Source organism: Acomys minous (assembly GCF_964271855.1).
Source record: "Acomys minous genome assembly, chromosome: 11".
NCBI lineage: Eukaryota > Metazoa > Chordata > Mammalia > Rodentia > Muridae > Acomys > Acomys minous.
This window is the reverse complement of record NC_140492.1, coordinates 70413371-70539762: the sequence shown is the minus strand read 5'-3', so window position 1 is coordinate 70539762 and position 126392 is coordinate 70413371. Positions and strand designations below refer to the sequence as shown.

Here is a 126392-nt window from a genome sequence, read left to right as displayed (position 1 = left end):
TGAGTCCAGGACAGCCAAGGCTACACAGAAAAACACAGTCAGAAGCACACACACACACACACACACAGAGAGAGAGAGAGAGAGAGAGAGAGAGAGAGAGAGAGAGAGAGAGAGAGAGAGAGAGAGGGGGCAACCTCTCTGAGCTGGGCTTCTAGTCTAAACAGGAGAAATAGAGGCTACTCACTAAGGCCAACTTTGTGGATGATGTAGCCCTGAGATAAAGCTGCGTTATTTCAGGAACAGAGCAGCCACTCACCTAAATGGGTGAAGAAGGAGCCCAGGGGTTCTTGTCAAGGATGGTATGGTATGGGGACAGAAGCGATCAGGTTAGTGATTTAATCTGATGCTCATTTGCTGTTTGTTTTTTAAAAGACTGTCTTAGCCAGGCAGTGGTGGTCCACGCCTTTCTTTAATCCCATCACTCAGGAAACAGAGTCAGGAGGATGTCTGAGTTCCAGGCCAGTCTGGTTTTCTTTGAGATCCTGTCTGGGGATGAAGCTCAGGGACAGAGCAGCTTGTACAATCTGCATTAAGGCTCCGGGTTGGTTCCCTAGCACGGAAAAACAAACAGCAACAACAAAACCCTATTTGACGATAGAATCCATTTACCAAGGCTCACACCAGAGCCGAGGACACATCAGTTAACTCTGAAGGACTTGTGTGGTGATTAATGAACCCGAGGTCTAGATTTAAATCAGACTCCTGCCTTAGGTTTACTATTTGATTTGGGGAAGGTTGTTAAATTTCCCAGTATCTTAGGTTTTCTTCTCTGTACAGGGAAATTATATTAGTTGAGTATAGATTATTAGATTGTTGTAGAGACTAAATTAGGGTGCATATAAATGGTTATCTGTTACTAAACAAACACACAGAGCTTGAAAGTGATGTCATGCTTGCTTGATGGCTCAGTAAATAAAAGTACGTGCTGTCAAGCCTGACAATACAACAGGATTTCAATCCCCATGGTGGTAGGAAAGACTCCCACAAAGTGTCCTCTGACCTCTACATGTGTGCTATGGCATGTGCAAACACACATAACAATGAATAAATAAATATTAAAAAGGGGAAAGTAACATCATCAAGCACATTCATACTAAACCTTTTAAAAATATTTATTATTTATGCAGCATTCTGCCCCCATGTGTGCCTTAAGACCAAAACAACAACAACAACAACAAAAACCAAAAGGCGGGCAGTGGTGGCACATGTGTTTAATCCCAGCACTCTGGAGGCAGAGGCAGGTGGATCGATGTAAGTTCGATACCAGCCTGGTCTACAAAGTGAGTCCAGAACAGCCAGGAGTACACAAAGAAACCCTGTATTGGGGGAAAAAAACAAAAACAAAAAACAGCAATGACAACAACAACAAAAAACAAACAAAAACAAAAAATAAAACAGCAGCGGGCACCAGATCTCATTACAGATGGTTGTGAGCCACCAAGTAATTGCTGGGAATTGATCTCAGGACCTTTGGAAGGACAGGCAGTGCTCTTAACCTCTGAGCCATCTCTCCAGCCCTAAACTTTTTTGTAATGTCTGTTTCAAATGCTTATGTTTGGTGTTTGGTTTTTGGAGACAGGGTTTCTCTGTGTAGCCTTGGCTGTCCTGAACTCATTTTGTAGACCAGGCTGGCCTTGAACTCACAGAGATCTGCCTGCCTGTGCCTCCCCGAGTGCTAGGATCACCCCTATACCTGCCTTTTCTTCTTTTTTAATAATTTACTCAATTTTATTTTATGCACGTTGTGTGAGGTGCCAGGTTCCCTGGACAGTTGTGAGCCATCATATGATTGCTGGGAATTGAACTCAGGACCTCTGGAAGAGCAGCCCGCAACCCGTATTCTTAACCACAGAGCCATCTCTCTAGCTCCTGTAATAAACATTTGTTTACATCCTTTTGACCTTTTTTCAACCTGTGCTTGCATGTATTGGATTCTTTATTTTGCTTTATAAAAATGAGATTTTAGTTGGGTGCTGTGGTACACACCTTTACTCCAAGCACTAGGGAGGCAGAGGCAGGCAGATCACTGTGGGTTCAAGGCCAGGCTGGTCTACAAAAGTGAGACCAGGATAACCTAAGCCTACACAGGGAAACCCTGTCTCAAAAAACAAAACAAACAAACAAAATTAGATTTTAAAAACCTGTTCTGGCCGGGAGTGATGGCACATGCCTTTAATCCCAGCACTTGGGAGGCAGAGGCAGGCAGATCACTGTGAGTTAGAGGCCAGCCTGGTCTACAAAGTGAGTCCATGACAGACAAGGATACACAGAGAAACCCTGTCTCAGTAAAACAAACAAAAAACAAAAAAATAAAAACCAAAAAAAAACCCAAAACAACCAAGCCTGTTCCTCTCTTAATTTCATATGGTGATTTCTCCTTTTGCTTCTTCCTCTTCTATCATTGCATATGTTACATAGTGTTTCGTTGTATGGATGTTTGAGTTATTCAACAGGCTCTTTATACTTATGCATTATTTCCTCTATATTTTGGTGGGAGTACTATAAATAGTGCTCTGATGAACAAATGTAGTAAGAAAAAAGCAACACTATTTTGTAGCTCTTCCAATGCAATAGTAGAGTCAGTTTCCCTGTCCCTGCATCTGACTTTGACCACAGGACTTGCTTGCTCTCCCAGGGTACTGGCAAATGTGAAGACGCAGAGGTCTGACCGATGGCTGTGTGCGGGGTCATGACGAATAACATGAACTCAGTATTTCTTCTCCTTTTTTGTTATTTTGATATGTCATGGTTATTGGAAGAAGAGGAATTATAAAGGGTTTGGTCTTCCCAGTCAGAGCCTATGAAACAAATGAGGCTGTCTAAGTATTCTAGACTAGCCAGCCCCCCCACCTCCCCCACCCCCCCACCCCCCCACCCCCCCATCCTGAAGAGCCGTCCAACCACCATAGAGCATGAATAATAATAGCTCTTGCTTTATTTATTTATTTAAAATTTTGAGACAGGGTTTCTCTGTGTAGCCCTGGCTATCCTGGAACTTACTCTGTAGACAAGACTGACCATGAACTCAGAGGTCTGCCTGTCTCTGCCTCCCAGAGTGCTGGGATTGAGAGGGTGTGCGCCACCACTGCCTGGTTTAGTTCTTATTTTAACACATTAAATTTGGTGTGGTTTGTTATGGAACAAAGGCTACTTGATGCCGACGGGTTTGGGTTGTTTTTTGATGACATTTCCTAGAGGTAGACCTTCTCAATCAGAACGTACACACATTCTCACCTTTCATAGCACAAAGACTTTACCAGATAACTGTAGTATATAGAGGCAACTGTATTCCCCATCTTTGTCAATACTGACCATTGGTGTTTCATATCATAATGGCCACACTGTCCTTGTAAATTTAGGAGTAAAGTGTCTGCCCACTCTCCCTTTACTCAAAACCAATCAAAGAGAAGGAAGCCTGAAGCGTAGGGGTAGGAAAGGCAGGCTTGCTAGTATGTATCTGCTTAAACTAAATACCCTGCATGCTGAGGCAGGGGATAGAAAATTTGAGGACAAGGGTTGGAGAGATGGCTCAGTGGTTCCAGAGGTCCTGAGTTCAATTCCCAGCACCCACATATTGGCTCAGAGCCATCTGTAATGGGATCTGATTCCTTCTTCTGGTGCGTGTGAAGACAGATCAGCCATATACATAAAAATAAGTTTTAAAAAATACTGAACTCGCAGGGCATGGTGGCGCACGCCTTTAATCCCAGCACTCAGGAGGCAGAGGCAGGTGGATTGATGTGAGTTCAAGGCCAGCCTGGTCTATAAAGTGAGTCCAGGACAGCCAAGGCTACACAGAGAAACCCTGTCTCTAAAAACTAATAATAATAATAATAATAATAATAATAATAATAATAATAATAATAATAATAATAAAAAACACTGAACTCTATAAAAGAAAAAAGAAAGTTTGAAGACTATATTGTAAGACCCTGTTACAAACAAGCAAATCAATGACACCTAGGAAAGGAAGAACAGGGAAGGAAGGGACGGACAGGACAGAGAAAGACAGAAACAGGAGATAAACACACAGCAAGGACAAGAGGTTGGAGACTAACGACATCTCCAAGTTTCTAATGCAGGGCATTAAAATGCAGACAGGAACAGCTACTGGTCGGGTTTTATTTTGGTTTTCGAAATCAGCCTAAAAACTGATTTTGATCATGAAGGAGACATGAAAGCAAAAGATTCAGGTGAAGTCTTTGTGAATCTGAGAACACTGTAAATGTACTAGATCTTTCTGTGTGGGTGGCTGCGCTTAGTTCTCCGGCATAGGGGCGGCAGTTTTTGTTTTACAGGCAAGGAAAATTTAGCGCTGTCCAGCAACTTGATAAAGATGTCAGCTAATAAGAAATGGAACCCAGGGGGGCTGGAGAGATGGGTCAGTGGTTAAGAGCACTGGCTGCTCTTCCAAAGGACCCGCAGTTCAATTCCCAGCACCCACATGGCAGCTCACAACTGTCCAACTCCAGTTTCAGAGGATCCGAAAACCTTACACACACACAGAGACAGACATGCAGGCGAAACAGCAATGCACATAAAAAGAATTAACAAATGCAATTTTTAAAATATCTTAAAAGAAGCTGGGTGTGGTGGCACAGGCCTTTAATCCCAGCACTCGGGAGGCAGAGGCAGGCGGATTTCTGTGAGTTCAAGGCAGCCTGGTCTACAAAGCGAGTCCAGGACAGCCAAGGCTACACAGAGAAACCCTGTCTCAAAAAAAACAACAAACAAACAAACAAACAGACCTTAAAAGAAAAGAAAAGAAATGGAGCCTAGATTTGAGACCAAGTTAGCCTGGTGTCAAGGCAGACATATTTCTTCTTTGAGATACGGTGGAAGAATAGCAACAGTGCTGGAGAAGCCTGGCTTCCTGTTGATTCACACACTCCCAATCTGCTTTCCAGAAAGGAGTCAGAAGCCCTGGCTTTGAATCCTAGCTCAGCTAATTAGCGATAACTGTGTCACAAGGATGAATGAGTCCATAGACACGTAACAGATCTGGAACACTTGTCTTGGTTGTTTTCTGTCACCGTGAAGAGACACTGTGACCAGCACAACCTACAGAAGCGTGTTTAATGAGAACTTCCTGGTTCAGAGGGCGAGTCGGCCACCATCATGGCGGGGAGCCGTGGCAGCAGGCAGGCGTGGTTCTGCAGCAACAGCTGAGAGATTATGGTCCGCCAGCAGGAGTCAGAGAGAGAACAAACAAGGCATGTGAGATTTTGAAAACCTCAAGGCCCAGCCCCAGTGACACGCCTCCTCCAATGAGGCCACACCTCCTAATCCTTCCCCCACAGTTCCACCAAATGGAATGGACCAGTTATTCCAATATTTGAACCCATAGGGGCCCATTTTCATTCAAACCACTGCAAACTAAAGTGCTGTATAGACTTGGTGGGTTTGTTTTTACCTCCCGTTCTTGTCTTTCAGTTACTGGAGATGGAACCTAGGGCCTCGTGCATGGTGGCAAATGCTCTACGCCTCAACTGTTTCCCCAGCCTTCTTTCGTCTTTGGATTTTGTGACAAGGTCTCACAAAGTGCTCAGGATCCCTAAGCAGCTGGGATTACAGAACTGTACTACCAGATGTGACTCAGTCTATTTTTCCCCTTCTTCTTTCCTTCTTTCCTCCTCTTTCGGTTTCTTCCTTTTCTTTCTTAGACACGGTCCAAGATATCCTAGGATGGACTCAGACGCACTGTATAGCTTACGATGACCTTGAACTAATGGTTATAAAAGCACCTTTTATTCTCTTGACTCAGTTGTTGTCTGGGAGGCCTAGTTCTGGAAGCTTCTAGCCTCTATACAGTCTAACCAAGGCCTAGAATGTTTTCAGCTTCTGAGACTTACTGCTTAATGAGCTCACCCTTACTTGTTCTTTCTGAGCTCTGGATGGTTCAGTTCATCTGTTCTCGCTCAAACGCCTCTCCCAGCTGATTTATTTAATGTGGCTTTACTCTTGGCCCAGAATTGCTCTGCTTGGCCTCACACTAACTCAGCAATCTGTTCTAATCTTCTGGCTTCTTCTCATTTTCTGGTTCGTTCAGTCTTCACCTGAGTTCTCTCTTTACAGCTCATCTCTCTATAACTGTCCTGATAAAACTGCCTCCCCTCTCTGTAAAACTGCCTCTAAGTAGCTTCCCTTTCCTCTCTCTTCTCCTGAGAGTTGGGTGTATCTATTCTATCAAATTTTCTCTGATTTGTTACCTTTTCTGCCGCTCAATTAGACATCACTTTCAAACATGGGTGCTTCCTCTTACAAAGTAACTTTACCTTCTTTTGGGATTAAAGGCATGTACCACCACACCTAGACCTAAGCTTTTCTTTACCTGATACTTGCTCTATACCAAGCTGGCCTTGAACTCAGATCTGCGTGCCTCTGTCTCCTGGATTAAAGGCATGTTTGCATTTCTACCAGATGACACAGACCTAGAAGGTCTTTGGAGATGATCTCTAGCCAGAGCGGCCATGTTCTGCATTAACGTTCTCCTACAAATGGTCTTCCTGCCTCCACGTTCCAAGTACAGGCATATGTCACTTCACCTGACTCTTCCATGCTCAGTTTTCTTCCATCTAGTTTGGGGGGGGGGGAGTAGGGATGGCACAGTGATGACAGATTGCCAGCAGAGCGAGCATGAGCAAGCCAAAGACTTGGCCCAAGTAGATGGCTGCATCAGACCCTAGCAGAACAAGGTGTGAACGCTTGCTTGTTAGGGAAGCCCTGACCGACCTAGCCTGCTCCGCCATCACTTCCTCCAGCCTTACTAGTCTTACTCTCGTTATAGGGCTTGGATGATGATAATACTAATTAAAACACCAGGGCAGAATGGCGTGCACTTATAATCTCAGTACTTGGAGGCAGAGGCGGGGAGATCACTGCAAGTTGACCAGCCCCAGCTACGTAGTGAGAACATGTATCAAAATAAACAAAATAAACAAAGCTGTGTCTTTAATCCCAGTCCTCTAGAGGCAGAAGCAGGCAGATATGTGAGTTCAAGACCGGCCTGGTCTGGGCTGGAGAGATGGCTCAGCAGTTAAGAGCACTGCTTGTTCTTCTGGAGGTCTTGAGTTCAATTCCCAGCAACCACATGGTGGCTCACAACCATCTATAATGTGATCTGATGCCCTCTTCTGGCCTGCAGTTGTACATGTAGAGTGCTGTATACATAATAATAAATAAATAAATCTTTACAAACAAACAAACAAAAAGACCAGCCTGGTCTACAGAGTGAGTTCCAAGACAGCCAAGGCTACATAGAGAAACCTTGTCTTGAACAACCCAAAATAACTAAATATAAATTAAAACTAGTCAGGCTTATTAATTCCAGCTATTGGGGAGACTGAGGCAAAACAATTACCTTGGACAATTTAGTGAGACTTTCCTAAATTAATAATAATAGAGACAGCGCAGAGGGTAAGAGCGCTTGCTGCTGAACCTACCCGCCTGAGTCTGATCCCTGGAACACACATAGGGGAAGGAAAAGACCAATCCCATACGTTCTCTGACCTTCACATGTGTGCCACTGTCCCCTCTCCTGCTACACGCATCATGCACACAACAAACAAATAGTAAAAATTAATAGATATTTGAAAGTCACTATGTAGGCCTGGCTGGCCTGGAATTCAATATATAGACTAGTTTGGCTTGAGTTCATATAGATACACCTGCCACTGCTTCCCAAATGTTGGCATTAAAGTTGTACAGCGCCACACTCAGCCAAAATAGTCATTATTTTAAATACCTCATCCCCCCAAAACATTATTTTAATTTAATTTTAGTTTTTCAAGACAAGGTTTCTCTGTGTAGCCTTGGCTGTCCTGGACTCAATTTGTAGACCAGGCTGGCTTTGAACTCACATCAGTCTGCCTGCCTCTGCCTCCCGAGTGCTTGGATTAAAGGCATGGGCCACGAGGCATGGCTCTTAATTTTAATTTTAAAAATTTAAATCTATTTTAATTTTATGCATATGGATGTTTTGCATACATGTATGTATGTGCATGTGATACCTGCAGAGGCCAGTAGAAGGTGCTAGCTCTCTTGGAACTTGAGTTATTGATGGTCATGAGCCTTTATGTGGTTGCTGGGAATTAAACTCAGGTCCTCTGGGAAAGCAACCAGTGCTCTTAACTGCTGAGCCATCAATCCAGCCCCTAAATAATTGGGAGGTAGAATACCTATTAGTACATGCAGGGCCCAGATTGAATCACGGTACGCTCTTGATATGCCAATCACCTTACATCATGTACTATTTCATTTATTTCTAGGAACACTGTGAAGTAGGTACTACTTTTGTTCGTTTTGTTTGTTTTTTGTTTTCCAGACAGGGTTTCTCTGTGTAGCCTTGGCTGTCCTGGAACTCACTTTGTAGACCAGGCTGGCCTCGAACTCAGAAATCCATCCGCCCAGCACTCTGCCTCCTGAGCGTGCCACCGTTGCCCAGCATACTACTCTTATTTCCATTTTACAAATGGGAAAACTGAGTCTGAATCCAGAGCTGTTCGTTCTAATAGTGACGCGGTGGTCTGTCTTATTCGAGAACACGCAGTTTGGGGGCTGGAACAGTGCCTGAGAGAGCAGTCTAGCTCGTCCCTGCCCAATCCATTCACTGAGCTGCTTTCCTCAGCCACAGGAATATTCCACGCTAGAACCGCTTGCAGTAAGATGTCTGAGAACCGAGGTGCGAATCAATACGTTAGTATCCACTGCCACTACTTAAGGCTTCCTCAGCTCAGATTCCTGCTTTTTCCTGGTAGGGCTAGAGAGAGGAAGATGAGGCAATGCTTTAGTGTCCCAATTCCTGCCCCAGCACTGTGAAAAACACGAGGCACTCTTTGGTGCAACAGACTGTAACACTCCCCTGCCTGTTCAAGGAATGACAATATGGAAAGCAGATGGCAGATGCATGGATGCCACACTGTTGCGTTTCAGTTAAATATTGCTTGGGTGGTTTTTTTTTTTTTCCCTTGTAAACCTCCCAAATAAAATCGTTTGCCTTCCTGAGTTAGAAGTGTTAGCATGTCTTTTCTTTAAATATCTGTGCATGGCTGTTTTTTTCCCTGCCAATTTGTCACCATCTGTAACCCTCCCTTTATGAGACGATCTGATGACAGCAATTATCTCAGAGAGTAAAAGTGCCATCTTGAAGCAATGTGTAAGACTGGCGTTATCGTGGACTGTGTGTCTAGTGCATGCTGCCCCGAGACTTGGTGTGTGCTTGTGTGTGTCCCCAATGACAGTGGGCTTTCGCATATATACATTGCGAATCTTCAGTGCTGCTTCTGAGTTCTCTGTGTGCAATTGTGCTTGGTATCTGTGTGCTGTTATAGACTTCCCATGGACACGTGTATAGGGGTGAACTGCTTGTAGCTTCTATGTATATTTGCTGGCTGTTAAAAAAAAAAAAAAGACCCCGCAGACAGACTACTACGCAGAGGTTCCTCACAGGGGCATGATTCATCTATGGTGTTTAAAAGTGTTGGAGAAGGCCTGAAATTTGGAGAGTCCGGGTAAAGGTTATTAACAGGGATCGGGTCTCAACTAAAGGAAAGCAAATTATGGGGTGGCTGGCCTGAGGGGCTCTCAGGCTTGATGGAGAGCAGCGGTTGCGCGGTCTGGGCGCCGATGCTGGCGGGGAGCCGCGCGCGCTCCGCCCCTCCCCCTGCTCCTACCCCCGGGCGCGCCGCTGGGTGGGGGAGACACGAGAAAGCGGGGGCCGCGGCGGCCTGGCTAGGGGCTGCGGTAGTGGCTGTGATGGGGGGCCGCGGCTGGGCTCAGCGGGGGCCCTGGGCCGTAGTTCCTGGGCGGGTCAACCTCGCCCTGCCCTAAGGCGCGGCTCCGGCCCTGCTCCGCTCCACCATGAGCGTCGCGCTGCACGAGCTGGGTGGCGGAGGCGGCGTGAGTGGTGGCCCTGGGTTCCAGGGGAGAGGACCCGGGTGGAGAGGGCAAAAAGTGTGGAGGGGAGGGTGCGAGTGAGCTGCCGGCGTCTGGCAAGAACACCGGGCTGGCCTCAGAGATGGGGATTCTTGTGCGGGTTAGAGAGGGATGTGTCAGAGGGGACCCCCAGCAGAGGGGAACCCGGCATCTGGGAAGGGCCCTCTCTGCATGGAGGAGGAAGCTGGCCCAGAGAGGGACACCCGGGCCGGGCCGGGCCGGACCTTGAGCAAACAAACGGCCTAGCTGCCCGACCTCAATTGGCGCTCCCGAACTGTTTGCAGATGGACTACAAACGAGCCAAGCTTCGGGATGAAGAAGCACCCGAGACTCCAGCAGAAGGCAGGGCCACCCCGGACTCACTGGAGGTGGGCAAGGGGGTTCCCCCTTTCTCAATCAGGCCTAACCCTTGGCATGACGCCTGCCTGCTATAACCATGTGTTCTGTCTGGCTTGTTCCGGTGGGTCACTGTCCTGGTTTCCACGCCATCTCTGGCCTCTGCGCCAGGACTACGGTGAGGCCATTCAAAACCATGACATTGCACAAAACAGGCTCTACCTGCCTCTTTGCTCTTGGGCCCTGGAAGTTAACCCTGCCAGCTATTTGCTCCATGACTCTAGAAACCACAGTCGGCACCTATATTTGCTGCGAGGACTTCTGTGATCTTGGGTCCCTGGGATGCAGCTCAATTGCCCCTGTCCTGTGTTCCCTAGGTGGGATTCCAGAAGAGGACGAGACAGCCCTTTGGGTCACACACACAGTTGGAGCTGGTCTTGGCAGGCCTCTCTCTAATGCTGGCGGCCCTTCTTTTGGGCTGCCTCGTGGCTCTGTGGGTCCAGTACCACAGAGGTAGGTGGGTCCACACCTGTCAGCAGCGCTAATAGCTCTGGGGTCTAGGAACTGAAGGGCCTCCGAATATTTCACTTGTTGGGGCAAGACTTCCCGACTTCCTGTTGTCATTGCCATCTCAAAAAGTTTGCTTCTTCCTCCCTGACGGTTGACAGCCTCCCACCTTCCACCGTGTCTCCTGCCACAGACCCGGCCCATAGCACCTGCCTCACTGAGGCCTGCATTCGGGTGGCTGGAAAAATCCTGGAGTCTCTGGACCGTGGGGTGAGCCCCTGTCAGGACTTTTACCAGTTCTCCTGTGGAGGCTGGATTCGAAGAAACCCTCTACCCAACGGGCGGTCTCGCTGGAACACCTTCAATAGCCTCTGGGACCAGAACCAGGCCATCCTGAAGCATCTGCTTGGTGAGGCGGCGAGGGCGGCGAGGGCGGCGAGGGCGGCGAGGGCGGTGCGGGCTGCGAGGGCGGCGAGGGTGGCGAGGGTGGCGAGGGCGGTGAGGGCGGCGAGGGCGGCGAGGGCTGTGCGGGCTGCGAGGGTGGCGAGGGCGGCGAGGGTGGCGAGGGCGGCGAGGGCGGCGAGGGCTGCTAGGGCTGCTGTGCCTGCCGATCTTAGGCTTCATGTCCAGCACATGGGGTAACGCTTAGTGGGTACTCAATGAATGTCCTCAAGTGAAGGCCTAGGATCACCCTGTGACGCTCTCAAGGGAGGGTATATAGCTCTCCGTGGCTGGAGATGGCGCCGATGAGGCAGACCTCTAAGAGTGACAGAGGCCTCCACAGGGTCTCCACAAACAGAAACGGAAAGCCACAGTTTGCTCCTTCAGTCTTCCTGAGGGGCGCACGCCTTTAATCCCAGCATGGGAGGCAGAGATAGGCAGATCGCTATGAACTCTAGGCTAGCCTGGTCTGCAGCGTGAGTGTCAGGACAGCCAGGGCTGCATAGGGAAACCCTGTTTCAAAATCCCAGCCGTCGTGGAAGCAGAAGTAGGTGAATCTCTATGAGTTTGAGGCTAGCCTGGTCTACGTAGTAAGCTCCAGGCCAACCTGGGCTATACAGTGAGACAATTTCCAGAGGGGGGGGTGGGGAGAGGAGACCCTGACTTGCTAATGTACACCAGTAGTTCCAACTACTCAGGACAAGGGCACTGAGGGCAGAAGGTTTTGAAGGTCAAGGCCAGCCTGGCCAACTTCCCTCCGCCCAAGACAGGGTTTCTCTGTGTAGCCTTGGCTGTCCTGGACTCACTTTGTAGACCAGGCTGGCCTGGAACTCACAGCAATCCGCCTGCCTCTACCTCCCGAGTGCTGGGATTACAGGCGTGTGCCACCAGGCCCAGCTATTCCTGGCCAACTTATTACAACCCTATTTTTGACTTTACGGAAAACCAAACAAACAACCAAACAAAAAACAGAAAGGGGACTGGGAATGTAGCTCAGTGAGAGAGTTCTTGTCTAGCATGTGGAAGGTCCTTAAATTCAATCCCCAGCACCACCACGTAGGTACATACACGCGTGGGCCAGGAAAGGGATGAAGGCCTGTTCCTTGGGTTCCTATCCCATTGCAGAGAATACCACCTTCAATTCCAGCAGCGAAGCTGAGCGGAAGACGCAGCGTTTCTACCTGTCCTGCCTACAGGTGGAACGCATCGAGAAGCTCGGAGCCAAGCCACTTCGAGACCTCATCGACAAGGCAGGGCCACTGGGTGGGCTGCTGGCAGGCGGAGGAGGAGGAGGAGGAGGGACGGACAGGACGAGGTTCAAGGAAGCTTTGATAACCCCTGCCCTACAGATTACACTTATGATCTCTGCTCAGATTGGTGGTTGGAATGTCACGGGGCCTTGGGACGAGGACAACTTCATGGAAGTGCTAAAGGCGGTGGCTGGGACCTATAGAGCCACCCCGTTCTTCACCGTCTACGTCAGTGCGGATTCTAAAAGTTCCAACAGCAGTGTCATCCAGGTGCCTGCCTGGGAACGGGTTGGCAGTCACGGGAACCTTTGCTGAGCCAAGATCTCCCCCTCCTGTGACTCGCAGGCTGAGCAGACCCCACCCCCACCCCCCACCCTCCCACTCCCCCACCCCGATGTACAGGAGTGTCTGGTACAAAGTGGGACGGAGACTAACCTTTCCTCCTTTCTTGCAGGTGGACCAGTCTGGGCTTTTCCTGCCCTCTCGAGATTACTACCTAAATAGAACTGCCAATGAGAAAGTAAGGCCTAGCCTAGAACTCCTACCCATCCCTTGCTCGGCTGCCTGGTCTCTATATTCTTTCCTCTTTGCCTAGGGTCAGCGTGAGGAAGGTGAGCCTGTTGCGCTGCCTACAAGCCAACTTTCCTGTATTCCGCCTTCTCTCCTTTCTTTGACTCTCTTCCTCCTTTTCTTCCTCCCTCCCTTCCTCTCTTCCGATTAGTCTTCCGGGAAAGCATTTTTTCCCTCTTACTTTTTGTGGTGCCAAGAACCAAGCCCAGTGCGTTACACATGCTAGACAAACACTGTACCACTGAGTTACACCCCCGGCCCTGGGAAGACACCTAACCATACACCAGATGCAGTGGAGAAAACTCGGATATGTACATTTCAGAGTCAGTGTCACAGGAAGTCTTTGATACCAGTAGGTTTGTGGACCTAGGTATCCGAGAACAAGACTCAAAAGGTGTCCAGGACTCACGTGAGATGCAGGCATCTAGGGCTTTCCTTATGAGATCACGTTTGAGTTGGGCTCTCTATAAAAGCAAAGATGCGGGCCAGCACCATGGCTCAACAGGTAAAGGCACTTGCTCTCCAGCCTGGTGATCTGACTTTCATCCCTAGGACACATTTGATGGAAGGAGAGGTCCATCTCCTCCAAAATCCCCTTTGACCTCTACACTCATGCAAATACACATGCAAATATCAAAATAAATAACTTTTTTTTTTTCTGAGACAGGGTTTCTCTGTGTAGCCTTGGCTGTCCTGGACTCACCTAGTAGGCCGGGCTGGCTTTGAATTCACAGAGATCTGTCTGCATCTGCCTCCCGAGTGCCACCATGCCCAGCATTATTTATTTATTTATTTATTTATTTATTTATTTATTTTTGCTTTTTGAGACAGGGTTTCTCCGTGTGTAGCCCTGGCTGTCCTAGAACTTACTTTGTAGACCGGGCTGGCCTCAAACTCACAGAGATCTGCCTGCCTTTTCTTCCCAAGTGTTGGGATTAAAAGCATGTGCCGCCACCACCTGGCCCAATAAATGTAATTTTTAAAATAATTTTTAAATTTTTTCTTTTTTAGTTTTTCGAGACATGGTTTCTCTGTGTAACCCTGGCTCTCCTGGACTAGCTTTGTAGACCAGGCTGGCCTCAAACTCACGGAGATCTGCCCACCTCTGCCTTCCAAGTGCTAGGATTTAATAAATGTAATTAAAAAAAAAAAAAGAACTACCTACACAGAGAAACCTCGTCTCCAAGAAAAAAAGAACTACAACAGAAATCGAGGGTGTCCTATGTAGAGACAGGTTGAGCAAATATTGGAAGGGAAAAGGCTTAGTGTGTTTGGACCATGAAAAAGGCGTTCTGCATAGAGAGAACGTGTTGAAGCCGGAAAGACTAAATGTGTTTGGACTGTAATGGGAAGTATGGTTTGGCAAGATGTGCTACTGATGGGAGACTAGAAAGGCGCTCAGTGGCTGGCTGTGGAGAAGGCCTTATTCAGCAGCCCCTCAAGAGGCATCTCCAGGTTCCAGAGCAGGGACGGAGTGATGCTGTTAGCAGCGCCTTAGGAAGCCAGTCTGTCTGGAGGGAAGACGAAGCCGAGGAGGGAACCTGCAGACAGGAATCTCTACAGTGCCCGGACTCTGAGTCAGCAAGGGCCCAGGTGAGGGAGCGTTGGAGGGTGAGGGCTAAGAAGTTGAAGTTACAAGACGCATCGAGTTAAAATCATGGCTGTTATAGCAGGGGAATGAGGGAAAGGCGGCTGAAGCGACAAGGCTTAGTCATGGTGGAATGCAGTGGGCCGATAGAACCTGGGCCCCAGGAGGCGGTGTCGTGTGATGTCACCGCACCAGGAGTGACTGTTTTCAAGCTCAGCTCTCTTGCTTGTAGGAATTGCTTGGTGACTCTGAGGCTGATTCTGTAAGACAGGAAGCAGAGGTTTGAGCGCTGAGGTACAAAGCCTCTGCGCCTGCGTGGGACAGATACGGAGTGTGTGTGGTGGCGGGGAGGGTTGGAGGATTTTTGGCGTCTTCTGTGTGAGAGGTCAGGAGGTTGGTGGAGTGCTGGAGAGGACCTTATGAGGAGCCGGAAGCTCAAGGGCGCTTCTCCTTCAAAATGTCAACAAAGGTGTGGGAGAGGTGGGAGAAAGGAAGAGGAGGTGCTTGGGTGCTGAGGGTCAGGGAAGAGAGAGAGTGCCCTGATGGGGAGGCCAAGTGAGGGAGTCCTGCATCATTACGTCATAAGCATTTCCTGAAGTCGTCATCCAGAGCGTCCTCTAGTAGTGTGGTGGACGCTGTCGCTGTTCTCCCATTGGTGGAGAGAGAGGGGTGCATCTTGGGATACAGTCCTGGTCACTCACAGTCACGGAGGAGATGCACAGTGTTCACCTGGGAGCGAGCTGAATGGGGGTGGGGGTGGGGCTGAAACTGAGGAGGACAGCTCAAAGAGGAAGCAGCTCAGATGGCGACTGAGAGGAAACAAAATAAGGAAAGGTGCCCCCCCACACACACACACCCCGTCCTCCCCCGTCCTCCTTACAGCGCATCCCACATGGGTCTGAACTCCTGGATTTAGTAGCTTTACTGCCCCAGTCTCATTAGTGCTAAAGACTGTATCACGCACTACATTTCCATAGCCGGCTAGTTTAGGCTTCACCCCAAAAGAAGGGAAATGAGCCCCTGGAGAGATGGCCCGGCAGGCACCAGGTGCCAGCAGAAAGGCCCGATGACCGCAGTCACACATGTTTGCGTGTATGCATGGAAGAAACAGTGTGGTTTTGGAAAAAGGCCTTGGGTTTGATTCTCTTTATGTCACTGGTTCCCTTAGGCACGAACGAAGCCTCTTGCCATAAGATAGGGGAAGGTGTAGTCCAACGGCTGAACTAGGGTGACAATTAGGAGTGCAGAGGGTCAGGAAGGTCTCAAAGTAAGTGTTAAACTGAGGGTAAGGAGGTAGAGAAAGGTAGGTGTGTGTGTCTGTATGTCTTGGCTGAGTTAACAGTCTCCCCTTAGAAGCTAGGATGAGTGACACATTGATAGTCTTCTTATACTAGCAACAATAAAGCCAGAAAAGGAGAAAATGTGTAGTACAAAGAATGAACATCAAGAGACCAAAACTTTCGCAGAGATGGCCTTTAGCAATAAAGTGAGCCCAGGGCGGGGCTTCAAGTCAGGAGTTGGAAGGAAACCCAACATGGTTGTATATGTTTGTAATTCTAGCACTTGAAAGCTGAGGTAGGACTGTGAGTTCAAGACCACCCTGGGCTATGTAGTGAGATCTTGTCTTCAGAAGAGGGGCGAGAGGTCACAGAGTCAGCTGCTGAGCAGAGCTAACGATCTAACTCCATGTTTTTCCCTTTCCACAACAAATACCTAATGAAAACCTTTTATAGGGAAGATGCACCGGGCGGTGGTGACGCACACCTTTAATCCCAGCACTTGGGAGGCAGAGGCAGGCGATCTCCGTGAGTTCGAGGCCAGCCTGAACTACAGAGCAAGCCAGAGCTGTTACACAGAGAAACCCTGTCTTTAAAAACCAAAACAACCAAAAAAAAAAAAAACCCAAGAAACAAAAACAAAAAACAAAAAACAAAAACCAAACAAACAAAAACATACGGAAGACGGTGTGCTGGAACCCAAAATTCCAGTGGCAAGCAAAGCAAACAGGCCTTGTCCTGATGGCACTAGCCTGGCCTGAGGTGGTGCTGGGCCCGGGTGGTGCTCAGGCCTCTGCCACATTCTGACCCTGTCAGGAGTAGTTTATGATAGGAGTCCTACTGCATCATCCCAAGCTTGTTTCCTTGGGAATAATACGGATTTTTTTTTCCAAGACAGGGTTTCTCTGTGTAGCCTTGCCTGTCCTGGAGCTCACTCTGTAGTCTAGGCTGGCTCGACCTCCGAGATCCAAACTCAGAGATCCACCTGCCTCGGCCTCCCCTGCTTCCCCATGCATGGCGACTAATGTGGATTTTATGGGATTGCTGTGAGGCTGTGGGGACAACACACATTATGTGTAAATCCCTTCGCCATCTGATCAGTGGATACATAATGTTCAATACAACTGTTCCTTTTCTGTGCTTTTCTCTCCCCTAGGAGGATGGAGAAACAGCGCATTTGAGGCTTGTTAGAATGAGGGACTTGGGTAGATTCCCTAGAGGATCCATTCCGCTGTTCAAGTAAAAAGCGCATGGCCCCCGATGGACTGGGCCAATTAGAAGGGAGTTAGGAAAGGAGAGTGCAAAGCACTGTGGGATCCATCCAGTGGATAAATATTTACAGGGGACCAATTCTGTGCTTGGCCTTGATCCAGGCTGTTGGGGTTCAGTGGTGAACAGCTAACATAATTTAGAACTGTCCACTGGGGGAATAGGTGAGAAATGCACACGTAATTAAGTAAGTCAAACAGACAGTGGTCAGTGATGGATCAGAAATTAGCTGGAGTCACTAAGACTTCATGAAGGTGCACCAAGCTAAGGAGACAGCGGGAGGAGGCGAGGGCCAGAGCAGACCCCAGCCTTGGGCAGCACTTCTTGCTGGCTTTGAAGATGACTGGGACCTTCACAGGTCCTCACTGCCTACCTGGACTACATGGAGGAGCTGGGAATTCTGCTGGGGGGACAGCCAGCCTCCACGCGGGAGCAGATGCGGCAGGTGCTGGAGCTGGAGATAGAGCTGGCTAACATCACCGTGCCCCAGGACCAGCGTCGCGATGAGGAGAAGATCTACCATAAGATGAGCATCTCAGAGCTGCAGGTGGGCTAGGCGGGGACTAGAGACCTCAGGAGAGGCTAGCCCTCCTTAAAGACCACCCCATCCCCCCCATCTTCCTGAGGCAACCAGTCCCTTCCTTGCTTCCTGCTGTTGTGAGCTTTCCAGATGCGTGCCACTATCCTGCAAAGAAAAGTGGTAAACGTTTTAAGCCCCCTCTCTCAAGGCCGACGGTTAGTCTTTTTCTTGTTCTCTGGGACTACATGAAGAGATTGTATTTAAAGTACGTATCCAGGAGTCGGGCGTGGTGGCGCACACCTTTAATCCCAGCACTCAGGAAGCAGAGGCAGGTGGATCGCTGTGAGTCCGAGGCCAGCCTGGTCTAGAGAGAGTCCAAGACAGCCAAGGCTACACAGTGAAACCTTGTTTTGAAAAAACAAAACAACAATAACAAAAAATCCCTATATATATATACACACACACACATATATATATATATATATATATATATACATACATATATATATGTGTGTGTGTGTGTGTGTATGTATGTATGTATCCAGGCATGGTGATTCAAGGAGGGTGAAGCAGGAGGATTTCTGTGAGTTCATGGCCAGCCTAGGCAACATAGTGAGTTACAAGTTAACTTGGGCTACAGTGTGAGCCACCTCACCCACTCATCCCCAACTCAAGTAAGCAAGTAAAGGGAAAAACAAATTGATGAGATACCTATAAAATAGAATGTGTGTGAGCTATCTCCTGACACCCCTCCTGGGCCACCCCTTTTGGTATTGGATTATGGAAAGACTGAGGAAAAGGAGATTCTAGAGCAAGGCCAGGTATGTGGCACGCGCTGGGGAAGTGGTGTTTTATCAACCGGCATGAAAATATTTGAATTTCTGTGCCCAAGCTGAATATCACACATAGTGGCTTTCCTTGTATAATAAGTGGTTAGGCTCCCAGACTGCAGGGCATTTAGGCCTGGAAAAGCATTTGTTGCAGGAAGGGGTCCCCAAGCAGCCGGTAACTGTTACTATGGTAATGGGAAAGATGCCCAGGCTATAGCAAATGGGTGGAGGAAAGCGGGGGGGGGGGGGGGGGGGGGGAAGTGTCTCTTGAGCTAAGTGGGAAAGCAGGGGAGCCTGAAGACGGTCTGCTTTCAGGCTCTAGCGCCCTCCATGGACTGGCTCGAGTTCCTGTCTTTCTTGCTGTCGCCACTTGAGTTGGGAGCCTCTGAGCCCGTGGTGGTGTATGGGCCTGAGTATTTACAGCAGGTGTCGGCGCTCATCAGCCGCACGGAGCCGAGGTATGACTGGGAATGGGAGTTAGGGCCAGGGCAGCGGTAGTGGAGGAGACTCAGGGCTCTGGAGATCTCTGGAAGGCGCAGCCGCAGTGAACTGGCACACAGCCTGAGTGACAAGGCCCTGGACCTTCCAAACTTCAGATTAAAATGGCTGCGGACCCTTCCTCTGGGTGGAGTTTCAGGGTGCCCGTTTGTGACCTCTATTCCGTCACCCTGCTCCAAGCTCATGTCAGTGTCGTCCCAGACTAAGGGCCTCCAGGACTGTTTATTCACACACCTTTCAGGACTCCCATAGCTCACGCGCTCCCGGGGACTTGCTGGGGGAGGAAAACGGGTTATCCACCTGTCTTTCCTTATGTTCTGGAATGGGGACAGCATCCTGAACAATTACCTAATTTGGAACCTGGTGCAGAAGACGACCCCAAGCCTTGACCAGCGCTTCGAGTCTGCACAGGAGAAGCTTCTGGAGACCCTCTACGGTACGAAGAAGGTGGGCTCTCTGGCTCTGTGTCCTTTCTGACCAAACCTAGGCAGCACTACCTGCCCGCGCTGTGTCAGGAACATCTTCTTCATGGGACATGAGCATGTGGTATGGGACACAGATTTGGAATGGAGCCCTCATGATTGCCAGTCCCAGCTCCTTCCTGTTTTAGCCTAGAGCACCTTGGGTATGTGAGGCACCTCCCCTGCCTCTCCATTTCCCTGGTCTGTAAGCCAGGGTGTGGTGGGTCTAGCATCCATCTCTGATGATGGGGATGAAGATTATCAAGTGCTGCTCCTCATTTCAAGAGGCCTCATTTAGTATGGGGAGTAAAACTGCAAATAGACGCATGTATTGGGCGGGTACTAATTGTCCACAATGAGTGATAGACCTTTCTGTTATAAAGAGAATGTGGGGACAGCACGCTCAATGTGGGGGACAAGGGGGGAGGTAATAGGGAATTTTTCTCAGAATATGTCATGTGAGGAATGAGAAAATGCAGGGAGCGGGGCGGCATTTCAGGCATAAGAAATTCATGCGCAAAGCTGGGCTCGGTGGCGCACGCCTCTAACCCCAGAACTTGGGAGGCAGAGGCAGGAGCTCTGAGCAAGGCCAGCCTGGTCTACAAAGCGAGTCCAGGACAGCCAGGGCTACACAGAGAAACCCTGTCTTTGAACAAACAAACAAACAAACAAACAACAACAAAAAAAAAAAAAGAGAGAGAGAGAGAGAGAGAGAAAGAAAGAAAAAAAATGTAGGTGCAAATTCACAGCGGCCTGGAGGAGCTCGGTGTGTTTGTAGGGGTTCCGGGATGAGCTTGCAAACAGAGCAGCAGACTGAATTAGGTAAAGTGGGCATGTGACATCTATGAGGGGACTTGGCCGTTACGTTAAGAAGCCTGACTTTGACAAGTGATGACAGTGTAGTAGGACAGGAAAATGCTAACAGGCTACACAGGAGACAACGAGGTTGAACTAGTAGAAACTAGTAGAGGAGGCAGTCGAGGAAGCCGGGGTGATGGCCAGGCTCCAGGGTTAGCGGACTGACCGCACGTAAGTCTGAATTGTAGAACGGAGCAAAGAAACTTGGGCCAGCAAGATGGCTCAGAACAGCTGAGGTACTTGCCACCAAGCCTGGGGACCTGAGTTCAAACCCAAGTCCAACGTGTGGCTCCTTTAGGTTGTCTTGTGACCCCCACACTTGGACCATGGCAAGGAAGAATGCCCTCCATAAGTAAACATAACAACAACAACAACAATAATAATAATAAGCCTGAAGTCCAAAGGGGGCTGTTAGGACTACAACAGGAGCGATAACTGAGAATAGGGTGGGCAGCTCCTCTATTTCTTTTCCTGAAGCTTTGCTTCTCGGGCAGCACAGTTTGAGACACTGCCTTACACATCTCTGGAGTCTGGGGGAGAAGGGGCACCCCAAGTCCAAGCCTCTGTTCAGCTGAGAAGGCTTAGTCCTGGAGAGGGGGAGAGGCCTTCAGACCAGAAGTCCGTGCTGTCTTTGTCCTGTACAGTCCTGCACACCGAGGTGGCAGACCTGCATCTCCAACACGGACGATGCCCTTGGTTTTGCGCTGGGTTCGCTCTTTGTGAAAGCCACGTTTGACCGACAAAGCAAGGAAATCGTGAGTCTTCAGGCTTCTAAAACTACTCTTTCGTTTGTTTAAAAATCTGCTCATCATATATGTGTATACACAGAAAATTGGGCAGGGAGATCACTAAATAGCAAATTGGATGGTGGGGCTGGGTAGCATTGGGTTCCTTAAAGTTTTCTGTAATTTCACAAATTCTTATACTGGGTTTATGTTACCTATATAATTACCAAAAATTGCCAGGTGTGGTGGCACACACCTTTAATCCTAGCACCCAGGAGGCAAAGCAGGTGGATCTCTGTGAATTTGAAGTCAGCCTGGTCTACAAAGCGGGTTCCAGGAAAAACCCTGTCTCAAAAAACAAAAAAATGAAAACAACCCCAAAACCAAAAGAAAACAAAACAAAAATAATAATAAGTATACTTAAATATTAGGTATTTATGGGAGAGTTGTTTATAATGGGGAGATGTGAAATGTCCGATTATGGAGTAAAGAAAAAATAAATAATAGGATGGAATAGGATGCCACATTTAAATTGAAGGTAAATTATTTATTTATTTAAAAATTTTTAGCAGTTTCACTTTTTCTTTTTGTTTTCTTTGTTTGTTTGGTAAATTATTTATTTATTTAAAAAATTTTTTTAGCAGTTTCACTTTTTCTTTTTGTTTTCTTTGTTTGTTTTTCAGACAGGGTTTCTCTGTGTAATAGAGGCCTGACTGCCCTGGACTTGAACTCACAGAGATCCTCTTGCCTCTACCTCCCGAGTGCTGGGATTACAAATGTACGCCACCACTCCTGGCTCCAGTCTCACTTTTTTTTCTTTTTCTTTTTTTCTTTTTTCTTTTGGTTTTTCGAGACAGGGTCTCTCTGTGTAGCCTTGGCTGTCCTGGACTCACTTTGTAGACCAGGCTGGCCTTGAACTCACAGTGATCCACCTGCCTCTGCCTCCCGAGTGCTGGGACTAAAGGCGTGCGCCACCACGCCCGGCTCAGTCTCACATTTTTAAAACAGTTCAGTTGGCCTGGAATTTACCATGAATTCCAGGCTAGAACTTGCCTCAGCCTTATGGTGCCTAGAATTATTGTTATTATTTTAGGGTTTGTTTTGTTTTGTTTTGTTTTTTGCGACAAGGTTTCTCTGTGTAGCCTTGGCTGTCCTGGCCTCACTTTGTAGACCAGGCTGGCCTCGAACTCACAGTGATCCGCCTGCCTCTGCCTCCCAAGTGCTAGGATTAGAGGCTTGCACCACCACCTCCCAGCTAGAATTATTATTTTTAATTAGACAACTGTGCCTGGCTTTATTCTCTAGAATAAAAAAAGCATTGGTGGTGCCCTTAATATGCTTGACAAGTTTGTTATCCCCAAGCAAGAAGCCCAACCATGAGCTGAACCCGGTCTGGAACTCACTAGACCAGGCTGGCCTCAAACCTGCGATGTGCCTTCTGCCTCTGCCGCCCATACCTGGCCTAGTGATACATTTTTAAGCAGACCAAAAGTAGATTGCAAAAAATATATACACATTGCATAACACACTCCATATTTGGTCTGAATTTCTGGGCTAGGAAAAACACTAGGAATCGTCAGACTGTTAACAGAAGACAGCTGAAAAAAAAAAGCAAACAAACAAAAAAAGAAGACAGCTGTGTAAGAAGATTATGAATTGCTTAGTTCTCCTCGGTTTTCATGCATTCCCTTCATCACCAGATGAAGACCTATGTAGCATATGAAGTTACAATATGAATTCACCTGCCAATTCAAATGTTCATTTAATTACTTAGAAAAAATGATGCAGGCAGAGCACTGTATACATAATAATAAATAAATAAAGCAGAGTACTATATACATAATAATAAATAGATCTTTAAAAAAAAAGAAAAAAGAAAAAAAAAAAGAAAGAAAAAATGCCACCCACAGTAGCAATGCTGTCACCTGTGGTGTTCTCACTGCCCCTGCATGGCTCCTGGGTAGATCAGGATGGCACCCAAGGGTGAGTGGCGAGCGGAGAGGCTACAAGTGCTGGGAGGCTGACTCGTGACCCCTCCCACGCAGGCCGAGGGGATGATCAGCGAAATCCGCTCTGCTTTTGAGGAGACACTGGGAGAGCTTGTTTGGATGGACGAGAAGACCCGCCTAGCAGCCAAGGAGAAAGTGAGCCATGAGTGTGTTTTGGGGCGCCATCTTGAGGTGGTGATAGAAGATACAGTTTTGCGGGGAGCCGCGAGGGGAAACCCTTAACTTGGTCTCTTCAGGCAGACGCCATCTATGATATGATTGGTTTCCCTGACTTCATCTTGGAGCCCAAAGACCTGGATGATGTTTATGATGGGGTGAGTACCTTTGTTCTCAGCACTACCCTTCAGAGCCATGGGGCCGTGGTTCCTGGCCTCAGCAATAGAAGCCCAAGCGCCGAGAAGAGGGGGCAGACACAAGTAACTAAACGGCTTGAATGTCGATCCTATGCCAGACATGGCCAGAGGGCAGAAAGTGTAGCATTAATGAGTGTAGGGACTCGGGCTGCAGCCTCAGTTGACTGTGTTCCTGCTTCTGTGTAATCTTGGACAGGATATCTTTGGGCCTCAGTTTCATCTGTAAAGTGGAATTTAAATAATATTCACCTTGCCAGGAGTGGTGGCTCCCACCTTTAAATCCAGTGCTTGGGAGGCAGAAGCAGGCAGATCTCTGAGTTCGAGGCCTGCCAGGTCTACAGATTGAGTTTCAGGGCAGCCAGGAATACAAGAGAACACAAGAGAAACCCTGTCTCGAAACAAATCAAATCAAAACAAACAAACAAAAAAGACTCAACTCAGCTCATTGGATCCTATAATCCCACCACTCAGGAGGCAGAGGCAGGCAGATCTCTGGGAGTTCGAGGCCAGCCTGGTCTACAAAGGGAGTCCAGGACAGCCAAGGCTACACAGAGAAACCCTGCTTCAAAAAACAAACAAACAACAAAACAAAAACAAGAACAAAACCAAACAAAACAAAACAAAACAAAACCGGGTGTGGTGGCTCTTACTTTTAATGCCAGCACACAGGAAGCAGAGGCAGGTTTATCTCTGTGAGTTCCAGCCCAGCCTTGTCTACACAGTAAGTTTCAGGCCAGCAAGGAATTTACTCAAAGCAAAGCAAAAGCAACAAAAAACCAAAACGGCTCTGAAGCCTAAGTCTTTGTTTTGTTTTTGTTTTTTGAGACAGAGTTTCTCTGTGTAGCCTTGGCTCTAAGTACTTTTAAAATGCTATCAATTAGCCATTTACTTCCATTCTACAGCAGGGGACAGGGGTGGGGGGGTGGGGGAGGCGGCTGAGATTCACCTGGACAGGTCCTGCTCCGACTCTCACCTTCGCCCCTGTACTGTTCCCATAGTATGAAGTCTCCGAAGATTCCTTTTTTCAAAACATGTTGAATCTGTACAACTTCTCTGCTAAAGTGATGGCTGACCAGCTCCGCAAACCTCCCAGCAGAGATCAGTGAGAACGGGAGGGCAGACACGGGGCTGCCGGAGAGGTAGACCAGGGCTTTGGGGGGGTGGGGGTGGGGTGAGGAGTGGTTCGAGGCCCTTGCAGGAGGCAGGCAGGGCAGGCCTGGGCTGCTGTTGGTCTGAGGAGCACAAGGAGAGCAAGGGGCCTCAGCCTTCTCCTTCTTCCCGCAGATGGAGCATGACGCCTCAGACTGTGAACGCCTACTACCTTCCAACCAAGAACGAGATAGTCTTCCCTGCCGGCATCTTGCAGGCCCCCTTCTATGCTCACAACCACCCAAAGTGGGTCTGAGGCAGGAGGGTCTGGGTTCTGGGGCCTGGCCACGTGGGAGAAGAGCTGGAGGGAAACCAGGAAATGCTCCCGCCACATCCTTACTCAGCGTTCCTCACCTACCAGGGCCTTGAACTTTGGTGGCATCGGCGTGGTGATGGGCCATGAGTTGACACATGCCTTTGATGACCAAGGTAGGGGCCCGGCCCAGGCCAGACTTTCCAGTGACCACTTCAGGGATCTGGGACGTTGGGGGCAAGCCTTGGGGACTCTGGCGTCTTTGGGGGTACGGTTGGGCATTTGTTGCCCTACGGTGGGTGCGTTGCCCTATTGGTGGCTTGCAAAGATGAGTTCTTCTCAGGGCGTGAGTATGACAAAGAAGGGAATCTGCGTCCTTGGTGGCAGAATGAGTCACTGACGGCTTTCCAGAATCACACAGCCTGCATGGAAGAACAGTACAGCCAGTACCAGGTCAACGGGGAGAGGCTCAACGGACTCCAGACACTGGGGGAAAACATCGCTGATAATGGCGGCCTTAAGGCTGCTTACAATGTGAGTGGCCGCGGTCCACCGGGCTGTGTGGATGGGCGCTTGGCGAAGTGCGCAGGCGCTGGTGGACGAGCTGCTGATTACCCGCCGCCCCCCCCCCCCCCCCCCCCCGCCAGGCTTACAAAGCATGGCTGAGAAAGCACGGGGAGGAGCAGCAGCTGCCCGCGGTGGGGCTCACCAATCACCAGCTCTTCTTTGTGGGATTTGCTCAGGTATGGCCCCTTGGGAGAACTGGGTGCGGCTCCTATCCACTCCCTCGGAAGGAAGGATGCCGTTAGAAGAAGATGGGGTCAGCCAGGCGTAGTGGCGCACGCCTTTAATCCCAGCACTCGGGAGGCAGAGGCAGGAGCATGTTGTGAGTTCGAGGCCAGCCTGGTCTACAAAGAGAGTCCAGGACAGCCAAGGCTACACAGAGAAACCCTGTCTCGAAAATAGAAAAAGAAAGAAAGAAAGAAAGAAAGAAAGAAAGAAAGAAAGAAAGAAAGAAAGAAAGAAAGAAAAAGTTGGGGTCATGCAGGAAAGGTGCCCGGAAATGGGGCCACAATTGCCATGTGGGAAATGCATTGAGAGAAAGTCCAGAGCCCCTGAAAGCAGATCTAAAGAGAGGGAAGTCTTCGGTAGGATTTTATTTGAAGGGGAGCCGCTGGCCTGAGTGGAATGGATGAGAGCAAGCCCTGATCCGCTTCTGTTGCTATGGAGGGATGTGCAGAAGGAAGCTAGAGCCTGGGACTACAAACTGGCTAGTTCAGGCTTACCCAGGAGTAAATAAGCAGCCGACTTGGCAACCAGGCAGAGCCTCTACAAGTACTCTGTGCCACAGCAAGCAGTCTTCAAGGCTCAGCCTTTCCCCACAGCCATGGCTGTGCTGGGTCTGAGGAGGCATGTTCCCCTCCTGTGGGGCTGACCAAGACTCCTGCAGTGGCCCTGACCTCCTGAGCTCACCAGCTGGGCAGCGGAGGTGGCTCATGACCAAGATGGCTCTGCTGTAGCTGAAACTGTGGCTTAGCTCACTTCCACACTAGACACCATATGTCCCCATGTCTGTCCTGGCCCGCAGGTGTGGTGCTCGGTCCGCACACCAGAGAGCTCTCACGAGGGGCTGGTGACCGACCCCCACAGCCCTGCCCGTTACCGAGTGCTGGGCACTCTCTCCAACTCCCGTGACTTCCTTCGACACTTCGGCTGCCCTGTCGGCTCCCCCATGAACCCAGGGCAGCTGTGTGAGGTGTGGTAGACCTGGGCTGGGAGAGAAACGGGCAACCATGGCCAGGGACTGGGGCTTCCAAGTTAGGAGAAGCAGAAATCAGCTGGTGTGGTTGACTCTCCACACCACAAGTGACATGAATCTGGTCCCCACCACCACCACCACCACCACCACCACCACCACCACATTGTGCCTCTGCTTTAGGGGTGCCCATGCCTCTAGCAGAGATCCAGCCATTCACTGTGACATCCGTTCATGTGTCACCCTGGAGGGAGTCTAGGCAGTAGGATCAGCTCCTCCAGAGACGATTCTGTCTCTTTTGGCTCCAAGCTTACTCAGTTTGGAGGCTAAAAGGATACGCCCGGGGCGTGCCCAGCTCTCCCTGGGCATACCCAGTGCTCTATGGGAATGAGCTCAGCTCCCTTGGGCCCCACCCTCAGGCTGCCCCCACCTATGTTCCTTGTGCTCCTCCTAGTACTGCTGCTCCCCTCAAGGACAGAACAACTGAACTCAAGTGGCCAAGGGCTCTTACCGGTGAGAGGAGAAATGTGTATGTACAGTGGGCGCTGGTTCCCTGTGAGTCTTAGGGATGACTGATTGTCCCTGGGCCGAACAGAAAAGCAGACCCTAGTAAAGAAATGGAAAGAGAGTTTATTTTTGCAGGGTAGAGGGTGGGCAGGGTGTAGTCTTGGCTTTATAGGACCCTTTGCTAATAAAGAATAGATCCATATCAGTCAGCCTGTCTCTTCCTTCAGTCCTCTTTTTCCTTACTCAGCCTCTCCATCCTGCCAATATTTGAGCAACTACAGTGTATCAGTAATTCTTGCTACATTGACTTACTGGCAGAGACGGGGCACTGAGATTTGAAGCACATGGAAACAGAGGGGACACAGTGGGGTCTGTTTGGTCACAGTGCATTCTCCACATCTGGAAGGAGTTGCAGCTGTCCCCTGCATCTGTCCTGTCACTGAATCTGGAGAGTAGGTGGGTTGTTGTGGTAGGTCAGCTTCTTTTTTTGTTTTGTTTTTGAGTCAGAGCCTCACGAAATAGCCCTGGTGCCCTGGAATTCACTATGTAGATCAGGCTAGCTTTGAACTCAAAGATCTACCTGCCCGTGCCTCCAAACTGCTAGGATTAAAGATCAACACGCCCAACTTTATTGATCTTTAGATTTACTTTTGAATGAGCTATATTGGCCACCACTAATTTATGTCTCAGGCTCTGGAGATAACGTGATTTCTTTCTTCTGGTGACTCTATTTCACTTTTTAAATCCTTATTTGTTTTTATTTTATGTGCATTGATGTGTGGCCTGTATGTGTGTCTGTGTGAGGGTGTCAGATCCCCTGGAACTGGAATTACAGGCAGTTGAGATCTGCCATGTTGATGCTGGGAACTGAACTGGGGTCCTTTGGAAGAGCAGCCAGTGCTCTTAACCACTGAGCCCTCCCTCCAGCCCCCCCCCCCACTATTTCACTCTCACCCTCACAAGCTCATCCAGTCCCCACAGCCACAGTGTTTTATTAGTGCTCTGCTCCCAGGATGCAGATCTAGCCCTGACCACTTTACTGTAATCAAAGAAATCTGGTTTGAGCCCGAGGCTCTGATAATTATGACCTACTGTCTGCCTGTGCCCGTGAGCCTTTATATCTTCATCTATAAAATGAGAATGGCTGCAAAACAGTGGAAAGAGACCAATCATATGAATGCTCCTGGAGGTGTAAGTACGGGAGAGTGTGTCAGGTTTGCAAGGAACAGAAAACAGGGCTTATTATGATTGTCTGGTGTCTCTGGTCCCTTGGGTATGTCACTAACGTGTACCCATAACCAGTGTTCTGCCCCAGCATTTCAGGGGACAAGGCTGTCCCCATATGGGGCCCTGTCATGTTATCTGGAAGCACCAGCTGCTTATCCAGGGAAGGCAGTTACATTCCAAAAGGGACAAGAACCACTGAGCCACACTGCTGGGGCTGAGCCTTTAAGCTCAACCACACGGTGGATACAAAGTATTCCGGAGAGGAGAGCTTTGGTGTCTGGTGCCAGCTTCTGTCACCCATTAGTGTATGACCCAAGGCAGGGCTCATCCCTTCTTCGGGTCTTGGTTTCTCAGCTGTCTGTAAAATAAGTGGATTGGGTAAGACGGTTTCTGAGACCATTCAGCTTCAATACCTCGGAAAGGACATTCAACCCAATATAGTAATACAGACCTTTAGCCCAATCTGTTTGGGAGGCTGAGGCCAGATCATACGTCAGAGGCCAATTTGAGTAACTTAGTGAGACTCACAATAATAGAAAAGGCCAAAGGCTGTAGCTCAATGGTAGACTGCTTTCCTAGTACGAATGAGGGTCTATGTTTATCCACATACTGGGGGAAAAATGAATTTATGTGCTTTGCAAATTCCAGAACCCAAAGAGATACTCATAAATAATGTATGGAGCTTGGCTGTTGAACAGGGGGTAAGACTTAGCATGTTAAAGCATACCGATTGTGTGAGGTGCCTGGTGATGCAAAGCTCTGCCTTCCTGATGCCTGGTTGCAGAGAACATCTTGAGACCTGGATCAGGCCAGGCGTGGCATCGTACACCTGTAATCCCAGCACTTGGGAGAAGGCAGAAGCACATGGCTCCTTGTGACTTCATGGCCAGCCTGGCTACCTAGTAAGACCTTGTCTAAACAAAACAAGGCAAAACTCCTGACTGGGGCCGATGAGATGGCTCAGTGGTGAACCTGAGTTTGAGCTCCAGAACCCACATATGAGTGGAACAAGACAGCTGGACCCACAAAGGTGTCCACGGTGACAGGCATTCATTTACATAATCATAGGGCATGAGGTAGACACAGAAGCATCATCCCCAGCTCCAGGTGAGAACTTGAGGCTAGCTTGAATACACGAGGCCCTGTCTCACAAAAAGAAAACTCTCACATGCCCACAACAGCACCGTCTCTGTTTTAGGAGTGGGGGAGATATGGGAAAAGATTCCAGGACTTTCACTCTCAGACAAGACAGACTGGACTAAAGACACACCTGGGACTCAGGTGCTCTTAGTCACCAGCACTTGACCTAAGTCAAATGCAGACATCTGTCTTCCAGACTGAGTGGGACCATCACCGGCAACAAGTGTTACTCCATACGACACAGACCGACTGGGCCAGACACCTGTACCACCAGATAAGCTGCAGGAGACTTAGAGGCAATGAGCCAAGGTTAGAGTAGGCGGCACCTCTTTGTGAGCACTCCGCAAGGACTTGGGACCTAAAGTAAGGCAAAGTGAACCCCAGGTAATATATGTACCCTCATGCTTAATAGCCCTGCCAAGCGGGCATGGTGGCGCACTCCTTTAATCCCAGGACGCAGAGGCAGGTGGATCTCTGTGAGTTCAAGGCCAGCCTGGTCTACAAAGCAAGTATAGGACAGCCAGGGCTGTTACACAGAGAAACCCTGTCTCGAAAACCTAAAAAAAAAAAATAAATAAATAAAAATTAAAAATAAAAATAGCCCTGTCAAATTGATGAATAATGCTTCTGTTATATATTCTGTTGTGCTGAGCCAGAAGAGAAAATGAACAATACTGGGCCATCTATGCTATCCCATTGAGTAACTCATTTCCATCCACAATAAAGAAGCCTGCCAAGAAAAACAATTTTACCCTTGGTAAAACTCTAGAACTATCAGGCAAGAAAAGAGTACTTCATAAAAATAAGCACAAATTTGAAAGGCCTTTTATGGTTAACCAGTGGACAATCCTGACAGTTGAGTCATAGCTCTGGGCTTCAGAGAGAAACCCCCAAAGTCTTACTATATACAAAGATGACCTAAGGACCAATGCAAAACAATTCAGTCATCTGTTAAGTATTTGTTAAAGCCTGCCTCAAACCAGGCACTACGGGGGTACTCGGGACACAAACTTTAATCAGATACAGTTCCTTGCTCTCCAGGAATTCAGAGCACAAGGCGGGAGAGATAAGTGCCAAGTGCAGCCGGAACTCAGGAAAGAAGTGAATAACCTGGGAGCCCAGAAAGGAGAAGCATCCTAGGAGACGATACTGAGCTCAGGGGATGGTAGACTGTACCATCTGAAAGAAAGGCCATTCCTTCCAGATGGAACAACCACTTGGAAAGGCCAATCAGCGTGTTCAGAATTGTGAAATGTTTAGGATGATCAGAGTATAAATGGATGTATTTGTAATTTCCACCTGGGTATCAGTAATAAAAGCGTGACTGCAACATCTGCAGTCACGTCTAAAGTTAACAGTAAAAATTTCCACGAAGCATTGGTTTTAGAAAAATAGAACATACCAAAATAAATAAATAAATAAATAAATAACAACCCCGTCCCATTATGTAGCCCCAGTGGCAATCCTAGTTGGCTAGGTTTGCGACACTTGGCATGAATTCCTTCCCATTGAGCAGGCCTCAAGTCCAATTAGGTGGTTGTTGGTTACCCCCAAAATATAAGGGCCACTATTGCACCCTTGGGAATATCACACTGAGCTGGTCATTTGCGGTTTATAAGCTTTCCATCCGGGTAGGACTATTGATTACTCTTCTCCTTGGCAGCCTGCATAGCACCTCTGAGCACTGTGAGAGCTAGACTTCTCAGGGAGGAGGCTCCTCCAAGTGAAATGTGTGGTGTCCTCAGCAGCAAAGCCTTGCCTTCAAGTTCTGGGAGGCAAGTAAGGGCAGCAGCAATAGCTTATATCGTGTTAGGAGTCTTCTGGACTCCTTCTGACCAACAACCCCGAGGAAGGTTCCTGTGCCTGGCACTGCCATTTTTGTTAGTCTGTGGTCCTTGAGAGGAACATCACCCCAAGTGGTGTAACTGTTAGGCACTTTTAAAAATTTCAACAGCAGGGCTGCAGAGATGGCTCAGAGCTTAAGAGCACTGACTGTTCTTCCAAAGGTCCCAAGTTCAATTTTCAACAACCACATGGTGGCTCACAACCATCTACAAGGAGATCTGGTGCCCTCTTCTGGCGTGTAGGCATATACCCTGGAAGAATACTGTATACATAATAATAACATTTTAAAAAATTTCAACAGGATCTCCCTATGTAGTTCCTGGCTGGCTTAGGATTCACTATGTATTTCAGGCTAGCACTGAACACACAGAGAACAGTCTGCCGTTGCCTCCTAATTTAATCCCAAATATTGAGAATAAAAGTGGCACCTTTATATATCTATACATTTCATTGGTTTTTTTTGAGATGAGGTTTCCCTGTGTAGCCTTGGCTGTCCTAGACTCTCTTTGTAGACCAGGTTGGCCTCGAACTCACAGCGATCCACCTGCTTCTGCCTCCCGAGTGCTGGGATTAAAGGCCTGCGCCACCAAACCCGGCTTCATTTCATTCTTTAAGTGTTCTTACAAGAGGACTTTTTGTACCTCATGTAGGCAGAAAACAGGCTGAGTTTAGGTAACTTCCTGAAACCACACAGCTGGCACATGGCAGAATTTGGTTTTAATATCACTTGTTTCTAAAGTTTGTGTTCTCCTATCTTTCCAACAACTTTTCATATGTCATCTAGTCAGCTGTTTGATAAAACTGTTTTATGAGACAGCATCCAGTTCATTTCCAACGTACTGATTTGTATGTGACTGATTACACACAGGCACACGCGCCCCCCCCCTAAAGTTAAAGCAAGCATGAAAATGCATGGGCATCCTGAAGACAGAACACGCAGAGCAGCTATGGGCCGTTCAGTCTCTATCCAAAGGTTGGAGAAGTCACTGACAGTGGGAAATGGATGGTTATGCCTAGAATCCAAGCACCAGATTTAAAAATGATAGGTTTTAATAACGAGCGGCAGCGGCAGTGGTGGTTTATGTCTGTTTATACCCAAGGCGGAGGGCAGGACCATCAGGTTTAAAATCGTTCTCTGCCACATGCAAGCAAGTTCGAGGCTGGGCTGGGCTATTAAGTAAGCTTCAGGTAGTATCACTCATCTTCACGTGGGCGGGGGGGTAGTGTTTTGCGGGAGGCTAGACATAAGTCAATTGACGTCACACATACCGCAGTCAAGAGTTCAAGACTCTTGTCCCGGTAGAAATCCACTACAGAGGACTAAAGCAAGCATGAAAAATTACGGACGTTCTGTCCTCAGGATGTCCTTCTTGTCGCACCGCGCATCCAGCTGTAGCGAAGCCTAGGGAGAGGAAAGCTAGTCATCTCCTGTGGCGGGGCACTGTCACGGCTGAGACCCCGAGTTCAGTACTAGCCGTCCGCGCTGGAGACCCGGAACTGTAATTCCCGGCCTGCCTCAGTGTGCGGGGGTGCCCGGGATCCGCCGGGCGTTTCCGGTCTGGAGGACGACACGCGAGGCCGTCTGGGAAAAGGGGGCGGTCCGAGTAGGTGCGCGCGCAGCGGGCCGGCAGTGGTGGCGGAGATGGAGGAGGGTGGCCGAGACAAGACGCCGGTGCAGTCCCAGCAACCCTCAGCGACAGCCCCCAGCGGCGCGGACGAGAAGTCGAGCGGCAAGGAGCGGCGGGATGCCGGGGACAAAGACAAAGAGCAGGAGCTGGTGAGGCGCAGCCTCGGGAGCCTAGGATGGAGGCTTTGGGCTGAGTCACTGCTGCCTTGAAGGCCTCGGGCCCGGCTCCCTACGGCCCATCGCACCCGGGAGACATCGCATGGGGGAGACCCTGTCTTTATGCCCCCCCTCATTACGCACTGCCACCCCATGCTGCCCTCACCACCACAACGCAGGTCGTTGCCGTAGTTTTCTAGAATGGCTTCCAAGCCGAGCCTCCCTGGCTCAGAAGGAGACAGCCTTTCCAGCAAGGCTGCTTCCCCTCCCACTCCCTTTCCTAACGCATCTGGTCCCCTCGCGAGGAGACATTCGCCCTCTCCACCTGTCCCGGGGTGAATGGGAGGAGACTGTGATTAGGGTTCCATCTTTTGATGGAGCTTCTTCTCCTCCACCCTCCAGTCTGAGGAAGACAAACAACTTCAGGATGAACTGGAGATGCTCGTGGAGCGGCTCGGGGTGAGTCAAGATGTTACCCGAGGCGGAAGTAATATTCGCATGCTTCCCGTTTGGTTGGCCCTATTTGAATCAGATTCCCACATATTAGGTATTATGATAATTTGAGGGAAAAGGATATTTAGATGGGGTCGTTGACAGGCGTTGAGTAATCATGGCGTAGGAACCAGTTGCCTTTGAGCACAGTGTTGGTTAAATACGTCTGGGTTACGGTGTGGAGGACTGCGACTCCCTTCAGTCTGAGCAGCAACGTGGTCCCTTGATCAGGAGAAGGATACATCTCTGTATCGACCAGCCCTGGAGGAACTGAGAAGACAAATTCGTTCTTCTACAACTTCCATGACTTCGGTACCCAAGCCTCTCAAGTTTCTGCGTCCACACTATGGCAAACTGAAGGAAATCTACGAGAACATGGCTCCTGGAGAGAATAAGGTAACTTGGAATATGGTGTGCGTGTGGAGCGGGGCTGACAGTTAAACAATAATAATTATTCTTCTTCTTCTTCTTCTTCTTCTTCTTCTTCTTCTTCTTCTTCTTCTACAGTTAAATAATTCTTTTTCCTCTTCCTCCTCTTCCTTCTCCGCCTCCTTCTCCGCCTCTTCCTCCTCCTCCTCCTCCTGTTCTTCTTCTTTTTTAAACTAGAAAACAGGACTCACGATATGTCATTGAAAGCCTAGTAGACGCCACATAGTTGAAAAGTTGATCATAGTCAGAATAGCTCCTAAATGCCCCTCGGCTCCTTGGAAGTGCCTGCTTATCTGGGTTTGAGGTTTTCTTAGCATGACGTGTTTCTAACTTAAGGTGTGTGTGTGTGTGTGTGTGTGTGTGTGTGTGTGCGCGCGCGCACGCGCGTGTGCATGGACATAGCTATCACACCACTGCATAGCTAGAGACCCTCGGTGCTTATAGGTGGTTGTGGGATGCCTGGTGTGTTCGTTGGTGCTGGGATTTGAACTCTGTTCCTTATGATCATGCAGGAAGTGCTGTGTTGCTTTGTTTTTGTGACAGAGTCTCGTGCTATAGCCCAGGCTGGCCTTAGACTCACTATGTGGCCTAGACTGGGCTTGAGTTTATGGCATTCTCCCTCCTGCCTCAGCGTCCATTGTGCGAGCATGCAAGCATAAGCCAGCATGCCTGGCTCTCTGAAGCTCAAGCCCCCCCCCCTTCTGTCCCATGTACATTCGTTTCTTTTATGTCTAAGAACCCACTGTACAACCTGGAAGTCTTTATTTGACTTGCTTGCTTTTGTCCTTGACCCCCTACGTCATCTGTCTCATCCAGCAGCTACAGTGGTTTCCCTAGATCATGGGAATTTTTATTAAAGACTTATCTTCGCTTTATATGGATGGATATTTTGCTTGCCTGCTTGTGTGTATGCTGACTACCTTCCTGTAGTGTCTGTCAGGCCAGAGGTGGGGAACATTTCCCCAGGAACTGGAGTTATACTCTTGTGAACCCCTGTGTGGGTGCTGGGAACTGAACTCAGGTCCTCTGCAAGAGCAGCATGTTTTTGTAACTGTTTCACCAGTTCCCCAGACTCCTAGATTATGGATCTTTTTTACAAAACCTTTTACTACTTTATTATTATAATTAAAATTTATGGTTAGTATGGTGAATATTTCTAATCCTGGCTTCCACTCAGATCTCTTGAGTCTAGAAACTTGAGGCCAAACTAGGCCATGTAATGAGAACTACCATCTCCTAACTTAAACCTCAGGAGCCTCTGTCCCTCTGTTACCACCAGGGTTTGGCACCCTCAGGTTAGCTGCAGAGGGAGCTGACATCACCAATCTTAGCTTTTTGTGTGAGGCTTAGCTTAGATCACATAGACATTTTCTTTTCCCTTTTTCTTTTTTTTGGTTTTTTGAGACAGGGTTTCTCTGTGTAGCCTTGGCTGCCCTGGACTCACTTTGTAGACCAGGCTGGCCTCGAACTCATAGCGATCTGCCTGCCTCTGCTTCCTGAGTGCTGGGTTTACAGGCGCATGCCACCACCGTGTGTGTGTGTGTGTGTGTGTGTGTGTGTGTGTGTGTGTGTGTGATATACTGAACTTTATTGGTGAGTTTTGCAGACAGTGATCTTGATTCTGTAATGTCACACACTGTTTTCTTTGGGTTTGACTTTAAAAGATTGGTTTCCTTACAGTGTTTCGCTGCTGACATCATCTCCGTTTTGGCTATGACAATGAGCGGTGAGCGGGAATGCCTCAAGTATCGGCTAGTGGGCTCCCAGGAGGAATTGGCATCATGGGGTCATGAGTATGTCAGGTAGGACGGCTTCTTTTGGGGAGTGTGAAGGGACTTGGCCTTGTGCTGCTGCTTTGGGAAACTGTTACTGTATCGACTTCCCCAGACCCTGAGTTCCTCCGTCCGGGCAGCTGCTTTCCTAATGGCATGTCTGTCCCTAGACATCTGGCGGGAGAAGTGGCCAAGGAGTGGCAAGAGCTGGATGACGCGGAGAAGGCGCAGCGGGAGCCGTTGCTCACCCTGGTGAAGGAAATCGTGCCCTACAACATGGCTCACAACGCCGAGCACGAGGCCTGTGACCTGCTCATGGAGATCGAGCAGGTGGATATGCTGGAGAAGGACATCGATGAGAACGCCTACGCCAAGGTCTGCCTCTATCTCACCAGGTAAGCGGGCGCAGTGGGGGCAGGCCCGCCCCGTCAGCACGGTCTCTCTCACGCCTTTCCCACTGGGCTGCTCAGTTCACCTCTGGGGGACAGGAGCTTCGTTGCTTAGCTATCCCGGAACGAAGTGAAGTGAACAGCGCTGGGTGAAGCTTCACTCCTTTGCCTCTGTAGTTGTGTGAATTATGTACCAGAGCCTGAGAACTCCGCCCTGCTGCGCTGCGCCTTGGGTGTGTTCCGGAAGTTCAGCCGGTTCCCTGAAGCTCTGAGATTGGCGCTGATGCTCAATGACATGGAACTGGTAGAAGACATTTTCACCTCCTGCAAGGATGTGTATGTAGGGAAACGGGCGAAGGAGCTAAGTCTGTGCATGCGCTTTGTGTGAAAACCAGCATGGGAGCTTTCCTGTCCCGTCCCGAGGCGGGTGAGAGCGAGCAGGTGCGATGGCTTTCCCCCGCAGGGTGGTCCAGAAGCAGATGGCGTTCATGCTCGGTCGGCATGGGGTGTTCCTGGAGCTGAGTGAGGATGTGGAAGAGTACGAAGACCTCACAGAAATCATGTCCAACGTGCAACTCAACAGCAACTTCTTGGCCTTAGCTCGGGAGGTGAGGCCCTCTGCTGTTGTTTTAAAGAGTTTCCGCTGAACTTCCACCTGCCTATTCGACCTCCCTGGCTGACGCCTGTCAGGAACTCCCCTGGTTAAAGCTGCTGTTCAGTGGGAGAGCAGGAGGGACAGCTAGGGGAGTGCTGGGGACGCAGTTGTGACCCTCTGCCTTCTCCTCAGCTGGACATCATGGAGCCCAAGGTGCCTGATGACATCTACAAAACCCACCTGGAGAATAACAGTGAGTAGCTCTGTGTGGGCGTTGCAGGGACTGCTGAGTCTTCTACTGAATTGGGAGTAACAGGCCAGGCGTGCTGGCGCGGATTTCTGTGAGTTCGAGGCCAGCCTCGTCTACAAAGTGAGTCTAGGAGAGCCGAGGCTACACAGAGAAACCCGTCTAATTTAAAAAAAAAAAAAAAAGAATTGGGAATGACAGTTAAGATAACTTACTTGTAAAGAACTTCAGATTCCCATGAGCTTGGTGTGCAGGTCTCTGTTGGAGTTAGAGATTAAGGTCTGATTTAAAGTCAGAGACTGACTGGTGGGGGGGGGGAGGGCGGCGCACACCTTTGATCCCAGCGCTTCGGGGAGGTAGAGTCAAATGAATCTCTGAGGTCCAGGCCAGCCTGGTCTACAGAGCAAGTTCTACGACAGCCAGGGCTACACAGAGAAACCCTGTCTTCAAACAAAACGAAACAACAACAAAACCCCAGGGCCTGCCCTCGAGTCCTGTTCTGAGCTGCCCCTCCCGCCCTTGTCCAGGGTTTGGAGGCAGCGGCTCTCAGGTGGACTCCGCCCGCATGAACCTGGCCTCCTCTTTTGTGAATGGCTTCGTGAATGCAGCCTTCGGTCAAGACAAGCTGCTGACTGACGATGGCAACAAATGGCTCTACAAGAACAAGGACCACGGTATCTCTCTCTCTCTGTTACAATGCTGGTGTTGCCTAAGAAGGACCCACGGTATTCAGAGGACGCTCCTCAGGCTCTGTGCGTGTAGGCCCTTCCAAGGCTGACAGTCTTCCTTGTCACAGGAATGTTAAGTGCTGCTGCGTCCCTTGGTATGATTCTCCTGTGGGATGTGGATGGTGGCCTCACTCAGATTGACAAGTACCTGTACTCCTCTGAGGACTACATCAAGGTTAGTCTGCGGAAGCTTAGTAATTGGGGGCTTTTCTCCTTTTCAAGTGCCTCCTTTCATTGATGAGGTGCCTTACTTTATATTGCCGTGAAGAGGCACCATGACTAAGGCAACTTATAGAGAAAATAGATGGGACTTGTTTACAGTTTCTGAGGGTAGCCATGCCCACCGTGCTGGGGAACATGGCAGGCGGCAGGCAGGCGTGGTGCTGGAGCAGTACCTAAGAGCTCATATCTCATTTGCAAGTTGGAGGCAGAGAGACTGGGCCTGGCTGGTGTTAGCTTTTGAAAACTCAAAAGTCAGCCTGGAGAGATGGCTCAGTGGTTAAGAGCACTGGCTGCTGTTTCAGAGGTTCAATTCCCAACAACCACATGGTGCCTCACAACTATCTGCAATAAGACCTGGTGCCCTCTTCTGGCATGAAGGTGTACACACAGAAAACAAACAAAACTCAGAGTTCACCCCCCATTGACGTATGCCCTCCAACAAGGCTGCACCTCCTAATCCTACCCACAACAATTCCACCAAGTAGGGACAAGAATTCAAATACAGGGCTGGAGAGATGGCTCAGTGGTTAAGGGCACCGCCTGCTCTTCCAGAGGTCCTGAGTTCAATCCCAGCAACCACATGGTGGCTCACAACCATCTATAATGTGATCTGATGCCCTCTTCTGCAGATAATACAATAAATAAATCTTAAAAAAAAAAAAAAGAATTCAAATACATCATGGTCTTGTGTGGTCCCTCTCATGCAGAGCACCACATGAGGCACGTGAGGCACGCCTCGTTTTTCACTCCAGGTAAGGCAGGCACCATAGAGAGGCCCATACTGCACTTTGTAGTTAAAGGGTGGACAGCCTGAGTAGGGTCTGCTTGCTTTTTGCAGTCGGGTGCTCTCCTTGCTTGTGGTATCGTGAACTCTGGGGTCCGGAATGAGTGTGACCCCGCCCTGGCACTGCTTTCAGATTATGTTCTCCATAACAGCAATACCATGAGACTTGGTTCCATCTTTGGGTAAGGTTTCTTGCCGCTCTTTCCTTGGTTGGTTGGTTGGTTGGTTGGTTTTTGTTTTTTGAGACAGGGTTTCTCTGTGTAGCCTTGGCTGTACTGGAGCTCCCTCTGTGGGCCAGGCTGGCCTCAAACTCACAGTGATCCACCTGCCTCTGCCTCTCTAGTGCTGGGATTAAAGGCGTGGGCCATGGTCCCCGGCCCGGCTTTGGTTTATTGAGATAGGGTTTCTCTGTGTAGTCCTGGCAGTCCTAGAACTCATTCTGTAGATCAAGCAGGCCTTGAACTCATAGAGATCCACCTACCTCTGCCCCCTGAGTGCTGGGATCAAAGGCATGCACCACCATGCCTGGCTTATTATTTATTTTTTTTTAAGTTTTTAATCTTTATGAGACTGCTTCTCTTTTTGTTAGTGCTCAGCTTATAAACACCAGAGAAGATATTGCCAAAGACTGTCACGTGCCATTGAATAATCTGGCTCGTGATGAATGTGTTGGTGAGCTGTTGTGGTTTGTTCTTTGTTGCTGTCTCCCTGAGTCCATGTTTGGGACTTATCTCCTGACTCTGTAGGCTAGGCTTGGCCTATGCTGGCTCTAACCGGGAAGATGTTCTAACCCTGCTGCTGCCTGTGATGGGAGATTCCAAGTCCAGCATGGAGGTGAGTCGCTGGTGTGTAGTGGAAAGGAAGGCCCCCCAACACAGGCGCCTAGACTGCAGTTCAGGCTGTGTGTGATGGCTCATGTCTGTAATGCCAGTGCTTGGGGTTTGAGGTGGGAAGACTCCCGTGAGCTCCAGCCTGGCTACAGAGTAAGATCATGTATCAAGCACCCTCTAACCCACCCACCCCCCACCCCATCCCCCGCAACCCAAAAAAAGGGGAGAGACAGATTGGAAATTGAAGACCAGATGAAGCTTGGTGTCGTTTTGTGCTGAGTTCCAGCTCCTGAGACGCCCGTTCAACTGCTTAGACTATAAGGAGGAGAAAGCCAGCGCCTGAGGGTTGATGATGGTGCTGGCCGTCCTGCCGCTGTGAAAAGCAGCACATCATGGTGGGAAGCGAATCGGGGAAAGAGCCAGGATCCCACCGGGCCCCTCCCCTTCTTTCCCACTTTAGTTGTTTTCCACTGTCCCCTTCAAGGCAACTCCTCTGATGTTTTTAAAGAGCTGCACCCCTCAGTTCCCAAGAGTGCCACCATCTTACGGACAAAAGGTCCAGGCCACCTCACACATGGTTTAAGGGACATTCTAGATAGAAGCCACAGAAGTCATTAGCTAGCCTTAAATTTTCTTTCTTATGCAGAGTCATTTTAATGATAAATACTGTATGATTACCAGAAGCAGAGATTTTAGAGTAAAAAGATCCAAGTTCAAATCTTCCTACTTTTGCTTAAAAGCAGAATATATTGAACAGGTAACTCTGTCTCTTCAGGCTTGTTTTTCCTATCGCCTTTCTTTTTTAGGGAGTTGGAAGAAGTAAGTATTTAGGAGTAGCAAAGCTAGGGCTGTTGAGATTGCAGGCAAGCCTGAGGACCGTGGAAGGAGAGAACTGATTCTTGCACATCGTCCTCTGACCTCGCACGTGCTGTGTGTATGCACATGCTAAGTAAGTAAGTGTAGTAAAGCGTAGAGGATGTACGTGTTCACTGATTTTATAGACATCAATTACCCATTAGGGAGCGTAACTTTACTGTGGTGGCACACACCTTGGATCTAGCACCACGGGCAAAGGCAGGCAGTCTCTGATTTCCAGGTTAGCCTAGTCTCAAAGACCAGGAAAGGCAGTTTGCTCTGTATAAAGCTGCCTTGTCTTTCCAGGTAGCAGGTGTGACGGCTCTAGCTTGTGGGATGATAGCAGTGGGATCCTGCAATGGAGACGTCACCTCCACCATCCTTCAGACCATCATGGAGAAATCTGAGACCGAGCTCAAGGACACCTATGCTCGTTGGCTTCCTCTTGGCCTGGGCCTCAATCACCTGGGTGAGGCAGTGTTTCTCAGAGGGCAGACACATTGGAGGGTTTGTGTCTCAGACCAGCAGGGTCTGGGCTTGAGCTCTTTGGCCCTCTGAATCTCCTTTAGGGAAGGGTGAGGCTATTGAGGCCATCCTGGCTGCGCTGGAGGTGGTGTCGGAGCCATTCCGAAGTTTTGCCAATACCTTGGTGGATGTTTGTGCCTATGCAGGTCTGTACCCAGCAATCCCACTTCTCCCCTGCCCTCCCCTCCCCCTAGAGGGTTTCTCTATGTAGCCTTGGCTGTCCTGGACACGCTTTGTAGAACAGGCTGGCTTCTAACTTACAGAGATCCACCTGCCTCTGCCTCCCAAGGGCTGGGATTAAAGGCCATTACCCAGCATAAGGATAATGATTTTTGTTTGTTTTTTGAGACACAGCTTCTCTGTGTAGCCTTGGCTGTCCTTGAACTCACAGCAGTCCACCTGCCTCTGCCCCCCAGAGCGCTTTAGATTTTTAAGGCTTCTTGTATTTACAGAGTACGCTCTTCTCAGTGCTTTCTTGTTTTCTTTCCCCGTTCTCCCTGCCCCACTGCAGGCTCGGGGAACGTGCTCAAGGTTCAGCAGCTTCTCCACATCTGCAGCGAGCACTTTGACTCCAAGGAAAAGGAAGAAGACAAAGACAAGAAGGAGAAGAAGGACAAGGACAAGAAGGACGCCCCGGCGGATATGGGAGCGCACCAGGTGTGGCCAGCAGGCTCTCTGAGCAGAGGTAGCATGTAAACACAAGGCGCACAGCAGAGTTTAGCTTCGGTTCTGGCCACACATCAGAATAGCTGGACTGAGCTGAGCTGTCCATGAAGGCAAGGTGTTCCCTGCAGGACAGCTCTGCTGACATGAGCCTTGGGTGCTGGGTTTTTGTTCCTGGAGCTCACTGGGTTCTTGTGCCTCTTGAATTACAGGGAGTGGCAGTTCTGGGCATTGCGCTTATCGCCATGGGGGAAGAGATTGGTGCAGAGATGGCATTGCGAACCTTTGGTCACTTGGTGAGTAGCACAAAGAAGACTAAAACATGGCAGGAGGGGTGTCTGTGTCTGTGTCTGATGCTGGGGATTAAACCCAGGGCCTTATGCATATGTGGAAGTGGCTCAGCACCGAGCTACACCTTCGCCCCAGGTAGTTCTAATTTTGGTGTCTTAGAGTTCCTTTGTGGAGAAGCAAGTCCCGTTTAACTCATTAACTTGTTCTTATCATTAAACTTGATTTGCCGCACATCTTCATGTGTCAATGCTTAGAGGTATCAATCTTCACCTTCCACATTCTCTGAGATAGGGTCTCTATCTTAGTCAACGTTCTGTTGCTATGAAGAGACACCATGACCACAGCAACTTTTATAAAGGAAAACATTTAATTGGAAGGGCTGGAGAGATGCTTCAGTTTTTAAGAGCACTGACTACTCTTCAGAGGCCCTGAGTTCAATTCCCAGCAACCACATGGTGGTGGCTCACAGCCATCTGTACTTTCTAATGCCCTTTCCTGAGAAGCAGGTATATATGCAGATAAAGTACTCACATACATAAAATAAATACAGTCTTTTAAAACAAAACATTTAAAAGCCAGGTGTCACCAGGAGTAGTGGCACACTCCTTTAATTCCACACTTGGGAGGCAGAGGCAGGTGGATCACTGAGTTGAAGGCCAGCCTGGCCTACAAAGCAAGTCCAAGACAGCCAAGATAAAACAGAAAGACCCTGTCTCAAAAAAGCCAAAAAGGTAAATAAAATTGCCAGATGTGGTAGCACATGCCTTTAATCCCAGCACTTGGGAGCAGAGGCAGGCGGATCACTATAAGTTTGAGGCCAGCCTGGTCTACAAAGTGAGTCTAGGACAGCCAAGGCTATACAGAGAAACCCTGTCTCGAAAAAAGCAAAAAACAACAAAAACTTAAAGCCAGGTGTGGTGGGGCACGCCTTTAATCCCAGCAGTCAGGAGGCAGAGACAGGTGGATCGCTGTGAATTCGAGGCCAGCCTGGTCTACAAAGCAAGTCCAGGATAGCCAAGGCTACACAGAGAAACTCTGTCTCGAAAAACCAAAACCAAACCAAAGCAAACCAAAACAACAACAAACCATTTCATTGGGGCTGACTTACAGTTCAGAGGTTTAGTCCGTTGTCTTCATGGCAGGACGTATGGTGGCATGCAGAGGAGACATGGTGCTGGAGCAGTGGCTCTCCACCTTGCTAATGCTGTGACCCTTTAATACAGCTCCTCATGTGGTGGTGGCCCCCAGCCATGACATTATTTTTGTTGCTACAACATAACATAACAGTAGTAGTTTTGCTACTGTTTTGAATCTTGATGTAAGTGTTTGTTTCCTGATGGTCTTAGAGGACCCCTGTGAAAGAGTCATTCCGCCCACAGCTTGAGAACCGCTGTTAGACAGTTGCTGAGAGCTGTGCATCCAGATCTGCAGGCAGCAGGCCGGGAGACGCTGGGCCCGGCTAGGGCTTCTTTCTGAAACTCCACAGTGACACACTCTATTGAGACCACTACCACAGTCTCTCACATGTCTCCTCTGAGTCCACCAGACTAGCTGGCCCCGCCTGTCTCCTTGTAGGAGCACTGGACTGCAGACGTCTGCACTACTCCTCTGGTTTTTATGTCAGTTCTAGGAATGTAACCTTGGCTCCTTTGCTTGCACAGCAGGCAATTTTACCCCCTGGACTACCTCAGCCCTGAGCTTGCTTTTCCCTCTTCTCCATGCTACTTTACTTATTTATTTTATCCCCAGCTGAGATATGGGGAGCCTACCCTCCGTCGGGCCGTGCCTTTAGCACTGGCGCTAATCTCTGTTTCAAATCCACGACTCAACATCCTGGATACTTTAAGCAAATTCTCTCATGATGCTGATCCAGAAGTTTCCTATAACTCCATCTTCGCCATGGGCATGGTGGGCAGCGGTAAGTACTGGAAAAAGCTCTTGAACAGACCAGAAGATTCCAGGTTCTTTTTTTAAACTTACGTAATGCTTCCTGTTTCTAGGTACCAATAACGCCCGTCTGGCTGCCATGTTGCGCCAGTTAGCCCAATATCATGCCAAGGACCCCAATAACCTCTTCATGGTGCGATTGGCACAGGTAAGAACAGGAGTGTCTTCTTTCAAGTGTGGCAGCAGCAGTGTCTGTGGTGATGTAGGCCTGTGAGAGGACATGTGAATGGGTCGTGGGGTTTTTGTTTGCCTGACAGGGAAGCTGTGTGACTCCTCAGCTACCACTTCTGCTTTTTTGCAGGGCCTGACACACTTAGGGAAGGGCACACTTACCCTGTGCCCGTACCACAGCGATCGGCAGCTCATGAGTCAAGTAGCTGTGGCGGGACTGCTCACTGTGCTTGTTTCTTTCCTGGACGTTCGAAACAGTGAGTTCCTGTCAGAAACAGTACATGGTGCATGTTGTGCCTGGATCCGCCCCTACCACGGCCACCTTGGCAATTTAGGGTCAAGACCCCATGTTAACTTTGCTAGATTCATAGGGCTTGTGGGAGGCCCCAGGACACCTTAACTTCTCACACTTTTGATCTGGCCCAAAAGGTTTCAAGATGAACTCCTAAGTGACCAGGAAATGTGATTCTCAGGTCCTAGGGATGTGAGCAAAGAATAGTAGAGGCATCTTGGGTTAGAGCAGGGGGTACATGGAACAAAGCTCGGCCTTAGCTCGCAGGTTAGAGGCCCAGCCAGGGCTGCCCCAGTGTCCACAGCCTTTGTCCTCCGCTTCCTTCCCTCAGTCATTCTAGGCAAGTCTCACTATGTCCTGTACGGGCTGGTGGCCGCCATGCAGCCGCGAATGCTGGTGACGTTCGATGAGGAGCTGCGGCCGTTGCCGGTTTCTGTCCGTGTGGGTCAGGTGAGGAATTGGGTAGTTTAAAAAGGAGGGCTCAGGCTATATCATAGGACTTGGACGGTGTGGATATAATCCATTTCACAAACCGGTGGCAGTGACGGGGGTGGGGATGTTGCTGCTCGCCTTTCTGGAATCTGTATTTCAACTCTTCATCCCACAGGCCGTGGATGTGGTGGGCCAGGCTGGGAAGCCTAAGACGATCACAGGCTTCCAGACGCACACCACCCCAGTGCTGTTGGCCCATGGGGAGCGGGCAGAACTGGCCACTGAGGAGTTTCTTCCTGTTACCCCCATTCTGGAAGGTTTCGTTATTCTTCGGAAGAATCCCAACTATGATCTTTAAGTGGCCACTAGAGACCCTGACTGCAGCTGAGTTTCTAGCAGGCTGTACTGCCTGCTGCCAGGGTGGATACAGTTCGAGATTTTTTGGGGGGTATTGTTACCTCCTGTTGTTTTGTTACTGAGTAAGATAACTTCGTTGAATAAAGGCCTTTATCCCCAAGGTCTCTCTGTCTGTTTCCTGGGTGTCATGGTCTGGGGCTATATGGGAGAGTGGAGTGGATGTGGGAAAGCATTGTTCAGGGTAACACTGAGCCTCAAAGAAACTAAGCTCAGGAGAGTCCCTAAGAAGTTGAAAGATTGAATGGTTTTTAATTTTTATTTAGTTTCCTATATAGACAAGGCTGGCCTCAAACTCAAGGGAACTGCCAGCCTCTGTATGCAAGTGTTGAGACTAAAGGTCGTCCTGGAATTCACTCTGTAGACCAGGCTGGCCTCGAACTCAGAGTTCTGTCTGCCTCTTCTGCCCTGCGTTCTGGGATTAAAGGTCTTTAATTTCTAAGTCTGGCATTGAAATCTCAATACTTATGCATTCACCTCTCAGAGTGCTAAGGTTATAGACCATGCATCCACACCCAGCAGTAAACAGTCTAGAAGATTGATCTGTGCATATTTGCATGTAAACTTTTTTTTTCTCACTTTTTTGAGACAGGGTTTTTCTGTGTATCCCTGGCTGTCCTGGACTCACTTTGTATATGAAGCTGGTCTTGGACTCACAGTGATCCTCCTGCCTCTGCTTCCCAGAGTGCTGGGATTACAGGCATGTACTACCAGTGCCTGCTTACATGTAAGCTCTTCTAGCTAACTTTCAAAGGATTTTGTGCCCCTTTCCCTTCAAGCCTATCTTCTTCTGACCTTGGGCTGAAGAAGCACAAGAGCGAGCAGCTCCATTCCTTTCCAGCTTGTGCTGCGAGGGATGTTTTTATCTGGTGGTCACACTGTGCTCCTCAGAGGAGGCTGCACTGAGATCTGTCCATGCTGACATCTTTGTTGGACTCTTGACTGGCCTCCCAGTGCAGTCATAGGGAAGAGGAGCAGCTGCTGGGAAAGGTAATTGCTCTAGTTGGGCAGCACTCCTGGGCATGGCTAGTGACAGCATAAATCCACTACTCAGGGATGTGCCTGGTGGATGTGTGTGTTAGTGGGAGTAGCACATGGTCCTCCCAAATAGTCCTAGGTAATGTTTATCCAGCACTTACCTTGAGCTAACCTCTGAGTAGTAGCTGCTTTAAATGTTGGTAGAATGACTGGGTATCTAAGTGTACAGCAGTTTTAGAGGTGAGTGTAGTCCTGTGGTTTTGGGAGAGGTTGATAACATGATCTTTGCCTGGGATCTAAAATATATCTTACGCCCTTAGTCACTATGGTAATATGACCCTAGGATTTGTTTTTGTTTGTTGGGTTTTGTTTTTTGAGACAGGGTTTTTCTGTGTAACCTTTGCTGTCCTAGAACTTGCTCTGTAAATCAAGCTGGCCTTGAACTCAGAGATCTGCTTGCCTTTGCCTCTGGAGTGCCAAGATTGAAGGTGTGCACCACCACCCCTGGCATGACTCTAGGATTTAAGAGTTGTGCACATGCACACAGTTTGCTTTTGTTCCGTTTTTTGAGGCAGGATCTCTCTATATAGCCCTGTCCTGGAACTTGCTATATAGACCAGGTTCAAACCCACTCTGCCTGTCTCTCATGTGCTGGCATTAAAGGTGTACGCTACCATACTTGTGTGTGTGTGTGTGTGTGTGTGTGTGTGTGTGTGTGTGTGTGTAGTGGGTGTTTTGTTCGGATGTGTGTGCAATGGCCAGAGGTTGTCATTCTCTGGGACTAGACTTACAGAAGGTTATAAGCTGCTCTGGGAATCAAACCAGGTCCTCTGGAAGAGCATTCACTGTTTTTAACCATTGAGTCACCTCCCAAAACCCTGTAACTCAGGATCTCAGCTGGAAAAGCAACAGCAGCTTTAGGACTCCACAGTTACATTGCTCTCACTTGGCAGCCTGTGTGAAAGGTTTAAGCCTTGGGTATCAAGCAAGCCTATTGTGTCAGTGTGACTGCTGCCTGGAAAAGCCTCTGTTACTGTCTAATAGTGAGAGAATGAGTTGTGTTATCTGGTTTCTAGATGCAATAACAGTAAGATAACTTAGGCCACTTGGAGGCAGAGACAAGCTGATCTCCCTGAGTTCCAGACCAACCTGATTTACATATTGAGACCTTGTCTCCGATAAGTAAAGTAAATAAATAAACAAACAAAAGCTTGATGTGGCTTAGTAGTAAATAAATATAAAAGCTTGATGTGGTCTGGTGCTGTGTCCAGTTGGTGGAATCCTTTTCTTGCATGCATGGAGCCCTGGATTCAGTTCCCAGCATTGCATGAATTGGGCGAGGTGGTACATAGAAGCAGTCAGTCTTGGCAACATACTGGGTTTAAGACCAGTCTGAGCTACAAGAGACCTATCTCAGACAAAAACCAGGGCCAGCATGGTGGTTCAGTGAGTAAAGGCACTTAACAAACCTGCTGACAGCTTGATATGCTATCTGGACATATGTGGTAGAAAGCGAACCATTAGCAGTTGTCTGAGGAGCCTCACATGTGCACTAGCATACACACACTCCAGACACACACAAAATAAGTTTATTTCAAAATTTTTACATAAATGTAATCCAGGTGTGTTGGCTCACACCTGTAATCTCACCACTCAGAAAACTGAGGCTTAAAGATTTTCAAGGTTTCAAACTGAGCCTGTTCTACAGTGAAATCTTGTCCCAATCCCCTAAATTATGCAGTGAAAAAACAAAACAATAAAAAGCCAAGCAATGGTGGCACACACTTTTAATCCCAGCACTCAGGAAGGCAGAGGCAGGTGGATCCCTGAGTTCAAGGCCAGCCTGATGCACAAAGTGAGTGCAGGACAGCCAAGGCTACACAGAGAAACCATGTTTGGGTGTGGGAGAAGTCACATGAAAGCAATAGCATGTTTGTGTTGTGATCAGTAAGTGTTATGCTGGAATGTGAAGAGCTACTGGGTACTTTTGACACGGCCTAAGGCCAGAGCCAGCTGCTATGGGCCTGTAAACCCAGGTATTTGTAAACCTGATAGAGGACTCGCTGCTGGCTTAGGCTACATAATGAGTTTAAAGCTACTGTGGATCAGCACTCGGGAGGCAGAGGCAGGTGGATCGCTGTGAGTTCGACATCAGCTTGTCTATAAAGAGAGTCCAGGACAGCCAGGGCTATTACACAGAGAAACTCTGTCTCCAAAGTAAAACCACCACCACCAACACCAACAACAACAACAACAAATAAAGAACAAACTTACCCATGGGCAACATAGTAAGGCCTTCTCAAAAATAAAAAAGAACCTGGGTCAGATGGGAATCTGAGACTAGGAGAGGCAAAGACTTCAGGATGTGGCTTGGAGTGGCAGAGGCAGATGGGAGGAAGAGCTCCTTCCCAAAGACCGGGCGTAATTCTGTTTGGCTAAGAATATAGAGTCCCGGGAAAGGTGGCGAAGGAAATTTCACTATAAATTCAGGCCCAGGCTGCGTGGTAGTGGTGGGGGTATGTGCCTTTAGGTGCAGCGCTCAGGTAGCAGGCTGATCTGTAAGGTCAAGGCTACCCTGGTCTTCAGAATAAGAATGAGGGCTGGAGAGATGGCTCAGTGGTTAAGAGCGCTGCCTGCTCTTCCAGAGGTCCTAAGTTCAATTCCCAGCAACCACATCGTGGCTCATGACCATCTATAATGTGATCTAACGCCCTTTTCTGGCCTGCAAGTGTACATGCAGATAGGAAATTGTATATATAACAATAAATAAATCTTAAAAAAAAAAAAGAATGAATTCCAGGCTTACAAAGAGAAATGCTTTGCTAAGAGTTCTCCCTGACGATGAGAATAGTTAAGTGGCAGGATCTGTCTGGAGAAAGCTCTGCCTGTCAGAGCCAGTTGATAAGGAATAGGAGATGGAGCCAGACCTGGAAGAGGAGAAGTGGGAAGTGAAAGGGAGCAGATTCGGTGGGCTTTGGTTCTAGGGGTGGAACTCGGGGCTCCTGGTTTGCGTGGGTAAGCGTTACACACGGAATCATGACCAGCCCTAGGATTTCCTGGCCTATGCAGGCTACTTTCATTTCAAACCACCTCAATGAACAACAGTGTATTTGGGGTGAAGTTGGGGACTCCATTGATTAAAGACCAAGGATGTTCATTCTGGGCATCTGTCTGGGGAAGGTTAGGATGTTTAAAAAGTTCAAAGCCAGCTGGCACCTTTAATCCCAAGCAGATTTCTGAATTTGAGGCCAGCCTGGTCTACAAATTGGACAGTCAAGGTTACACACATAGAAACCCTGTCTCGAAAAACCAAAAAAGAAAAGAATAAAAAATAAAGTGGGCAGGGGCTCTGGAGAGATGGCTCAGAGGTTAAGAGCACTGACGGCTCTTCGAGAGATCCTAAATTCAATTCCCAGCAACCACAAGGTGGCTCACCACCATCTGTAGTGTGATCTGACACCCTCTTCTGGCCTGCAGATGTACATGCAAATAGAGCACTCATAAACACAAAATAAATGATTCTTTAAAAAAAAAAAGAAAAGAAAAAGTTCAAAAGTGGTTTCTGGTTAGTAATGAACTGAGAGAGTCCTGAGGTCCACAGTAATTGATTTTTTGGGGGACAGTTTCTCTGTGTAGCCCTGGCTGTCCTGGACTCACTCTGTAGACCAGGCTGGCCTCAGAGATCTGCCTGCCTCTGCCTCCCGGGTGCTGGGATTAAAGGCGTGTGCCACCATGCTCAGCCAGTAATTGATTTTTATTTACTAGTTTGTTTAGGGAAAAAACAAAAAGCCAGCAGAGAAAGGAGTCCTACATGACAACAGTCATTCAATACAGTGAAAAGTCACAAAATACTATGCATTTTTACATTGTTTCCTTCTATAACTGAATATTTTGTTATTTATTCAAAACTGTTGCTCAAGTCTTTTAGAGTAGTGGTTTAGTTTCCTAATGCCCCCACCCACTCATCTGGTGTGTGTGTGTGTGTGTGTGTGTGTGTGTGTGTGTGTGTGTGTATGTGTGTCTATGGATATTTGTATTGTGGAGGTAGACATGCATATGTGTGCATGTAGAGGCTGGTGTTATACAGAGGAGCTGTCAATCTTCCTTTTTGAAACAAAATCTCATAAATATAGATCTCACCTGATTCAGGTAAACTGGCTGGCTGGCAATCCCTAGGGCTCTTCCAAGAGAGTCTTCGGGAGTAGATTCACTTTCTTTTCCTTCCTTTTGCTTTTTTGGGTTTTGTTTTGTTTTTTTTTTTTTTGAGACAGGATTTCTCTGTGTAGCCTTGGCTGTCCTGGACTCATTTTGTAGACCAGGCTGGCCTCGAACTCACAGTGATCCACCTGCCTCTGCCTCCCAAGTGCTGGGATTAAAGGCGTGCGCCACCACACCAAGCCTGTTTTGTGTGTTTTTAGAAAGTATTTCACTATGTAGTGCCCATAGGTCTGTAGCTCATTTTGTAAACAGGATGGCCTGGAACTCGGAGATCTGCCAGCCTCTGTCTCCTGTACACTGTGATTAAAAGTGTGCACTACCCTGGGTGTGGTGGTGCACGCCTTTAATCCCAGCACTTGGGAGGCAGAGGCAGGTGGATCACTGTGAGTTCGAGGCCAGCCTGGTCTACAAAGTGAGTCCAGGACAGCCAAAGCTACACAGAGAGAGACCCTGTCTCGAAAAAAACCAAAAGAAAGAGAAAGAAAGGAAGAAGAAGAAAAAAGAAAGTAAATGTGCACCACCACTGCTTTAGAATGCAATTTTGATTCTGAAAAAAGCTGTGGTGTAGTGATGATCTCTCTTTAAAAAAAAAAAAATAGGGGCCAGGCATGGTGGTGTACGCCTTTAATCCCAGCACTCGGGAGGCAGAGGCAGGTGGATCGCTGTGAGTTCGAGGCCAGCCTGGTCTACAAAGTGAGTCCAGGACAGGCAAGGCTACACAGAGAGACCCTGTCTCGAAAAACCAAAAAAAAAAAAAAAAAAAAGTGAGACTGGAGCCAGGAGTGGTGGCGTACATTTGTAATCCCAGCACTCGGGAGGTAGAGGCAAGAGGATCTCTGTGAGTTCAAGTCCAGGGCAGTCGGGCCTCTACTACACAGAGAAACCCTGTCTGAAAAACAAAAACAAAAAAAAAAGGAAAAATTGAAACCAGCCTAGCTCAAGTCTCAGGGTTTTTTGTTTGTTTGTTTTTGTGCTGGGATTAAGGGCATGCACTACCACACCCGGCAGGTCTCAGCTTTTAGCTATCATGGTTTTTGTTTGTTTGTTTGGGTTTTGTTGTTGTCTGTCTGTCTGTCAGTCTTTCTTTCTTTCTTTCTTTTTTTTTTTTTGAGACATGGTTTCTCATTGTAGCTCTGGCTGTCCTGGAACTATTTCTCTAGACCAATCTGGCCTTGAACAGAGAATCACCTTCCTCTGCCTCTGGAATGCTTGAATTAAAGGTGTGAGTCACCACTGCCCAGTTCAGAATTTTCCTATTTTTAGCCAGGTGGTGGTGGCGCATGCTTTTAATCCCAGCATTTGGGAGGCAGAGGCAGGTAGATCGCTGTGAGTTTGAGGCCAGCCTGGTCTACAAAGTGAGTCCAGGACAGCCAGGGATACACACAGAAACCCTGTCTCAAAAAACTAAGGGAAACATTATTTTTAAATATTTATGTGTATGAGTGTATTGCTTTTACATATATCTGTGCACCACATGCATGCCTGGTGCCTATAGAGGCCAAAAGAGGGCAGGATCCTAAGGGACTGGAGTGACAGATAGTCGTGACCTGCCATGTGGGTGATGGGAATTGAACCCAGGTCTCCTTGAAGAGCAGCCAGTGCTCTAACCAGTGAGCCATCTTTCAGAACTCTTCCTTTTGTTTGTTTTTTGAGACAGGCTTTTTCTGTGTAGCCTGTCTTAAAGCTTTATAGACCAGGCTGGCCTCGAACTCACAGAGATCCGCCTGCCTCCTGCCTCCCTGAGTGCTGGGATCAAAGGCGTGCACCTAGCACAATTATGGTCAGCTTTAAAATAGGCAGATTTGTCGGGCGTGGTAGTGCACGCCTTTGATCCCAGCACTCAGGGAGGCAAGAGGTAGGCGGATCTGTGAGTTCGAGGCCAGCCTTGGTCTACGAGTCCAGGACAGCCACGGATGCTAACACAGAGACCTGCCTCGAACAACAAAACAAAACAAAACAAACAAAAAGGACTAACGGTCACTAACTCGTGCCAGTCTCCCTGCCTTGCCCATCAGAATTCTGGGGATCACAGACAGCACCTCTACACTAGGCTTTGGGATCGCTTCTTCCACTAGTCTGCCTTCCCCTAGGAGACTTTTTGTAAACAGCGAATATAAAATTGCCAATTTAGTTAGCATGCATCGATTCTTTCGGTGCAACACTCCATTTCCTTTGTTAATAGGCCTATCCAAAGATCAGATCCACAGCATTTTCAGAGGCAGTGTGCCATCTCCTAGGGCAGGACTGCGTTTAAACTCAGCACTCTCGGCTCCCGGCCGGCACTTCGCTTAGCGCTCACGCGCGCAATAAATGCTTGCTCAAAGTATGAATGAACTAAAAAGAACCGCCCGAGCCTCAGAGGGGGTCGGCCTGGGAGTTCCAAAGTTCGGGAGGGGACACGGGGGCGGGCAGTGGGCGTCACGTGACGGGGCGGAGCAAATCCCATGTGCTTCCCCGGCGCCAGCGCGGCTCCGCCCTCTGCGCCGGTCACGTGGGGCGCCGGCTGCGCCTGCGGAGAAGCGGTGGCCGCCGAGCGGGATCTGTGCGGGGAGCCGGAAATGGTTGTGGACTACGTCTGTGCGGCTGCGTGGGGCTCGGCCGCGCGGACTGAAGGAGACTGAAGGTAAAGCCGCCATGTCCGGGCCCGACCCGGCCCCCCACCCCTCCCCCCGCATCCGCCGCCATCCGGGCCGGGGCCCGCCACCCTGCGCCGCCGCCGGGGCGCCCCGGTCCCGTGCCCGCGCCCAGGCCCTAGTCGCCAGGCCGATCCCCGGCCCACGTGTGCCGGGTCGGGCCCGGGGTGGGGGTGGGGAGCAGGGCCCGGGCGGGGAGGGCGCTGGGGTGGCGGCGCGACTGCCACCTCTTCTCCGGGCCTGGGCCGTGGCCCGGCCGCAGGCTGCGCGGCGCAGACCCGCCGCCCCCTCCCCCTGCGGGGCCCGGGCGGCCGCCGGGAAGTGACACGTTGTTCTTTGGCACTGGCCGCGTTGCGCAGGGCAGGGAGGCGGCGGCGGCGGGCAGGGAGGAGCCCCCAGCCCCGCCCGGCGGCCGACCCTCGTCTGCCCCGAGCCGCAGCCGCCGCCGCTGCTGCCGCCCGCCCTGCTGGGGCGGCCAGACCCGCGCGCCCTTCCTGGCTTGTGTTCCCGGGCGGCCCCAAGGCCTCTCCGGCCCCGCGCGAGTGCCCTGCGCCAGGCTCCGAACTCGGTGTCCCCGGGTGGGGGGTGGGGATATCACGGCCGAAGCAGCCGGCTTCATTTGTGATCCGGGAGCCTGGTGCCAGCGAGACCTGGAATTTCCGGTCTGGTTGGTCTTGGGCCCCGTGGAACCAGGTTGATACCCCTCACCTCCCAACCCCAGGCCTTCGGATGCCCAGAACCTGTAGGCCGCACTGTGGACTTATTCTTAACCGAGGGGGTGAGTGAGGGGGCTGTTTTGAGCAGGCAAGGGTGGGGTCGGGGTGATGCGGTGTGTTGGTGGGGGTCCACAGGCTGTATCTTTTCTGTTCTCCACTCCCCTGTCACCTCCCTTGATCGGTGTTGGCCCTAGCTCTTGGTACAACATTTTCCCCCCAGCCCGTTTGCCATAAGCTTGGGTCCTTTCCCGGTTGCGAGCGCTGCTCTTTCCAACAGGTGCTGGGGGGACCCTGATGTGGCACCAAATGAAATGAACAAAGCTCCTCAGCCCACAGGCCCCCCACCCGCCAGGTCCCCTGGACTCCCACAGGTAATCAAGGCTAAATGAACCAGGACTCTGGTGGGGGTGGAGGTCACCGCAGCTCTCAGTTTTCCCACCCCCATCTGTGTCAGGTCAAAGTGCAGCTGCCTGCTGCCAAATTGAGATAGGGCCCCTTGGCTGTCCCTGGGGCTGTCACAGGGAGCAAACATGTGGACTGCTGGGGCTGTTATACTGCAGGTCTGCTCCCCTTATTTCAGCAGCTTTGGGTTTCGGCTCCACCCAATGTTTCCCCTCTTCCTGAACTCTGGTCTCTCCCCTTCAGCCAGCGTTTCCCCCGGGGCAGACTGCACCGGTGGTGTTTAGCACGCCACAAGCGACACAAATGAACACGCCTTCTCAGCCCCGCCAGGTGAGGGGCTGTGGATAGAGTAGGGCACTGGGTGGGCACTGGGAAAATGTGCTGCTGGTTTGGGGCTAGTATGGGAACTATGGGGGCTGTGTATAACCTGCCCCCCCCCCCCATTTCCCGACAGTTGCTCTGTGTTCTTTTGTCCCGTGTTAGTTACTTATGGTGGCTGACCCTTTGTGAAGTTTGTAGTCTGTGAGTGTGGCATTACTGGGGTCGTAATGACTTTGGGAATTGGGTGCGGTGCTGTGGTCCCTGTCTCTTTGCCTGTTACACAAGGAGGCTGCTGTTACCCTGTCTTCTCCACTTTCTCTTTCAACTGTGATGATATAAACGGTCCAGCTGTGCTTTCTTTCTTTCTTTCTTCTTCTTCTTCTTCTTCTTCTTCTTCTTCTTCTTCTTCTTCTTCTTCTTCTTCTTCTTCTTCTCCCCCCCCCCCTTTCTGTTCTCCAAGTTCTTCCCAAGTGGAAGGATTCTTTTCCTACCTACTTCGCTCCCCCTAACCCCCCTCCATCACCTTGGGGATAATTGTCGTCTTTCCTGCCCCCATGTGCTCTCAGGGAGGATTCAGGTCTCTGCAGGTAATACCCCTTACCCAATCCTGCGCTACCTCTTTGGTGTCACCCCATCCTCTACCCTAGTCCATAGCTAGACACCAATTGGAATGTTCAGGGTAGGACTTTGTTTGCTGTTTAGGTCTTTAGCTTGAGTCCAGACACTGCATGCTAGAGGTTTACTGTTGAAGAACAAGTATCCCAGACCTGGAAGACTGTTGCATGTAGCAGTTAACCTCAGTACCTGAGATGAAATAGTGCATGCTGGGGAGTATGTTGCCTAGAAGGGCCTTACTTAGGCATGCTGCATCTTGATGTTAGGGATCCTCTGTGGAGGGACAGTCTGGCATGGCAGTGAGAGTGCAGGATACAAAGTATTCATCAAGGTTTGGAGATTAGTACAAGCGGCTACTTGGTCATTGGGTCTTGGAAGGATTGGTCTCCGTGCTCTGAGGCCTGCAGTCCTCTTTAAGTTTGTATGGACATTGTGGAGTGCTGATTTTGCTGTCCGTTCCCTCTCCCTCGTGACCCCAACTGCTTTCCTCCTTCCTAATAGCACTTCTACCCTAGCCGGGCTCAGCCCCCGAGCAGTGCAGCCTCCCGAGTGCAGAGTGCAGCCCCTGCCCGACCTGGCCCAGCTGCCCATGTCTACCCTGCTGGATCCCAAGTAATGATGATCCCTTCCCAGATCTCCTACTCAGCTTCCCAAGGAGCCTACTATATCCCTGGACAGGTGAGGCTGGGGGCTGGAAGACAGGCTGCTTTGTGCCTCATCCTCCGCCTCTCCTACCTGACCTTCTAGACCCACTTCTCTTATAGAGGTGGGACTTCCGGTCACTGCCCAGGCTTGGCTTACCCTGCTTCATAATCTGACATGGTGTTCGTAGCTTTCCTCATCTCCTTCTTTTCCCTCCTTTCTCTCCCCCAACCCCTATCAGGGGCGTTCCACATATGTTGTCCCAACACAGCAGTACCCTGTGCAGCCAGGAGCCCCAGGCTTCTATCCGGGTGCAAGCCCTACCGAGTTTGGGACTTACGGTAAGCAGGGGAAGGAGTCTGTGGTGAGAGTGCGTCCTAGGGAACATCTCACGTCCTCAGCACCTCTAAACTCTTAAGCCCTTCCTCAGCATGGTTTGGTTTTTCAATGACAGAATTAATAGGTTAGGAATTGGTGCCTAATGTTTAACTTGCGTTGGTAAAGGAAGATTTGCTCCTTTGCTAAGAGAGTTGCAATCTTCCCCATTTGAAGAAGCACAGGGTTAAGCCAGGCATGTCGTCGTATGCCTTTAATCTTAGCCAGCACTCAGGAGGCTGAGGTAGGCAGGTCTCTGAGTGTGAAGCCAACCTGGTCTACATAGTGAGTTCCAAGACAGCCAGAGGTGCATAGTTGAATCCTGCCTCAAAAGAGAAAGAAAGAAGGAAACCCCACAGGATCAGGGCCTTCAAGTGGCTTCTGTGGACCAAAGCACTTGGCCCCGAGCCTGATGCCATGAGTTTGATCGCTTGGACCTAGGTGGTGGAAAGAACTGACTTTCAGAAAGCTGGGCGAGGCGGCAAGCACCTCTGATTCCAGCACTGGGGAGGCCGAGGCAGGTGGAGCTCTGAGTTCAAGGCCAGCAGGATTTACAAAGTGAGTGCAGGCTAGCCAAAGCTACACAGAGAAACCCTGCCCTGAAAAACTTAAACCCCTGCCTTAACAAGTTGTCCTCTCACCTCCACTCATAAGCCGTCGTGTTCAGTCATGCACACACTGAGTAAATCAACTGACCATTGCCGGGCGTGGTGGTGCATGTCTTTAGTTCCAGCACTCGGGAAACAGAGGCAGGTGGATCTCTCAATTTGAGGCCAGCCTGGTCTACAAAGAGAGTCCAGGACAGCCAAGGCTACACAGAGAAACCCTGTCTCAAAAAACAAAACAAAATAAACTGATCATTTAAAAGGAAAAAAAAAGGCAGTGGTGGCACACACCTTTAATCCCAGCACTTGGGAAGCAAAGGCAGGTGGATCTCTTGAGTTTGAGGACAGCCTGGTCTACAGAGTTAATTCGAGGACAGCCAGGGCTACACAGGGAAGCCCTATCTCAAAAAGAAAACAACAACAAAAAAACCCCAATAGCCATGCATTGGTGGCGCACACCTTTAATCCCAGCATTCGGAGGCAGAGGCTGGTGGATCACTGAGTTTGAGACCAGCCTGGCCTATAAAGTGCGTCCAGGACAGCCAAGGTTACACAGAGACTCCTTCTGGGAGTAGGGGGGGGGGGAGGGATCCAAAGAGCAAAAACAAACAACAAACAAAAGCCCATTAAATAAGTAAAGGGGTAGAGATACAACTCAGTGGCTGAGAGTGATCTGCTCTTGTAGAGAACCCATGTTCCATATTAGTACCCAAGTCAGGCAGGCTACAACTGTAGCTTTCTCCCCCTGGGAGAATCCAACACCTCTGGCTTTTGGGGGTACCTGTACACACACATATTTCCACACAGACACATAATAAAAAATAAACTGAAAGAAATTCAGGCTCCAGTCTGATGCTGTGGTGTACGCCTTTTAATGCCAGCACTCCGCAGGCAGAGGCAGGTGGATAGCTGTGAGTTCAAGGCCAGCCTGGCATACAAAGAGTTCAGGACAGCCAAGACTACACAGAGAAACCCTGTTTGGGGGGAGCGGGGGAAATGAGGCCAAGTTAATGGACTTTCTATATGGTGCTTTCATAGTTGAGAGACAGTAACATGGATTTGGGTGGGTTTTGCATTTAATTTTCATTTATGTTCAAAGAATTATTATGAACCATATGTAATTTGGTTTGGTTTTTTAGGTAGTCTGGCTTGGCCTGGAGCTTGCTGTGGAAGCCAGGCTAGCCTCAAACTTGTAGTGATCCCCCTGCCTCTGATGGCTGGAATTACAAGTGTGTACTACCCTGCTAGCTTACAGCAGTAGCTAAAAAATTTTCCCATCAGGAAGATGTTAAGTCTCTACTTGTGATACGTGTATAGTTGTGTGTGTGTGGGATTTAAGTAGATAACCAGCATTGATGGTTTCAAAAGGAACAAGTGGGAATTAGGGATGAGTTACAAGTTTACCCCACTTTGGAAACAATTGCATTAGGGAATTAGTTTTTATTTCTCTTGGGCCCAATGTTACTTTTTGTTGCCGTTGCCCCTTGCAAAGGGCTGCATTAGGAGTTGGAGTCAGCTTGAGTGGAATGGCTCTTCCTTCTCTGCCAAAGAGCGGATTGTGTCTCAAGTTGAGAGTGTGCATGTGTTGCTGGGTAGGGTACATCCGAGTGCCTCGTGGGGTAGAACAGAACCTGGGAGCTGTGTAGAGAGGAAGGAGTTCCTGCCTACAAGGTGTGTGTGTCTATGTGAGGAATTCTTGTAAATGCAGTTGAAACTGGTTCCTCTGCTTTGACAGACACCTAATTCCCTAGGGAGGCGGGCAGGGCAGGGCAAGGGGCCGGCTCTATATGATGAGAGGTTTCTGCAGTGGGAGGCGCTCAGGCACATATTAGTATATGTTTGGGTCCTGATGCTGTCACAAATCTTCCTTTCTGTCCTTCTTCCCCCAAGCTGGTGCCTATTACCCAGCCCAAGGTGTGCAGCAGTTTCCTGCTGGTGTGGCTCCTGCCCCTGTTCTGATGAACCAGCCACCCCAGATTGCTCCTAAGAGGGAACGAAAAACTGTAAGTAGCAGCGAGGGGCTCTGGGACACCTGGGAAGGGAAATTCATGGCCTGGTGTTGCTAGACTGTTGTACCTGTGGGAGCAAAAAATCATAGTCCTTCATCTGGCATAAGGTCTGTGGAGTAAGAAGGCCCCTTCTAAGGGGACTGCAGTGTAGAAGCGACTCACGGGAAGACTAACGTGGGCAGCAGGGAGAGTCCCAAGAGACTTGGGCTCTAGTAGGCTCACAAGATATGTGAGGGTTTGGGGGTTGCTGGTGGTTAGCTTTGGAAATGGTTTGTTTTCTGTGCTCCTCACCCCTTAGTCCTGGAAGCTCTGGAGGCCTACGCCTCTGCTCAGTCCTCAAGCCCTGGGCATGGTGCCCAGAATAGGGTGCCAGGGCTGGGGAAGCCGCTGAGTCACCCTGGCTCCACCCACTGCATCTGGGCCCTACCCCTAGAGATCAGGCCGACTAGCCACAAGTGAGCTAGCTGGATGCTAGCTGGGGGTCTTGAGCCCCAGGGTGTGTGGCTATTGACTCAGGGGTTGCTGGTGGGTAGAGGGGAGGGAGGGAGGGGCATTGTGATGTACAGGGCTGCTCTGTGAGGTCAAAAGTCTTGAGGGTGGGGGCTAGGGCAGCGACTACAAGAGCAGCCGGATGGGTTGACAGTAGAACTCATGGGGTTTCTGGCACCCACCCACCTGCTTCCCAGTAGGGGTGGGAGGTCGGCCCCGAGTTTTAGGAGTGGGACAGGGTGGAGCCGTGGGCTCCTTCTGCTTCCCACTCATCCTGTAGCTTTTTTCCCTCAGATCCGAATTCGAGACCCAAACCAAGGAGGGAAGGATATCACAGAAGAGATCATGTCTGGGGCCCGCACTGCCTCCACCCCCACTCCTCCCCAGGTACTGTCAGCGTTTGAGTGACGCCTTGGCTTGGACAGCTATTCTGCCCTGGCTTCCCAAGTCACCTGATCTTTTCTTTCACCTAAGGGGTTTGTTTCCCTGGTCTCCTGGATTTCTAGGCAGAGCTAAAGTAGAAATGACTAGGAAAGAAGGGTGTGGAACTCCTCAGTGCAAACTTGTAACACTTTGTGTCCTGCAGACGGGAGGCGGTCTGGAGCCTCAACCCAATGGGGAGTCGCCTCAGGTTGCTGTCATTATCCGGCCAGGTAAGCAAGGCAGTAGCACAGCCTTTATGGGGATGTGGGGGAGTAGGAGGATTTTAACTTGAAGGAGGTGGAGTGATGTGAACTGAGCACCAGAGAAGAATGATTTCGGTTCACGTGGTGGGTTTGAAGTCAGCTGAACAGTGAAAACAGCCTTGGGGTGGAGAGGCTTGGGATGTGGTCAAGAGTGTTAAATTGGAAGTAACCTTGACTGGGAGGAGGAACAGCAGCAGTGAAGGATCACACATGCATTCTTGTGCAGATGACCGGTCACAGGGAGCAGCCATTGGGGGGCGGCCAGGACTGCCTGGCCCGGAGCACAGCCCTGGCACAGAATCTCAGCCTTCATCGCCTTCTCCAACTCCATCACCACCCCCAATTTTGGAGCCGGGGTCTGAGTCTAATCTTGGAGTCCTCTCTCTTCCTGGGGACACTATGACAACGGGGATAATGCAACTGTCTGTAGAAGAATCAACCCCCATCTCTTGTGAAACCGGGGAGCCATATTGCCTCTCTCCAGAACCCACACTTGCTGAACCCATACTGGAAGTAGAAGTGACACTCAGCAAACCCGTTCCAGAACCTGAGTTCTCTTCCAGTCCTCTCCAGGTTCCCACGGCCCTGCTGTCTCACAGGGCGGAGACTCATGAGCCCAATGGTGTAGTCCCTTCTGAGGATCTGGACCCAGAGGTGGAGTCAAGCACAGAGCCAGCTCCTCCCCCTCTTTCAGCTTGTGCTTCTGAGTCTCCTGTGCCCATCGCTCCAACTGCCCAACCCGAGGAACTGCTCAACGGAGCCCCCTCGCCACCAGCTGCGGACCTAAGCCCCGTCAGTGAGCCAGAGGAGCAGGCCAAGGAGGTTGTTTCATCAGTGCCACTGGCCGCCATTCTCTCTCCCCCTCCACCTGCGGCTCCTGCAGATATTTCTCCTGCTCAGGAGGAGGAAATAGAGGAGGAGGAGGAAGGCGGAGACGTTGAGAGTGAGAAGGCAGGAGAGGACCTACCCCTTGACAGTGCTCCTGTCCTAGCCCAGTTGTCTCAGAACTCGGAGGTGGCGGCAGCCACCCAAGGTAAGGAGGCGTGGCTAGATGATTGATGTTGCCCCCTCCAGGGATGCTTCCATCATCACCTCCCATTTGGCATCTTTTCTGTTTTGTTTTGTTTTTGAGACTGGGTTTCTAGCTTGGACTGTCTAGGAACTTGCTGTGTAAGACAGGCTGGCCTCAAACTCAGAGTTCTGTCTGTCTGCCTCTGACTCCCAAGTGCTGGAGTTAAAAGCACAGCATCCCACAGAATAGACTCCCATTTTGGCCAGTAATAGACCCTAAGAAAGAGAGTGAAGACTCAGGTTGTCTAGTTTTTTGTTTTTAACATCAGATCTTATGTAGCCTGGTCTGGTCTTGAACTCCTGATCCTTTGTGTGTCTGTCTCCCAAGTTCTGGTATTACCTGAGTGTGCCACATGATGCCTGGTTTACAGAGAGCATTTTAGAGCCTCAAGTGGGATTGATGGATAGAGAGGATTGCTGTGACTGGTTTTTATTTTTACTTTTTTCTCTATATATTAGGGATACTTTTTAAATTGTTCACACCGTACCCTCCTCTCTCTTCTCCTTCTAGTGGCAGTATCTGTGCCAAAGAGGAGACGGAAAATTAAAGAGCTAAATAAGAAGGAGGCTGTGGGTGACCTTCTGGACGCCTTCAAGGAGGTAAGGGAGCGATCAACAGTTGAGGGAGACGAGACAGTTTAGGGGCAGTGCTTATACAACTGAACCTGGGTGTTCATCTGTGCTTGAAGGTGGACCCAGCAGTGCCAGAGGTAGAGAACCAGCCTCCCACAGGCAGCAACCCCAGCCCAGAGTCTGAGGGCACCACTGCGCCCCCACAGCCTGAGGAAGCAGAGGAAACCTGGGACTCAAAGGAAGACAAAATTCAGAATGCTGAGAACATCCAGCCTGGGGAACAGAAGTATGAGTACAAGTCAGGTGTGTTCACGGAGCGTGAGAGGCTGAGCAGGGCTGGCCTGTTTATGTGAGAGGTGGATAGCCCTGTTGGGGTACAGTGGGACTGATGCATCCTGTCTTGCAGATCAGTGGAAGCCTCTAAACCTTGAAGAGAAGAAGCGTTATGATAGGGAATTCCTGCTGGGTTTTCAGTTCATCTTTGCCAGTATGCAGAAGCCAGAAGGATTGCCTCATATCACCGATGTGGTGCTGGACAAGGTTGGTGTTTTGAGGGGGGTTGGTTTGACCTGGAAGTGCCTGAGGTCCTCAAAGAGACCACAGTAATCCAGACCTGTTTCTAAGACACACATCTTGTTTGCAGGCGAATAAAACACCACTTCGGCCACTGGATCCCTCCAGATTACCTGGCATAAATTGTGGCCCAGATTTCACTCCATCTTTTGCCAACCTTGGCCGACCAGCCCTCAGCAACCGCGGGCCCCCGAGGGGAGGGCCAGGTGGGGAGCTGCCCCGAGGGCCGGTGAGTGGGGCTGGCTGAGGGACAGATGGGTAGAATGTGGGGTCTTATGTGTCTCCCCTTTGGGGAGAAGTCTACCGTGCTATGTGGTGATGGGGTTATGTATGCATTTGAGGTTCTGTCTTCAGTCTTGTCCTTACCCTTTGTCTAGCAGGCTGGCCTAGGACCCAGGCGCTCTCAGCAGGGCCCACGAAAGGAGACGCGCAAGATCATTTCCTCAGTGATACTGACCGAAGACATAAAACTGAACAAAGCAGAGAAGGCTTGGAAACCCAGTAGCAAACGGACAGCTGCTGATAAGGATCGAGGAGAAGAGGATGCTGATGGAAGCAAGACCCAGGTACTAGGGAATCTGGCCATTAGTCTCCATCTCTGCTTCTCAAGACTTGCCTTCTGAGCCACTTTACTCCCAGTGTCTGGGCTTAGTCCTTAGTGTTTTGTCCTGTCTCAACAGCCTGTGTTTATCTTGAGACTTGACTAGCTCCTGTCTACTCTCTACCCTCTCTTCCCACAGGACCTGTTCCGCAGGGTGCGCTCCATCCTAAATAAGCTGACACCCCAGATGTTCCAGCAGCTGATGAAGCAGGTGACACAGCTGGCCATTGACACCGAGGAACGCCTCAAAGGAGTTATTGACCTCATCTTTGAGAAAGCCATTTCAGAGCCCAATTTCTCTGTGGCTTATGCCAACATGTGCCGATGCCTCATGGCGGTTAGTGTCCACCATTTGCTCAGTCTTTTTAGTTTTTCGAGACAGGGTTTCTCTGTGTAGCCTTGGCTGGCCTGGACTTTTGTAGACCAGGCTGGTCTCGAACTCACAGCGATCCGCCTGCCTTTGCCTCCCGAGTGCTGGGATTAAAGGCGTGCGCCACCACGCCCGGCTTGCTCAGTCTTACAGATTTTTTTTTATCTTTTTTTTTTATTTAATTGCCATATCATTTTATCTGCCTGTGTGTGTAGTTGCGTCTGTCACAGCCCAATTAGTAGTTAGGATAACTGACGGACTCAGTTGTCTCTCACCTTTATGTGGATTCTGGAGATGAAACTCAAGACTGCCCAGCTTGCATGGCAAGCCTCTTGACCCACTGAGCCATCTTGCTAGCCCAGTTTTCTAAATCTTACTGTCTAGCTTCCTACATCTTCCTGGGGTTCCTGGAGTCCAGCTTTCCTTGGCTTTCCCTTGCCTGTTAGGATAGCTCAGTGTGCAGTACAGTACAGTCCTCCTTTGCCCTGTACTGATCCCAGTGTGATGTTCTCTCTGGCCTACAGCTCAAAGTGCCCACTACAGAAAAGCCAACAGTGACTGTGAATTTCCGAAAACTGTTGTTAAATCGGTGCCAGAAGGAATTTGAGAAGGATAAAGATGATGATGAAGTTTTTGAAAAAAAGCAAAAGGAGATGGACGAAGCTGCTACGGTGAGAAACCATCGCCAATCACACCCTGTGCTTCCCACCCGCCTCGCCAGCTAGAGCTTGGCCTTAGAGGTCTGGGCATGGTACTGAGGATCTTGGGGGCTCTCTACCTTAGGACAGCAGTGCCTAGTGCTCAGCTGGCAGTCTGCCTAAGAGAGAGGAGGAGATGTTAGCCAAGTGGTTATTTGGTTTTGTTCTTAGCTTTTTTTTTTTTTTTTTTTTTTAAAGACAGGGTTTCTCTCTGTAGCCCTGGCTGTCCTGGAATCACTTTGTAGACCAGGCTGGCCTCAGAATCACAGAGATCCGCCTGCCTCTGCCTCTTAAGTGCTGGGGTGACAGCGCGTGTGTGTATGTGTGTGTGTGCGCGCGTGTACACATGTGTATGATGTGCATGCCTGGTGGAGGGCACTGGAATCCAGAGTTACAGTTCTGAGCTATCTTGTGAGTGCTGAGAACTGAATCCAGGTCTCCAAGAGCAGAAGTGTTCTTAACCACTGACTATCGCTCTCAGTCCCCTGTTATCTTTTTGACATAGTCTTCGTCCTGTCACTGATAGGCAGAAGAACGGGGGCGCCTGAAAGAAGAGCTAGAAGAGGCCAGGGACATAGCTCGGCGGCGCTCTTTAGGGAATATTAAGTTCATTGGAGAGTTATTCAAGCTAAAGATGCTAACAGAAGCAATAATGCATGACTGTGTGGTGAAACTACTTAAGAACCATGATGAGGAGTCCCTGGAATGTCTCTGCCGTCTCCTCACCACTATTGGCAAAGACCTGGACTTTGCAAAAGCCAAGGTAGAGGTCCTGGGGTATGGTGGGAATGGGTAAGGCAAGTGGGCCTCCTGCTTACTGACAGTATACAGGCTGAGAGGTCTGGGATGCTTAGCCAGTGTCAGAGGTGAAGTATGAGAAGTTCCTGGCCTGATGGATCCCTTTGCTTCCTAGCCTCGAATGGATCAGTATTTCAACCAGATGGAAAAAATCATTAAAGAGAAGAAGACCTCATCTCGTATCCGCTTTATGCTGCAGGATGTTCTCGATCTGCGGCAGGTGTGTCCCCCACTCCAGGCCCTCACACTGCCTTGTGTGCTCCCTGCTGACCCTAAAATAACTGCTATTTTCATTTTGGTCCCAAAGAGCAATTGGGTGCCACGCCGAGGAGATCAAGGTCCTAAGACTATTGATCAGATCCATAAGGAGGCTGAGATGGAAGAGCACCGAGAACACATCAAAGTGCAGCAGCTCATGGCCAAGGGCAGCGACAAGCGCCGGGGTGGCCCTCCAGGCCCGCCCATCAGTGAGTTTGAGGCTAGGACTAAGGAGGAGACAGTGAGGCTCCTGGAGGATATGAGGGTATCGTGCTTTCCACTGATGACTTCTGTTAGTGCCACGTGTCTGGGCCACTGAGACCACGTGATGGGATTGAGGATCTGAGGAAAAGAGGCTGAGGGTGCCTGAGAAGGGGTTGCTAGCTAGCAACTTGTTACACCAACATGCTCCTCTTTTTTCCCCCTTGTCACTGTCTCAGACCGTGGCCTTCCACTTGTGGATGACGGTGGCTGGAATACAGTCCCCATCAGCAAAGGCAGCCGCCCCATTGATACCTCACGGCTCACGAAGATCACAAAGGTAGGGTTTTATTCTGGAATAGGTGAGTTGAAAGGTGAGGAGATGAAGTATGTATTAGTCCCCACAGCTAGGGTGGTGATGGCTGAACTTCTCTTCATCAACTAGTTAGGTGATGTGTCTGTTCACATTGGTCTTAGTAAACTGACAGGAACACCAAAATCAAGCTAAGAGTGAATGTACATTTAACTGATAGAGAAAAGTTAAAGGGTGATACTTTATCCTCTATAAAGTATATATAGAGAGAGTTTGGGATGGTAGGGTAAGAGTACTGGCTACTTTCCCAGAGGCCCAAGTTCAGTTCCCAGAAACCACATGATGGCTCACAACCATCTAATCTGATGCTGAGGGCTAATGTCCTCTTCTGGCCTGGAGACATACATGCAGACAGAACACCATATAAATATTTCAGGTGTGTAGAATTTCAGTTCCACTGTCTGAATGATTACTTGATTCAACAACAGTTATTCCTTTATGTGATGTATGTACTGTCTGACTATATAGTCAGGCTTGCCACATCCCTCCTTTGGGCCATTCATCCAGAGTGGCTGTGTGGGGTAGTGTGGGCTGAGGGCTTACGCGAGGTCAGGGATGTGAGTCTACTCTCTTCTGCAGCCTGGTTCCATCGATTCTAACAACCAGCTCTTTGCACCTGGAGGACGACTGAGTTGGGGCAAGGGCAGCAGTGGGGGCTCAGGAGCCAAGCCCTCAGACACAGGTATGGCGGCCATGGTAGGGAGCCGGGCAGTTGCTGTTCTCATCTCAGAATAAGTAGTTAGGGAATGAATAAAGGAGTCCTGCCCATGATGCCAAGGAGTGAATTCCTTTCCTGTCCTAAATGATGAGGGCTGCATAAAGCAGGAAAGGGAGCGCAAGATGTGCGCTCCTGGAACCCTGGCTCGGAAGGCAGAAGTGGGTTAATGCACTTTTCTGCCTCCCTAGCACCAGACGCTACTCGTCCAGCTACTAGTACCTTGAATCGCTTTTCTGCTCTTCAACAAACATTACCCACAGAGAACACAGAGAGCAGACGTGTTGTACAGAGGTGAGAGTTTCAGGTGTGGGGTGGTTGTTAGCAAATACTGAAATTGGGTTTTGGTTGTCAAAGCATAGGTGTTTCTCATATGTGTGAGTTTTTGTTGTTTTGTTTTTAAGGTTTATTTATTTATTAAGTATACAGAGTTCTGCCTGCACGTGTGCCTGCAGGCCAGGAGAGGGCACCAGATCTCATTGTAGGTGGTCGGGAGCCACCGTGTGGTTGCTGGGAATTGAACTCAGGGCCTCTGGAAGAGCAGCGTTCCTAGCCTTGGAGTCGTCTCTCCAGCCCCCTGATTGCTTATACTTGGATAGCTTGGACGTGTCCTTGATGACAAAGGACAACTGAGACTCAGCGCTTGCCCTGCATATTGGATAGTCACATGAAAGTCCACATAAATTTGTCTTCATCTTCTAGGAGTAGCTTAAGCCGGGAACGAGGTGAGAAAGCTGGGGACCGGGGAGACCGGCTAGAGCGGAGTGAGCGGGGAGGTGACCGTGGGGACCGACTTGATCGTGCCAGAGCACCTGCCACCAAGCGAAGTTTCAGCAAGGAAGTGGAGGAGCGAAGTAGAGAGCGGCCTTCCCAGCCTGAGGGACTCCGCAAGGCAGCCAGCCTCACTGAGGATCGCGGCCGGGACCCTGGTGAGAAGGAAGGGAAGGCTGGCAGAGCAGTGGAGGAGGCGGGGTTGGCTGAGTGGTACTCAGTGCTCTCCGACCTCCTGGGGAGCTCCAAACGCAGGCAAGATCAGCAACTGAAACCTTCTTCCCTGTAGTGAAGCGGGAAGCCACTCTACCTCCAGTGAGCCCTCCAAAGGCTGCACTCTCTGAGGATGAGGTGGAGAAGAAATCTAAGGCCATCATTGAGGAATATCTCCATCTCAATGACATGAAGGTTGGCACTGGGAAGGGGAGCCATGCTAGCTGGCATGGTTGTACATGTGGGCCCAGGAATGACGGTTTTCTTGCTCGTGCCTTTTCCTCCTCAGGAGGCAGTGCAGTGTGTTCAGGAATTGGCCTCACCCTCCTTGCTCTTCATCTTCGTGCGGCTTGGCATTGAGTCCACGCTGGAGCGTAGCACCATTGCCCGTGAGCATATGGGGCGACTGCTGCACCAGCTGCTCTGCGCAGGGCACCTCTCAACTGCACAGTACTATCAGGGGTATGATCAGTGTGGCCACGTACCCACCAATTAATTCCTCCTCTCTGGGATTTCTGGAACCTTGGGTTAAGTGCGTAGGCCAACTATTCTATCAACTTTGTGAGGGGTGAAAAGTAGCTTTAGCTTGAGATTGTCTTATGTCTAGAAAATGTTTCTAGGGAGCCCCCCCCCCACACACATTTGGTTCTTATTCATGTTGTATTTCCCTCTAGACAGGGGAAGGTCTAGCCTGTGTCCAAATGCCCTGGCTTTCATTCTCTTTGCAGGCTGTATGAAACACTAGAATTAGCCGAGGACATGGAAATTGATATCCCTCACGTATGGCTTTACCTGGCAGAACTGATAACGCCCATTCTCCAGGAAGATGGGGTGCCCATGGGAGACCTATTTAGGTAAGCCTTCCTCCCTTTGTGGGTGCAAGAGAGACAAAGAATGAAGTGAGACAAGTTGAATGCTTGTGTTTGGAGCGGGATGGAATAACATTGAGGGCTGTGGAGGCCATGAAGATTGATGATTTTTCTTACAGGGAAGTTACGAAGCCTCTGAGACCCATAGGCAAAGCTACTTCTTTGTTGCTGGAGATCCTGGGTCTCTTATGCAAGAGCATGGTAAGTTGGCCCTTCAGAGGGGATGAATGTGGCTTAGCTGTGCTGGAGACCATGGAGTCTCTTGGCTCAGATGGCCTGCAGTTGCCTTTTTTTTTTTTTTAAGATTTGTTTGTTTATTATGTATATAGTGCTCTGTCTGCATGTACACCTGCACACCAGGAGAAGGGGATCAGATCACATTATAGATGGTTGTGAGCTACCATGTGGTTGCTGGGAATTGAACTCGGGACCTTTGGAATAGCAGCCAGTGAGCTTAACCTCTGAGCCATCTTTCCAGCCCCGGCCTGGAGTATTTGTAATGCCAGGACACTTTGATACTTGAAAGTATTAAGTAGTAGGCAGTTTGTGTCATGAGTTCTGCCTGAGCTGACTGTTAGAGCCATGGCTGACAGTCATCATATGCTGAGCCCTTGGGGTTACACCAGTTACAGTGTGAACTCCAATGTGGTACAGGAAAAGCAGGAGACGGGAGCTTCAACAATCAGAGTGAAATGTGAAAAATAGGAAAAACAGTGCCTCAGTGCTGTGGAGTGCAGAGTGCTTACTTGGCAGTGTCTGCTTGCAATAGAAGGCCTTCTTTAAAGAGCACTGAAGCTGTCGTGAAAGTTACCTGGTGACTGGAATGGAAAGCTTTGCGAGTGGTGCCCATAGTGGTGAAAAATTGGGGCGTGTAGTGTGAAGAGTTTGTGTCTGGAACTTGGAGGGATCAGGCAAGGTGGAGAGGGACTCAAGACTTCTGAGGGTGTGGGGTATTACTGCTGCTTACTGAACCTAGGAAACCAGCAGGCATATCTACTAGTTCTTTGGGTTTTTTTCAGACGGGGTTTCTCTGTATAGTCCTGGCTGTCATGTTGCACCACCACTGCCTGCCAGTTTGTTTGTTTCAAACAAATGTTTACTTGGAATAATAAAAGGCTCAATGGTTAAGATCTTAGATTTATTTTTATTTTGTATGTATGAGTATTTTGTTTGCATGCATGTATGTATGAGCATGATCATATGTGTGCCACATGCTTGCATGGTTCAGAAGAGTATAATAAATATTAAAAAAGAATACCACTAAAGCTGTTTTGGAAAAGAAATGTAGGTAAAATATACTCAAGTGAGATGTGTAGACTTGGTTGTTTACCTTTTTGATCCAGTGATTTCTTGAGAGTTCTACAAATGCTAATTGATATTTTTTCTAGAGGCTTTCCTAATGTCATAGCTATGTGGCGGTGGGTGAGTTCCTGTTGCCTGGGGTGTGTGTTTGCTCTCGGCTTGGAGAGTCTTGCCTGTGTGGTATCTACATGGTATACTTAGTTGGATGGCTAATGCAGAACTATTGAGACCTAAGAGCCACAGGCCATGGTAGGGGTGGGTATTGAGGTGCCAATTTGTTTTTGTTTTGTTTTTTAGGGTCCCAAAAAGGTGGGGATGCTGTGGCGAGAGGCTGGGCTGAGCTGGAGGGAGTTTCTAGCAGAAGGCCAAGACGTTGGCTCATTTGTGGCTGAACAGGTTTGAGGCTGAAGTTTAGTTATTGTGCATTTGTGGCCTGCTGATGCATCTTTCCCTCACCTTTTACACTGTAGTCTTGACCTTGGCTGTGGGTCATTCTTTTATAGAAGGTGGAATATACCTTGGGAGAAGAGTCTGAAGTTCCTGGCCAGCGGGCGCTTGCCTTTGAGGAGCTGCGCAGACAGCTGGAGAAATTGCTGAAGGAGGACAGCAGTAACCAGCGGGTGTTTGACTGGATAGAAGTATGCTTCTCCTGGACACTGGGGGAAAGACGGGAGGGGACCAGAGTGGATACTTAGACTCATAACTTACAACTCATGGGCTATTGGTTTCTCTGCACAGGCCAACCTGAATGAGCAGCAGATAGCATCCAATACATTAGTTCGAGCCCTCATGACAACTGTCTGTTATTCTGCAATTATCTGTAAGAAGCCAGGGAAATGGGATGAGGGTGGGCCAGGCAGACAAATGGAGGGAAACTGGGTTTGGTCTTCACCTTCCTGGGTCAAACCAGGTGAAGTCTGCATTATTCCACTGTCTTCTTCTCTGTAGTTGAGACTCCTCTCCGAGTGGATGTTGCAGTGTTGAAATTTCGAGCAAGACTGCTACAGAAATACCTGTGTGATGAGCAGAAGGAGCTACAAGCACTCTATGCCCTCCAGGCCCTTGTAGTGACCTTAGAACAGCCTGCCAGTAAGAGCCAGGCTGCAGGGGTGAGGGTGGGCCAGAGGGACTTGCCAGAGAGAAGAGGGTGGTTGTGGAAGGTGGGTAAAGAGCAAAATGTCCTGATGGTTTGACTGAGACCTTACCCTACGCTCTGCTTGCTTCTTTGCCTACAAATGGAATGAGTTAATCTAAGCCTTGAGGGTTGCTTGTCTGCCAGCTTTGTGCTTGACCGGTATGACAGTTATGCGGAGGTGATAAACAGTAGCATCTTTAAGATACCATGTGCCCACTCTTGTCTGGCACAAGGCTGAAATGCTTGGCTTACCTTGCCTTCTTACCTCATAGCTGTTGTGGGTTTATCCCCATATTCCACACTGGAAAGATAGAGGCTTATGAACATGTGTGAGATTTGCAAATTGAGCATGTGGTTATTTTCAGGTGTTGAAGTAACTGTAGTGAGAAAATAGAGCACAGCTCTGTGCTGCCTGGAGTCAGAGACAGCATGAGTGCTGGAAGATTTGAAGATGGTGGGTAGGAATTGCTTAGCTGGGAGCTAGAGAGCAGGCAGGCCCTGAGTTGGAAGAAAGACATGACAGAGCTGAAGAAGGGTTCATCAACAAGAGGGACTGGAGAAGTGGGGCCAGGGGGCAGGTGCTTCAGACCACGTAAGTAGTGTCAGGGCCTTTGCACTTGGAGCTGAGCGTTGCTCACCTTGGGATCTAACACCAGAGGTAGAGAGGTAGGAGGATCTCTAGCAGAGCGAGGCCAGCCTGGGCTGCTTAGACCCTGTTGCAGAGGATACGTCCCACCCCCAGCTGGTCAGTGACTCTCAGGAGACAGCAGAAGGTAGGTCTCCTGTGAGGTCAAGAGGTTAGGCCTACACACTTGAAAACAGACCAGAATGGCACTTGAAGCCTAAGTGCCTTTAAAATACTATTAGCTGCATACTTCCATTCTACAGCGGGGGAGACCGAGGCTTTCCTAGACAGGTCCTATAGGGACGGTCACTTCTTCCAGTGGGTCAGAAAAGGATATGGGTTGGCTTCAAGAGTGAGAGCCCTGGGCTGGGCGTGGTGGCACACACCTTTAATCCAGCACTCAGGAGGCAGAGGCAGGTGGATCACTGTTAAGTTCAAGGCCAGCCTGGTCTACAAAGTGAGTCCAGGGCAGCCAAGGCTACACAGAGAAACTTAGCCAAGGAATAGTTGTGAGGTACCCTTTGTTGTGTTAAAATTGGAAAATGTGGCTAAAATTTGTAGAGCGGAGTAGATGAGCAGTTGTAGAACATTCTCCGAGAGTGTGCATGGATTCTGGAGCACAAGGGTGGGATAAGTGAAGGACCAGCTGCACCCCAGACAGGCGGCATGCCCAGAGGGATGTCAGCCTGAACTTCCCATAGTTGGTAAGCCCTGTTCGTTGATGTCACCTTGGAACTGGGCTTGAGGTCCTCTGCTTTATTCAGTTTGTAGTTTGTAAGGAGTGGGATGGACAGTGTTCTGGGATTGCATTGTAAGACAAGCACTTGAGGAAAGTCTCTGATGGCTGAAGACAAGGGTCAGAGGAGGTTCGGAGAAGTCCACCAGGAAGATGGTGAGAGAAATGATACCATTGGCAGAGAGTGTAGCACTCTAAGAGGCCAGAGAGAATTCAGATGTGGGAAAAGCGGTTTTGTCAGATGTGTCTGCCTTAGCCTCTCCTCCTGGACTTGAACTCAGATGCCCAGTTTCCAACTTTGATTTGGTTTCTGAGGTACAATCTTAAAGTAGTTAGCGCTGGCCTAGAAAAATCTATTGTAGACCAGGCTAGCCTCAAACTCAGAGATTTGCCTTCCTCTGCCTTGAACACTGGGATTAAAACATGCACCTCCACATTTTGGCTTTCGTTTTTCTCCCGTTTTCAGACAGTTCTGCAAATGTGCCAACTTGGTATCTTGATCTGCCTCTGTCTTTCAAATATTTGGGGAGTTAATGATCAAGTAGGCTGGTACTCTGTCATGAGATGAGCCTTCTGTCAGAGGCCTAGTCACTGAATGCCAGGATGGTAGGTCAGGGCTGTGTTTTACAGTGTCTCTTTGGAAGCGCTCTGGGTATAGACTGGTAAGGCTTTGCCTAGTCACTTAATTGATGTTCTTGTGGCTTGCAGATCTGCTTCGAATGTTCTTTGATGCTCTGTATGATGAGGACGTGGTGAAGGAAGACGCCTTCTACAGCTGGGAGAGCAGCAAGGATCCTGCTGAACAGCAGGGCAAGGGTGTGGCCCTTAAATCTGTCACAGCATTCTTCAATTGGCTTCGAGAGGCTGAGGAGGAGGAGTCTGATCACAACTGATGGCGGGTGGGGCCGGGCACTTGGAGCCATGGACACAAGTGGATGGCCCAGCCAGCCAGCCGCCTGGACTGCAGGGGGGCGGCGGCAGCAGTGGCGGCAGTGGGTGCCTGTAGTGCGATGTGTCTTGAGCTAATAAAGTGGCTGATGAGGCAGGATGGCTTGGGGCTGCCTGGGGCCCCCCTCCAGGATGCTGCCAAGTGTCCCTCTCCTCCCCCCAGGGCACAGATATATATATAAAGTCTTGAAATTTGGTGTGTCTTTGCGGGGGGGAGGGGCACTACCGCCTGCCTCTAGGGTCCTTTTTTATTTTCTGAAATCACTCTTGGGACTGCCGTCCTCGCTGCTGGGGGCATATGCCCCAGCCCCTGCACCACCCCTGCTGCTGCCTGGGCAGGGGGAAGGGGGGGGCACGGTGCCTGTAATTATTAAACATGAATTCAATTAAGTTCGCTGCCTCTTCACTGATCTGCTCCGTTGCAGGAGTATGGATAGCGTGTGCATCTTCCTTACAGATTTGGCAGTCGTTGATACCTATCTCTTTGCTTACTAGTACCTTTTGGGAACCTGGGGAGTTGCTCTTCTGGAGGGTTGGTCTCTCCAGATTGGCTTGGTATGTTGAAGATGGACGATGAGTGCTATAGGCTACTTAAGACTTTCGGTCCTATCAGATTGATTTAGGCCTTGGGTTCAAGGCCCTTACAGCCAGAGAAGCCGGGAAGGCGGTGTTCTATGTAAAACGACTGCATGGCCTACCGGCTTCCGCCCTCAGTATGGCTCCGCAGTGGACTGGAGATGCAGGCTGTTTGGATACCAAGGCTGTCACTGAGTGGCTGTGACGTAGGCTTGCCCCGCCTGCTCTGGGTGGGCACAGCCCGCGCTTACGTCACCGGCCCTGTTCCCCTCTCCCGGGAGCTGTAGCAGACGCGCTGCTCCCACCCCCTCCCCTTCTCACAGCCTGTCCCCTCCCCGGTGGTGACCGCGGCCCGACCCTCTGCAAGGCGATGGCTCGGGTCCCGAGCGCGGGCTAGCTTGCCTGGGTGCTCTGCCATGGGCTGTATTGGCTCTCGGCGCTCAGCCGGTCAGGGTAAGAGGCGGAGGCCGGAGCATGGATAGGGAGTAGGGCTACACAGCTGCCCGGTGGGGCCGTGGGTGGTAGGGGTTGTGAGGAGGGGGCTGGTAGAAGAGGGAGGAGCCAGCGTCAGAGAGGCGGGTCGGGCCAGATGAGCGAACCGTGAGGGGGCTAACCGACTCTGGCTTGTTCTGTGGCCTGCCTGCCACTGGGATTTTCCGTGGTGTGCTCACCTTCCGCCTGTATTCATGCTGCTGAGGGTAGCTGCAGGGGCACAGCCTGCGAGCCGCGGGGTAACCTGCGGCCCCCACCTTCCTGGCTCCTGGCAACTAGCCTTTTGTATCTCCATACTTCTTTGCCTACACCTACCTCTCGTCTCACTGTTTTAGGAGTGGCTCTTTGCTGTCAGCCTGCCTCTCCAAACTGGGTACTGTCATCCTCAGGAGTCAGCCTGCAAATGCTGGCCAAGTACCCTACCTCGGAGTTTTTGCCTAACATTTGCTCTAAGCTTCAGAACCAGCTGGCTGATTAAAGGGGATGAAGCCCCAGGTGGAGCATCTGTGAGCAAACTAATGTCTCACGCTCACAGATCATTTTATTCCTATTAGCCCCCCAAAACAAACAAACAAACAAACAAAAAAACCCCACCAAATTATCCTTACTCTGAGGAGAAAAAGTCTAGACAGGACATTATCAGATCTTCCTACAGCAGCTGACCCTGCTTGGGCCTTGGTTTCCACGTAGACATGTGGGGGCGAGGGTGGGGTGGGGGGCACACTTTAGCTCTAGATATCTGAGGTCAGCCACCCTATCTTCTATGTCCAGGAACAGGTTTGGAAAGGGCCCCAGGCATTCCAAGCAGGTGGTCAGTCACACAAAGTATTAGATTGATATTAGAGGTTATTTTACAACTAAACTCTGGCTGAGATTTGTACTTCCTTTGATGAATTCTGGGATTTGTAGTTCCAGAAATAAGCTCGTGGGTTATGAATCCAAGAAGAAGCAGTGTGATCACCCTGGTTTGCTTGGAGTTCAGAAAGTCATCCCCCTCTGTAGTAGTCAGGGACGAGTTTGACTGACTCACCTCAGGACCGGTCTTGAGAGCCTAGATTATGTACCAGTCAGGCTGGGTCAGGGATAGCCAGTAACTTGTCTTCTTTCTGGCTTGTAGCATTTCTGGGGACCACCAGCTGGCTGAGGCTCAGGGACAGAGACGGCTGCTCCAGCTAAAAGGTTAGTTGGGATGTACATGGCCAGTTGGCACTGTGGAAACTAAGGATGAGCCTTGGCTCCAAAACCAGAGAACTTGGCGAGGCCCCTGGCACTCCCACTTCCTCAAAGCTATGAGACAGGAGTGTTCTCCTTCTGTGACTAGGCACAAGTTCCAAGTGGGGAGGGGACTGGCTCAGCATCCGGAGCCAAAACAAGAATAGAATTGGGAGCTGAGCCTGAATCAGTTCGGGCTTTGGGTTGTCTGCATCAACACAGCCAGCATGCCTATGATTTCTGTGCTGGGCAAAATGTTTCTGTGGCAGCGTGAAGGGCCGGGAGGGCGATGGACTTGTCAGACAAGTCGCAGAGGTGAGACCAGAGGCCATGGGTAGGGTCTGGGAGGTAATGGTGAGCTGAGGAGGACCACTGAAAGTCATGCTTGGTGGGTTTTTTTTTAGGGGGGGGGAAACAGACCGAAGTGGGGAGACTCAGGTTGGGGCCATTAGGAAACGCCTTACAAGGGTGAAAACTTTGAAAAATCGTGGGTTTTCTGGAAAAGAATAGAGTGATAGACAAGTCGAGGGTGGGCAAGAGGAAAGAAACAGGGAGGGGGGGGAGGAAAGTGGGAGAGGGGGATATAGTGTTGGTGGGAGAATTTCGTGTACTTTCCAAGGGGCGAGAAATGGGGAGAGGATTCAGAATTCACCTTAAGTTTTGATGGCAAAGTATTTGTAGAGGAAGGTGTCCGTTGGGCTGCCACAAAAGGGCCCCCAAGTCAGAGCTGTGGGGCAGGGGGTGTCAGGGTACAGGAGAGTGGGCTTGGGTTGTCTGAGAGCTGGGGGAGGGCAATAAGGATTGACAGGGCGACACAGGATGAAAATGGCAGTCTTGGTAGAAGTGGGGATCCAGATGCACACCTTTCCCCTCCCTCCGACTCCTCAGTGGCTTCGGACCCTGCCTGGGCTGTGGAGTGGATCGAACTCCCTCGAGGTCTCTCTCTCTCCTCCTTGGGATCTGCTCGGACTCTCCGAGGCTGGAGCCGGTCCCCGCGGCCTTCTTCCGTGGACAGCCAGGACTTGCCAGAGGTGCTGGGCCTTTTCTGTGCCATGTTTGGGAGTTGGGAACGGGGGCGGCGGGGGGGGGGCGCAGAGTGGCGTTCACATTTAGGGTTCGTGTGACCCCCCCCCTCCCCATTCCTGCCTCACCATCCTGCTCCGGGCTCTCTTTTTCCTGCAAGCGGAGGCGCTATCCGGCAGGCCGCCCCCGCGCCGGTCTGCTCTGCTCGGCGTGGCGCCAGAGGGCTGGCTTGCTAGCGCCTTCGGTGCTGACGTCAGCGCATCCCGGGCCGTATCCCGGGAGACCCTGTTGCATGGTGATGGGTTGCCAGGGAGATATACACCTTTTTCTCTGGGCCAGGGCCGCAGCTGCGCGGAGCGTCGCCCCGGCATGGATGGCAGCGGCTGTGGGAAGCGAGGGGAGGGAGGGAGAGCGAGCCAGGAAACACCCGGCAGGTTCTCCTTCCCACAGGCCTGGCCAGAGGCTATCGGCGCCAATCTGGAGGCCCTTTCAGCCAGGTACTGAAGGAGAGGGACGGAGGATGGGCCTGAGGTCAAGGGGCAGGTGGAGGCCGCTTGTGCGAGGTGGAACCAACCATGATGGAGGAGAATTAGGTAATGCTGGGAAGGGGGTGTGTGCCTCAGTTACATTCAAGCCAAGGAAAACATTTGCTGGGGCTTGTCAGAGGAGCACTAAGTCAGGTACAGGATGGAGTTAGGAGCCCGTATGAATTAAACTCTGACCTTGCCATTTCCTGCTCCCTCGGGAGCGACACAAAGGCAGTAAGGGAGCTTCCAGGGGAGGGTAGTGTGTGTGCTCCAGTAATTCTGTGGGTTCAAGCGTTATTACTAAGTGACACTTGTGGCCTTAAATTACAGGGAGCGTTTTGTAGGGCTTTTTCTTTCTTTCTTTCTTTCTTTCTTTCTTTCTTTCTTTCTTTCATGTGTGTGTATTGATGGCCCTTTTGGCCTTAAAAAACTGCTTCCTTTCCCTGAAAGCAGGCAGGCTGCCTGTTGAAAGAGACGGTGGTGGAGCCTGATGGAATTGGGCATTAATGAGTGCTGGACTTCAAGGAGGCCCAGGGTGAGACAGAGAGACCTCCTTGTAGAATAACAGAGAAAGAGCCTAGAAAAGACATTATTTTCTTTTTAAAAACAACTTCAAAAAATTAAATTATCTTTAATTACGTGCAAGCATCTGCTTGTGGGCATGCCCATGGAGCCAGAGTGTTGGATCTCCTGGAGCTGGATTTACAGGAGCTTGTGATCCACCTGATGTGGGTGCTGGGAACCAAGCTTGGGACCTCTGTAAGAGTAGCAAGAGTAGTCTCTCTGTGTAGCCTTGGCTGTCCTAGACTCACTTTGTAGACCAGGCTGGCCTTGAACTCACAGCGATCCACCTGCCTCTGCCTCCCGAGTGCTGGGATTAAAGGCGTGCGCCACCATGCCCAGCTCGAGCAGCAAATACTCTTAACCATGGAGCCATTTCTCCATCTCTCTAAAAAGTTTTCCCCCTAAAACGCACACACAGAGAAACAAACAAGCAAACAAACAAATCCCACAATTCTTTAATGTTTTAGTTAGCATACAAAATAATGGTTTTTAAAAGCTGGGCGTGGTGGCGCATGCCTTTAATCCCAGCACTCGGGAGGCAGAGGCAGGTGGATCGCTGTGAGTTCAAGGCCAGCCTGGTCTACAAAGTGAGTCCAGGACAGTCAAGGCTACACAGAGAAACCCTGTCTCAAAAAACCACAAAAAACAAAAACAAAATAATGGTTTTTATTGTGACATTTTCATGTATATACATCACCAGAAAAAAAAAACGGAAATGAAAACATTTTGATTCACTGTATTCTAGGGAAACTGCATTTATACCTTGTCTTGTTCACTCTGCCCACATATTTATGTATTACCCAGCACTGTTTAAAACACAGGGCTGGAGCCTGGCGTGGTGGCGCACGCCTTTAATCCCAGCACTCGGGAGGCAGAGGCAGGCGGATCGCTGTGAGTTCGAGGCCAGCCTGGTCTACAAAGCGAGTCCAGGACAGCCAAGGCTCCACAGAGAAACCTGGTCTCGAAAAATAAAAACAAAAACAAAAAACACTGGGCTGCAGCAGTGACCATAACAGACTGAATTCCTCAGAGAGGTAACGGGCATCGAAGGAAACCATATTTACACCCAGCAAGTAGGCTCCATCCATCACTGGTAGAAAACAGTGATTAACTGGAGACTACAGTGAGAGGACAGACCAGCTCCTCCAACGGGGTGCTGTTTCAGTCAAAACTAGAAAGACGACAAAGCTAACTATGGAAGGTGATGGAGCATGAAAGAACAGAAAAGATTATATACACAGACTTCTGGGCTCAACCAGTACAGGGGATTAGGGACCACTGACCTGTGCTAACCTGGGGATGGGCACTGAGTGCTTAAGGGAAGTGGGAGTGGGACCAGAAAAGGCAGGACCAGGGTTTGGGAAGGCATGGAGGTATAATCCCGAGGGATTCCTTGTTGTTGGAGGCGACAGCTGGTTGGTTTGAGATAAGGTCTTATGCAGCTCAGGCTGACCTCGACTTACTAGGTAACCAAGGATGACCTTAAACTTCTGATCATCCTGTCCTGCCATCAGCCACCCCCTCCCCTCCCCTCCCCCGCAACCCCCAAGTGATGTGCTGATAAGTGCTGTACCCGCTGAGCTCCATCCCCCGGCCCCCTCACTAGGTTCTAAGATCAGACATGTGCAGGCAAAGCTTCAGGGGGGGGGATGGGGGGGGAGTGGGGGGGGGCGGGGGGGGCGATGATAATCCTGAGACAGGGACCCCAGTGAAATGGAGACTTGGTTGGTAAATAGGAAGTTGGAAAGCAAAGGCAGATGTGAGGAAGAGAACGTCTTGGTTTGGCTTTGGTCATGCTGAGTGCCTGGCTCTGGTAGCGCAGCCTAGAGAGAGCTGGGCATAAATCTAAAGATGACGGAGGAGAAGGGAAGATCTTTTTTTTTTTTCTTTCCTCGAGACAGGGTTTCTCTGTGTAGCCTTGGCTGTCCTGGACTTTGTAGACCAGGCTGGCCTCGAACTCACAGCGATCCGCCTGCCTCTGCCTCCCCAGTGCTGGGATTAAAGGTGTGCGCCACCACTGCCTGGTTTAGAAAGGAAGATCTTAAGGAAGCCTCTGCTTTAGCCGGCTCCCTTCTTTTCCCTTCCTTCCTCCCCGTCTTTTTTTTTTTTTTTTTTTTAAGACAGGGGCTTTCTGTGTTGCCCTGGATCTGTAGACCACAGGCTGGCCTTGAACTCACAGAGATCTGCCTGCCTCTGCCTCTTGAGAGCTGGGATTTAAAGGCCTGTGCTTCCCTGCCACCCCTTTCATTCTCCCCCGGGAGGCTCAGCTGCAGTTTTCTTCTCTTGGGCCCGAGTCTCCAGTGGTGTCCTCCCTAGGGGGACAGGCTGTGGCCAGCTCTCAGCCCTCTCTGCGTGCCAGCAGCCGCTGGGGCATAGGGCCGTCCTAGCATTCTTCCAGCTCCCGATGACCCCCTTGGATTAGGCAGGAGATGATGGAAAGAAGGTCATTTCTGGCAAGGGCGCTGACCTCCCGATGCTGTTAACTCAAGGTGAATGTTGGAGACACAGTCGCGATGCTGCCCAAGTCCCGGAGAGCCCTAACCATCCAGGAGATCGCTGCGCTGGCCAGATCTTCCCTGCATGGTACGTACCCCCCCACTTCACTTCTGTTCCTCTTGTCCACTTTGTCCTTCCTTCTCCCTTTTCCTCGTGTGTCTTGTGGGACTCATTTCCTGTGGGTGTTTTTAGGGCATTCTTTCTGCAAATCCATCCTAGTCCTCCTTCCTCGTATTCAAAGGCCACAGAAAGGAAAGCCATTCTAACTCTCTTCACCTACCTCCCCGGCAGCCCTTAACCTCAACCCAACTTACTTTCTCTCTCCCTCCCTCCCTCCCTCCCTCCCTCTCTCCCTTACCTCCAGGTATTTCCCAGGTGGTGAAGGACCACGTGACCAAGCCTACAGCCATGGCCCAGGGCCGAGTGGCTCACCTCATCGAATGGAAGGGCTGGAGCAAGCCTAGTGACTCCCCTGCTGCTTTGGAAACAGCCTTTTCCTCCTACTCAGACCTCAGCGAGGGTGAACAAGAGGCTCGCTTTGCTGCAGGTAGGCGGCAGGGAGGGGAGTCAGCCCAACGTGTCCCAGGGCTTCTGCCTCTCCTCTCCCTGGGTCTGCCATGGGGCAGGCGGGGCTCTCGGCCCAGAGACCTCAGGGACATCTTTCTGTCGAGTCTTTCTTAGCTCAGCTCTCGGTGCCAGTGAATGCTTTGCCTCTCTCTCTGATAGGCGTGGCTGAGCAGTTTGCTATCGCGGAAGCCAAGCTCCGAGCGTGGTCTTCAGTGGACGGTGATGACTCCACGGACGAGTCCTACGATGAAGATTTCACCGGGGGAACTGACGCAGGTGAGGAGCATTTTGCGCGTTGCCCCTTGGGGTGAGCTTGCCAGAGCAATTTAAGTGTACCAGACAGGAGGAAACAGACTATCCAGGCTGACCTTGACACCCCACGGACAGAGGTCACCGGCTACACTCAGGTGGGAAACCAGCAGTTGGAACTAGAGCAGCTCTTTCCTGTACGTGCTGTGCCTGCTCTCTCTATGTGTACCCGGAGCCTTACGGTTCTCAGAATAGAGAAATAAGCCCAGGGAACCCTTCCCTACCCCCTAGGACAGTCTTGTTTCCAGAAGGATCTGTGGTACCCTTGCCTTTACCTCTTTGAGATGGCTTCATTGGCTGTGCAGGGCAGATGAGCCAGGCAGTGCAATACCCAGCACCTCACAGGGCAGTGATCCCAAGCAAACAGGAAGGCATGCTGGGCCTGTGCTCCACAGGATGCTGGCTCCAGCTCAGCATCTTTGTGTTCCAGCCTGTAGGTCTTGCTTGGGGCCAGTGCTTGCGGAAAGGGACCCTGGGGGCTGTGCAGCTGTGGCCAGCTCCACTTTCATCTTCCATTCCTTGGACACCGTGGCCAGCTCTCCCTGCAGCTTCTGGTGGCTGGCCTCACAGGACCCCTGCCCCCAGCCCCGACTCTTTGCCTTTGAAGAGCACCTGCCAGTTCCTACTCCTCTGGCTAATTAACAAGGTTTTCAAAGGCCAAACCTGCATTTAAACCAGGCTGCAAAGCTGCAGCTGTGGTCCACAGGGGACTAATTTGAATGCTTCTGCCTAGGTGGAGCCCTCAACTACAAGTATTTGCTTTTTTTTTTCTTTACAAGTATTTTTCTTTTCCTTCCTTCCTTCCTTCCTTCCTTCCTTCCTTCCTTCCTCTTTAATTGTTTTGTTTTTGAGAAAAAGTCTCACTATAGCTCAGGCTACTTAGTATGTAGCCCAGGCTAACCTTGAACATTTATTGAAAAGTCTGTTATAGTTGAGCAAATTTCCAAAAAATGCGTGGCTTTTTCTGGTGGGCCCAGTTCCATGACTAGGACAGCCTGCTTAGTGAGCAGAGCAGACCAATCCAGCCTTCGTTGCTTTGAGGAATGAGCAACCTGTGTGATCATACAGTGCTCCTGCGTTTATTGCTTGCCTCCCTGTGACCTAACACTCTAAAGTAGATATCGCAAGTTCTGACTCACCCCGACAGGAACTCAGGCATCAAAAATGAAGACTGATACTCCTGTTGACCCCTGCTTCCCACCCCCAGCTGTGATAAGGGTGGAAGGGAGAGGGGGGGTCTATGGTTATGTGCCTTCCACATTGACCTACTGAAATGGGCCCAACAAAGCTGTTTTGTTTTGTTTCGTTTTCCCTTGCCTTCACAGACATGGCTGGGCCTCTGGGGTCCCACCTCCAGGACCTCTTCACAGGTCGTCGGTTCTCTCGTCCAGTGCGCCAGGGCTCGGTGGAGCCTGAGAGCGACTGTTCACAGACCGTGTCCCCAGATACGCTGTGCTCTAGTCTGTGCAGCCTGGAAGATGGCTTGCTGGGCTCCCCAGCCAGAATGACCCCCCAGATATTGGGTGAAGAGCTGCTCCTTGCCAGACTGCCCCCGAGCCGGGAAAGTGCCTTCCGCAGCCTGGGTCCGTTGGAGGCCCAGGACTCGCTTTACAACTCACCACTCACGGAATCCTGCCTTTCCCCTACCGAGGAGGAGGAGCCTGATTCTTGCAAGAACTGTCAGCTGCTCTGCCCGCTGCCTGTAGGCCCCTGGGAAAGGCAGCAGCAAGTCTCTGACGCGGCCTCTTCTGGGGTCGTATCCTTAGATGAGGATGAGGTGGAGCCTGAGGACCAGTGATCCAGACATGCGCAGTGGTGGCATGTTTCCCGGGGCTGCTGTCTGGGGCAGCGCCTCTGTGGCCAAATGTGGGCTCTGAAGCTTAGACTGGCTTCTGGGAGCACTCACTTCTCCATTGTGTGTTTTGCATGAAAGTGTTTGGAGAGGAGGCAGGGGCCAGGCTAAGGGGCGCATGTCCTGCTTCCACTCTTGGGGTTTGCCGGGGCTTGCCCGGGTCCCCTGGGGCATGGCTACAGCTGTGGCAGACAGTGACGTTCATGTTTCTTGAATCCAAAATGCCACATTTCCTCCTGGGATGTGAACCTGAGGGGGTTGTTGTGGCTAGGCTGGGAGGGTGGGAATGGGGGAAGCCTGGCCACACCTCCTCCGCCCTCTCCCGTGCCCGGTCTCCTCTGCTTTTCTCTTCACCCGAGTCCACGTGCAGTGCTTGACTGAACCACCTCCACCTGTGGGGCTGGCTCCTGCGCTCCTGGAGTCTACAAACCGAGCCATCCCCTAAGGGTCCCCTTGCCCAGCTGGGCTCTGCTGTGTCTCACCTCTCCACTGTCTCTAAACCTTTTTTTCTCTAAAGACAGGGGGTTTCTGGTCTGTTCTTTGAGCCGGATATTCTTTGGGAGGCACTGGAAATGATGAAAGAGCGTGCACCGCCACCCCCCACCCCCACCCCTTTCCCAGCATGGCAAGGTTGTGTGGGCACACGCAGAGTTCTCAGTAGGGTGGAACTGGGAAAAGGATGGGCTCTGGTTATTGCAGAGCCGGGAATGCCGTGTTCTTTCATAGTGGACCACAAGGGGGCCACCTGGGTAGCCAGATTTGTGCCAATGAATGGTCGGTCATGAGGGAGTGGCTATCCTTGGAGGAGGGAAAAGGGTAGGGCTTTTCTCGGCTGTATGGAAGGCTGTAGCCACAGTGTTAGGGGGTCCTGTCACAGGCAGGGTGTTGCTGGTCAGGCAATGGAGGCCTCTGGCCGACCTGATATGGCCAGGACACTGGGGTTGGTAGGTGGCTGCAGAATAAATCTCAAGAGGCTTGGGCAGGTAAGAGGGTCCAAGGTGAAAATGAGTCAACAGCACAAGTGTTCTATACATGAGTGGCTAATTAGGTGTTTATTCTATTTATTGTTTTATTAAATTAATATAAAAATCTTTGTAAATTTCTATATACATCTTGTCATTGGAGGTTCCAGTATAAATCCAGTTTACTTCTGCCCTTTTCTCAAAGAGTGGCAAGGGCCACGTGCCCCACCTCACCCTGCCAGGGCACTGCTGGTTCTCCAGCAGGTAGGTGTGGAGTCGAAGGTGGGGAGCTGGCAGCCCCCAGCTGGAGCGGACTTGGATTCCAGCTTCTGGTTACTGCTGCTTGCAGAGGAAATAATAGGCCATCCAGTAAGGGTTTCACTGGCACTTGTCGTCACTGTCAGAAGGACTGCCCTCTCGTGGGAGGCCATGGCGCGATCTCGGCCCCCAGAGCGCGTGCACTTCAGTGGTCTCTGTGTCACTGCTGCTGGTGGCACTGTCCCGGAAACTGGCAAGGGGTGGCCTGACTTTCACACCCTGTGCTGTGACAGAGCCTTCGATGGCCTTCCGGAGCTGCACAGGTAAGAGTTGGATGTCTGCTCCCTACTTGGACCCCTCCCCAGAACATCCCCTGGGGGAGCCAGACAGCTCTGATGCTATTCGGAAGTCGAAGTGGCTTTGGCCCTGTCACCTCACCTCCTTTAGGGTGACAATTCCAATGAGTCTGCCAATGCTGGTGACGTAAGCATGGTCTACTCCCAGCAGTGAGAAGATGGTGTGGGTCTACAGGGCAGGGAGAAGAGACACCAGACATGATACTCAGGGGGAGCAGCTCAGAAGAATCACAAGCTGAAAGGGTCCAGGACAAAGTAGGGGTGTAGGACAAAGTAGGGGTATAACAGTGGGAGGGGCTGCTGGAGGGAAGTGCGAGGCCTGGGAATGTCCCTGTGTCCCCAGAGTCTTGAGGCCACTGGTGGTGTTGCTTTCCTGAGCCATCAGATGTGGCCACCAGGCTTTGGGCATTATCAGCAGTTTCCAGTTGCTATCTTGAGAACAGTTCTCAGCATTTCCCGGAATTTGTTATCTACTGTTCTGGGCGTGGCTGGGGGATGAGTGAAGATGAAGTGGTACAACCTAGTGCCTTATGTCTTACACACTCTCATACTAAATTATGGGGGAGGCAGAGCACAGCATACTTAAGAAGCAAGAGTCTCAGTATCGGTGGTTCTGAGGACCAAGGCCAGGGCATCACCCAGACGCTGGGTAAGGCTCCTACCCGAAGCTGTAGCAGTTCACTACTTAGCCCAGGCTGGCCTTGAACTCATTGCGCTGCTCCTGCCTCACCCTCCTAAGTGCTGGACTATAGCTGTGTGCCACCACACCCATTTTAGGAATTCAGTCTTTTGGCAGTGGTGGTGGCACATGCCTTTAAATCCCAGCACTGGGGGTGGGGGTGGAGAGTGGGAGACAGATGATTCTGATCTCTTAAATTTGAGGACCGCCTGGTCTACAGATTGAGTTCCAGGACAGCCAGTGCTACGCAGAGAGGGACTCTGTTTCAAAAAAAGCAAAAAAGCAAATAAAAGGGAAATTCAGTCTTTGAAGAAGCTGTGTTTCTTCAGTACCTGTAATTGCCACGTAGCTAGGAATCTCTGGTCATATAACCTCAGCCTGAATTTCCTTGTCCTCCCAGGGGAAAACATCGTTACTATACGGTATCTATTATAACCTCTCGGCTTATGGTCATAAAGTCCCTCTCACCCTCTCTGAAGATAAACAGTTCCCCTTCCTGCTCATTCCCAAGCCTAGCGGCCTAGCGAGCGATGTGCTTCCATAGGTCTGCGAATACTGGTGCCTGGCCGTCGCCATGCTTACTGCTCCACACTGGCCATTCTCGCCAGCTCTGCCTCACTAGCCTCATCAGGGCCGAGACGACAGAATGAGTTTTCTTACTTCCTACCTCTCACCTCTCCAGCTGGGCTCTGCCATTCTCTGGCCTTCTCAAACTTGAGCAGCACCCAGACACCCTAGGATGGTCCATGAGATCCTTTCTCAAGCCAACCCCAGACTGGCTTGCCAGCCTGCCTTTCTGCTGTGCCTAGCTCCCAGGCTTTACGCATCTTTCCTTTTTTTTTTTTTTTGGGAGGTCTCACATATCCCAGGATGGCCTTGAACTGGCTCTATAGGTCATGGATGACTTAGATCAATCTGATCCTCCATCTCCTGAGTGCTGGCATACACCACCGTACTTAGTTCACGCCATCCGACTTTATCGATAGGGAAGCCCAGAAGGGACAAGCAGTAGCTTGGTTAACTTGTACAGCTAAGCTTATAAGAGCAGAGCGAAGATTTGGGTTCGGCCGCCTCATCTCAAAACACGGGAGCCAGCTGCTCAATAGGCTCACGCATTCTCACCCTCCTGAGCCTAAATAAATGGTCCCTGCTTACTGCCTGCTTGGTCTGAAGATGCTTAGAGTCTAATCCCTAGAATTCTAATCTTTCATGTTATCATCCCAGGTCTTTGCACTTTGGTTAGTGGTCCCTCCGAGGTTTCTTGCCTTCCTTTTGATAGTTTAAGTTTGGAACAAATGCCTACTTTGTTCCTTTTCATTTTAATTTAATTGGGTACCAGGGAGCCCATTGGCGGGGCCCAAATTTCTCAGGCCTGGTAACAGTGAACTGAACTGACAGGGAAAAGGACAACGTGGCCTTCTGAAGGAATCCTGAGCCCAGCGCCAGGAGATCGGGGGCCTGGGTCTGACTCCACTAAACCGATGCAGGGAAGTTACTTTCTCATTGTATGACTCAGCTCCCCTGTATTTTAGAATGGTTAAGACTTTTAGGTTGGACTGTCTGTTGGTCCAGGCCCAGCTTTGCCTTCCTAGATGTGACTTTGGGCGACTTACTACTCTCTCTGAATCACAATTTCCTCTTCTGTAAAAACTATAAGGTCACCATGCAGTGACACGTGTGTCAGCAAGTGTAGTTATGAGAATTATGTTACACACACAAAGACCTTAGCTCAATGCCTGGCACTCACTCAAAGCATGTTCAGTGTTCTGGTCACCACTATTATGTATGACAGAATCAGGACCCGCTTGGGCTACATGAGATCCTGTCTTGAATAAAGGAAAAAAAAAAAAGGCTGATAACGATGAACACTTTAGAGGTCTTGGGAAGAAAGGCTTTAAGTACATGGCTTGCTGTGTTGCCTTCTGGATCATCCCTTTTCCTTTGCAGTTACTCATTTTGAGCAGAGGTCTTTATCTAAAAGGCTCTAAATTCCTTTATTTTTTGCTGTTTGTTGTTGTTGTTTCTCAGGACATGGTTTCTCTGTATAGCCTTGGCTGTCCTGGACTCTCTTTGTAGATCAGATTTGCCTCGAACTCACAGAGCTCCGCCTGCCTCTGCCTCCCTGAGTGCTGTGCCCGGCTTTTTGTGTTGAGACAGGGTTTCTCTGTGTAGTCCTGGCTGTCCTGGAAATTACTCTGTAGACCAGGCTGGCCTTGAACTCAAGGAGATCCACGAGCCTCTGCTGGGATTAAAGGTGCGTGTCACCACTTCCCATCGATGGCCTCTGCTATGTTGACTTTTTAGCAACAGTCTATGTCTAAGCCAGCCACCTAAGATGAAGCCTTGGGACCCACTGACCCATTACCAGCCACTCTTGCCTGGACCTACCAATGGAGGCTTACATATTAAGTCTGCTAAAAACGTAATTAAAATGCCTCTTAGCTTTGGCTTGGCAGCCTGCATTCCCTGCCCTTACATGGCAGCTTTCGGGCACCCAGTAGTGTGAGCTACCCAACCTTGGGAGCCCCCGCCTTCTTCATATGTATACTGCATCTACATCTATCTGTATCTGTTGCTGCTCCTGTTGCCCCCTCTGCCCTTTCCCTGAGTCTCCTCTAGTTTCCCCTCGAGTTGCTTGAAGTTGGACTCTCTGGGGTCTGACATTCCAAGCCCCCTACTGGTGTCTCTCATGTTTATCTCTTCACTGCAGTGGCCTCACCCTATTTGACTGTTTGTTAGCATGTCAATTAGATTTTCTTATCAGGCCTGTTTCTCACCTCCTCGCCCTGCCCTCCCCGCTCCCCCTGTTTTTCCCCCCTTCAGCATGGATGTATATCAGCCTTGTTAGGCTCTGGCAGCCTCCTGCCTAGTTCTGACCCTGACCTGGCCTTCTGGCTTCCATCCAATTCAAGCTGTGTCTTTGTTGCTGCTTTGGTCCAGAATTCTCTGGGGCAAGTTTGAGCAGGGAGGAAAAAAAAAAAAAAAAAAAAAAGCCTTGCTCCACCAAGGAACAGGACTAGGCTTACAGACTTCCATGGCCTAATGCAGTACGCATCAAGTGTACTGTCTCCTACTCCTTCTTATCACATTGGTCTGAGTCCAGACCTGGGCAGGACTAGGACTAGCAGCTCTCTGCCCTGCCCCACCTACCTTGTGCAGCGACGTCCGCTCCACTAGCTGGAAGGGGGCAGGATCAATCTTGCAGTCACTGAAGTTGACAGGTTCATCTAATTGCTGTTCTTCCCACTCTAAGATCTGAGGGTTTGAGACTGAAGATTAGAGAGGGGCACAGCTCCCCCCTTCCCTCCCTGAAGGCTGGCCGGCCCATCTTCCTCCCTTGTGGTCCCTTCCGTTAGTCAGGATGATGAGGGCATACCCAGGAACCAACAGTCTAGAGCCTGATGGCATCTTACCTCTTCGGGACTCATCTCGCCTTCCAGGTCTGAGTCACTCTAGGAGGAAGGCAGGGAGGGAGGTGGATGTACCCCTGGCTCCGAGTGGGTTGTCCCACCGAGACCCCAGCCCTCCCTGCCCGGTGCCACTGAGCTGCTGTGGGGGAGAGGCGTGACCGCACGCGCACGCGCACGCGCACGCGCACGCGCACGCGCACGTACCGCCAGGGAGATCCGGACCCGCTTCAGCTTGCGCTTCTCACAGGATTCCGACTTTTCCAACTTTGTCAGAGCCAAAGCAGAGAGGAGTTGAGGTTATAGGGAGAGGGGACGTGAGCCCCGGAAGAAGGGCGCACGGCAGGGGCACAGCTGACAGGAGAGCAGGAAGCAGGCAGAGTGGAAGAGTCATTGCGGGGTTAACTGGGAGAGACAGGAAGGGAGCTGGGCAGGCAAGAGGGCAGTGCGTGTGGGCCACTCACTTCGGAGGTAGTCTCCAGGGGTGGACTGCCACAGAAGAGGCTTCTGAGGGCAATGCCTGCTGACTCCACGTTGCCTGTGTTCCAAGCCCAGGGTCCAGAGGGGGGTGAGGTGGATAGGGATGAGGAGCAGAAGGCAAGGAGAGGCTTTCCCAATTCCTCCCTGTCCGCGTGGGTCGCCTCCTGCTGCTGCTGCTGCGGCAGAAATGGCTCACCTGTGGCGCCTTCCTGGAGGTTTGTGGCGTTGCTGGGCCCTCTCTTTAGAGCAGGCTTCAGGGGCTTGTGAGTCTGCCCGTGGGATCCAGAGAAGCCCGTGTCCTCTGTGTTCACCTGCAGAGACAGGAAGGGGCCGGGAGACTACGATTCAGGACCCCCAAGTCTACAAGTACGTATGGTTGTGGAGCAGCGTTCGTCCCTTACCTGGAAGCGGATGGATGTCTCAGAGCTAGGGGGGCTCTCCTGATCTGATGGTGGGGACGTCTGGGCCTTTCTGACCTTCTGCATGTGCTTCCGCCTGCGTGCTGGGCTCAGCTGTGCCCCCAGCAGTGCTACCACCTGGGAGCGTTCGATGGAGCCCAGGAGGATCATGGACTCTGGACGCAGGAAGGGAAGGGAGAGACTCAGGAGGAGGGAGTGAGCCTCCTACTTGCGGCCTTCTTCCATCCGCAAGCTGGGGCCCTGGACATAGGCTGCACACCTGAAGGAAAGCCCTGCTTGCCAAGTGTTGACCTGGCCTCCCTAACCCTACGCTGAGCCCCTAGGGGATGCCCACAACACCTAGGACCCCTCTTAGACTCACCAGGGGACTCCACCAGAGCCAGCACACGGCCCTTGGTTCTGTGCAGTGCCAACCGCAGGTCCCGGAAGGTGCAGCTGAGGGCTACGTGGGGTACATCCCGGACCATGATGTCCTCTACCCGTACCCGGTACTGCCTGGAGATAGAGCTGGGCACTCAGTGTGTGCCCAGCGTGGGAGGCTGGCCCAGACTACCACCATCCCAGTGTCCTGAGGAAGGCTGGAGAACCCCAGGGGACAGGAGTGGCGGGCCCAGGGGCCGTGATTTGGGTCAGTAGAGGCCAGCTACAGATCCCTCAGGAGGAAGGAAACTGACCCAGAGCAAGATAGCTAGGATCTCAGCGTTGACTGGTTTGGGGCATTGCTGGAGGTGGGGTTGAAGGGTGCTGGGAGGCCTACCCCTCACTCCCACCCTCTTTGCACTGGGCCCTTCATACTGGTGGCGGCCCCAGCCCAGCTCAGGCAGGTAGGGCAGTTTCTTGATTCGGATGATGCTGTCGTAGAGGGAAGGCTGCAGGCTCTGGGCAACGGCATTGGCCAGGATGACCGCAATCATGACGGGCAGGATGTGGGCGATCTGGCCCGTGAGCTCGAAGACGATCACAGCTGTGGACACTGTGTGTGTCACTGCTCCTGCAAGCGCAGCTGCCCCTGGGAACAGCCGTGCTCAGTCTCCTTAGGGTGCTCAGTAGCCCCAGGAGGCTTCCCCCTCCCCTGGGCAAGGGTCTCTCAGAGTCCCGTCATGTGGTCCCATATAGTGCTTGGGCCTATGGCCCTGCCAGCAGAGGGCACCAGAGCCTCAGAGTCTGGCTGGGCCAGGGGGGTCTCCGAAAGCAGATGCAGACTGGGGACTGGGGACGCCTGAGGCTGGAGGCTGGGAGTGTAAATACATGCCTGGGGCATGTGACACCTTGGGTTTGGTCCCCCAGCACTGCAAAGCAAACATAACCGGCTGCTCACCAACCACGGCATAGCCTCCAGGTACAATTCGGTAGGTGCTGCTGTCCGTGTGAATCCCGTCTGGGAACCAGGCAGCCATGCTTTCCCCCACCAGCCGCCCGAACGCTGCTCCTTCAGGGATGGTTTTAGGAAGAGAGAGAGAGGTAGTGGGGGAACACTAGGAAGAGAGAGGGGTCCAGGGGTGGGGGAGGGGCCAGTGGGCCATTTAGTACAGGGGTAGCCCCATGGGAGTCGGGCTGAGACCCACTCCTGGGCGGAGAAGGGATGTACAAGTGAGAGCCAGAGGGTGTGAAGGGTGCAGGCTGGGAGGCAGGCAGCTGCTGACTCACCGATGACGAAGACAGGCATGAAGGCCCCACAGGGCACCGGGATGGTGGTAGCCAGTGCAGACATCCAGAACTGTAGGCAAGATGGGTTCAAAACAGAGGCCTCAGGGACCAGAAAGCCAACCTTGCTCACGTGCCAGGCACAAGTCTTCCCGGCTAGTCCAGAGTCCCCAGAGGGGAAGCGGAAGGACTCCAGGAACATATGCTTGGGTTCAAATCCTCACACCCAATCAACTGCTATGGCTGTCACTTCTCAGGCAGGCAGCAAAACTCTGTCTTTTGACGGGGATGAGAGTCCCTTTCTCACAGTATTTGGAATTCACGGTAAGCGCCTGGGAGAGCGCCTGCATCTAATGGCTGGGCCAACGCAAGCGAGCGGCATACAGCTGTGGGAGGAGTCTCACCTTCATGAGGATGAAGATGACCAGGGTGAGGAAGACATTGGCATGAGGTGGGCTCCAGGCCTGTGACGTGCTGGGCAGCTCTAGATCCTCCACCAGGCCCTGGCGGACCCATGTCCGGTTGTCAAACAGGGTGACTAGGGTCTCTTTCTGCGAGAGCTGAAGTGAACAGAATGCCTCAGGTGGGGGGCGGGCAGAGGACCCCATGAAGAGGCCTCTAGGAGTCCCTGGGAACAAGGGGTCCGGTCCCAGTCATGGGGGCAGGGGTGGCGGAGAGGTCATGGGTCTGATAGGGGCTACCTGTCCAGCCATGAACTGTCCAAAGCCAGGGGGGAAGGTCAGAGTAGAGATGAGCAGGGTAACCAGTGCTGGGAAGAGCAGCCGTCTACAAATAGAGGTTTCACAGAGTCAGACAAAAGTGACACATTTCCCACAGACTGGTAATGCCAGGTGCCCTTACTACCTCAGGACCAAGATCAGAGCACAGCTTGTGTGTGTGTGTGTGTGTGTGTGTGTGTGTGTGTGTGTGTGTGTGTATAAATAAATCAGAGCACAGAGCCTGAGGGTAGGCCTTTTTTATTGTCTGATGCCACAGCTTCAAGGGTTATGGTGGACTGGGATTATTACAGGAGTTGAGAGTAGAGGGTCCCTTCCCTGGCCCCATAGCAGGCAATGACAGCAAACCCATCTCTAGCCTTTTCTTGGCTAAGTCTGAGCTGTGAATGCCTCTGCTCCCAGAAGCCCCAGCCGAAGGAAGGGAAAGTGGTATGAGGGCTTAAAAATGCCTTTGCCAACGCTGGAGAGATGGCTCAGAGGTTAAGAGCACTGACTGCTCTTCTAAAGGTCCTGAGTTCAGTTCCCAGCAACCACATGGTGGCTCACAACCATCTGTAATGTGATCTGATGCCCTCTTCTGGCCTGCAGGTGTACATGTAGCAGAGCACGGTATACATAATAAATAAATAAATAAATAAATAAATAAATAAATATTTTTAAAAAACGCCTCTGCCAGCCGGGCATGACAACACACACCTTTAATCCCAGCACTCGGGAGGTAGAGGCAGGTGGATCACTGTGAGTTCGAGGCCAGCCTGGTGTACAAAGTGAGTTCAGGACAGCCAAGGCTACAGAGAAACCCTGTCTTGAAAAACCAAAATAAATAAATAAATAAATGAAAATAAATAAATAAAAAATGACCCTGCCACTACCTGCCACTCTGTGGTGACTTGAGTGGGAGCAGTGCAAGCTGGGTGTGTGGGGGGGTCACATCTTTGATCCCAGCCCTGGGAGGCCGAGGCAGGGCAACCTCTGAGTTCAGGGTCAGCCTGGGCTACAAAGAGAGTACAAGGCCAGCCAGGGCTACACAGTGAGTCCCTGTCTCAAACAAACAAACAAACAAACCCCAAACAAACAAGCAAGCGAAGGCAGTGTGGAAGAGCCTGCAGTCACTCATAAGGTTGACCAGAAGTCTCTTGGGAGCAGCAGTCATGTCTCACAGACTTTCCCATGTCCAGTTCTCGGGCTCCTAATAGAAAGAGCTATGTTCTGGAGATAAACTATCTTATCCTTTCACACTGGCCATATGGTAAACTGAGGTACAGGCACTATCTGCTATCTGGACCAGGCCTGAAAACCTAAGAAAACCTTGGTCTTTTTTCCCAAGTGCCCAGCCACTGACTAAAGTTCAAAAGCAAGTTTCCAGGTGGTTCCATAGCACCAGCAGGAAGACACTGGCTGACTCCCCAAACTTAGCTGCCTTTTGCTTTCCTTTGAGATACACAGTGTGACATTGTAGCCACGGCTGGCTGGCTTTGAACTTGCTACATACAATCCTGCTCTGGCCTCTGGAGTGCTGTCACCGCATCTGGCTGCAGTGCCTGATGTCGACTTCCCCTCTGGGTCAAATCCTCAATGCCTCCCTCTCTCCCCATGTGGTCCTTATACAACCCAGAACAGCCTGGAAAAAGAGTCTGTGGCCAACATACTTCCTCATGAGGAAACGGTTGATGGTTTTTTGCTTCCGCATCACCTGGACGATCTTCCGGTTCAGGTAGACAAAGAGAGCTCCCCCGAAGCCACTAGCAATGCTGGAGAAGAAAGAAGCACCAAGGTAGAGGGGAGGCCATCTGATGGAAACTCCTTCCTGTCCTACACCCACCCGCTAGCTCCTTACCCAATGACAGCAAAGGCTGGCAGCTCCTGGAGGTCAAAGGGGAAGTCGAGTCGGAAGCGCGTTTTGAAGAGGGCTGTAATGGTTTCTGAAGGGAAGGAGAAGCAGGAAAGGCAGGGCTAACTTGTGTCCCACTTAAATCGCCTCAGGGGCCCCTTCCCTCCACATTCCCACCTTCATCACGGTTCCAGACTGCCAAGACCCGAAAGATGAAGGCACTGAAGGTGGCCGCAAAGAAGCCCCGCCAGTAGTTCCTAACAGCGAAGAAGGTGGAGGTGACCTCAATGCTGAATAGGACCCCTGCAAGGGGCAGAGGACATTGCCCTTGAGGCCAGGGTCTGACCTATGGACTTACAGGGGAAGAAGAGAGGAAGAGGAAGAGGAGGAGGAGGAAGAGGAAGAGGAAGAGAGGCCAGATGCTGGGCTAGGCTGTGCTGACTGGAGCCCCACCTACCTCCTATAGGTGCTGCAAAGCAGCAGCCCACTCCTACTGCACATGCGGCAGCTAGCATCTCTGTGTTCCGGGACTCGTTCTGGCAAGGGTGGGGTTCATAGTGTCAGCTTGGGCTCAACCCACCTTCTCCTCCCCCAGATCTTAGGGTTCTCCTCTTACCTCATAAATACCCCCAAACAGGGAGAGGAACTTGCTGAGGAGGGCAGCACACATGCTGGCGATGTGCACAAATGGTCCCTGGAGGTAGGGGTTGGTGGTGAGTAGGGACGGGACCTTTGGGACCTTGGCTTGGCCTTGTCTTCCAAAGGGAGGGACTCCTTTATCCCCCAACCTGCAATTACCTCTTTGCCAAGGGGCATCCCACTGCCCAGGGCACAGGTTAGCCCAATGACCTTAGCTACAAAGGTCTTGAGGGTGAGGTATTCTTTCAGCACCACTCCCCGAAGGATGGTTTTCATCTCAGGGATGCCGGATCCTGCAGAGAGAGGTGCATGCTGGGGAGAGCTGTCTGATACACCCCATTCAGGAAGCGTGAGCCTCCCCCAGTTCCTCCTATCCTACCGACAGCCTGCGGGGCCAGGATCTGGGTGAATCCGGCAGAGAAAGTGATGAGGACGACAGGGTAGGTGACCCAAGCCAGGTACTGGAGTAGGATGTTGGTGTGTAGGCCCCGGGACATCCATTGCTGAGCTGTGTTTGCAGAAGACATGCTTGGTGAACTTCCAGTGCACATACCCACACCTTGCCTGCCACTGGGTCACAATGATATGACGAGTGCACAGAACTGGGGCAAAGGGAAGGGAAGGTCCTGGAAGGCATTCACTGGGACAAAGCTCATCATAGACAAGAGAGTTGTGGAGGGGAGGTAGGAAGGTGTGGCCTGTGCAAGTGGCAGTCATTATGTCTGAGATGGGCAGTCAGGCTGGCCAGAGAAAGTGGCCAGTAGCCAAGTAACCTACACAACTGTGGCATGCAGGAAACAGGCTGGCCCTCCCCCAGCCTTTGCCCTCACCCTGCAGACAGACAGCGATGGCATAGTCCATGGCCCAGCTGACTAGCGCCATGAGGAGACCCAAAAGGACCAGGAAGATCCAGTCTTCACCAACCCTGGACACTAGGAACTTATGGCAGCGCACGGAACAAACTGGAAGCAAGGAAGGGAAAGATCCGTAGTGAGGCTGGTACCAAAGTGCGCCTACGCTCTGTTCTCTGTTTCCCCCAGCCCCGCATGGGTAGCTCTAACAGTCTCTGTCTCCCGCCCCAATCCAGAGCTCACTGCGGCATCTGGCACATCGGCTCTGTCCGTATTCCAGGAGCTCCGGGGGAGCCCGGGCAGAGGGGGACCCCTTCCAGGGCTCAGGCCCTCCCAGGCGAATCCGAGCAGCTTCCTCTTTGGCAAAGGCCCCAAGTTCCTGAGTGTACCGGCCATACATCTGGAGTGATGGACGAAACGGGCCATTAGCATGTGCGGCTGAGGTGGAGATGCAAGGAAGGTTCCTGGGTTTTGACCTCCCGCACCCCCCCCCCCAGAATCCAGTTTACACTCAGGCTCAGAGTGTGGGAACAATGCACATTGCAGACTGCGGGGGCTGTGCTGGCCAGAGTGATGGGGACAGGCAAGGTACAGGGGCACAACACTGGGGGTGGCAGAATAATCAGTCCTCTTCTAGCTTGCCAGGGGTGAGGGCACTGGGAGAGGGAAAGGTCCAGAGGAGGGAGAAGATGGAAAAACCATAGGCAGTCTGAAACTGGGAGGAGGGAAGGTCAGAGAAAAAAGGATGGGCAAGGGTGCTCGGGCAACAATTAGAGCCTGGTGGAGCTGAGGGCACTGAGCTGAGCCTCGGAGGTCCCAGCCCCAATCCTTATCACGTTCCCGCCTGGGCCTCTGGCCTGGGACCAACTCGGCTGCACCCTTCCCACCCACCCTAATCCTCTTGTCCTCCTTCTCCACTCCCCAAACCCCCATGAGCCTGTCAGCCCAGCGCAGAGTAAAAAGCCTCTCTGGGTGGGTAGGCCATGGCGTGGCGGGTGGCTTCAGGTCTACTCTGGAAAAGCACTTGGGGGCGGGGGCAGTGACAGGTCTGCAGGGGACAGCAGAGGCTGGGATGGCTGAGGCTGTGACTTGTTAGATGCTGGGCTGATGGGAAGGAAGGGAGAGAGAGAGGCTGGACCTGCCAAGCTGGGCGTGTGTTGGGGGGTGGGGAGGAGTAGATTCTGGCTGCCACCCGAGGAGCTTCAGGACACAAAGGGCTCCTGTTGGGGTTGGGGCTGGTGGGGGGGTGGTGGGGGGGGGTGGAGGGAGGGAAAGAGAGAGACATAGAGAGACTGGAAAAGCAGAGGGGAGAGGGAAGAGGAAAGTCAGGGAAAGATGAAAGTGTGGAGAGCGGGGAGGAGGAAGAGCGTGGCTACAGGGCGTGCGGGAGGAGGTGAGGGTGAGACAAAAGGGTAGGAGGGGAAGGTGGGAGAGGCCAGAGCTGGGGAGGGTTTGACCCTGAGAACTGATTCCACACACACAAGGGAGGTGGAGTGGCTGCCGGTGCAAACGAGATACCATTTTAGGGGTTAGGTGCTTGGCTTCCTGTGGCCAAATGTCCCTCTCCTTGACCTGTGGGTGGCACGGATAACAGCCATCCCCAACAAAAGGGCTTGCCTCCACTAGCGTCACCCTCTGTCTCATACCCACACCTCTTCCACTTACCCAGTTTCACACAGTCCCTGGTAACTGGGCACCTCTCTGACTCAGTTCCAGCCCAAGCCTCCCTGCCACGCTCCTCCCGGGCAAATTCCAGCCTAAGCTGATAAAAAGGAGCCACAGGGCCAGTTTCTTTCCTGATGGCTTGGCGCCCCCCTCCCCACCCTCCACTACCACCCTCCACCCTAGTGACACGAGGGTGAATGGCTTCTCAACAATAGTGGCCGTGAGTCATCTCAGAGCTCGGGACCCCCTGCTTTTTATGAGGTCAGGGGCCACTCCATGGGCGTTGGCGTCGGTGGTGGGGTACCTGGCTAGAGCCAGCTGGAACAAAGGTTCGAATTCTTACACCCATTCCTGCTTCCTCCATCAGCGCCAAAAGCTTTAGTCCTCAGGGCACCAAGCCACCTAATCACCTTTCCCAAAAGGTTCGGCCTCAGGAGTTCTTGTCAGTGCTGTGCTTGGAGCCATTAAAGGCAGCGGGGTGGGTTTGGCTTGGTCACTTGCCTACCTTCTCTATGCTCAGCCTAGTACCATGCACACAGTGGGGCCACAGGGAGTGTGTTGTATGGAGGTAGGTATGTGGAGAAAGTTCAGTGGTTTGGGGGTACTCCGAGAGAGCACTAGGGTGCTGTAACTTGGATTCGAATGGTTAAGTGAAAAAAACCAAAATAAACAAACAAAAAACCCAAACGTCTATGCTGAAGGGAGTAAGGGGAAGGACACCTGGGCCAAGCACCTGGTGTCATTGTCCTCTGCAGGCCACCAGCCTCAGCCAGAAACCGGCAAGCAGCTTTCCCACGCTTCGAACCTACAGCCTGTCGGATCCAAATGAACCTCAGTTTCCAAAGCTGAGGAAGGCTGAGGGCCGGGCTAGGGTAGGCCGCCTGTCCTCACTCCTCCTAGGGCAAACTGCAGCGGTGGTACCGTAGCGCACCCCTTGGGTTCCGCTTACCAGGGTCTGCTCGTACTGCAGCGCTCGAGGCTCCATCCCTTCCCCCGCCGCCGCCGCCGCGGCCGCTGCAGTCGCCATCTCGGCGTCCTGTCCTCTTGCCTCCCTTTGCTTCTCGGGCTCTGGCCTTGACTCAGCTCCCGGCCCGCTGAGCCCGAGCCAGCACCCGTCCCGTCCCCCTCAGCCCCGGCGGCCGAGTGCAGAGTGCGACGGGTCCCCGGGCGCGCGCCGCAGGCTCAGCCTCCCGCTAGCGTCCCCTCCTCGGCGGGCGGGCCGAAGGCGGTGCCCTGCTTGCTGCTCCGCCCCGGCCCATCTGCAGAGGCGTCCGGGTCCGGCTGGGGTCTGCACTTGGGGCCGCCTCCTGGTCTCCGGAGAGGCGGCAGGGGGCGCTTGCAAAGCAAAATCGCACCCCCGCGCCCCGGAGGCCCCGGGTAGACACGGCCCTGTGCGGACGCGGGGGCCGGGCGGGGGCGGGTCCGCAGGCACGTGGAGGGGGACGGGCTCTCCCGCGGCCGCAGCGCCGTGCGGGAGGGGCTGGAGATGTAGCGACTCCAGGACTGGGGCAAGGGGCTGCTGAAAAAGCTAATTCGGGCTCTCTCGGCCAGACGGGTCAGGGGCGGCCTCTGCTTTGCGCTTTCAGGGTCTGGCTCAGACGGCTCTGGGAGGATCCCAGAGAGCGAGCTCCCTCATCGCCTCCCCTTTCTTCTTCCCTTCCTCTGGGTTCCCCCCGGGGAAGGTGCACCTGGAATTGTTAGGCCTGGAGAGAGGGGCGGAGGTGGAGGTGGGAGGGGACGGGAAGGGGTGAGGCCCAGGAGAAGGGAGTGATTGGTGCGGGGGAGGCCGCTCCTGGGAGGCGGGTGTCGGGGAGCAGAGGTCGCTCCTCCCAAGCACCGCTTAAAGGGGGAATTTGAGTAGCTGCTAACGCCTTGAGGAAACAGCTAGATGGGGCTCCGCATTGTCTTTCAGGATCCTTGGAGGGATAAGGAGAGGGGGACGAGGGCACAAAGAGGGATGGACAGTGTTAGGTTGGGACAAAGTCCAGAAATCTGTGTAGAGAGAATAGTACCAGGATGAAGACCCATTTAGGAAACAGAAAGGCTCAACGGGAGGGTACAATGCCCAGATTGTAATGAGAGGAGGAGGTAGAAGAACCTAGAACGGAGGCATCACAAGCCGTCGTCTCCCAGCGAAAAGCGGGCGAAGGCGCGCTAGCTCATTGTCCAGAAGAGGGTAGTATAAGTGGGGTGACAGGCAGTACCAAGTTCAATTGGCAGTTCTAGGGGATCAGTGTGAGGCTAGTGCCAAGCAGGGCCAAGGGAAGACGGGAGCGGTGAAGAGGTGAAGTCCCACGGGAGGGCACAAAGCGGGCTTTCCTTTCCCTGAGAGTGACATCATGGCAAATTCCCAAACCGGACGAACCCGGATCGGGTGACGTCTAGCTGGTCAGAGCCAGCTCGGACCAGCGTGGGGGACCTCGGTGGCAATCCGAGGGGCTGGGCACTAGATCCCGCTGGGCCTGCGCCCTGCGGGGCGGGGTTCTGCTCCACCCGCCTGCAGCACGGACTGTGCCCTCGGCCGGCACGCGGACCGCAGGGAAGGGCCGGGCTCCTCTGGGCCAAGGATCAAGGTTCCTGGCTGGGTTAGGTCCCCAAGCTTTCCACGCGTCTGGATCGGGGCTCCGTAGAGGGCGCCGTGGAGTCGGGCGCAGCGCGGTACCCGCCGGAGGTGGGACTTAAGTGTGACCCCGCCTTGGGCGGAGTCACCGAGCTTTGAGACTCGCCCACAAGGCCCCAGGAGCTCCGAGCTGGCCCTTCCCGGCGGAAGTCAAGAAGGCCCGACAGGGAGGCGGCGGAAGTGGCTGTGTTAGGGGCAGCCTGTGCGCATGCGCCCTCCGCCTCCGCAGCGGCTTTTGGGGCGGTACTCTGCCCTGTCGTCTTTACTCCACGTGAAGGGGGTTTGCGAATCCCCAGTGGTGGTCGCGCGCTCAGCACCTCTGCGGCTCTCGTGCCCCTCACGATGGCGGGCATTCTGTTCGAGGATATTTTCGATGTGAAGGACATTGATCCAGAAGGCAAGAAATTTGACCGAGGTAAGGTGTGTTAGGGGCGGTATGAGGGAAGTGGCCCGTCCCACCCCATCAGTACCTTCCTTCAGGAAACAGTACTTTTTATTTTATTTTATTTATTTTTTACGAATGAGAAACTTGAGACAGCCTTTCCAATTATATTTGCGCTGTCTGTCGCCTGGGTGGCCCACAGCTTTGGTATGCCCCCTGGGAACCTTTCTCAGTATTACGTGCTCTACCGTGCGCCTCTCTCACACTCATAACTTTATTCTTATAAGAGATGGTGCCTTCCTTACCTATTTTGTTACCTAAGGTCATGCAGAGAGTTACCTGCCTGCCGTCCTAACCCATAACTTTTGTGTTGCCCTAAGAACTGTCAGCTTTTTTAGAAGCCCTGTTTGAATTTCATTCAGCTGACTGCTTGGTGTATTTAATTTCCCAAATGATCCGCAAGTTGTCTCTTCTTGGTGTCACTTTACCTGGAGGCAAATGTTTTCTTTTAAGACAGACGTCAATCGGGCTCGGTGGCTCACGCCTGTAAGGCAGAGGCCGGTGGATTTGTGCGCCTTCAAGGCCAGCCGGGTATACAAGAGTCCAGGGCAGCCAAGGCTACAAAGAGAAACCTTGTCTTGAAAAACAAAACAACAAACAAACAAACAAAGACAGAATCCGGGAGGTGGTGGTGGTGCAAGCCTTAATCCCAGCACTCAGGTGGGTGGATCGCTGTGAGTTGGAGGCCAGCCTGGTCTACAGAGTGAGTCCAGGACAGCCAAGGCTACACAGAGAAACCCTGTCTCGAAAAACCAACAAAACAAAACCAAAAAAAAAAAAAAAAAAAAAAAAAAAGACACGTCAGTCCTGAATACACCCAGCATATTTCCCTCAGCACAGTTGTCTGCCAGGACGACAGAGCCTCTGGACCAGTGGATTTCTTGTTCAGAGTTAAGTTTAGTTGAAATCGACCAGCATGCTTAGAGCCGGGAGACTGGCTTCTGCCTGAGGAGTTTTGCTGCTTTCTTGGGATCCTGTCACCCGCTGAGATTTTTACCTTCTCCCTTACCAATCTGATTCTGATTGCCTCGTGGGTGTGGGCCTGTCAGATGATTTGGCGACCCCCTGTCCCCCCATCCCCTGCAAGCTGGCATCTCCAGGTTTTGTAATCATGTCTGTCACTCTTCTCCAGTATCTCGTCTGCACTGTGAGAGTGAATCCTTCAAGATGGACCTCATCTTAGATGTCAACATTCAGATTTACCCCGTGGACTTAGGTAAGTACTGAATGCGGGCGGTAGCAAGAGGCTCTTAGATTTCCACTTCCTCACTGTGGTGGTGTTGCTCTTTTCAGGTGACAAGTTCCGGTTGGTCATAGCTAGTACCTTGTATGAAGATGGTACCTTGGATGATGGAGAATATAACCCCACAGATGACAGGCCTTCCAGGTGAGGCAGTAGGGAAAGGGGGACTAGGGTTGCAATATAATATACACTTAGAATATAAAATATACACGCACGCATGCACACACATAAAAGTATATAGAAAGGTCTTTTGTTTTTGTTTTATTTTGTTTTTTTTCCAGACGGGGTTTCTCTGTGTAGCCCTGGTTGTCCTGGCACTCCCTATGTAGACCAGGCTGGCTTCAAATTTACAGAGATCCACCTGCCTCTGCCTCCCCAGTGCTGGGATTAAAGGTGTGTGCTGGGATTTCAGGCATGTGTCACAGTGCCCGGTTCGAGATCTCTTTAAAAAAAAAAAAATCAGACAACTAGTTTTATCACCTACTGAGAACAGTGGTTGTAAGCTTTTGAGCCGCAGCTATTTCTTTATTTGCGATGGGGTCTCACTTTGTAGTCCTGGTTGGCCTGAACTATGTAGACCAGGCTGGCCTCACACTTACAGACACACCTACCTCCTCACTGCTGGAATTAAGGTATGTACCACCACACCTTGCAGGTGCAGGTTTTTTAAGGCCAAGGAAATGATTACACCGTATGCTGGATTTTGGGAGGGAGCTTGGTGTAATAGGAAGACTGCCTACCAATAGCTCTGGTGGCCAACACCCTTAATCTCAGCACGGGTATTTGTGAGTTCAAGGCCAGCCTGGTCAAATAGCCAGTTATAGCCAGGAGTACTGAAGGCTAAAAGGCTGTAGAATCACACTGAATTTTCAGTTCTCAGCCTTACTAGTTTCTTTCTTTCTTTTTCTTTTTTTTTGGGGGGGGGAGTGCTTTTTGAGACAGGATTTCTCTGCTTTAGCTCTGGCTGTCATGGAACTCACTCCGTAGACCAGCCTCAAGCTCAGAGATCCGCCTGCCTCTGCCTTTCGAGTGCTGGGATTAAAGGCGTGTGCCACCCCTGCTCTGCCAACCCTCCCATTTCTCATCAGTAAAATATAGACAGCCACAGAATTTCTGTAGTCAAGTAAGGTCATGTTTCTTTAGCGCTTGTTACCAGTTTCTGTTTTTTATTTTATTTTATTTTATTTATTTTTGGTTTTTTGAGGCAGGGTCTCTCTGTGTAGCCTTGGCTGTCCTGGACTCACTTTGTCGACCAGGCTGGCCTCGAACTCACAGTGATGTGCCTGTGTCTGCCTCCCGAGTACTGGGATTAAAGGTGTGTGCCACCACGCCTGGCTCCAGTGTCCATATTTAATGCTCTCTTGTACTATTACTGTGAAGAATAGCTTGGTCTGTTGTTTGTAGGGCTGACCAGTTTGAATACGTAATGTACGGGAAGGTGTACAGGATTGAGGGAGATGAGACCTCAACTGAAGCAGCCACACGTCTGTGAGTAGTAACCTTGTCTGGGAAACCCTCCCGCCGCTGCTCTGCTTCTGGGTTCTTTTTTTTTTTTTTTTTTTTTTTTTCTTCTTCTCTAGTATCCCAAACCTAGGTGGAGGAATTTGTCTTGGGAAGTTTCCAGTCTGAGTGTTGGCTACTTATATCTCCTGATGTCAGGATCTCAAGGCCTGTAGTCCACACAAGACACTGGGAGGGACAACAGAGCATCTTCCTGGGGGACTGCAAAGGCCTGTAGTCCACACAAGACCCTGGGAGGGACAACAGAGCATCTTCCTGGGGGACCGCATGCAGCGATTTACGATTAGACCTTTTTGTTTGTTTTTGATTGTGTACGTGTTGTTACTCTTTAACCTAGCCCTAGGTTCTTTGGTTTCCCTGCCTATTTGTTTTTGTTTTTTCCTTTTAAATTATGTTAAAACAATAAGGTTGTCAGAAACTTGAAGCAGAGAAGTAATGTGAAAAAGAACAAAAAGTCACCTAGGGAGTTTTTACATAGGAGTTAGAATAGCTGCTGTGGTGACGCACACCTTTAATCCCAGCACAGGAAGCAGAGGCAGGTGGAGCGAAGTGAGTTCTTGGCTACCCTGGTTTACAGGGTGAATTCCAGGACAGCCAGAGCTATAGTGAGAACCTGCTTTGAGAAAACAGAAACAAACAAAAAAGTTTGAGTAGTCTAGTTTTTTTGTCTGATTGGTTGGTTTTGGTTTTGCAAGATAGGGTTTCTCTGTGTAGCCTTGGCTGTAGTGGAATTCACTCTATAGACCAGGTTGGCCTTGAACTCACAAAGATCTACCTGCTCTGCCTCTGAAGTGCTGGGATTAAAGGTGTGCACCACCACTGTCAGGCTTTTTTTTTTTTTTTTTTTTAATGTTTACTTTTCCATTTAAGATGCTTTACAGTGTTTCATTTTTTGTTTAACATACTTCTCTTTTTTTTTTTTTTTTTTTGAGACAGGGTCTCTCTGTGTAGCATGGGCTGTCCTGGAACTGACTCAGGCTGGTGTGGAGCTCAGGAGATTTACTTGACTGCCTCTTGGGACTGGGCTTAAAGGCACAAGCCACCCTCCTGGTCCTTAACATTTTTAGAAAAGTATTTATTTATCTGTGTGTGTGCCATGTGAGCCTGGGTGCGTGAGTGTTTTTTATTTATTTTATCTATTTTTTTTATTTTTTTGGCTTTTTGAGATGGGGTTTCTGTGCTTTAGTTCTGGCTGTCCTGGAACGTGCTCTGTAGAGCTCTGGAGCCTTGGCCTCCAACTCACATGCCTCTGCCTCCTGAGTGCTGGGACTAAAGTTGTGCACCATCACGTCCAGCTGAGTGCCTGAGTGTTAGTGTGTGTATCTCGCACAAGCGTGAGCCCACTGAGTTATAGTGGTTGTGAGATGCCATGTGGGTGCTGGGAAGTAAACCCAGGTCTGCAATCTGCAAGAACAGTTAGTGATCTTTTATTATTATTTTTGTAAAGACTTATTTTATTTATGTATGCAGTGTTTTGCCTACATATACTCCTGTATGCCAGAGGAGGGCATCAGATCTCATTATAGATGGTTGTGAGCCATACCATGTGGTTGCTGGGAATTGAACTCAGGACCTTTGGAAGAGCAGCCAGTGCTCTTAACCTCTGAGCCATCTCTCCAGCTCCTACATGAAGTCTAGCTGTATGACATTGCAGTGACGGTGATACCTTTATTTGTGTGTGTGTGTCCACTTACCTGGTTCTGGGCATAGCAGCCTATACGCCTCATTAGAGTAAAGGGACATTGCGTTGTGCATGTCTGCATTGACTCTTGTCCCAATCTCTGGTTACTAATGACAGAATACTAGGAGGGTGCCTTTAGGAAAAATGGATGGAGAGCTGCTGGGAAGCTGTTGCCTTAGCGTTCAGACCCAGGCCGGGGCCTTCTGTTTCAGCTCTGCATATGTATCCTATGGCGGCCTGCTCATGAGGCTGCAGGGCGACGCCAACAACCTGCACGGATTCGAGGTGGATTCCAGAGTCTATCTGCTGATGAAGAAGCTGGCGTTCTGAACTTCTGAGAAGCCAGACTTGCCGTTTAGTCACTCAAGTCATGGACATTGTTCAAGCCCACGCGGAGAGGCTGCCGGGGCTCGCCTGTCACGGGGACTCGCTCGGCGTCTGCTGTGGGCGCATCTTCAGTGTGTCTGCATTTAATGGAAAGCTGACCTGTCTGGAAAAGGCCCAAGTGGGAGAGCTCAGCTTGAATCTGAACTTGTGTGTGATATTCTTTTGTATTAAAGTTTACTTTTTCAGACTCTTCTCTGTCATTGGGGGTTGGGGCACCCAAGGTTTTGCTTTTGCTGTGTAGCCCGCAGCGGCCTTGGATTTGATGCTCCTGCCACTGCCTTCTGAGTTTCTGTGATTGTGTCTCACCTGATTTATGAAATGCTGGCTGTCAAAACTAGGGCCCTTCTGTGTTCTACAAAGGAATCTCTCTGTCTCTGTCTCTCTCTCCCCCCACCCTCCTCTCTTTCTCTGTGTGGGTGTGCACTCCCACCGGCTAGATCCTGGAGACTGAACTCTGATTGTCACACGACAAGCCTCTTTACCCACTGAGCCTGTTTGCTGGCCTCCAGTTGTTTCTGGAGACCTGGGTTTGTCACAGGAGCAGCGTCCCCACCCCCCAGGGTACCTGGGGTGTTTCCTTCCGCATCTTTTGTTGGTCTTTGCAAGAGGTGTTAGAAATCGTGTTTAGGGAAAATGGGTTGAAAATGAGCAGCCTCAGCGGGGAGGAGGTGCAGAGGTGGTTTTCTCACCTTCCACAGTAGGGGGTGTGCGCGTGGGTGGGTGTGATGCATTGGGGGTTGGGATGAGGGGGTTTGCGTGGATGGGTGTGATGCATTGGGGGTTGGGATGAATCTATAGACACTTCTAACCATCCTATGGAGTCAACGTTGGCTTTGGTTACACCCAGAGACCCTCATCAGTGTTGCGATGTCACTGTCACAGTAGACCCTTGGCTGTCCCGGCAAAGAAAAGGGGGCTTAAATGGAAACATTCTGCTTGTAAGCACCGGTTCCCCCAAACATTTATTTTGTTTTATTGTATGGAGTAGCTAACTTCTTTCAGGAGTCCTTCCTCACTACCAGGTCCCAGAAATTGACTGCATTTGGTCAGGCTTGAAGTCGCTCTATCGTGTGTGTGCGCGTGCGTGCGTGCGTGCGTGCGTGCGTGCGTGCGTGCGTGCGTGCGTGCGTGCGTGTGTGTGTTGGGGAAGAAGTGGTGGGATCAGTTACACAGAATGACTTGGTTTAGACTTTGGCTTTGGTTTTGATGGTTCAGGGATCAAGCAAGTGTCATGTCACTGAGCTAGATCTTCAGGCAAAGTTAAATTTTTTTTTTAGGTTTTTGGAGACAGGGTTTCTCTATCTTTGGTTGTCCTGGACTCACTTTGTAGACCAGGCTGGCCTTGAACTCCCAGCGATCCGCCTACCCCTGCCTCCCAAATGATGGGATTAAAGGCGTGTGCCATTATGCCTGGCCTAAAATAAAATTTTAAAGGTAGAATTTGAAGTACCAGCTGCCTGAAATGTTATAGCCAAGGATGACTTTGAATTTATGACCCTCATGCCTTAACCCCCGAAAATGCTGAGTCTTGAGAAGGCAGATAGGTTTTCTTTTGTAGAAACCAGTTGCTCAGATTTGCCAGCATCAGATGTCTGGAGCATCATCTTCAGTTCAGCATCCTCAGAAGTCATCTGACTTCTGAGAACCCACTGTGTTTGGTCTCTGGTTTATCTAGTTCTGGGTGTGCTGGCTCTTGGGTTCTGGAAAGTGTTTGGCGTAATACTTTGTTTTGTTTTTTGTTTTTTGTGCCAAGAGGATTGAATCCAGGACTTTCATGCTAGGCAACGGCTCTACCATTAAGGTATGTCCTTGTCATAAAAATTAATTAATTTGGGCTGGAGAGATGGCTCAGAGGTTAAGAACACTGGCTTTTCTTCCAGAGGTCCTGAGTTAATTCCCAGCAACCACATGGTGGTTCATAACTATCTATAATGTGATCTGATGTCCTCTTCTGGCCAGCAGGTGTACATGCAAACAGACTACTGTATATATTATCACATCGTCATCATAAAAGATAATTTTTAAAAATTAATTTTTGAGACACAGGCTTTTGTAGTCAAACTCCTTATGTAGCTGAAGGTGGCCTTGAACTGATCCCCCTACCCCTCTACCTTCCAAGTGTTGGATAAGCCCAGGCATTTGCTGTTGTGTCCAACTTTTTAACTCACATTTTATTTTATTTATTATCGTGTGTGTGTATGTGCAAGTGTGGAAGTCAGCATGTGATGTCATGCACAATGAGGCTGGAAGGCAACTTTGGGGAGTTCTTTCCTTTTCCTTGCGTTCCAGGCATCCAGTTCACATCAGGCCATCAGGCTCACACACGGGAAGCCCCTCTGCCTACTGAACCCTCTCATGGCCCTAGATTTTTTTCTTTTTCTTTTTTTAAATTTAGTTAAGTCTAACCTCCTTTAGTGCTAGGTAAAATCACACAGTACATTTATGATATTCTAGAATCAGTAGATGGAAGACTTCTTCGGGTACAAACCGACACAGTCTGAGATTTTGATAACCTGCCTTTTTTTCAGCTCTGTGCATCTGTAGATTCAGGCTCTGCCCATGGCTACACCTGAAGGTGTCTGAGTCCTCATCCGTGCGAGCTCAGGTCTTCTACTCAGAGCTTCTTAAGAATGTGTTTAGTCTCCAAGGACTTGGAAGCCTCTGTGTTAAGTGGACTCACCAGAGGACATGTCACTGGGTAGATGGGTGGGCTGCGACTCAGCCTGGGCGGTCCCTATCTGCTGGAAGGCTATGTGACCATTGGGGAGTCATCTGGCCCTGGGATCTTCACATGTAATACAGAGATGGATAATAAAATACCCAGAGATGATTCTGGGGCATCTGGTGCCTCGGTGAAGAATACCTTTCCCTTGCCTTTTTGTGTGGCAGTGTTTGGAACTGTGGGATCCCAGCTGCTCCACCTACATGGTAGCCTTACCTCTCTTGCTTTGGAACAGGGGAGAGGAAAAAGCTCCCACTAAGTCTTCTCGAAAGACTCAGGCAGTAGTAGGTTGACCGTTGACAATACAGCTCTTTTGTGTGTGTGTGTGTGTGTGTGTGCAAAGTAAACCTCTGGCACCAACAAAACAATTACTTGCAAAACCCCAGAAGTCTTCCTTCATTTTGGGGGTTCCATGTAGGGATCATGGCAGCCTCACAAGGCTGTGTTTTAAGAGGCATTTGTGGAAATGAGAAAAAGCCTTGAATTGCTCTGTGCCTGTCCTGCTGTGTGAGCTGTGGAGCTTGACTCTTGCCACTTCCTGCACTAACGCCTGACCTCCACAGGAGGGAAGCAGGAGCCCAGGCCAGGGCTAAGCCCCTGCTGAGCTTCAGATGCCCTTAGCTGTTTGCTCAGCTGCCACCTCCAAGTCTGGTCTTCACTGAAGCGTCTGCACAGCCTCACCTGGGGCGTGGAGTTCCCCAGGCTAGCTTTCTTGGGAGGTAGGGTCCAGGAGATCTACTGTCCCAGGGAAGAGCATCGGTCCCTTGATCGTCAGTTGGCTTTTGGATGCTCGCATTTATTCTCTTACAGGCTCAGTTTGTCTCTAAGTAGGGACAGCCTTCCTAAGAGGTAACCTGCCATTCCTTTATCAAGAGCAGTCTTGAGGACTAAACATTCTCACTGAGAATTATAGTGAAGGGAATGAGAGCCCTGGGCCCCATAAGCATGAAGAAAAGGGAACTTCCTTTTTGTTTGCTGGCACATTGTTACTCTCTACATTGGTTAAAAGGCTCAACCAGTGTAGGCACTTGCAGAATTATTGTATGAAGGCACATAGAGAGAAGTAGTGATTTTTCAAATTTATCCAGAAAATAGACCAAAGATAACTAGCTGCTCTGATGAATATTGCTGATAGGTTTAAAAAAAAAAAAAAAGCTCGTAAGATTTTACGATGTCCTGTCTTGTGTATCCCCTTCCCAGGGCCTTGGGTTCCGGGCAAACGCAGGACATCTAGTGCGGCTGCGGTTGTGTCTCAGAGCCTCTCCTGCGGAAGGCTCATCTCTTGAGATGTTGCAGATGCTCGCTGTGCCTGTGGCCCTCATCCTTCCCGAGACAAATTCTGGGAAGGAGGGTACACTGCGATTGGATGAGGGCGGGTGGAGTTAGGCACGCTGGTGGAAGGACCAGGGACCAGGGGGTGGGGCTGGGGTGGAGGCCCGCGGATGGGCAAGGCTGGTGAAGGAGAGAGGGGTGTGTGCCCATCAGGACCAAGGGTCGGAGAAAGACGATGCCCACTTTGGAGATTGAGTGGCAGGGGGCCTTGGTCCAAAGCTCCTGGCAGAATGTCTGAAGCTTCCAGGATCTGAAGTGAGGCTCCAGCAAGGAGCCCACGAGTTCCATTTACTGGTCCTTGCGTCCTGTTTAGGTACCCGGGGATTTGCTCTGGAGATCTGGAGGTTTGATTTAGCTGACCAGGAATGATCTTGGCTCTGAATCCTTGAAGCCTGTCCAGGAGTCCAGGGCCAGTGGTAGTCCTGGCTATGACGCTGAAGTTTGTCTCCAACAATCCAGAAGTCCTGTTTGGGAGCCTGTTCAGTGTGAGGACTTGAGAGGCACTGCTCAGGACGGCCGGGGTGGGCAGGGCCCGTCTGACACAAGGGGCGGGGCTGTCTGCCAGCAGCAGGAAGCGCACCTTTCCTCGCAGCAGCTGTTGCAAGTTCAAGAAGATGGCATTGGGATCCTTGTGAGCTGTGGTCCTGCCCTGTGGAGGAAGCTGAAGGCAGAGGATGGGCCTGAGGCCAGAGAGCAGGCCCACAGAGCAGGCCTCTCCTGACTAAGGAGAAAAGATTCACTGCCAGCGCCCAGGTATTCCGGCTGTGAGGCAGCACTTCCGATAGGCCAGCTTTCACACACCCAAGGCACCTAGAATCCCTTTCCTTCCCCAGGTCTTTGGAGGTGCTCTCTTGACTGGGGACTTACCTGGGTTCCTAGGAGGCCCTGCAGCGCCCCCAAGAGGAGGCGAACCTGCCCAGCAAGCTGGCCCAGGAGGGATGAAAGGCAGGAGGGTTCCAGCTGTCTGCGGGCTGCCATCACTCCCTCCAGTAGAAGGGTCACTGCCCCTAAAATGTCCTGTGCCTTGGTCTGTTCCTGGCAAAGAGGAGAGAAGTAGACCGCTTCAAAAAACGTGCTAATAATGGGTGGGGAGCCCATAGGAGTAGCCAGCAATATGAGTCATAGAGGCTGAGAATTGGACAGGATGAGGGTCCCACCCATCCCAGGAATTCCTTCACAGGCTCCTAAACAACTGGTCCTTGGCCTCTGCTTCAGTAACCCCGGTGTCCATCTGCCTAGCCTGGTCTTGCATTGGACTCTTAGTCAGAAAGCCACCCTACCTCACTGGAGCTCCAGCCCTGGCCTACAGGGCTACAAAATTGTTGCCTATAGCCTTGCTGTGCTAAATGTAGCAACAAAGCTATCGCCATAACCGTGGAGATGAGGGGAAGAGACTTAACAACTGGCAGAGCTGGGTATGACAGCACATGCCTGTAATCCCAGCACTTGGGGGCCCGAAACAGGAGGATCACAAGTTCAAGGCCAGCCTGGGATACATAGTGAAGACCCTATTACAAACACACAGCTAGAGCTATGACCCATATTGCTACTTACCCCTCTTCAGACCAGGACCCCTCGGAGACTTGAAAAGGAAGAGGATTCTAGGTAGTACAGGCATGTGCCACCTGGCCTGCGTTGGCATCTATCCATAGCTTAGGCTAGCCAGCAGCTCCTCATCTTCCTGCCCCACCCTTTGAGCTGCTGCTGGGGTTTCTGGTTCATGTTACCATGCCCAGCAAGGATTTGAATCTTGGTTTTGCTTTAATTTAGTGGTACTTTCTGCTTTGTGCCACCACGGGCAGCAGATCAGACTTCCTTCGTGGCAATGTAAGAAGGTTAAGGAAGCCAGGCAGATGTGGTGCACACCTGGAATCCCAGCACCTCGGGAGGCAGAGGCAGGAGGATCACTGAGTTCGAGGCCAGCCTGGTCTACAAAGTGAGTCCAGGACAGCCAAAATAGCACAGAGAAACCCAGTCTTGAAAAACAAAACAAAAACAAAAGATTGAATAAGAATTACCACAAGGGGCATCCAACCAGCCCTTTGGGGGGGGGGTAGTGTTTTCAAGACAAGGTTTCTCTGTGTAGCCTTGGCTGTCCTGGACTCACTTCCTAGACCAGGCTGGCCTTGAACTCACAGTGATCTGCCTGCCTCTACCTCCCGAGTGCTGAGATTAAAGATGTGCGCCACCACTGCCAGGCTTTAAGGTAAGCATCTTCCCCCAGCCTAGACCTGGCACGTGTGAGGTAAGCACACCTGAGTCCATCTTACCGTCTGCGCTTTCCATTCTCCCAGGCTGAAGTCCACAGCCGGCAGCAGGACAGGTGCGGACAAAGGGCTGACGTCAGGGCACTGGCTCTGTGAGGCAAGATGGGTAGGAGGAAAAGAGCTGAGACAGAGGTCAGGATGGTGGTCGTGACCGGAGCGCTTTTCCTCAGGACCACGGTCAGACAAGAACTTCTAAGAGACAATAATGCAAATCACGGCCCTTGACAGGGTGGGGACATGATGGTCTTGCCGAAGCCAACACCAGGCATGAGGGGAAGTGAAGGCGTGGGGTTGCTCACCAGCCGGCTGTGAAGGAGGTGGGAGTCACGAAGCAGCTTATTGAGGAGTCTGGGGTCGCAGGCAGGCGGAACGGGGCTGGACAAGGTTAGCCTCGCAGTCAGGAAAAGCATGGCCAGCAGGAGCAAATCTTAGATGAGGAGAAAGTTGAAGGGTCGTCGGTAAGGAGGGGTCATTCTCAGGTGGTGACTCAGGGACTCCTAGATGGGGACCCAGACCTAAAATCCTAGGGCTTGGTGTCCAGACACCTGTCCCACCCCTCTGCTCCGGTAGCGTTGTCTCCACCGCCCCTCTGCCCCTGCACACCCACCCGCCCCCCCCCCACCAAGCCATTTGCCTTGTTTTTTTTTTTCTTTTTGAGGCAGGGTTTCTCTGTGCTGGGATCACCACACTGCCGAGCCATTCTTAAACTTGCTCCTCCGTTTCCTTACCAGTCAGCTCCATTCTTTCCAGGGTGTCTGGCTGGAGGGGCTCCCTGTATGGGGCCTCTCCCCTGAATCTTTCCTGGGGCCATGGAGGCGGCTTGACCTTTTGCACTTCTGCACAGAGTGGGGGGCGGGGCACAGGTGGGCCAAGGAATCTACCCTGAAAATGACAGAAATGGTGCGTCTTTCATCAGGTTTCAAGGAAAAAGACTACCTGGCCCGGGGAAACACACACACTAGGAGGCCTCAAGCTGCTGGCCAGCCAGCGCCAGGGTTGCTAGCATTCCAACTGCTCCCGTGTTTTCTTGTGACTGAAGCATATAGTGTTTTCTCTTTGTCAGGGCTCTTCAGTGACTCTGAAGTACTCTTGTCACCCAGTCTGCAGATGGCCATCATGCTGAGAGCAGCAAGGCATGATGTATACATACACACATCTTAATTGGATTCGAATTCAGAGCAGTGTTTGCCGTTAGCTGGGCGGGGATGTGGGATGGGAGCAGAGAAAGGAAGTGTGTGTCTGGAGAAGAGTGGAAAATGGGTCATCAGGCTAAAAGGGAAGTAACAGATGGGTGCGTGTGCTGAGGACCAGCTCTGGGAGTGGGGCTGAGGTAGGAGACTGATAAAGATATAACGGGCCACCAGAGGCAGGAGTTAAGAGATGCTAGCTTCTCTTTCTTTCCCTATTTGCCCTGAAAATAAAACCTGGAATTTTATTTATTTATTTATTTACTTTCAAGTCCTGAAATGCTCCGTTATTCAAATCAAAGGGCTAATACTATTAGGACTTCCTTCCGGAGGCAAGTGGCCTGAGATGGGGCGGTTACACAGCAAGATGATGCCTACCGCACAGGGTTTATTTTCCCATAGACTCTGCCCATGTAGATCCATCTCAGCTTCCCCTGCCTCCCTGCCCCCTCCAGATCCCCTCCAGCTCCTTCATGGGATCCCCCACTTTTCACAGGTTGAACAAAGAGACTGCACCTGATTCAATATTGGCGTCTCCGGCTAGTCTGTCAACATATACAACCCCCAGCGCCCTCCCCACTTACACTTTTCTGGTGCCTTGGCTCACCTGACCCAGCTTCCCCAGTCCCAGGACTCAGAACCTTAAGCTGACAAGAATGACCATACGAGAATATGAGGATTAGGATTATGTCCGTTAGGACAAAGTTCTCAGGCCCTACATGCAGTTCTTTTTTTCTTTTCTTTCTTTTTTTCTCAAGGCCCTTAGACAGCCAGGACTATTCTGCATTCTACCAAGTCCGTGAATAGTCCCTCATAAACGCGTTACCCAACCCCCTTTCCCCACTCTGTCCTGCTCCTCCCATTCTGGGAAGGCTCCACTCTTCTTGACAAAGGTCAGTGCCCGTAGGTTCCAGTTCGCTTGCCCCTCCCCCCAGCTAAGAGCCCAGTTCTTTTCTGTTCTTCATACCATACCCTCACTTAACCCCCGAACAGTGCTTGTCACTCACCGGGCAGGTGGAGAAGGGCTCCAGGACCCAGGTGCACAGCAGGCTGCACTCTGGGGAGCAGGTAGGTAGGAAGACACTGGTTGGGGTACAACCCCTCCTCTGCAGTAGGGTCATAAGCCTGCCCAGGCCATTTGCGCCCAATCAGAGAGCAGAGAGCCACCAAGTCCTGGTGAAGGCCCCCGGAAGTGACGATTTCTTTTCCTACCTACTGGAACTGGAGCCTCTGCCTGGACCATGGTCCACACATGGAGCCCAGCTCCTACACACACACACACACACACACACACACACACACACACACACTTCCAGAGAGGATTTGCATAGGAGGAACTGTCTCATGTCCAGGGAACATGAGAACGTGGGACCTGGCAGAAAGAGACAGAGAGAGTGTTAGTCAGCCAGAATACATTTGTCCCTGGGAAAGAGAGGGCTTGTTTTAGACTGATGGGGTCTTAGTTCCTGGCTCTCCAAATTTCTTTTCCCTGAGCACCATACCTGCTGCCAAAATCCAACAGCACTCTAGCCTTCCTGCTTTCCTTTCCATGCTCCCTTAGCCAAGGGAGCGTGTTTTTCCCCCTGGCATTTCCCTTTTCTTACTGGCGATTTAGGCGTTACCTATATTAGAGAATAGTCGTGTCATAGGAAAGGGCTGTGACAGATCGTGGGAGCTGAGGGTGGAGGGTGGGGAAGGGATGTGTGTTTGGTTAAGACTAAGCCTGGAGCGCGCCTTTAATCCGAGCACTCAGGAGGCAGGAGCAGGTGGAGCTAGGTGAGTTTGGGGCTAGCCTGGTCTACCTACTGAGTTCCAGACGGCCAGCCAGGGCTACATAATGAGACCCTGTTTTATTTTATTTTTTTAAATATATTTCATTTTATTCTATGTGCATTGGTACGAAGGTGTCAGAATCCCTGGAACTGACAGGCGTGAGCTGCCATGTGGGTGCTGGGAATTGAACCTTGGTCCTTTGGAAAAGCAGACAGTGCTCTTACCCCACTGAGCCATCTCACCAGCCCCCTGCCCCAAGAACCTGTTTTAAAAGACAGACAGACAGATTGACTGGGCTCAGGTGGCCCTTCTTCCTACTGGGGCCACAGAAACGGGAGAGCTAACCCTACTTTTAGCTCTGTGGGCAAGCCTGCCCTTGATTGCTCAGTGGTCCTCTTCCATTCCGACAGCGATACATGTGACAAGAGAAATAAGCAGGCCCATCTGTCCCTGTCTTAGGAGAGGCAGCTGTGGGCCTCCCCGACAAGCAGCTCCTTGCTGCCTCCTCTTGTTCTTCCCTTGGCCCAGGCTCTAGCTCCTATGCTTTCAATCCCTGTCTCCCCACAGTCTGTCCTCAGGGACCTCCTGGCCTGACCTTGTCCGCTCTCCCTTGTTCCTCCTCAGGCTTCCTCCTGCGCCTACTCTGAAGATGGGCTGTCTACTAAAGAGCATGGGCCGGGCTCCCGGAATTCTCCAGTTCAATAAGAGATGCCTCCTAAGATTAGGAAGCCCTGTGCTGGGATAGTGGGAAAGATGGAGGGGGTAGGAGGAGATGGGGGAGGCATGACCAGAAACGTGGGACAAAGGAGGTGGGGGAGCGAGCTGGAGAGGAAGAGGGTGGCCCCTAGGATGAAGGAAAAGGGTGAGAAAGCCGGAGGTGATAGTTGGATGGGCGTGCAAACAGGTTGTGTGTGTGGGGGGGTATTACTTCACTCAGGGGGAAGCGCTGCTGCATTCTGGCTAGGGCCCTGTCCCCTGGAAACCTCAGAAAGAGAAGAGACCTTAGAAGGGAAACAGGAATACAGCCAGAGTGAAGAAAGGGGGGTACTGTGGGACCTAGGCAGGGGAAGATGGTTGTCCTTTTCAAAGACAAGTTCTCATCCTCCCGCGGCCCATCCCGCCCAAGACTGGTACAGGCCGGAGGCTCAGCCTGTACTAGCCTGAGGCTCCGGTCTAGGGATGGACACCACCTCCAGGGGTGGCCGCAAGAAATGTGTATGGGGGTGTCGAGACCCGCCTCTCCTCCCCTCTTTGCGCCCCCTGGTTCCTCCCTTCCCCCTGCCCACTCCGCTCCCCCCCCTCCTCCAGTCCCTCCCTCCTCCCCTGCCGGGTCCCAGCCTGTCCCCCTCCCCCACTCGCGATCCGGCCGCTGCTGCTGGGCCGGACCCCCCGGGCTCAGCCGGGCTCCTTGTGGAGTCGCCGCCGCGCCCCGTTTGTTGAGGAGGAGGCCTCGGGCCGGGACGCCTGGCAGGGGCATAAAACGGGCCAGAGCCGGCGCTTAGGGCACTAGAGCCCCGTACGGCCCGGGTCAGCGCCCAGCCGCCGGAGCTCTCCCGCCCCGCCTGGCCGGGAGCGGACTCGGAGACTGCGAGACGAGCCCCTCGCCACTGCCCCCCTCCTGGCCCCGGCCCCCTCCCGCCGGCCCGCCTCCGGTCCGGCCCTACTCCCTCTCCTGCTCCCTCCTCCCGCCCGCCTCCCCAGCTGTCCGCTCCGCGTCATGCCGAGCCTCCCGGCCCCGCCGGCCCCGCGGCTGCTCCTCGGGCTGCTGCTGCTCGGCTCGCGCCCGGTCGGTGGCACTGGCCCTGAGCCCCCAGCGCTGCCCATCCGTTCCGAGAAGGAGCCGCTGCCTGTTCGGGGAGCGGCAGGTAGGTGGGCACCAGAGGGAGGCGCGGGCGGGGAGTCTGGCTCGGGGCAAGTCTGCACCCACCGGGAGAGGGCCCCCGGCGCAGGTGGCTCGGCACCGCGGGAGGGCGGGAGGGGTAAGCAGAGGTGGCGAGGCGCACGGTGCCAAGGGACCCAGGGCCTGGCGGGCAGATCCCGGAGCAGGCATTACGGCAGGAGCAACCGGACAGCGGCCGCCAGCCAAGCCCGTCCCCACAGGCTGCTCCTTCGGCGGGAAGGTCTATGCCTTGGACGAGACGTGGCACCCGGACCTGGGGGAGCCTTTTGGGGTGATGCGCTGTGTGCTGTGCGCCTGTGAAGCGGTGAGTGGATACCGCAGCTGCTCGTCCTACGCTAGAGTGCAGCGGAACGCTGACGTCCTAAGCCGTAGTAGACTCGGGGATGCTCAGGGGAAAGCTGGTCCGCAAATCGGAGGAAACCCTTTTCAAGTCGGCCGTGTTGACAGTTATTGATCGCCCACTAAGTGACTGGCTTTTAGCCAACTTTCCCCCCTCCCATTACAACCTTGCTAGATAAATAACATGATTAGCCCTACTTTGCAGACAGGGACGCCAAGCTCAGAGAAGTTAAGAAACTTGTCCAGCCAGGAGCGTATAACTTGTAAATAGCAGAGTTGACCCACTCCAGCCGAGGATCATACCCTGGGGTCTGATGGTTGCGCTCACTTAATTTCCCTGTGTTCTTTGCCACCAGCCTCAGTGGGCTCGCCGTGGGAGGGGCCCTGGCAGGGTCAGCTGCAAGAACATCAAACCCCAGTGCCCCACCCTGGCCTGCAGGCAGCCGCGCCAGCTGCCAGGACACTGCTGCCAGACCTGCCCGCCGGGTGAGGCCCGCTGTGTCCCGTGTTAGGGAGGGTTAGCGGAGGGCTTCGATCGCGGAGGCGGACTGGTCCTCTTGGTACCCTGCTGAAGCCAGTGGTCTTATTCCTTACCCCTGACGCAGAGCGCAGCAATCTAGATCGACAGCCCGCTGGCCTAGTCTTTGAATATCCAAGGGACCCAGAGCATCGCAGTTATAGCGATCGCGGGGAACCCGGCGCTGGGGAGCGGACACGTGCTGATGGCCACACAGGTAGACTCGGGTGGAGGAGGGCCTGATGAAGTTTTGGGACCGGCAGCAAGGGTTGACAGTGCTCAGGTCATCTTTTCTTCTCGAAGACTTCGTGGCGTTGCTGACAGGACCGAGGTCGCAGGCGGTAGCTCGCGCTCGAGTCTCTCTGCTGCGCTCGAGTTTACGATTCTCTGTCTCCTACCAGCGGTGAGACCAGGGAGACAAGCAGGGACGAGGAGTAGTTAATGGGGCAGGAAAGAGGCACCTGTTGGTTCCAGATCCCGTCTCACTGGTCCTCTCTTCACAGACTGGACCGCCCCAGCAGAGTCCGGTTCACAGATCCCACAGGCAACATCCTGTTTGAACACCCTGCAGCCCCCACCCAGGATGGCCTGGTGAGATGATGCCATTTACGAGTGCTTATCCAAAAACGGGCACTTGCTGAGAGCATGCTTTGCATTGCCTCCTTTGGTTCTCACAACAGCCCAGTGGGAGAAAGGCCCTGACATTATGATGCCCATTTTACAGAGGAGGGAACTGAGGCTCAGAATAGCAGAATGTGATTTGTTCAAGGTCATTTGGCTAGTATGTGGTAAGCCAGGGCTTAAACTCAAGGCTCCTGGGTCCTTCTCAGGAGGCTCTGGGGGCTCCCCTTCCGTACTCCTTCCTCATCAAGGCCTGGGTTTCTTAGCTGGCTTGTCCTGCATCCTGACTGTAGCCTTCCTTCTCTCTTCCCGCCAGGTCTGTGGGGTGTGGCGGGCAGTGCCTCGGCTGTCTGTGAGGCTCCTGAGGGCAGAGCAGCTGCATGTAGCCCTTGTGACGCCTACTCATCCTTCAGGAGAAGTTTGGGGGCCTCTCATTTGGCAAGGAGCTCTCTCTGCAGGTAGGGGGAGTGAGCTGAGCCTTCTCTATCCCAGGGCTGGGTGGATGAAGACAGAAGAGAGGATTTTCTGATGGCTGTCATTGGTCCTCCATTCCCCAGAGACCTTCAGTGCCATCCTGACTCTGGAAGACCCAGAGCAGCGGGGTGTAGGAGGCATAGCCCTGCTCACCCTAAGTGACACGGAGGACTCCTTGCATTTTTTGCTGCTCTCCCAGGGTCTGCTGGGACCCAAGGATGGAGGTGAATAGTGGGGGAGGAAGCCCATGAGAACACAGGGAGGGCACCCATCTTTCAGAAATGCTCACCCGTGCAGCCCTTGCAGGACCAGCTCAGGTTCTCTTGAGGCTTCAGATCCTCCACCAGGGACAGGCACTTCGAGAGCTCCAGGCCAACACCTCAGCTCAGGTACGGGAAGGGCCTTGGACCTTGCTGCTGCTTGCTTCAGCCTCGGCCCCCTTGCCGCATTGCCCAGCACATTCTGCTCTGCTGCCAGGAGCCGGGTTTTGCTGAGGTGCTGCCCAGCCTTACAGACCAAGAGATGGACTGGCTGGTGCTCGGGGAGCTGCAGATGGTCCTAGAGAGGGCAGGTGGGCCAGAGCTCCGCATCAGTGGATACATCACGGCCAGGCAGAGCTGTGATGGTGAGGCAAGGCGGGGCTTGGCGCTGTGGGTGGGCACAACTCAGGGGCACAAGCGTATGGCAAGGAAGAGGCCAAAATTGATGTGGGCGACTTCCTGGGGGTTCTGGGTGGGCAAGCCTGCTGCCACCTGTCTTACCCCCTGCAGTCCTTCAAAGCGTCCTTTGTGGGGCTGATGCCCTGGTCCCAGTCCAGACGGGTGCTGCTGGCTCAGCCAGCTTCATACTACTAGGAAACGGCTCCCTGATCTATCAGGTAAGGGTTAGAAGCTGTAGGAGGTAGGGAGGGCAGCAGGGCCACGGCCCTGACCTGCAGTGGGAAAGGCCCTAGGTCTTGGCTGGCAATCCAATTGCCCTCCCCCAACCCTGCCCACCAGGTGCAAGTCGTAGGTACAGGTAGCGAGGTGGTGGCCATGACACTGGAGACCAAGCCTCAGCAGAAGAACCAGCGCACTGTCCTGTGCCACATGGCTGGACTCCAGCTGGGAGGACACATGGTGAGGGCTCCAGGCAGAGTTGTGCCAGGGCTGCCAATACATGGGCTGCGGGAAGCCAGGTTGGTTGAGTAGGGGCGTGTGGTCTTGTTCACACACTCATGGGTTCCCTCAATGAGTCCTTTACTCACCTGACACAATTTAGTAAACTTTAGGCTGGGACCCTGTTCTCATTCTCCGCAAGCTCACAGTTAATTAGGAGAACAGTGCAATAGACCATGTGTGCGGGACTGACTGTTACTCTGGGGTCTCCTGTGTCTGGCACAGAACAGGTTGCCCTCTTTATGTATTGTTTTGACTCCCCAGTACCCTCTGGTAGATGAGGAAGACTCAGAGATCGTTTACTCTTCCAGGGTTGTTATGCGTCTAGGAAGTGGGGGGAGGGAGGTAGCGGGGGGGGGGGGCCTGTGGGGAGGGAGGAGGGTCATGAAACCTCACCTGCAAATCTCTCGTCCAGCATCATAGGCAGGAGGAGGGATCTGTGTGTGTAGTGGAGGTGTGGAGCGCGGAAGGGCCTTGGAATCTGAAAGCTAAGAGGCCTTACCCTTCTTTGGCCCCCAGGCTGTGGGCATCTGCTCTGGGCTGGGCGCCCGAGGGGCTCATATGCTGCTCCAGAGTGAACTGTTCCTAAATATTGGCACCAAGGACTTCCCAGATGGAGAGCTTCGGGGGCACGTGACCGCCGTATCCTACAGTGGGCATAGTGCCCGCTATGACAGTGAGTGCCTTCTGTGTCCTCCGACCTGCCATCCAGGCATCTAAAGGACAGTACCGGGGAGCCCAAGTCCCATGTGTCTTCCTCTGTCTGAGCTCTGGTTGGCATTTAGAGAGGTGAGGATGCGTAAGGCGGTCCTGCAGGCCAACTCCCTGTTGCCGCTGCGCAGGGAATCTAAGACTTGCTGTTCCCCAGGCCCTAGGTCTGAGATGGGGTGAAGCTGAGATTAACGGCACAGTCTCACTTGTCATCTCTCATCTCTTTGGGTTCAGGATTGCCCGTGCCTCTGGCAGGGGCCCTCGTACTGCCCCCTGTGCGGAGTCAGGCAGCAGGGCACGCCTGGCTCTCCCTGGATACACATTGCCACTTACACTACGAGGTTCTGCTGGCTGGGCTTGGGGGCTCAGAGCAAGGCACTGTCACTGCCCACCTCCTCGGGCCTCCTGGGATGCCAGGGCCCCAGCGGTTGCTGAAGGGATTCTATGGCTCAGAGGTAAAGGGCACTGAGATAGAAGGAAGCTTGGAAAATGTCCTGCTCTTTAGCCTGAAGGACTGTGTGAGCCTGTGGTTGGCGTGGGGAGCGCAGGCAGCCTGGTATTACAGAGCAGGCATGGCCCGTAGGTGTCAGGCAGGCCAAGGTGTAAATCTGACTCAGCCTCTATTATGCATTTTCTTTTCTGTGTCCTGTGTCCTAACTGATCCCTAGGATAGAGGTCCCAAGTCTCTAAAGAAGTAGGTGGGAGGGGCCACAGGCCCTTAAGTTCTGTGGGCTGCTACAGACTTGGAGTCAGAGACACCTGGCCTCAGAGCTGTCCTCCATTGTGAAAGGCATCATGGAAACCTCAGTCTCTTGGGTCTGTTTCTTCGCCTGAGGGCAGTTGGCTCTGTCCTAAAGTGCCTTGTGGGGCCGGAGAGGTGGCAAGGCACCAGGGCTGCTCTTGCGGAGGAGCCGGTTTCAGTCCCCAACACCCACTCCGTAGCTCATAACCATCTGTAACTCCAGCTATAGGGAGCTCAATGCCTTCTTCTGGCCTCTGTGGGCACCAGGCCAAAAAAACGCTCATATGCATAAAATAAAATGGTACAAAACCCTAAAGTGCCTTTTTTCTGTTCTTCCCTTGATCTGTCTGCAGGCTCAGGGAGTTGTTAAAGACCTGGAGCCGGGGCTGCTGCGCCACTTGGCGCAGGGCACTGCCTCCCTGTTGATCACCACGAAGAGTAGTCCCAGAGGGGAGCTACGTGGGCAGGTATGTGGGGGGGGCAGTGCAGTTTCTTGTATCCTCTGGCCCCTAAGGGGATATTATTGAATTCTTGCTGGTGGTAAGCAGGAAGCTACACAGTTGCATAAGGAGGTTGGCAACCTACCACTCTGGCTCTGCAGCCAGCATGAGTAACTGAAGAAGTGGTCTCTTCCTGGGCACTCCTGTCAGCCGCCAGCAGGGGTTGGTAGAGACACGAAGGGGAGCCCCAGCTTGGCCTCAGTTTCCCTCTCTTCCCAGGTGCATATTGCCAGTCAATGTGAGGCCGGAGGTCTGCGCCTGGCCTCAGAAGGAGCACGGATTCCCGTGGCTCCTCCAAATGGAGAGACAACCACATCGCCCGTGCTGCCTGCTGGGCCTGGCCCTGAAGCACCAGTGCCAGCCAAACATGGCAGCCTTGGGAGGCCCCGAGATCCTAACACATGCTTCTTTGAGGGGCAGCAGCGTCCCCATGGGGCTCGCTGGGCACCCAACTATGACCCACTCTGCTCACTCTGTACCTGCCAGGTAGGATGTCAGGGTACGATCCAGTTGGCTACAGGGTCTGGGGCAAGGAGCCCAGCAACCCTTCAAAGCCTTGGCCCCTCTCTACAGAGACGAACAGTGATCTGTGATCCTGTAGTGTGCTCACCACCGAGCTGCCCCCACCCGGTGCAGGCGCTGGACCAGTGCTGTCCCGTGTGTCCAGGTGAATGTCCTGCAGAAGAGGGATGGTAGTGGACGGCCTTCTGTGGGAGAGAAGTGCTTTAGGGAGGGATGCGGGTGGTGGGGGGAGCACTCCCTGCCTCACCCTTTCTTTCTTTCTTTCTTTCCACAGAGAAACAACGGAGTAGAGATCTTCCTGGTCTTGCAAGCCTGGAGCCAGGAGGGGGTGAGCCGGGAGGGGGTGAGCCAGGAGGGGGTGAGCCAGGAAGGTGGGTCCAGGAGAGGGTGAGCCAGGTGGGTGGGTCCAAGAATGGGAGGAAGAGCTGAAGAAGCCTTTGGGTTGAGCAAGAGGACAACAGAGTGCCAGGGTGGTGGTGGAGCACGCCTTTAATCCAAGCACTCGGGAGGCAGAGGCAGGCAGATCTCTGAGTTCAAGGCCAGCCTGGTCTACAGAGTAAGTTCCAGGACAGCCAGGGCTACACAGAGAAACCCTGTCTTGAAAAACAAAACAAAACCAAGAACAAAAAAAAGAAAGAAAGAAAGAAAAGAAGAAAGAGAGCAACAGAGTGTGTACACGGGCAACGCTGAGATGCACAGACTCTAAGCACATCTTAAGTCCTTTTTAGTGTCTACAGGCTCTTGCCTTAGGCTAGTGTGGGACCCTTCTGAGGCTTGGTTGTGGACCCATCTGGCAAGATCAGTCCTAATGGCAGGTGGGTACTTTTCCCCACCAGGCTGCTATTTTGATGGTGACCGGAGCTGGAGGGCAGCGGGTACCCGATGGCACCCTGTTGTGCCCCCTTTTGGCTTAATTAAGTGTGCTGTCTGCACCTGCAAGGTATGGCTACATTGTCTTCTCTGGTATTGTAATCCTGTCAGTTCTGTCTAGAGGGAGGAGGCTGCCTGGAGAGCAAGCCCATCCTTGGTGAGGAGGCCTCAGGATGATGTTGTGAAGGGCAGTCCCTTGCGTCTGAGAGCAGGTTTCCTGAAGGAGATCGTAAAAAGCTAACGTGTACTAGTTTTGGCTGTGCCAGTTGACTGGCTTCACACGGTCCGTGGTGCTTTCTGAACTTTGCCAAGCTCCTCTGTCCTCTCCTGTGTGAAAGTATGGCACAGTACCTCATGTGACACAGTGATGATTGAATTCTGGCATATAAAAGAAGCTCAGGCCACACATGTATTTCACCTGAGGAGAGGAAGGAGAGAGAAAGCAGCATGAGCATCACATGTCTCTCTTCCTGACACCGTCTCCCAATGGATTCCTACAGGGGGCCACTGGAGAGGTACACTGTGAGAAGGTGCAGTGTCCCCGCTTGGCCTGTGCTCAGCCTGTTCGCGCCAACCCCACCGACTGCTGCAAACAGTGTCCAGGTGAGAGGCCTGGTCACTGAGGCCTCACCCTTGGGGTTGGGTCTGCCCTGACCTGTGTTTGGGGGTGCATGAGGATGGGAAAGAAGCTTCTCAGATACTTCTTACTTACCAAGCACTGCTTATGTGCAACCTGGAGCTAGCGCCTAAAAACAGTGGAAAGGGTGTGCATATATGTAGTGGTTGGAGTGCCAGTCCCACCTATCCAGCCACCCACTATCCATGTATCCATCCATCCATCCATCTATTATCATCATCACCTATCCACTCCATCTATCCACTCACCCATTCATCCACCCATCCATCCATCCATCCATCCATCCACTTATCCATCCATCCACCCATCCATCCATCCATTCATTATCATTATCTATCCACTCCATCTGTAATCTACTCATCATCTACCCATCCACTTATCCATCCATCCATCCATCCATCCATCCATCCATCCATCCACTTATCTATCCATTCATCCACTCACCTATCCATCCACTCACTCACCTACCCACCCATCCACCCATCCACCTAGCCACCCACCCATCCACCCACCCATTCATCCATCCACGCACCCATTCATCCATCCACCCACCCACCCATCCACCCACCCACCCACCCATCCATCCACCCACCCATCCACCCATCCACCTACCCACCCACCCATCCACCCACCCACCCATCCACCTACCCACCCACCCACCCACCCATCCACCCATCCACCTACCCACCCACCCACCCATCCACCCATCCACCTACCCACCCACCCACCCATCCACCCACCCACCCATCCATCCACCCACCCATCCACCCACCCACCCATCCATCCACGCACCCATTCATTCATCCACCCACCCACCCCACCCATCCATCTACCCAACCACCCACCCCCCATCCATCCACCCACCCACCCATCCACTCGCCCATCCATCCATCCACTCACCCATCTACCCATCCATCCATCCACTCACCCATCTACCCATCCATCCATCCATCCATCCGTCATCACTTATCCACCTCATCTTTATTTCTTTTTTTTTCTTTTTCTTTTTCTTTTTTTTGTTTTTTTGTTTGTTTTTTCGAGACAGGGTTTCTCTGTGTAGCCTTGGCTGTCCTGGACTCACTTTGTAGACCAGGCTGGCCTCGAACTCACAGCGATCCTCCTGCCTCTGCCTCCCGAGTGCTGGGATTAAAGGCATGCGCCACCACGCCCGGCTTCCACCTCATCTTTAATCCATCCATCTAGTCACTCATCCATCTCCCATCCCTCCATATCTATCCCCTACTAAGAGCCAGAAACTATTAGGTGATAGGGATTCAAAGAGAAGTTAAAGTTAATTGACCCTCTGGGCTGACTTTGTCTTTTCTTTCCCAACAGTAGGGGCCAGCACCCATGCCAAGCTGGGAGACCCCATGCAGGCTGATGGGCCGCGGGGCTGTCGCTTTGCTGGACAGTGGTTCCCAGAGAATCAGAGCTGGCACCCATCAGTGCCCCCCTTTGGGGAGATGAGCTGTATCACCTGCAGATGTGGGGTAAGTGAGGGACTTATGTGAGATGGGCCTGGCCTGGAGTAGGGAAACCTTTTCGCGGAGAGTCCTGGAGATGGGTTTTCCTGAAGAGGCCGAAGACTTCAGTGCCCTGTGAGGACCCTCAGTATCTCTCCATCTTGCACCAGGCAGGGGTACCCCACTGTGAGCGGGACGACTGTTCGCTGTCACTGTCCTGCGGCTCAGGGAAGGAGAGTCGATGCTGTGCCCACTGCACAGCCCAAAGGCGTAAGTGAAGGCAGCTGCTGTGGGCTGGCTGTATGACACCTGGAGGGGCGGGTGACACCTGGAGGGGCGGGTGCCCCCCCCACCCCCGTGGAGGTGGGGACTGTGAGTCCCATTCATAAGTGCAACCCCAGTCCGCCCTTCCAGGCATCTTACTGATAAGCTGTTTCTTTACAAATGCGTTTTCTGATGCTTGGAGGAATCCGGTGGTGTGCGCTGACTTGCTTGGACAATCTGGGTCTTTCTGGGACTCGAGTAGAAATGCTCTCCCCCCCCCCTGCCCCCTCCCCCCACCCCAATGTCTTCCTCCAGGCCATCCCTGTTCCCAGCCTCTTTCAACAGTCACTCCCTTCTGTTTTCAGCAGCCTCTGAGACTAAAACCCTTCCGGAGCTGGAGAAAGAAGCTGAGCGCCCCTAGGGAGCATCCAGAAGGCCACATGACCAAGAGGATGGGCCTGAGCTGGGAGGAGGAGCGGAGCTGAGGACCCTGAATCTCCAGCGGGAAACCCAGTGCCTTGCCTCTCGTGCCTCTGTTCTGCTTCTTCTCCGCCACTACCTCTGGGAACCACAACTCTACAAGGGGAAAGACTGACGGGTCAGACCAAGGGCATGGCCACGAACACTCCTGCCCTGTTGTTCCTTTGGTCTCTGTCCTAGAAGCCTAACTCTTCTCTTCTGTACAAAACACCACTGGCTTATTGGGATTTTTAATTTATCCTCACTCAGCACCAAGGGTTTCCTCACACCATTCCTGCTTCCCCTGGGCTGGGCAGAGTCATTATAAGAGATTTTTGTATTTATTAAAACATCTTTTTTTTTTTTCAGTCTTTGGGCTTGAGGTGGGCTCTTTGCAGCCAGGGCCCTGAGTGGGCACCAGACAAGAGAGAGCTGAGACTAGAAGGGAAGAGCCTGGGGGCTTAGGAGACAGGAAGGCTAGCAGTTGGATGGCATATCTAAGTTCCATAAAGAGGATTGGGACTGGCCCGGCGGCGTGGCGCACGCCTTTAATCCCAGCACTTGGGAGGCAGAGGCAGGCGGATCGCTGTGAGTTCAAGGCCAGCCTGGACTACAAAGCGAGTCTGAGACAGCCAAGGCTACACAGAGAAACCCTGTCTTGAAAAACAAACAAAGAAACAAACAAAATAAAAGAAGATTAAAAAAAGAAAATAGAGGGTTGGGACTGTCCATCAGAGGGCTGGAGTGCCGAGAGCCTAGTTAGCCTCCAGTTGAGTTACTCGTCCCTGGCATTTCTGCTGATGCCTTGTCTGGAGGCTGCTCCAGGATGAAAGAAAACTGTCCCTAGTCTCTGTTCTCTGTCTAAAGTGAGCTACATGCTTCCTTTCCTGCAGCTTGTCCAGTAGTTCATGGGCAATCCCGCATCAGAGTGGACTAGGATCAACCCTGATCTAGTTAAACCTGAGCTCAGGTTGAGAAAAAGTGCTACGGGTGGACAGACTGACACGGGGCCCCTCCCTTTCCCGTTTCCCCTTCTGCCTGCCACCAGGACCTGGAAATTGCTTCAGGCTCTTCGGGTTCTAGAGAAGCAAGGGCAGTGTGCTGGAAATCATACATGTCCATGCATAAATGCAGTGCCGGGTAGATCGGTAGGGTGAAGTCACTGCTGAAGTGAGCGTCAGGCCTGGTGAAAGTGTAGCTAACAACCACGCCTTCGCCCTTCAAAACATCAAGTTTTAGCTCTTCAGTTATTTCACGGAGATGATTTACTTTAATGTGCTCTGTTTGCTTTGTGTAAAATGAGTACGTCCCTCATAGGCTACAACCTTAGTGCATACGTTGTGTAGCTTGGTACCTTGCTAGTATTTGTTAGCAAAAGCACTCTGGTTGCTATGGAATTTCTGGAGAAGGGATGGCAATGGTTTTTTTTTTTTTTTTAGGTATTCAGCAGGATGTTTGTGGAGGGGCTAGGTTAAGAATGAAGGGATGCGATGCTCATGGTGGGAATACTGACCTAGGCCAAACAGAGCCTTGGTTGTTACAGTAGGAGGCTCAGGAGGTCCCAACAGAGATGACAAGGCAGAAGGACCCAGAATGGCTTTCAACAGAGGCAGAGCGCAAGGCGTGCCATGATGGGTGAGATGGTTGTGGTACCATACTGTCCTCCCCACTGAGGGAGCCGTGAGTTGGGTGACAATGATCCATCGGAGACAAGGCTCATGCCATCATCTTTAGCTTCAGAGCCCCAGGAGGGCTTCAGAGCTGGCCTCAAGATGTCGGCTGAGCAAATGTGTAAACAGAATGGACGCAGGCA

At 51.4% G+C, this 126392-nt stretch overlaps 8 protein-coding genes across 37 annotated transcripts; 6 read left to right on the top strand and 2 right to left on the bottom strand.

The window, feature by feature from the left end:
• The first annotated feature begins 9665 nt into the window (after nt 1–9665).
• ECE2 (endothelin converting enzyme 2) lies at nt 9666–27808 on the top strand. Its single transcript, XM_084801612.1, has 19 exons — nt 9666–9897; nt 10218–10301; nt 10647–10782; nt 10970–11185; nt 12343–12467; nt 12591–12737; nt 12922–12987; nt 17530–17718; nt 18837–18979; nt 19352–19466; nt 20983–21093; nt 23109–23207; nt 23309–23386; nt 24424–24527; nt 24710–24820; nt 24936–25003; nt 25171–25361; nt 25475–25570; nt 26416–27808. The coding sequence occupies exons 1-19, from the start codon at nt 9859–9861 to the stop codon at nt 26590–26592; spliced, it is 2295 nt and encodes a 764-aa protein (XP_084657738.1). The 5' UTR covers nt 9666–9858; the 3' UTR covers nt 26593–27808.
• A 5086-nt stretch (nt 27809–32894) lies between these two features.
• On the top strand, nt 32895–45266 carry PSMD2 (proteasome 26S subunit ubiquitin receptor, non-ATPase 2). Its single transcript, XM_084800949.1, has 21 exons — nt 32895–33079; nt 33488–33544; nt 33809–33973; nt 35687–35808; nt 35949–36173; nt 36345–36503; nt 36631–36775; nt 36955–37015; nt 37537–37683; nt 37806–37912; nt 38798–38925; nt 39490–39577; nt 40735–40897; nt 40998–41099; nt 41465–41610; nt 41829–41912; nt 43657–43825; nt 43908–44002; nt 44156–44282; nt 44649–44767; nt 44925–45266. The coding sequence occupies exons 1-21, from the start codon at nt 32945–32947 to the stop codon at nt 45105–45107; spliced, it is 2727 nt and encodes a 908-aa protein (XP_084657075.1). The 5' UTR covers nt 32895–32944; the 3' UTR covers nt 45108–45266.
• A 7561-nt stretch (nt 45267–52827) lies between these two features.
• On the top strand, nt 52828–73072 carry EIF4G1 (eukaryotic translation initiation factor 4 gamma 1). 15 transcript variants are annotated; one of them, XM_084801592.1, is made up of 34 exons: nt 52828–52982; nt 53714–53770; nt 53986–54079; nt 54354–54440; nt 54998–55018; nt 55548–55724; nt 55963–56029; nt 58559–58671; nt 59461–59553; nt 59753–59819; nt 60079–60885; nt 61435–61523; nt 61613–61799; nt 61903–62036; nt 62140–62298; nt 62447–62635; nt 62810–63007; nt 63565–63711; nt 64265–64501; nt 64652–64756; nt 64844–65003; nt 65235–65335; nt 65948–66050; nt 66275–66377; nt 66786–67012; nt 67144–67262; nt 67357–67529; nt 67796–67921; nt 68056–68137; nt 69536–69634; nt 69742–69876; nt 69977–70058; nt 70187–70327; nt 72443–73072. In XM_084801592.1, exons 3-34 carry the CDS (start codon nt 54020–54022, stop codon nt 72625–72627), a joined length of 4773 nt encoding a protein of 1590 aa, XP_084657718.1. In that variant the 5' UTR covers nt 52828–52982; nt 53714–53770; nt 53986–54019; the 3' UTR covers nt 72628–73072. The 15 variants fall into 15 exon arrangements, with proteins under 15 accessions (XP_084657718.1, XP_084657717.1, XP_084657714.1 ...); XM_084801591.1 differs by having other exon boundaries at nt 55960–56029; XM_084801588.1 differs by having other exon boundaries at nt 55930–56029; nt 62450–62635.
• Nucleotides 73073–74872: 1800 nt separating this feature from the next.
• Nucleotides 74873–82816, top strand: FAM131A (family with sequence similarity 131 member A). 4 transcript variants are annotated; one of them, XM_084801620.1, is made up of 7 exons: nt 75120–75277; nt 75851–75993; nt 76325–76482; nt 79566–79659; nt 79937–80119; nt 80299–80415; nt 81774–82816. In XM_084801620.1, the coding sequence occupies exons 1-7, from the start codon at nt 75252–75254 to the stop codon at nt 82244–82246; spliced, it is 1194 nt and encodes a 397-aa protein (XP_084657746.1). In that variant the 5' UTR covers nt 75120–75251; the 3' UTR covers nt 82247–82816. The 4 variants fall into 4 exon arrangements, with proteins under 4 accessions (XP_084657749.1, XP_084657747.1, XP_084657746.1 ...); XM_084801623.1 differs by lacking the exons at nt 75120–75277; nt 76325–76482 and adding an exon at nt 74873–74929; XM_084801621.1 differs by lacking the exon at nt 76325–76482 and having other exon boundaries at nt 75104–75277.
• Nucleotides 82817–83533: 717 nt separating this feature from the next.
• CLCN2 (chloride voltage-gated channel 2) lies at nt 83534–97908 on the bottom strand. 5 transcript variants are annotated; one of them, XM_084801608.1, is made up of 24 exons: nt 97178–97904; nt 94807–94963; nt 94543–94674; nt 94092–94220; nt 93872–94005; nt 93690–93767; nt 93531–93609; nt 93251–93376; nt 93080–93164; nt 92892–92993; nt 91207–91291; nt 90910–91065; nt 90509–90578; nt 90180–90290; nt 89657–89825; nt 89223–89356; nt 88844–89016; nt 88639–88753; nt 88427–88500; nt 88170–88229; nt 87969–88007; nt 87706–87810; nt 83959–84045; nt 83534–83835 (listed from the first exon to the last, which is right to left on the bottom strand). In XM_084801608.1, the coding sequence occupies exons 1-24, from the start codon at nt 97253–97255 to the stop codon at nt 83641–83643; spliced, it is 2673 nt and encodes an 890-aa protein (XP_084657734.1). In that variant the 5' UTR covers nt 97256–97904; the 3' UTR covers nt 83534–83640. The 5 variants fall into 5 exon arrangements, with proteins under 5 accessions (XP_084657734.1, XP_084657733.1, XP_084657735.1 ...); XM_084801607.1 differs by having other exon boundaries at nt 89657–89870; nt 97178–97903; XM_084801609.1 differs by lacking the exon at nt 88170–88229 and having other exon boundaries at nt 89657–89870.
• A 1039-nt stretch (nt 97909–98947) lies between these two features.
• POLR2H (RNA polymerase II, I and III subunit H) lies at nt 98948–104309 on the top strand. Of its 2 annotated transcripts, none has more exons than XM_084801625.1 (5): nt 98948–99263; nt 100423–100506; nt 100584–100677; nt 101938–102021; nt 103948–104309. In XM_084801625.1, exons 1-5 carry the CDS (start codon nt 99191–99193, stop codon nt 104063–104065), a joined length of 453 nt encoding a protein of 150 aa, XP_084657751.1. In that variant the 5' UTR covers nt 98948–99190; the 3' UTR covers nt 104066–104309. The 2 variants fall into 2 exon arrangements, with proteins under 2 accessions (XP_084657751.1, XP_084657752.1); XM_084801626.1 differs by lacking the exon at nt 98948–99263 and adding an exon at nt 100131–100180.
• A 3599-nt stretch (nt 104310–107908) lies between these two features.
• Nucleotides 107909–112905, bottom strand: THPO (thrombopoietin). 3 transcript variants are annotated; one of them, XM_084800946.1, is made up of 7 exons: nt 112638–112698; nt 112238–112277; nt 111172–111325; nt 110743–110870; nt 110447–110533; nt 109044–109211; nt 107909–108837 (listed from the first exon to the last, which is right to left on the bottom strand). In XM_084800946.1, exons 3-7 carry the CDS (start codon nt 111182–111184, stop codon nt 108163–108165), a joined length of 1071 nt encoding a protein of 356 aa, XP_084657072.1. In that variant the 5' UTR covers nt 111185–111325; nt 112238–112277; nt 112638–112698; the 3' UTR covers nt 107909–108162. The 3 variants fall into 3 exon arrangements, with proteins under 3 accessions (XP_084657072.1, XP_084657071.1, XP_084657073.1); XM_084800945.1 differs by lacking the exon at nt 112238–112277 and having other exon boundaries at nt 112638–112905; XM_084800947.1 differs by lacking the exon at nt 112238–112277 and having other exon boundaries at nt 111172–111320; nt 112638–112721.
• A 1923-nt stretch (nt 112906–114828) lies between these two features.
• Nucleotides 114829–124754, top strand: CHRD (chordin). Of its 6 annotated transcripts, none has more exons than XM_084800941.1 (23): nt 114829–115268; nt 115462–115607; nt 115999–116128; nt 116248–116376; nt 116463–116562; nt 116663–116750; nt 117097–117238; nt 117338–117478; nt 117561–117643; nt 117732–117879; nt 118025–118131; nt 118253–118372; nt 118931–119087; nt 119357–119577; nt 120218–120331; nt 120584–120850; nt 120938–121031; nt 121161–121214; nt 121723–121826; nt 122257–122359; nt 123729–123883; nt 124027–124126; nt 124486–124754. In XM_084800941.1, exons 1-23 carry the CDS (start codon nt 115121–115123, stop codon nt 124539–124541), a joined length of 2907 nt encoding a protein of 968 aa, XP_084657067.1. In that variant the 5' UTR covers nt 114829–115120; the 3' UTR covers nt 124542–124754. The 6 variants fall into 6 exon arrangements, with proteins under 6 accessions (XP_084657067.1, XP_084657065.1, XP_084657070.1 ...); XM_084800939.1 differs by having other exon boundaries at nt 115438–115607; XM_084800943.1 differs by having other exon boundaries at nt 114988–115268; nt 115504–115607; nt 124489–124754.
• Nucleotides 124755–126392: the final 1638 nt, after the last annotated feature.

What these genes read in the sequence shown, in the direction of transcription:
- POLR2H (XM_084801625.1), top strand. Translation starts at nt 99,191, where the DNA reads ATGGCGGGCATTCTGTTCGAGGATATTTTCGATGTGAAGGACATTGAT. An exon ending in AGGCAAGAAATTTGACCGAG is followed by an intron (nt 99,264 to 100,422) that starts GTAAGGTGTGTT and finishes ACTCTTCTCCAG; the next exon opens with TATCTCGTCTGCACTGTGAG. An exon ending in ACTGAAGCAGCCACACGTCT is followed by an intron (nt 102,022 to 103,947) that starts GTGAGTAGTAAC and finishes CTTCTGTTTCAG; the next exon opens with CTCTGCATATGTATCCTATG.
- THPO (XM_084800945.1), bottom strand. Translation starts at nt 112,751, where the DNA reads ATGACCCTACTGCAGAGGAGGGGTTGTACCCCAACCAGTGTCTTCCTA. An exon ending in AGCCCTTCTCCACCTGCCCG is followed by an intron (nt 111,326 to 112,637) that starts GTGAGTGACAAG and finishes TGTCATTTTCAG; the next exon opens with GGTAGATTCCTTGGCCCACC. An exon ending in ACCTCCTTCACAGCCGGCTG is followed by an intron (nt 110,534 to 110,742) that starts GTGAGCAACCCC and finishes CTTGCCTCACAG; the next exon opens with AGCCAGTGCCCTGACGTCAG.
- CHRD (XM_084800939.1), top strand. Translation starts at nt 115,121, where the DNA reads ATGCCGAGCCTCCCGGCCCCGCCGGCCCCGCGGCTGCTCCTCGGGCTG. An exon ending in ACGTGCTGATGGCCACACAG is followed by an intron (nt 116,377 to 116,462) that starts GTAGACTCGGGT and finishes TTCTTCTCGAAG; the next exon opens with ACTTCGTGGCGTTGCTGACA. An exon ending in AGGCCAACACCTCAGCTCAG is followed by an intron (nt 117,644 to 117,731) that starts GTACGGGAAGGG and finishes CTCTGCTGCCAG; the next exon opens with GAGCCGGGTTTTGCTGAGGT.
- FAM131A (XM_084801620.1), top strand. Translation starts at nt 75,252, where the DNA reads ATGGACTTGTCAGACAAGTCGCAGAG. An exon ending in TTGTCAGACAAGTCGCAGAG is followed by an intron (nt 75,278 to 75,850) that starts GTGAGACCAGAG and finishes CCGACTCCTCAG; the next exon opens with TGGCTTCGGACCCTGCCTGG. An exon ending in CTGGAGGCCCTTTCAGCCAG is followed by an intron (nt 76,483 to 79,565) that starts GTACTGAAGGAG and finishes TGTTAACTCAAG; the next exon opens with GTGAATGTTGGAGACACAGT.
- PSMD2 (XM_084800949.1), top strand. Translation starts at nt 32,945, where the DNA reads ATGGAGGAGGGTGGCCGAGACAAGACGCCGGTGCAGTCCCAGCAACCC. An exon ending in ATTCCAAGTCCAGCATGGAG is followed by an intron (nt 39,578 to 40,734) that starts GTGAGTCGCTGG and finishes TTGTCTTTCCAG; the next exon opens with GTAGCAGGTGTGACGGCTCT. An exon ending in CCTGGGCCTCAATCACCTGG is followed by an intron (nt 40,898 to 40,997) that starts GTGAGGCAGTGT and finishes AATCTCCTTTAG; the next exon opens with GGAAGGGTGAGGCTATTGAG.
- EIF4G1 (XM_084801580.1), top strand. Translation starts at nt 54,020, where the DNA reads ATGAACAAAGCTCCTCAGCCCACAGGCCCCCCACCCGCCAGGTCCCCT. An exon ending in GAAGTATGAGTACAAGTCAG is followed by an intron (nt 61,800 to 61,902) that starts GTGTGTTCACGG and finishes CCTGTCTTGCAG; the next exon opens with ATCAGTGGAAGCCTCTAAAC. An exon ending in GACCTTAGAACAGCCTGCCA is followed by an intron (nt 70,328 to 72,442) that starts GTAAGAGCCAGG and finishes TGTGGCTTGCAG; the next exon opens with ATCTGCTTCGAATGTTCTTT.
- CLCN2 (XM_084801607.1), bottom strand. Translation starts at nt 97,255, where the DNA reads ATGGCGACTGCAGCGGCCGCGGCGGCGGCGGCGGGGGAAGGGATGGAG. An exon ending in CCGATGTGCCAGATGCCGCA is followed by an intron (nt 94,675 to 94,806) that starts GTGAGCTCTGGA and finishes CCTTGCTTCCAG; the next exon opens with TTTGTTCCGTGCGCTGCCAT. An exon ending in AGCGGACGTCGCTGCACAAG is followed by an intron (nt 84,046 to 87,705) that starts GTAGGTGGGGCA and finishes CCTGCCCTGTAG; the next exon opens with ACCCACACCATCTTCTCACT.
- ECE2 (XM_084801612.1), top strand. Translation starts at nt 9,859, where the DNA reads ATGAGCGTCGCGCTGCACGAGCTGGGTGGCGGAGGCGGC. An exon ending in TTCGAGACCTCATCGACAAG is followed by an intron (nt 12,468 to 12,590) that starts GCAGGGCCACTG and finishes ATCTCTGCTCAG; the next exon opens with ATTGGTGGTTGGAATGTCAC. An exon ending in AAACCTCCCAGCAGAGATCA is followed by an intron (nt 24,528 to 24,709) that starts GTGAGAACGGGA and finishes TTCTTCCCGCAG; the next exon opens with ATGGAGCATGACGCCTCAGA.